We start from the raw sequence: 139693 nt of genomic DNA, 5'->3' as shown, positions 1-139693 counted from the left end.
CACGATACGCGTTTGCCGACATTTGTGCTGTCATTCAGCGGAAGATCCCACGGGACTTTGCTGAAGCTCACGAGGCTTGTCAAGCTAGCCTTCGTTTGATTCAGTGGCCGTGTTGGCGTCTCTCTGGCAGTGCCGGCTCGCCCCGCCGCTAATCAGCTGCTCCGGAGACCTATGGGCTGCCCCCCCCCCCCCCCCCCCGTGACCGCCCGTGCCGCCGTCGTTCGCGGTCCGACCGTACGGCCTCTGTGGCAGGACTGCCTGACGGGCGAGTACCTGTACCGGTACGCCGACCTGCGCCCCTGGGACCCGCACACGGACCAGCACCAGTACGAGGCCGAGTACCAGGTGCTGACGCGCACGCGCGTGCGCGCGCCCATGCTGCGCACGGCCAGCATTCTCAGCGTGGAGGCCAACCTGCGCAAGGTATGTCCGCGGTGGCGGCGCCGTGTCTCGGGGGCTGGTGGATGGGCTTGTGATCAATGGGACGCGGGTTCGAGTCTCGCCGGTTGTGTTTCGGCTGCCCCGCCTCGTCGCCATGAGAGGCGGCACGCCAGCGGCCGCGGTGGTCACATCCGCCGTAACTGGAAGTTTGCTTAACGTCGGGCTACGGTGATGATATGGGGCTGGGGGACGGCGAGGGCTCGCTTCGGCGCCACTGTCTGACTGGTGGCGGCGCTGCAGCTCTTGTGCAGGCGAACCCGCCCTGGCTCTGGCGCGGCTCGTGAACTGCGCTGTTCTGCTCCGTTTCGGCGGCGGGACGCTGAGTTTCATCGCCTGTGCGTAGGAGCGATGTATGTCATCTCCATGGGGTGAACTACGTCACGCCTCGTTACCTCCGCCGGACCCAACAGGAAGTGGTTGTATGTTGTTTCCGTCGTGAGAGAAGGCCGTCTGAATTTGGCGGGAGGGCGTGTGGCATCAAATCGCCTCGCCGTGCTGCCCGGCCCGCCGTCAGCGGCTTGTCTGTCGGACAGGCGGAGGTGGCAGCCGTTAGAAAGGAGCTCTCCGGCCGGCCGGCCGCCATCTCCGAGAGCTCGTCGCCAGATGTCAGCACCGTGGACGGCGCTCGGAGGCGCGAGCACGTCTCCCCGCTCAGGTTCGGACCGCTGTAACGCCCGCGCGTGTGACGCGTAATGCGCGCTGACGCCGTGGCGACCGGCTTCTGGGACGGGGCTCGGAGCACGTAGAGTTTGGTCAACGCTGGGTCGTGTAGCCGGCGAGATTTGGGCCGATTTTCGCGGCGCCGTATTTACATCCCGATGTGGTATGGGACAGACCGGCGGCGCTTGTTCCTTAGGTGGAGCTGTAACCGTGTGCGCCCGCAGTGTGATGACGGGGCGGCGTGGGCCGCGTGTTGCGACTGTGACCGCGTACGCCCTGCGTTCGACGCGCGGCCGCGGGCTGTGACGGTGACTGTGCTCCGGTGCGGCCGACAGGCTGCAGCGCGCCCTGCAGCCGCTGGAGCAGCTGCAGCGCGACACCAACGCCGAGCTGGCAGCCGTGCGCCGCCAGCTGGAGCGACTGCAGCGTCGGCAGCCGGCCAGCGCCAGCTCCAGCCCCTGGCTGGTGCTGGCGCTGGCGCTGCTCGTGCAGCTGGCCATCGGCTGGTGGCTGCGGCGCGACTGAGCGGCCCACTTCTCCGTCCTCGCGCCGGGGACGGCGGGACGTGCGCCATAGCTGGCGGACGCGCCGGGCTGCGGCCTCCGGCCGGAGCCGCCGGAGACATCTGGCGGCGCTGCAGCGAACTATGTCGGCCACTGCGGGGTGTCTGCCGCTGGGCCGGGACGGTTAGCTGACTTGTTCAGCACCGTCAGCCATTGGTCGACTCATGTTGCTCTTTAGTGATTTATTCAGTTATGTTTGAATTGTTAAGGTTTTAACGGCGTGTGAGACGTGTGCAATGTCTTCGGCGGCCCCTGTAGCCTCGATATTCTGCTGTGATTTGGGGCCGGTTTGATAGCTCTGGTGCTGGCGCGAGTTGTATGTGGCCATTGTGCGGTGTGTAGCCGGCGGCGGCGGCCGCGTTCTGCGCTGTGTCGCGTGGATATCCTCGGTAGGTTGAGCAGCTCTCTCGAGCCAGGTCAGGATTTGGTTAGCTCAGACCAGCCAACATGTGCCCAGTCCAATTCTCCTCTTATTACGAGCCGGCCCCTTGGGCCCGCCAGTCCCCATTCCCCTTATCAGGTCAGTGCTAGTGACATTCCTCTTCCGTCTGCGGTGCCGCGCGCGCGGCTGTGGTGACGGGCTGGGACCGCCGCTTGGTGGAGGCCCGCTCGTCGAATACAGGGTGAGAAAAGAATGGCAGCGTTCTGATCAGGATTATCTGGAAACCGACCAGTTTCGGGTGAACAAGGTGGTCCCGTTCTTAAAAGTGTATGTGGAGCGTCTCGACACAATTACGCTATTCAAAAGCGTTCATAAAAACAGAAGGCACAGCCGTACAAAGACATTCGTCAACCGCACCCATTACTGGGCGCCATGGCACGCACATGACAGAAAGCGGCACAAGCTGCTCCCTGCTGCCGGGCACATCCGATAACACGCACAAACAATCGTGTTCTTCAGATACAGCGTATCAATCTGACTCCGTTACAGGGGAAATGCCCCGTCGCCGCGCGGAACGCGTCTATTTTCGTCGTCGTCGCGGCTTAACGACGTACTCAGTTGCTGAGGCTGTATGACGTCTGTCGTACCCTGGCAGGAAGGGCGGACACTGCGGGAATCGGACCATGTACCTTTGGCTTCCCAGACGCGCAGCTTAACCACTACCTGGGTACCCTGGGGCGTCACTCTCTGTCACGGGCCACCTGGTGACCGGGTCATCCGCCAGCAGCCCGTGGCCCGTGCTCGTGACCACCGCCTGCCTGCAGCGGTCCGCGCCTTTTTTCCATCTTCCAGTGGCGCCACCTGTGCAGCACCCAGCGCCGCTCCCAGCACCGCGGCGGCGGCGGCGGCAGCGGCGGAGGAGCAGGACATGTCCGGGGAGCGGGCGCACCGGCGCTAGATGTGGCGGCAGGCGGCGCCGCGGCATCGGACGGCAGCCGAAAGACGGCGGCGCCACCTGGCCTTCTCCGCCGCCGACATGGCCGACGCTAGGTTCACCAGCTGGTTCGGGTCAGCGGTCAAGTCGTACACCTCCCAGAACTCCTGAAACGGACACGGCCGCGTCCGGCACCTGAGGTCGGGTGTACATCCGGTACACGGTGTCCGGTACCTGATCTGGGGTGCAACCCACAGTACAGGACAGCTAAGTGGCACGGAAAACGGCTCCCAAGCTCGGAAGAAAACGGCCAAGTTCTGGGGCACTGTGCGTGCGTGTGCGAGGGGGGAGGGGCGACCACCTCCCAGCATTCTTGACGGGCGCGCGGCGCGCTGTGAGGTTTGCACACCGGGTGCACCGCCTCGTCGCTCCCAAAAACGGCGAGGAGGATGATCAGCTGGTGGCAAGGCAGGCTTCAATATGACCAGTTCCCAACCGGACGCCGGCGTCTGAGCCCACAGGAAAGCGCGAGGGAGGACACATCTGTAGTAACGGAAGCGGGGCCGGGATGCCTTGCCGAGCACAGGCCACTCGCCCCCCGATAGGTCAAATGTTGTCCGGTCTTTATCAACGTGGGACAGTATGATGTGCTTTGCTGTCACGCATCCTGGGTAATTCATCGAGCAGTTGTATTGTACCTGTCAGGCTTCGGCATTCGACGGCAGGGGCGAACACCCCAGGTGCCCACAGGGAGCGGTGGTGCTCGGCACGTGGCGCTCACCTCATCGGGAAAAAAGCAGACGACGCGGTCTGCGTCCGCGGTCATCTCTCGGATGCAGCGGTACGTGTTGTCCCTGGAGTCCAGGCACTTGCACGCAAACCGCTCGTAACAGTGCTGGAAGTCGAGCGGGGCTCGTCAGCGACGGGCCAGGCCCAGACAGCTGCACCACATCAGACAAGCCAAGCTCCCTCCGCCCTCGCGACGCCGCGCCACAGCCCGTTCACAGCCTGTGGCCAATGGCGTGCCTGAGAAGTGAAAACAGCTTCCGATAAGAGCTTTCAGTGTCGTGGTGTCGTTTGACGGTACTACCCATCACTCTGCGTCACGCTGTCTCTGTGTTTGGAGTTCCTCGGCCGCGGGCCCGCCGACACATGAGGACACCGAGGGCGTCCGTCTGACCGCTCCAGCTCACCTCCGCGCCAGGCACGCCACCCGGACACCCCGCTCCAACTCGCCTCCACGCCTGGCACACCACCCAGCCACCCCGCTCCAGCTCACCTCCGCGCCTGACACGCCACCCCGACACCCCGCTCTAGCTCGCCTCCGCGCCACCCGGACACCCCGCTCCAACTCGCCTCCGCGCGTGACATGCCACCCGGACACCCGGCCCACGACCGGTCCATAGCGTGCTCGTGCCGAGCCCGGACTCCGACCCTGCCGTACCGAGACGTTGCGGCCGCGGAAGGCGCAGGCCGGCGCCACGGCCTTGTCGTACTCGCCGCTGTAGCTGACCAGCAGGGCGGAGCGGCGACTGGGCGGCGCGGCGGCGTCCGCCGGTCGGGACGCCGCTGGCTCGGCCGCCAGCGTCTGTCGGCCGGACTACCGTGAGCGAGTGCCGCCGACACATGGACAGCGCGTGGGCTGCGGAGACGTGCGGTCGCTCGCCGCCGAGTCCTGTACCGATGGAATCACGGCTAGATGCGACTGGTGAGCGGGCGGACTGTGTCACGTGGACCACAGAGGACAGGTAGGACACGCGCCTCACGTCTGGCATAATCCGCACGGGCAACTGTCTCCCTCGGCCGCCGAGGTCAGCCGAGGTGCTCACCTGCAGCAGGGAGACGCCGTCCATGTCGGGCTCTGGCTTCAGGCCGGCCAGCTCCAGCACGGTCGGCGCCAGGTCGACCATGCTCACCGGAGCCAGCACGGTGCGGCCAGCCGGCAGCCGGGGGCCGCGCACGTACAGCGGCACGCGCAGGTCAAACTCGTACGGCTGTCGCTTGTCCACCGTCAGCGAGAACTGGCCTGCGGCGGCGCGGGCGTTAGCGTTAGCGGAGACAGCGGAGGCCGGCACCACGGCCCTGAGGTTCGGCGCACGGCTCCAGCGGCCCTCCCAATCAGCAAGAGTCACTCCCAGCCGACCAGGGACAGGGACAGTCGGAGACACAAACCAGGGACGGCCGCCTACAACACTAACCGGGCTGGGCGCTTCTCACGCGAAACGGCACGCTTACCCCGCATCCGAACAGCACAAGATTTGCGGCTTCGCACCCAAGCGGTCCGGCACATGGCCCCGCGTATTTCGGTGCGTGTGGATATCGCCCCGTCCCCAGGATGCGTGGGACGCGCTGCCGCACGCCCCGGCGGTGGAGTGCCATCCTGCATCCAGGCGGGGCGGGTGGGTGTTGCTGGCCGTACCCAGGTGGAAGCCGTGGTCGGAGGTGAACAACAGGTGGGTGTTGTCCAGCAGCCGGAGCCGGCGCAGCTCTTGCACCAGAGCCGACACCATCTCGTCCACAGAGACCAGCGTGCGCCACCGGTTCCGGAACACGTCATCCAGCTCGGCCAGCAGCGGCGGCGGCAGCGGCGCCGGCAGCTCGGCCAGCAGCTGGTGCTTGTCCTACCGGCCGTGTCACAGACTAACGCGGCTGAATGTGTCACACTGTCCGCACTGGGCGCCTGGCAGACACAGGAACTGGCTGTGGAACTGAGATAAATCGAACTTCGGACTGACTTGGCCCGGTGCACGGCTTCAGCGCTGCGCCGCCCACCCTCCCACTCTGCACCTGGGGTCGCACGTTGAAGCTGGCCGTGCGCGGTGGCCACCCTCCCACTCTGCACCTGGGGCCGCACGCTGCAGCTGGCCGTGCGCGGTGCGCCGCCCACCCTCCCACTCTGCACCTGGGGTCGCACGTTGAAGCTGGCCGTGCGCGGTGGCCACCCTCCCACTCCGCACCTGGGGCCGCACGTTGAAGCTGGCCGTGCGCGGCGCGGCGGCCGTCGGGAAGAGGGCGGCGTGCTGCGGCGCCGGCGTCTGCGGCGCGTGCGGCGCGGGCGGCGCCACCATCAACAGGAACGGCGCGCCGCCCGGCGCCCGGCTGCGCAGAAACTCCAGCGCGTACCGCTTCTGTGGCACGCGTCCACGCCCGGCCGGTCAGCCGACGGCGCAGAGGCTGGGGTCGGCGGAGCTGGAGTCGGAGCGGGTCTGACTGCGCCCGAGAGCGAGAGCGAGGTCTAGCGGCGTAGGTCACATTCATATGTCAATTTAGTTGCTCATGTGGTCTGAGCAATTAAATTCAAATGAATGATGGCAATGTCACGTCACGACAACCCACACTGCCAGTTCCATTGGCCCCCATTCGTTCCACTGACACGTACTATCCAAACGCGACCAGAGCCTACCAAGCACCGGTTAGTTGCGGCCCAGATTAGCAACGGGAGACGTCAAAAACGCGCCCCGCTGAACTGCGCTGGCAAAGGTGGATGTCCTGACGAACGGCCCGTGGTTCTATCCGGCTTCTGTTTGCGGCCACATCTCAGACATAAGCGGGAGACGCTTGCGCTCACACCCTGGTTCCACCCGGCACCGAGCCCGAACACTCTCCGTCGCCCGGCGGACAACGCCAGCGGCACAGCCTCGGTCCCAGCCCCCCCCCCCCCGACCACCCCTGGCGCTACGCCTTTCTGCGGGTGTGCGCTCTGCACCCTGTCGCGAAGCCGTCCCATGGTCAGCTAACGACCACGGTGAAAATATCAGCACGCATCGGACGTAGCATCAGCCGGGGACCGAACAGAGCCTCCCACGTCTAAGTCCGCCGTTTTTCCAACTGCGCCACAGCCGCCTCTCGGCTCCGGGCCGCGCACTCACGATGACGTCCGTGAAGTAGTCGTCGGCGTAGCTGTCGCCGTGGCGGCGCGCCGTGCCGTTCACCGAGAGAGTGTAGTTATAGTAGCGCGAGTTGCCGACCAAGCCGACCCACCAGTCCCAGCCGGGCGGCACGTGCTGCACTCCGCCCGCTGACGGGAGGCCGTACTGAAACAGCGCCGGGAGGCGGCCCTCAGCCGGCCGGACACGGAGCTAACGCACACGGAACTAACGCACATGCCGGTCGGACACGGAACTAACCGACACGCCGGCCGGACTCGGCGTGGGGCCACATTCCTGGCGAGACACAATATGGATGAAGAATAAATCGCAAACGTTATGGTGCCACGGATATCGGGAGATGGAGCAAACGCTTCAGTTCGAGTGAAATATACGTTTCACGGAGTTCCATCGCATCAGACATCTTCGAAAAGAGTCGGTGTTTTCTTAAGTCGCATGTTGGCCATGCTGATATGCAGCGATGGCTTCCTTGTAAAATGATACACATTCGGTTTGACCCCATTCACCCTCACTAAACAGACAACAAGATGGCAAATGGTCCGCTTCCACGAAAAACGGCACTGCCCGCGGCCTTGCCATGACGTCAGACCTTTGTGTGGGGCAGCGAACCCGCGGCCGCACGCCGCCGCCGCGGCCCTGAGCCGCCCGCGTCATCACGGAGCCGCACAAAGCGCAGCCCCGCCGCGGCAAGGCGTGGCAACGCCGACTCGGCTGTCGCCACACGCCGTCCAACAAAGCCGCCGGCCGGCCAACTGCGCCCGTCGGCGTCTGGCAGCTGTTTTTGTCTGGCTTCGACGCCGCCGAACGTCAACCCCACGCCGGCGACGGCGCCGCGGCCGCCTTGTCGTGGCGGTCAGCGGAGCGGGTTTTTTCGCCGGGCGCGGCGGCGGCCGGCTGGCAGGCGGCCAGCACAGAGGCAGGCAGCCGCCGCGGCAGAGGGGAGGGCTATCTCCCGGCCCTGTTGACTGTGTGACGGCACATCGCTCAGTGGCGCACATCGGGAAGGTGCGGAGCCCCGGCCGGCCGCGCCGCCGTCTCGCCGCCTGGGCAGAGCTGCGACTCAGCTGATCGGAGGAGCGGCTCAGCTGGTCGGGGGAGCGGCTCAGCTGACCGGAGGAGCGGCTCAGCTGATCGGAGGAGAGGCTCAGCTGATCGGAGAAACGACACAGCCAATCGCAGCTGACTTCACTGGCCAGGACGGCAAGTCAGCTGGCGGGAGGAACGAATCCGCTGAACAGAGGCCGGCCGAATAATACGAAGCTCCAGCAATCAGCTGAGTAACGTCATCGTGCCAGGGTACCGCCTACATCTCAGAGGGCGCTCCGCGGCGCCACCCCACCATGTGGTCAAGTTGAACGCCTCTCAGTCCAACACAGGGCAAGGGCCGCCCGGCTCCCGGGCTCAGCCGAGCCCACTTGACAAGCGGTGACGTGCGCTTAGTACTGACTCGTGTGTCGTAGCTGCAGGCAGAGGTCAGCATCTGCAGTCTCCAGCATCCGACGCCTGACGACGCTCCGGGGCGCGGAGTCACCGAAGCCTCCTGTGTGGGGACTTGGGACACGTTCAGCAGCGGAGTCCATGGCGAGGAAGGGCGTGTGGGGCTTTCTGCGGGGCCTGGGTCGCCGGAAGGCCGAGCCTGAGAGCCGGCCCTCTGACCTGGCATCGGCGCCGGCGCCGGCCGGCGGCGACAGCGGAGCCGCTCAGGCCGGCGAGACCAACTGGACGGTGCTCCGCCTGCCGCTGGGGGAGGGCGCGACGCTGGAGGACGCTATCTCCCACTGTGTCGAGCACTACATCAAGCCGGCCCTGCTGCGGACGACTGGCGCCAGCGACGGCCCCACGTCTGGCGCTCCGTCCTTCGGTGAGTGGCGCTCAGACGCGGCCGGCTGCACTTCGTCCGTCGGTGAGTGGCGCTCAGACGCGGCCGGCTGCACTCCGTCCGTCGGTGAGTGGCGCTCAGACGCGGCCGGCTGCACTCCGTCCGTCGGTGAGTGGCGCTCAGACGCGGCCGGCTGCGCTCCGTCCGTCGGTGAGTGGCGCTCAGACGCGGCCGGCTCTCGGAGACTCCCGACCGGGGAGCGGCGCACCAGAGCTACCCCGTACTGCTGGTACATTGACTGGAGTGACTGGTGGTGGAGGTGGCCACGATCACCCAAGCTTTGTCGGTTCCAGGCCTACTTCACCCTCCTACCCAGTGTGTGGCGCGTGAGCGGCGTTAACTCACGGCTGTGTAGCAGCTTACTTTCATGAACGAGGAGATACGGCGGCCGAGATACCAACAGGCTAACGTCTAGTTTCGCGACACGGAACGGCGAGCGACGCACTCTGAAATCCGGCTGTATAAGCTAACGGGCCGGAGAGGGGATATTTCACTTCAGTCTTCGGCATGTAAACCATTTGCGGATGAGACGTGTCGGCTGGACCGCAGGTAAACGTTTGTGGTCTGTAGACACCACATAACCATAACATCGCAGCTGGTAATCTACATATGTTTATGGCACACGCTCTTGAGACACGGTTCAAAGGTACGCGGGCTGGTGTCTTTCTTTAATAGAACTAGGCGCATGTTAAAATTCGGATCTCGTTTCCCTGAATCTTACCACGTTGTTAAATGGCCGTCCACGCAGTAACGGTTACGATCCTCGTCTTACCACGCCACGCCTTGTGTCATGACGTCAAAGCAGAATACTGATGTAATTGAAAGGATTAGAACTAGGGTTGCCAGATCTAAATGCCGCCTCGCGGCGGACCGCGCAACAAAGGCGTGCTCAGAAAATAATAATACACTGCCGGTTTCGCGTGGGCCTCGCCCCACGTACCCTGCCCGATCGCACCCCCGCTTCGGCATCTGCGCGGGTGTGCGAACCGCCTGATGAGTGAGCTCTGACCGCTCCTGTTGCAGCTGTGCTGGTCGTGCTGGCCGCCTGCTGGCTGCTGGCGGCTAGCAGTTCGCTGGTGCTGCTGGTGGCGGCGCTGGCGGCGCCGGCCGTCCGCTCGGCGCGCGCGCTCGAGTCGGGCGACGGTGACCAGCGGCGCCGCTGGCTGCGCTACTGGGTGGTGTACGCCGCCGTCGGCACCATCTCAGTCGCCAGCGACCGTCTGCAGGCGTTCATACCGGCATACTGGACGCTTAAGGTAGGCAGTCGGGGTGATTTCGCGTCTCCTGATGCTTCGGAGTCTTTTACGTCGGGCTACTGAGGCCCCACCGCAGTACGTTCCACCCCTGGCACGCACACTCAGCTAACAATACAGCCATCTTCACACGCCGGAAAATAAGGCTGCATTTCTAATGGCAACAGATGGATTGACTCCAGAAAATGCAATGGTGGCCCCCGGAATCGAAAAAAAAATCGGTACTGCACGATCCGTTCCAAGTCATGGAAACTAGCAACGAAAATCGCGCACACCGGCCGCGAGAACTGGCTCCATCCCTCCATCCAAACCATCTCAAACCTAGGCACCGGCTGCCCTATCAGACGTGCATTTCAAACAAGACAGAAAGACCATCTGTTTCTCTGACTGTGCTTATGTTTCAACGTGTTCTTTTTGCTGGGCTTTGCTACAGCGGCTTTTCACAGCTGATCTCCCATTTCAACAGCTTAGATACCGAGGAGCCTTATCCGCCGTTTACAACACGGCACTGCTCGAACGATGCGGGGACAACCACTCTCATTGCTGGCCTTTCCACAATTTTTGAGTGGACAGCTATCACTCGTTTTGCCGGGTCTAGCATACTATTCGCCTGCTACAGGATGCGTTAGTCTTGGAGCGAACAGAGGCTGCTGCGTGTTATGACGGAACATTAAGGCAGAAATGAACAGAAACTATTCAATGGACCATTACGGAAGATGATCAGCGACGAGATTGATTGAGACTCAGCGGCACTTTCGCAATAGATATACGCCGTTGTTGACACTGGCAGATTATGTGGCATATGATCTCGGCTATTAACGGGTGAGACGTGACGACGAAATACTCAACACTCGACGTCAGTGTAGCAAAGCCTGGCTTCGGGGAATGTAAAAAGTGGTCACCGAAATGGATTGGCGCAAAAGGCAAATATCCATCGCCAGATTACTGAGTGAGATTCGTCACTGTTATCATCGCGTGTCCAGTTTTCGGTTGGTGAGCCCCGCGCCCGTTGAAGATCCGGGCCGCTTCCGAAGCCCCTGTGGCTGGGTCGGACCACCCAGGCCCCACACCCGCGATGGGCGGGTTCGACTGCCGCCGCCTCTGGGGCACCGTCTTCACTGCCGACGCATCTGTTGCAGACGCTGCTGCTGCTGTGGTGCGCCGCGCCCTACTCCTGGCACGGCGCCGACTACGTGTTCCACCAGCTGGTGCTGCCCGGCGTGCACCGGATCACAGCCGCCTGGGAGCGCTGCTTCCCACTCAGCCAGCAGCAGGACTGACGGCACCGGATCACAGCCGTCTGGGAGCGCTGCTTCCCACTCAGTCAGCCGCAGGACTGACGGCACCGGATCACAGTCGCCCGACAGTGCTGCTTCCCACTCAGTCAGCCGCAGGACTGGCGGCACCGGATCACAGCCGCCCGACAGAGCTGCTTCCCACTCAGCCAGCCGCAGGACTGACGGCACCGGATCACAGCCGTCTGGCAGGGCTGTTTCTTATTCAGCCAGCAGCAGGACTGGCGGCACCAGAGCACAGCCACCTGCCAGCGCTGCCTCCCACTCAGCCAGCAACAGGACTGACACCGAGGCCCAGATCGTAAAGAGTGGCGAGATGCCCGGCGGCAGGCGTGTGTGCTTTGACCAGCAGCTCCTGCGTCACGTGACTGCACAAGCGCGCGTATGGGACTGTTCTGAGGTGTTCACTTTGGAACTTGTTATGTACATGGGCGCATCCATTGACGGCGACAAAGTGACAGAGACAGGGGTCCTGATGGAGCAGCCCGCCAAGCCGTCGTTCGTGTGTTGTGACAAAAGTCCCGGCTCATTGCGAAATGCTGATCCTTGGAGGCATCGTGTTGCGGTGCCGCTCTGACTGAAGCAGCCCAGGTGCTGGACTAGAATGTTTGATCTCGTAGCATGCCTGTTTGTTTTGGCGGGCATTAGCGCGGAACGGGTACAAGCGATGTGCGCAAAGTTTGTGGTCAATGTTGTTGGTCCTAGAATGACCATGATGTGCCATATACACTTACGAGCTCGACAATGGAAACATCGTCGTCTGGTCTCGCATTATCATCGTGTTGTTTCGTTGGCAGATAGCGGATAATTGGTATCATGGCATATCTTTGTGACACGAAAGGATATTAGTTACACCTACGGCTCTGCGCGGTAACCATTACTCGTGATGTTAGTAAAAATCATTTTCAGGCACACAAAGTCGTGGTTTCCGTCGCGTGGCGGCTTTTAATGTATGCTCTCATCAACACGGTACGCAAGATTCCAATCGGCAAATGCAGCTATGCAAGAACGAGGCGGTGGTCAATCCGCTCTAAACAAGCTAGTTATGACGGTCATGTTAAGTTAACCAATCCCATTGACGTGAGCAAACAATTCCTAAGTTTGCAGAAGGCAGTCTCTGTTCGAGGTCTCATCCTCTCAGGTCTCACCCTAGTGGCTAAGCATCGACCTTAGAATAGGTGCGCCAACACAGGTCACGACGTCGGCATCGTCTCTTAAAAACCTGGCATTCCAATAATGTTTCCAGCCAGAAAACTGCTGTCTAAACATGACGAAGACACACACGTGTGAAGCTCGCACCAGTTGCTCACACGACTGCAACATCAACTGAACGCCGCTGGGCGTCGGCTCACCTGGTTGAGGTATTTGCCAGCGTAAAATGTGTGGTAGCCGCGCCGGCGGAGGTGAGCGGCGACCGTGCGCCGCTCCGCGCCGTGCCGCCAGTCGCTGCCGCAGCAGTTGCCCCGCAGGGTGTTGTTGATGACGCGCGTGTTGTGCTGGTACCGGCCGGTCAGCATAGAGGCTCGGCTCGGACAGCACACCGGCGTGGAGACGAACTGCCCCAGACACGCAATAATGTGGTACCTCAGTGGCAGCACAAATGCCCATCGTACTTTGACAACATGGCTATCTTAACCTTTCAGCCACTGAAAGTGTGGGACCTTACAAATTTGTTGGTGGGTGTGAACATGACAAGTGCATGTGGAGTTACACCTATTGAGCTGGGATCTTCATTGTGTCAGTGAATGTGGGCATACATGAAGCATTTGTTTTTCTTCATTTGTGGTATGATATCTGTAATACTATATTGAAATGATCATCTGTATCATCTGCACCATTTGCTTCTTGAAAATGGGGTCATAATGCATTACAAATAAAAGAAATTACAACATTGTTGGTTAAAAGCTTTACAAAATTGTTGGTCATGCATTTCACCTCTAACCCTAGTTGATACTATCTGAGCAAAACTTAAAGCAGACTGTACATACACTCATGAACATAAATGAGATACTTACACCATTTTTGAATGTGATCCCACCAGTTTCAAAGAATGTCTTGGTGAATGTCATGGGTTCCTGAAAATGTAAGCTACATGTTGCAGTAACATGTAAACATGGGTTAAGTACACAGCCATAATGAAAGCACCTTATACTTGAATCTTGCAAGAAATATGCTTAGCATCCATTATTGTCAAAATTACCCAAACTTAGTTTTCTCCATCAATAATTACCCATCCTGTTTCCTAAGGGGCCACAACCAGACCAAATTGTGTGATAACAGGAAGATACATCAAGTCAAAATATTCTGCACCAGTGGCCTATGGTCTTATATGGCTGATTGCTTGCATCATCTTGCTGGCAACAGCTATAACTGAGTGATGTCACAGACCACATGTCATATTTCAAACATTCATCTCATTTGACTGGAGGTAGTGCATAGGAAAACTCTGCTGGCCTCCTAGACTTAATGCTTTAAGTAAATCTGCAACTTAAAGACGCACCAAGTACAACTGGATTTGTTCTGTCCTAAATGAGTGATACATACCATGCCCTGAAGTAGCATGTCTTGATCATCAGTAACAATCAATATAATGTTAGGCATGTGTGAAGCATTCTCATCATCTTGGATGTACTGTGATATTGTATGGCTAATTATCAGTGAACTTATTGCCAAGGTGCATAAGATGATGACCCCCTTGGCTACACTTTTAGACACCCCACTTCCAAAGAAAATCGTTTCCATTGTATTTCAGGGATGAATGCAAGGGTTAATGCATGATCAAACCTCCCAATCTGTTGTCAACTTAAGCACATAAAAACGGGAATAATGTGTTCATATGGAAATCTCCGTAACACATTCGGGCAATGCCTTGCGTATCTGAAAACATCAAAACATAACGTCTGTCAATCTAGCAGCAGATTGATATCCAATTGCCAGTTGGATATTGCGGGGCGTCTCGATTGCCTTGAAATTTGGTGTGCAGGGCCTTCTCAACACGCTTATTCCGAAAATCACTGCCTTTGAAGTGGAATTTTGCGTAATTTTCGAGCTATACGCTGCGTAACATCTCAATGTGATATTGCGGGGCGTCTCGACTGCCTTGAAATTTGGTGCGCACGGCCTTCTCAATACGCTGATTCCGAAAAGCACCGCCTTTGGGGTGGAATTTTGCGTAATTTTCGAGTTATACGCTGCGTAACATCCCAATGTGATATTGTGGGGCGCCTCGATTGCCTCCAAATTTGGTGTGCAGAGCCTTCTCAACACGCTGATTCCGAAAATCACTGCCTCTGGGGTGGAATTTTGCGTGATTTCCGAGTTATACGCTATGTAACATCTCAATGTGATATTGCGGGGCCTCTCGGTTGCCTCCAGATTTTGTGTGCAGGGCCTTCTCAACACGCTGACCACCGGGGTGTCGCCACCGCCGTCCGGCGGGCTCGTGAAGTGCAGCGTCTCCACCACGGTCAGCAGCAGCGGGCTGATGTTGCCGGGCAGCCAACAACATGGGCATGACGTGCACAAGTAGCATGCCCTGTTCCACCAGCGCCATCAGCGTTCTTGGGAGATAAGACAGACGGTGACATCACCCAAATCTTCAGGCTCCAGCGGTGAAGCACGATTGGTTTGGTCACTAGCGACATCTTGTCAGTTTGTTTTTGGTCAGGACAAGCAATGCTCGTGGCTACATCGGACTATTACTCAACCACCTTAAAGGTCAGAAACGAAACAAAGCTGACAGGGATGCCACTGGGTGATACCACTAAGTTAATGATATCACATACCACACGGTTATCAATCACATTTCGCGAGCTGACCTCCTCCAGTAAACTGACAGGGACAGGCCCAAAGGCGAATTCCAGGACACATTCCAAAGCGCAACTGAGGTGTCACGCGTCGTTTAACTCGGAAGTTACGCAAAATTACACAACAAAGACAGTGATTTCCGGAATCAGCGTGTTGAGAAGGCCCTGCACACCAAATTTCAAGGCAATCGAGACGCCCCGCAATATCACATTGAGATACTATGCAGTGTATAACTAAAAACTTGCGCAAAATTTCATCCCAAAGGCAGTGATTTTCGGAATCAGCGTGTTGAGAAGGCCCTGCACACCAAATTTCAAGGCGATCGAGACGCCCCGCAATATCACATTGAGATGTTACGCGGCATATAACTCAAAAATTACGGAAAAGTCCACCCCAAAGGCAGTGAATTTCGGAATCAGCGTGTTGAGAAGGCACTGCGCACCAAATTTGGAGGCAATTGAGACGCCCCGCGATATCACATTGGGATGTTACGCAGCGTATAACTCGGAAACTACGCAAAATTCCACCCCTGAGGCAGTGATTTTCGGAATCAGCGTGTTGAGAAGGCTCTGCACACCAAATTTGGAGGCAATCGAGACGTCCGCAATATGACATTGGGATGTTACGCGGCGTATAACTCGGAAATTACGCAAAATTCCACCCCAAAGGCAGTAATTTTCGGAATAAGCGTGTTGAGAAGGCCCTGCACATCAAATTTCAAGGTAATCGAGATGCCCCGCAATATCCAACTGGCACTTAGATATCAATCTGCTGCTAGATTGACAGACGTCAAAACATATCGTGTTATTTCATCGAACCAGGAGGCAACAGCTAATGAATCAATGGCGCCTCATTCGCTTTATTCCCATGAGTGAGACTAAAACACTGACGCTGTAGGGACCAAATACTGAAGTGAATTTTTGACTTGTTAATGGAGTCCGGTTGCACGAGAACCATCCCACGCATATTTATAAATTGTGTTGGCAAAAAAACCATAAATTCAGTTCCAGTTTTTTACTGTAATATATATTCTTATGATAGGGGTAGCCATGTTTCTGAGGTTGGGGAGTTGGGCATTGGAGGGATCAAGCAGGAATCTAGCGAGGCGGGGCTATCTAACCTGAGAATAGCATGCACAATGGAATGATTTTAGCACATCCACCCCACGAATTACGGGAAAAATTTCTCGGGTCTGCATTTTTCTCTCAGAAAATTGGAAATGAGAGTGCCCCCATTGGACCCACCCCAGTGGCTATCTGTACGGTTTTTACGATTCCAGTGTAACGGAACTGACTGCAGAATCAGAATTCGTCTAAGTTTGTATTATATCATGTGTAAAGTACCGCATGTGGCAAAAGGAAATGCATAGTTATAAGTTTTCTGGAAACGTTACGTGAATTTTTAATACTCTTGTAACGCAAGCGTTGCAGTTCTGGCGCATGCAATACAGTTTTGGAGTGGAATATGAAAAATGGGACAATGGAAAGGCCGATGTTAGGAAAACCGTGCACATTGCGAACCGTGGATGTTACAACCGTGGATATTTCTGGCTAGAAGAACCGTGGATATTGCCGCCTTAGACATAACCTTACTACTAGTGCTAGCTTGGCCTGGAAGGTATGTGTGCTCTGTGGATTTTGATTTTTAGGGAATGCTGGTAAATCTGCACTCCTGAGGCTAGCATAGGTCCTCAAGCTAGACAAACTTGTGATGATTTTCGACATTTCATTTCTTCTAATGTTTTGTTAAGCACCCTGGACAGAGTCACAACACGTAAACTGCCGTGTGTCCAATATCCAGAAGTGTTGAGCAGTTATTGGAGCAGAGTTACATATTTTAAAAAATCAGGTTCAGACTGTCAGCAAGTTTATGACACCTTTATATGATGGCTTGATTAGTGAGGCTGATATTGATATTTTTACATTTGCATTGCTGTAAAAAGTGGTGTGGGGTCCTGGATCTGCAATGCCAGATTGCCATGAAAAGTCCTAATGCACTTGCCCCATCACAATCCTGGATTGGTACCCATGTCATGACTGTTTATACAGCAGTTTTATTGTAGAAAGGAGGTTTGAATGACATTGCTGCCAGCACCTTCTGCATTGTGATGTACCCAGAATCATGCTGTACATAATTTGAGACACTGAACTGAGTAGGGGATGGAATCATTTTCATCTGTGATATCAGAAAAAAATGATGCAATGTACCATGCTAATATACTTAAGTTTTTAGCAGATGAAATGTATGTTATGTCAGAGTGTCAAGTCTTGAGCATGCCCACCTCTTGCTGAAAGTGATGATATTGAATGTTTGATCAATGTTTATGAGTGGTTGATTGTATCATGCATTAAAAGGTGCCAAAAAAGTGTAAATATGCTCCCCCAAATGTATGATCATATGATGTTTAGTCCCAGTATTAAATGAACATATGTGAGCATGAAAGAGAAAAATAAAGGCTCAGAAAACCACACAAAATCATGAAATCAGCAATGAAAAATATTTGTTGTATTAGTATTTGCAGTTCAGTGTAAGCTGATGACTGAGTGAGGCTTTAGAAAATAATTTATGCATGTTTGTTAATGCCACATAATGCACTTTTGAGTAGCATTTGGGTTTGATGGCACATGTAGTCTCACTGGACTTGGGTTTGAGTATCAGCTCACAGTTTTTGGAACTCAGATTCAAATTTGGTTAAACCTCCAAGTGAATTGGACTCAGGGCATTGGGCTCAGCAACTCAACAAATAACAAACTTAGTCCAGGCAGAAATAGTTGAACAAGCTCATGTCTCAGGCTCAAACTCAGTTAAGGCATGTAAAAATGTGAGTTGTTAAGATAACTTAAAGGTGCCATAGCATCGTGAAGCCAGGCCCTGTTTGAGATGATGTTATGACATCTGATTGATAGCATTTGAAGCAACTACTTCCTTCTCACAAGTGTGTAAGAAATGTAGACATGTTGATGGAAAGCAAACCTGGGGATTTTTCTTGTATTAATGAAGGATCATTTGAACTTGTTGACCAAATCTTCAACACTGATTGAGGCACATGAAGAATGAATGGTCTCAGTTTTCCAATTCCTTTCTCAACTATGCTGTTTCAGCATGGACTGTGGACAGTGTTGCCCTCAGGTTCGCCATTCAGTATCACTCCATATGTAGCGCCAGCCTTTCAGAAATACTAGCAGTTCAGTCACCCTTAAAAAGAAACACTATGGTTTTCATGTAGCATTTACTGTCAGATATATTTCTATGATCCACTTGAGCATATATTGCATGTGATGTATTCCACTCTAGTGCAACAAAGTGCAAAAAATGCATATCAGCAACTGTAATTTGAGACTGAAGTACTTCTTGGACGGCGTCGAAATCGCAGCCGAGTCCACCGAAAAGACCTCGAAATCTTCGTGGGCCGAAGGCTCAATCTCCGTGTGGGGACGGCGTAGACGATCTCGAAGACCAACCAGGTGCTGGCAGTCGTCAGGCGGTCTTTTGCCAACACCGATGTTCACGCGTCGCCATTGCTCTTCAAGATCCTAGTACGTCCGTGCTTGGAGTATTGGCAATGCCGTCTGGGACCCGTTCGGCAAACTGGACCAGAAGCGGCTGGAGCGGGTTCAGCAACGAGCTACCCATCTTGTCCATGACGTAAGGCACCGGCCATACTCTGAGAGCCTCAGACTCCTCCAGTTGCCCTCTTTTGACTGTCGTCGTCGCAGGGGAGACATGGTTACAGTGTGTCGGCTGTTTCACGGAGGTACGTCGCTGTCGGAAGAGGAGTTCCTGACAAGGCACAACTCGGAGGTGACAGGAGGACACCAATGCAAGCTCAGAAAACCTCGAGCTGGGACTCCCCTCGGTCGTAACTCGCTCAGCACGCGGGTCGTCAACGATTCGAACGCTCGTCTACACCCGTTCGTATCGTCAGCGTCAGTTGAACAGTCCAAGTCTAGGCTTGATATGCACGGGGTCCATAATTTGAGGCTGTTTGGTCACCGGACCGGGAGCCTGACGAGACCGGGACCGACAAGCCCAGTGGCCTTTTATCGTTCCCGACCACCATGAAGTAAGGTGAGTTAAGGTATTGTATTCAGACCAAGGGCTTCGTTTGGCAAAATAACTTGGAAGAGCTGAGTAGAGGAAAAATTGCCCGACTTACTCCAACTGGAACACTAAGAACAGAATTCTCCTGATTCGGCCAGCTGTCTTCTCAAAGTTTAGGAGGGCGCTGGACCGCCTACCTCCGCCTTCACCACGTAATCCCTGATACAACGATTGAACGATGCGGGCGAACGATTATCGTCAAATCGCCCAGACGAGAAAGGATCGATGCAAAACGGCGAACCGCGTCCGCGCATGTCCTCCGACAGCCCGGACGTGAGGTGCGTGGTCGGAGAAAGCTAGCGACAAGCTCGCGTGGTTAAGCCTGTCTTAGGGCGGGCGTGGCGACGGGTGCGCGGAACTTCGCGGCAAACGGCTACGTCATATCTGTCGAAGAACACGTCGCAGTCACCTTCCGAAGCTCGCGATGACCTGAGCGCACATTCCCGGCATCATGAGCGGTTGACGATGCTCCTGGGCTGCATGGGCCGACATCGGTGTGGTCATCTCAGGAGTCCTCCGGTCGTCCTGCGGACCAGTCGTTTTCCGTTGGATTTTTGTCGTCTTGGAAGCCTCTGAACATCTGAGCAAGGTGATCACGATCGTTGTCGTCACAGCCTTGTCAGTTTCCAGAAATGTTTTGCACATGAAATAATTGTTTGTGCTGGTGTTCTCGCCAGTGTTGTTGATTTGCTCATGCAGTGGCAGGCAGAATTTTTCGTACAATCGTTAGGTGTTGCTTGGTCATGAGGAAGGCCTGTGGGTGTTTGGTGCGTGTCTGAGACGAGAGACACACGTGAGCTGCGAATGTTCCGATCCGCGGAGCCTGCAGTCTTGAGAATGGTACGCCAGCGTTCTATACGCTTGCCACTCATTTGGTGGTCAGGTGTTTTGAGCACCAGTTTGCCAATTGCAAGACTGTGTGTTCCAAACTTGGAGCTGCCAGGGGCTCCCCAGGCCGAGATACGTAGCTGGCGGCATTAAAAATAGTAAAGTAAATGCAAATGTGCGTCCGCATATTTGTCCTGTGTATGTAACATGAGAGTAATGTTTATTTCGTCAGGGATTGGGCGTAGCTGCCTCTGCCCCTGTCGATACGCGATTGATACTGTAGACTATGGTCGTTTTGCATTTGATATGGTCTGTTTTGAGGCATCAGTGCATATCGTCCTTGTCTTGTCCGGTTTGGCAACCTCTTGGCCTTTAAGGGCTCCTGGATGCCGCATTTCTTACGAATTAAAGTGCCCGTTTTATTATACTTACTTAGTCGAAGTTTGCCGTATGGTGCCACAGTCAAGGCTAAGGAGCTAGTTCACGTTGCGTCCCTTGCCCTTGACAGGGCCTCCGTTCACATGCTGAACTCGTTTGAACTTTTACTAAGTCCCGATAGGCTACAAGTAATCTTGGTTTGAACTGATTGCGCAGCTTGCCTGCATTTTGTTTTATAAGTTTTGTAATTTATGTAATTATGCATTTATGTAACACCCGAAAGTGCTGTCGGTGTTACTTGCACGTTTACCAAAATCTCTCACGCTGGCGCCGCCGCACAAAAACAAAAACCGCCGCACAAAAACCCGCTGCCTCGGACTAAAACGCAGCACGGTTGTTTCTACCAGGCTTGGGACACTGGTGTCAAGTATGTGCCTTTATTGTTCGTACAAGTAGCAAAGGTGGTATTAAAGGCTTTCGAAAAGCCCAGCCCTTCGAAAAGCTGAACGTTGAAGAGCATTCAGTATTTTGAGCGGAAGTGGTGCGCTGGGAAGCGTAAATTGCTTTATGTGTTCAGTGGAGGTCACTTTGGCACATGTAGTAGAGCTTGCAACATGCATCGTATGCTGGGTTTCGTGCAAACCGGCGTTGTGATTGTGCAAACATCTGGTGCACGAGTGGGAGCGTGCAATTATATCTCAACATGCAAGTCAACATACGTATTCCACTGCTCGTGTTTTCTTCGTTTCTATGAATGCACGTCGTGCTTGTTAGTGCCACCCTTCCCAGGAGAGCGGTACCTTGATCCTGTTCACCTCTGCCGGACTGCTGCTCCGATGCCCGTGCGCAAGCGGATGATCCTGGCGGAGGCTGTTACGGCAGACGCCAGAACGGACCTGTTTCAATGGGAAAACGCCACGGTCGTGACCCTGCCCGTGAAAGTTGGTGTGACCGCTGCCACACCTGTATGCCCCACTCTCCAGCCGTGTGCGCGTGCCGGTGAGCAGCCGGCGCCGCCCAGTCGACCCTGAGCGAGGAGCTCAGTCCAGCCGCCGCGTGTTTTGCCCGCCGCTGACTCACCGCTCGCCGATCAGCTGGACGCGTGCGGTTCCGGCAGGTGCCACCAGGCGGCAGCAGCGGCGGCGCGATGCCGTTCGGGCGCGGCGCGCCCAGTCTACCGGCCGCAGCTGGCGACGCGTGTGTGGACGTCGGCGACGAGTGAGGTGCTGTGCGTGCGCGCGCGGGACACCGCCAGACTGTGCGGCCATGACGCCCGGCTACGGAGCGCCGACGCGCGACAGCCAGCCGGCCCGGCCGCGGCCGCGCCGCTCCCACTCGATGCGCGAGTTCAAGACTGCAGCAGTCGGCCCCGCGCGGGTGAGTACAGACAGCCCTTCCCTCCCCCGCCGTGCTGGGGTGGCGCGTCGGTATCGGCCGGCAGCCGCACGATGGGGGGGTACCGGTGTGCGGCGGGCTCTGTGTACGATCGCGTGAAGCCGGCTCCAGTCCTCTCCTCCAGTGCTCTCTGGCTGGTTCGCCGTGTGACTGCGTTTTCGCGACGTGCCTCTGCGCCGGCTCCAGCTCTGGTCGAGACGCAGCCAGGGTTGGTAAGCGGAAACGTGGCTGCCGTTAAATATATGCATAGGATAAACACGGGGTTTGGCTCGTAAATGGGAGCACCCCGACTCCGCCGCCGGGGGCCTGTTTACACTGGTGGCTGGCCGCGGCGGCCGCCGGCGCCGAACCCTCCCTCCCCGACAGGCGCGGCGCGCCCCGGCCTGCCGCGTCGGCGGCAGTCAGGCGGCGCCGCACGCCGCTCGGGGCGCCCCTCCGGTGGGGTGTCGCTCCCGACGGCCGCCGCCGCCGCCGCTCCCGCGTGTGTTGGGGGTCACGTGACACTACCGGCCGGCGGGCGGACGCGCATCGTCACCGACAGATCCCGGCGACCGGGGCGTGTGCGTGGAGGCGACCACACGCCCGTTGAGTGGGGTGGTGGGCGATGATGATTGTGTGGCCGTGATCACTGTTATGATATGTGTCTGGGTTCGGGCCGCAGACACATCGCCGCCGGCACACAGGGGTGACTGCGAACCAGTACGCGTGCTCGCAAACAGGCTCAGTCCCGACTGCGCGGACCTGATCTCGGACGGTCCGCCTGCGCTGACGACTCTCGCGTGCCGGCGAGAGCACGTCCGTCCGGCGGCGGCGCCGGCGGCGGCCCGATGATGGGCCCATAGAGGCCGGCCCGGCCGGCTGGGCGGGCGCTTTTGTCCGGTGCGGACCGTGCAAATCGGCCCGATTCGGCCGTCGGGCCGACGGGGCACGCCGGCGGGCGCCGACTGGGTCGGCCTGGCGTCGCACCGCGCGGCTTGGGCGGTCCTCGCCGCAGCTGCGGACCGCTCTTGCAGGCCGGAAAAACAGCACCGGTCCGGCGGGCGGCAAGCGCACGCGGTGAGCGCTGAGGCGGCCCGGTCTGGCTTTTGTGTTCGGCCCCCGCGAGACGGCGTGGCCACGCACGCCGGCTTTGTTCGCAGGCTCCGAAGACGTGACCTCACAGCCGCCCGGCCGGCCGGTCGGTCGGCCGGCCGAGCGACGACGCGTTCTCACAACCGGGCGGCGTTTTTCGGCGATGCGCGGCCGACGGCGTGTTTTTCTGCTCGGTTTCCCACGGCTTGCGGTCGGGCATGTGGACCGGCGGTGGCCGCCGCCGTCCGTGAGCCTCGCTAGCCGCCGGCGGCGGCGGCCGGCGCGGTCGAGCCGTGTCCTTGGTGGCGCGGTAATCCGCGCCGCGACGAGGGCGCGGCGGCCCGTCCGCCCGCGCCGCGCACGCGGCCGGCCGCCCGCCTGCCGCCCGCCGTCCGCCGTCCGCCAGCCTGAGCAGACTCGCGGCAGAGGCGCCAGCGCCAGCGAGGCACGCGCTAATGAGTGTGACGGCCGCGGTTCTGGCGCTGGCGATCCGACGAGGGAGGTGTGTGTATGTGCTGTTTTGGAGAGGAACGTGGGCTCGGCTTTGTCTGTCTTCAGCTGCCAACAGGTGCAGGCAGACGTCCGTTTATTGTTTTCGTTTGCGCAGAGCGCAGCGAGTTCTCGCTCGTTCCGTCCGCTGTGTGAAACATCAACAGCGGCTGGGAAGGAGCCTGAACGGTCGTCAGTCGGATCCGGTCGTGCTATTGCGACATTTGACAGTGATTTACTGCCCACCCGGCGACCGGCTGACGCAGCGCGTTTGACTGCAGCCTCGCCTTCTCGCTCTGCGTGCCGCACTCCCATTCCTGCGGTCGCGACGTGCTGAGATGAGTCAGAGGCCGGCTGTGGCTGCGCGAGTATGTGACGCCCGCGCGTTTGTCGCGGCGCACCGGACAAAGGGCCGTTCCCGGCGCGCCCGCCCGCCGCCGTCTTGCCGGCGTCCCTGACCGGGGCGGCGGCCGCCGTCTGACCTCGGCCGGGCAAGGGCGCCGCTGACGGCCGGCGGCGGCACCTGTCGGCCCTGTCGGCCTGTCGGTGTGGCGGCGCGTGAGGGCCGACCGGCGGCGAGCGCGCGGCTTACGACGCGGCAAACAGCTGCCGAGGTGACCCGTAGGCCTGAGCGCGGGCGAAGAAACAACTCCCCAAAAATGGCAAGGCTAAACTTTGTTTGCGAGTCCATTCTTTTCATGCATCATCCATCTATGCATGATGTATTTGCCGAGTATACGATATATTGTCAGGACTGATGCGGCATACTGCTGCTAGTCGTAGGCCACTGGCCTGGCTTCGTACTCGCTATGGAATGTGATTTCCACCGAACGTCTTGGTTATCGTGGTCGTTCGTGATCCACAGCTGCCTGTCAAATTATGCTCTGCGGAGGCATTCGATTCGCCAAACCGCTACAAACGTATCTCGTCGGTCGCACTGCTCAGCTTCAGAGTGAATTGAGCGCTATAAAACGGCCCAATCCCATTTCATTGAAGCAATCACTGTGCCGGGGGCTGCGGTGCAAATGCAGCCGACCTTATCTCGGATGCAGTAAATTTGGCGGCTCGCGGAACCGATCTCAATGCATTAGCCAGTCGCCTGCGAGCGTCGCATCCGTTTGAAGCGGGCGCTGTCGAGCGGGCCTGGCTCGCCGTCTGATCAGAGCTGCGCGCTGAGGCCCGGGCCCGGCTGCACCTCCGGGCCACGGTGGAACGGACTGCCCGGAGGCCAGAGCCGCCACCGTAGCTGCGGGTATGTGTATATGTGTGTGTGTGTGGGAGGGAGGGGGGGGGGGACTCGTGGCATCAGCCGTTTGTGTTGGGCGACCCAGGCGCGACGTGGCGCGCGACCGGCGGAGGATTAACAATTTAGATGGCGGCGTCGGCTCGGGCGGCGCGCGTGTTTACACGAACATGGGGCTGGGATGGATCCCACCCGGTCGATTCTCGTCCCAACGGAGCACAAAACGGCACAGCACAACACAGCACAGCACAGCACAGCACAGCACAGCCGCAGCCGCAGCGCAGACACGAAAGATTAGCACAGCACGGCCCAGCCGAGTGGAGCACCACAACATAACACAAAACATGGACGGAACCGGCACAGCACAGCAAAACAACATGGCTCAGCACGACACCGCACGGCACGGGTCCGTCCACCGGCGCGGAGCCGGGGCCAGTCGTGCGTGCCCACACTGACTGGCGGGGAAGCGCAGCTGGCGGGGCGAGGCGTCGGCGACCGGCCGTCGCTCCGAAGCAGAGCCGTGTGCGCGCTGGAGCTGGGCGCTGGAGCTGCGCGCTGGAGCTGCGCGCTCTGGGCGGCACTGAGCGACACCGACGCGTCTGCGGCCGACTGCCAGCCGCCGTAATAGCCGGGCCGACCGAGGCGCTGACAGCGGCCGACGGCGCGCGCTCGCCGCCGCCCTCTCATCACCATGCCGCGGTCAAATGTGGAGTCCTCAGGCGGGGCGGTCGCAGCTCACACCGGCAGGGGACTTCTCCGCGCGTGCATCGCGGCAGCGGCGTCGCGCCTGCTCCGAGAGACGTTTTGGCCGGGGCGGAGGCCAGCTATCTGGCAGCAATCGCGCGGATCGACGCCGGTCGGCGGGGTGGTTATCGCGGTCGCCGGGCAGTCGCAGCAGGCCGCTCGATGCCGCTCCGCCCCACTGCCGGCCGTGTTTGCCAGCCGGCGGCGCGGGCGTGTTTTTGTGCGCCGAGCTGACTATGACCCAGCTGCCGGCTGAATTACGGCGTTGTTTTCACTATCTGTTCCCCGCCGGCGCACGGGTAGGTATAAGTTGACGCCAACGAGAGCTGATTATTCGGAAACGGGCACCGAACGCGACCGGTGGCTGATTTAGGGCAGCCATGGAAGCTGCCGGCTCACAGATAGAGGAATGCGTTGTAATGGGGCCCCTGCCCTACCCGATTGTGTGCATTGCTGGCTTCGACCTAGCACGTTGATAAAGGCGATAGCAGTCGCACCCGTGATGGGTACACCTGTGGCCGGGCGTGCCCTGCGTACCTGTGCCAGATTCCGCCTCGCCGGCGCTCCTTCGATCGGACGGCCGGCCGGCCCGGGCGCCGACCGAGACAGCCGCCGCCGCAGCCATCACCGCCGACCGATTACGCCGATTAAAACGGTCTGCGCCGCGGCCGGCGGACGCGCCAATCGGCCAGCAATCGACACTGCTGATGGGCCGGCGCCCGGCGGCGGCGGCGGCTGATCGGTCCGTCCGCTGGCGGGCCGCTCGTGCGCCGGCGGCCGGGGCCGGTCGCTCGTGCGCCGGCGGCCGGGGCCGCCGTCGGCGCGCGGGCGACGCTGGTGCGCCGCTCGCCGGCTGACGCCCGGGCGCGGCGCCCCCTCCCGGCGCCGGGTGTGATCCCCCGGCGGGCGGACCCCTTGCCGCGGCGGGGGACCTTGAGCGACCGCGCCGCGCGCCCCGGCGGCCGTTGTGGTCGGAGTCGGAGGTCGGCCGGTCAGGGCCGCCGGGCGAGCCGTGACGGCCCGGCGCGCGGCCACGGCTGGGAGCGCCCCGGCCGGCCGCGCGGCCGCGGCGGCTGTCGGCTTCCGGGCCGCCGAACGGGTTCGCCGATCTGGGCCGCCGCCGATTGTCAACGGTCGGCCGGCCCGCCGACCGAACTCGATCACGTATCCGCTTCTTTGTCGCGGCAATTTATCATTCAGCCGGTCGTGTGCTCGCCATGAGTATTGACTGCCCGCTTTTCAGGTCATTCTGCTCGACGCCCTCGTTTGCACTGTCATTTCCCCCGGCTTTCGCACTCTGCCCCTGTTTTTGCGACAGGCGCCGTTTCGTTCCCAGCCTCCCCTACCTGCGTTAAAGCGCGCCGAAACCAGTGAGTCGGAAGGGGGCGGTGTGGGGCGTGCCGGTCGGGCGGCCCAACAGCGCAGTAACGACGCCGGCCTGCATTCTGCGCGGGCCGCGGCACCGCGGAGTTTGCTGCGCGGTTCACCGAGCTGACCGGGTAATCGGCGCCGACCCAATTTCCCACGGCCGCGGCCGGCCCGGGCACGTGCCGATCATTCCTGGCGGCAGTCGCCGCCGCCGCCGCCGCCGCCGCCGCCGCCGCCGCCGCCGCCGGCCGTGTTTGAATTTCGCGGCGGGGCACGATCGATCGCCGGTCGCCGGCTGCGGCTCGCCCTCGTCATGCTCCGCCGCCCCCCGCCGCCGGCTGCGGCGCCGGCATATGCTGCAGATTGCGCAACAGGCGCGGGTTCAGCAACCGAAGCGGCGCAGCCCGGCTGACGGCGAGAGATGGCAGGCTGGCGGCGGCACGCGGTTTGGCGCGCTACGGCGGCGCGTCCGGCCGGCACCCTCCGCCGGCTCCTGTTTACATCGGCCGAGACCCCGCCGCGGCGGCGGCCCTGCGGTTCTGGCCCAGCGGGCGGCTGGATCGACGCGGCCGGGTCCGTAACGCAGAGCCGCGTCGCCTCCACTTGTGCGGAAGGGATGTTTGTTTCGGCCCGGCGCCGCCAGACGCCCAGAAAGCACGTGTTCGCTGTTCGACAGATGCTGTTCTTGTTCGCAGTGCTGTTCGAAGCCGCGATAATAGCCAGTTGTACCTATTTTAAACGCTATTTGTGCGGTTCCGGGCCGCTTCATCCTGTGCTGTGTTGGGAGCGCCCTTGTTCCCAGCTGGCGCCGTCTGTTACGGACTGCGTCATTTACATGGCTCGCCACTTCTCGGCTTTTAGCGCCGCCGCCATGTTTCGGACGCGCGAGGACTCGGACTGGACGTGCGCTGGATCTGCGTGTTGCGCGCGCCTGGCCGGCGGTGCCCCGTTGGGTGGTCCGGTCCGGTGCACCAGACGGCTGGTCTGGTGCGGGCGGGTGTGGAGGCTACGGTGAGCTCGTCACGGCGGCGAGCTGCCCGGACGGTGACGGAGGAGCCGGCGCTGGCAGCGCGCACGCCGCCGGCCGCCGCTCGCCGGTGGGCGACCCTCCAGACGGCTGTCGGCCGGCGCTCGCCGCGCCAGCTGGCCGTCAGGCCACGCCAAGCAGAAGACCGCCCGCGCCCGCGCCCGGCGTCGCGGAACATTGAGCTTCGGTTGCATAATCATGACCTTGGAAGAATTTATCTGCTGGTAGTTTCCGCCGTGGGGGGGGGGGGGATATCCACCCTTGCGTAGGCTGGATGATACGACGCTCGGTGAAGGGTTCGGGTGCTGGCTGCTCCCAGAGTACCAACCTGCGTGCACGCAGCAGGAGCTCAGGATGATGAGGACGAACCAGTGGCCAATGACATCACGGCTACTAGCGAGATACGCGTCTCAGCTGGCATGCAGCGGTCGGTGCGGTCGCCGCGGGCTCACCAGGACGGTAAGGTCGCCGGCGGGCCGGTCGCGGTGGCAGCGGTGCCGCCTCGCCGCGTCCTGCTGCTGGGTGTTGTCGCCGCGTGCCGGCCGCCCGCTCGAGCATGCTGGGCGCCGGCCGGCCGGGGCCGTCCGTGCGGGCTGAGCCGCGCAGACGTGAGCCGGCGATAAAGATGGAATCGGAGCGAGCGCCGGCGGCCCTGTGGGCAGAGCGCTCCTTGTTTGGCGGCGCTGCATGCCGCATCTGGCATCGCCACAGCTTTTCATGGTAGCGGCTTTGAGGTGCAGTGCTCCATGGAATTGTGGTGTGGTTCGCGTTCGGCCGGTGGTGCTCGTCTCCCGAGCGTTGATGCCTGGCTGTCCGGGCTGGGGCGTCGCGCGTCCGTGTCGTTCAGTTATATGATAACCTCGTGCCCCACCTCCTTTCACGCCGATAATCAATGCCTTTCTGTCGGGCGCTGCTTTTCGCGGGCACTGAGCTGTTGCGGTGTAATCCGGTACAGGATCCCGCTGCCAGCCCGGCTGCGGAGAAGCGGCCTGGGGATCTCGGCCTCTTTCATCAGTGCCGCACGTGACAGGCTCCCGGGCCGACCCCGGCCGCGCGCGGCTGCTGCCGTCCGGGGGCCGGTAGGCCGGCGAGCCTGGGCTGTGGCTCCATCGGCGTCCGGCGCCGGGGATCCAGCGGGACTTGCCAGCCAGATCTGCCCGGCGCACGGCACCGGGCCGGGGATCCAGCGGGACTTGCCAGCCAGATCTGGCCGGCGTCCGACGCCGGGGATCCAGCGGGACTTGCCAGCCAGATCTGGCCGGCGCACGGCACCGGGCCGGGGATCCAGCGGAACTTGCCAGCCAGACCTGGCCGGCGCACGGCACCGGGCCGGGGATCCAGCGGGACTTGCCAGCCAGATCTGGCCGGCGTCCGACGCCGGGGATCCAGCGGGACTTGCCAGCCAGATCTGGCCGGCGCACGGCACCGGGCCGGGGATCCAGCGGGACTTGCCAGCCAGACCTGGCCGGCGCACGGCACCGGGCCGGGGATCCAGCGGGACTTGCCAGCCAGATCTGGCCGGCGTCCGACGTCGGGGATCCAGCGGGACTTGCCAGCCAGACCTGGCCGGCGCACGGCACCGGGCCGGGGATCCAGCGGAACTTGCCAGCCAGACCTGGCCGGCGCACGGCACCGGGCCGGGGATCCAGCGGAACTTGCCAGCCAGACCTGGCCGGCGCACGGCACCGGGCCGGGGATCCAGGGAGACTTGCCAGTCAGACCTGGCCGGCGTCCGACGCCGGAGATCCAGCGGGACTTGCCAGCCAGACCTGGCCGGCGTCTGACGCCGGGGATCCAGCGGAACTTGCCAGTCAGACCTGGCCGGCGTACGGCACCGGGCCGGGGATCCGGCGGGACTTGCCAGCCAGACCTGGCCGGCGGTCGGCGCCGGGAGCCCAGGCGGGACTTGTGAGCCAGACCTGGCCGGTGTGCGGCACCGGGCCAGGGATCCGGCGGGACTTGCCAGCCAGACCTGGCCGGCGGTCGGCGCCGCCGGTGTTAGTTCTGGAATGATAAGCGTTCCTTAATGGCACAGTATGCAGACTTTTCACCTATCTGTGGATGGCTGGCAGGCCGTGGGCCGCATGAAGGTCGTTTCCCGTCCCGCTGGACTTTGCCGGATCTTTTATGCAATACCGGCAATCGTTGCCCATTCTCCACCATGCGTTATCGGCCACGGGAACACATTGTGCTCATCGAGCGGGTCACACGTGTGTTGCCACGCAACGCTACATTGGCGTGCTGAGGTCACCAGCCATTCACTAATACACAGGCAACGATCGCAGGCGCACGCGACCCGAGGATGTCATGTATTGCCACTGTCACGCGCGCGCCCACGTCCCCCAATCTGGGCTCATGTGTGCCTATCACGGTCTATTCACATCAATTATGGCCAGTGGCGCGACCGCAGGTCTGTCGAGCCCCGGTCAGATCAGAGGGCGTGGTCAGGTCCCGACCGAGCGCTGCAGCACGGCCGCGGGCCCCGGCTGGGCTCAGGCTCCACAGCATGGGATTGGAGCCGAAGGACACGAGCTCGCCCGCTGACTCTCAGTACGCCACCCCGCTGGCACGGGACGACGCTGCGGTCCGCAGCTGAGCCGCCGCCATTCCCAAACGGCGCGATCTGGTGTCTGCCCCGCGGGCACGTCCTACAGTCGGACACTGCAGCGGGGAGCGAGGAGCTCGTACCGTCCTCCGACGCTCTCCGTCCCCGCCTGTACGTCTGTCCGCCCCCTCTCTGGCCTCAAACCGGCTCCGACCCTGACTGTGTGGACACGAGCAGCTGCTTGTTTGGGTCGGAACGGCGCGGTGGGGCTGCCGCGTGCTCGGCCGCCTCCGACGCCGCTGCAGCCTGCAGGCCGCCCGGGCCGGCGCCCCCCACCTGGGCGGCCGGCCGCCGCTGGACACGTGCTCGGCTCGCGTGCCGCCGCGCCGGGCGCCGCCGGCGGACACGGGGTGCACACCTGCTGCCGGCTTGTGATGATGGTAATTTACATGTCGGGAGACGTTGTCCGGAGGGGACTCTGCACTCTCGCGCCATGCACGGCTGTCAAAAGTTTCGGCATTAGGGAGGTGCTGGGTGCGTCTTGACGCCTGCGAGCATGCCGTGAGAGCTGGCCAACTGAGAGCATTGGCCATTGAGAGCTGGCACAAATGTCTTTCTTGGCTGCGATCGAAACTGACAGTTACGAGCATGTAGAATCGGATATTTGCCTTGGAGGGGAGGGGACTGGATCCGTCCTGGGGACCCCGGGCTCCCGCGGCGTGTTCCGGTCCCGCCCGCTGCAGCGTTGTGCACAGCGTAGGTGTCGCTGCTGCGTGCGCTGAGCTGTCTATCTCGTCAAGGCAACCCTGCTCAGCACTCAGTGGCCCGGGAGGGCCCGCCCGCCGCTTCAGGTCCGGCCGTGAGGGCATGCGGGCGACCGATGGGACGCCGTTGACATGCGGGCTCGCCGACGCTCCTCACTGGCCACGCTCGGGCCTATTCTCCCTCCCCTGTTGTCGCCGCTGTTGTTGAATCTAGTGAAATGCGCTCCCCAGTTCCATTGGTCTGCTCCGTTTCCGGCTCGCCGGCCGGCTGCGTCGGCGGAGCTTTCCGGGTCGACACGCACTGTCCGATCCGCCGCGGTATCGTCGCCGCACAATATTCATCGCGTCCGACAGCTGGTCGCGGTCGACAAACGACTTAATTGAGGGTTGCCGGCCACTCCGGCGCCGGTAATGGAGTCCAGCTGGTGCCGCCGCCGTCAAATCGCCAGCGCTCGGCAGCCGGCGCCGGCCGCCGAGCGCGGATCCACGGCACGGGGCCTCAGCGACGGAGGTGCGCCGGCGGACGGACCCCCTCCCGCGGCTCCACGACACAGGGGTCTCAGCGACGGGGGCGCGCCGGCGGACCGGCCCCCTCCCGCCAGCCACCATCTCACGGCGCCGCCGCGCAACACCTCCGCGGCCACTGCTGCCGCGCTGGTCCGCGGCAGGGGCGAGGACCCCCTCCCGCCAGCCGCTACCTCACGGCACCGCCGCGCGGCAGTACCTCCGCGGCCACTGCTGCCGCGCTGGTCCGCGCCAGGGCGTCCGCTGTCCACAGTCTGGATGGATGGAAGGTGTGAGCTTGTGGTCTGTGGCCGTTAATAGCGCGGGGTTCGCGGCGCCCGGAAACCCAAATGGTCGTCATTTGAGCTTGCCCTTTTGACCTGCTGTCAGCTCGTTTGCTGTGAACGCTTTATGTGTATAACTTGCGGGTGGGCCCGGTACACGATCGTGCCGAGCTGCATACAGCCGGGGACAGCTGCTGATGTACGGATTCTGCAGTGTCGCGCTCGTGGGTTAGGATTGGGAGTCCGCTGCTCGCAATGTGGATAGAGCGTCAGCACAGCTGTTTCCTTCCGGTTGTGGGATGACAGTCAGAGACCCGCCGTCCTCAAGTCGCTGGCGGCGACGCGTGAGTCAGAGACAGTGACCCGTCGTCCTCACGTCTCCGGCGACGGTGTGAGCTGAAGACCTGCCGTCCTCACCTCTCTGGAGGTGATGTGTGAGTCAGAGACTCGCCGTCCTCACGTCTCCGGAAGCGGTACGTGAGTCAAAGACCCGCCGTCCTCACGTGTCTGGCGGCGATGTGTGAGTCAGAGACCCGTCGTTCCGATGCTTTGGCGGCGGACGTGCGAGTCCTGCCTCTCTCCTATGGTTTATGATACACAGGTCGGCGGGCGGCACGTGCCGTCGCCGGTGTGGGACGTGGGAGCGGCGCCGCTCGGTTGTGAGGTGTGAGCTGACGCGGCAGTTTCCTGTCCGTGTCGCCCGCTCCATTGTCCGTCAGTCACGGCCGGCGCCGCGGCCGAGCGCGCCGGCCGTGGCGCCGCTCGGCTGTGTAGCGGTACCTGTCTGGGGCGGAGGGCCCGCGCGTCCCGCCCGCCGACTCTTTCGCCGGGCGAGCGGCCCGGAGGCCGGTCACCTGTCGCCGGCCACATCTCGAGCCGGCCGGCGCCGGTGCGCGCGCGCTGAAAAACTGCCCGACCTTGTCGGTGCGTGCCCAGCGCCGCTCCAGCCAGCGGGCGCACCGCTAACCTCAGCTGGGTTGGGCGGTGCGCGGCGGTCGGCCCGCGAGCCCCCCTCCCCCGCGGCGACACCTGCCGCGGTAAGCCAGGTGGGGACCCGCGGCGAGCCGTCACCCGTCGGCGCCCGCGCCCGATGTAATCGCGGCGTCCGATTGTCCCCGAATAGCCGGCCGTAGGCTAATTAGCCCGGCCGGACATTGTCTTGCGCCGGCCGGCGCTCGCCCGCGGAAGTGGCCGGGCCGTCTTACCTGGCCGGGGGACGGCGTGGCGCGGGCGGGGGGGGGGGGAGGGACGGCGACCGTTGGCCGGTTTGAAAGGCGTCCGCGGCCCGCGGCGGTGTCCGGCGGCGGTGGCGGCGGCGGCCAGGACCGGCGGCTGATGGTCAACGCTGGTCAGCGCGGCTGGACGCCAGCGCACCGCCGGCGCCTCGGGTGTCGGGCGCGGGCGGATCGCACGGTATTCCGCCAGCCGACGGGGGAGGACAGAACGTTCAGAGTGTCGGCATGCACCTGTCAGGACCGGGGATCCTGGCTTGTCCTCAGTTGCCTGGGTCTGGGTTGGGTTGAGTGGCCAGGGTCCTGTGCTGTCCTCGGTTGCCTGGGCCTGGGTTAGGTTGGGTTGGCTACGTGTCCTGTGTTGCCGTGATCTGGGCTAGCCACGGGCGCTGGGTTGCCGTGACCTAGGCTGGCCACGGTTCTTGGGTCGCCGTGACCTGGTCTGGTCACGGGTCCTGGGTTGCCGGGCCTGGGATGTGCTCGGGTCGCTGGCCGATGCGGCTGGTGGCTGTGGTGCCGGACCACAACTCCGAGACGAGACTCCGAGAGAGCGAGGATGACCGGGACAGCAGCCCAGTGTGCGGCCCATTGCCGGCCGCGACCAGTTTTTGTGACGCTCAAGTTCAAGGCCGGCTCGGTCGCTGTGCCTAAGGCCGCTGGCCGGCGCGTGGCGGGGGGGACGGCGGCGGTGGCGGAGCGGCGCTCGGCCGACCGACCGTTCGCTGTCGCTGCGCAGCGGCCCGGCGACGGCGCGGCGGCCGGCCGGCGAGTGCGCAGTGTGCCGGCGGTGGCGGTGCGGCGCGGGCGGTGCGGGCGCCGCTGCCTGTGACGACCCGCGAGTGCGGCCGCCGTTCGGCGCCTGCTGGCAGTGACTGGCGGCACCGTAGCCGACAACGCCGCCGGCCACGTTGTCGGCTCGTCAGTGACGTGACGCGAGCTGCGGGGGCGAACGCCGGGGAGTGCACGCGTAGCCAGCGCCGCCCGGCCGCGGATGTAGCCCGCGGTCGCGCCGGAGCGAGCGCCTGCGAGCGTGTGCGCAAGACGACCGTGCGCCTCGGCGGGGTCGGAGTCGCGCGCCGGGATGCGGCTGAGGATCCCGTCTCTGGCGCCCGTGCAGGAGGAGGTGGCGCGCACGGTACGTACGGACCTGCCGAGGGGCCGGCTCCCCCGGCGCTGCTCGATGGCCGAGCACAGCTGCCAGCCGCAGGTGGCTGGTTGGATGTCACGTGACTGACCAGCGCTGTCAGCAGGTGACTGGTTGGATGTCACGTGACTGACCAGCGCTGACCGCGGAACCCCACTCGCCGCCCCGGGGTAGAAGCTCTAGTCCGGGAGCTGGCTCACTTATGTCATCTCACCGCCCGGGGTAGAAGCTCTAGTTTAGGCGCCGGCTCACTCATGTCATCTCACCGCCCGGGGTAGAAGCTCTAGTTTAGGCGCCGACTCACTCATGTCATCTCACCGCCCGGGGTAGAAGCTCTAGTTTAGGCGCCGACTCACTCATGTCATCTCACCGCCCGGGGTAGAAGCTCTAGTTTAGGCGCCGACTCACTCATGTCATCTCACCGTCCGGGGTAGAAGCTCTAGTCCGGGCGCTGGTTCACTCGTGTCATCTCACCCCCGGGGTAGAAGCTCTAGTCTAGGCGCCGGCTCACTCGTGTCATCTCACTGCCCGGGGTAGAAGCTCTAGTCTAGGCGCCGGCTCACTCATGTCATCTCACCGCCCGGGGTAGAAGCTCTAGTCCGGGCGCCGGTTCACTCATGTCATCTCACCGCCCGGGATAGTAGCTCTAGTCCGGGCCCCGGCTCGCTCATGTCATCTGGGCTGTCCGGGGTAGAAGCTCTGGCCCAGGCGCCGGCTCACTCGTGTCATCTCACCGCCCGCGGTAGAAGCTCTGGTCTGCGGGCTGGCTCACTCAAGGCATCTGGGACACTGATTTATACAGGAGTCTGCGCCGCTTTCTTAACCTTGACCTGGCCGCGCGGTGCACCTGTTCTCGTATGCATTGAAGGCTGAATTGGCGCTCAGGAATTTCCACAGCCAAAGTTAGTGTTTGTTGCTGTAAGGGGCCGATGGGGACGGATCGGAGCTGTTTTGGCGGGGTTCCGCGACTCCGTGGGAACATGCCCGCCCGATGGCGGGCGCGGGACGGGCCCCGAGGCTGCGGTACTCTGCGGCGGCGTGACCGCTTGACCCGGTCGTGGTGGGGTCGCCCCGCTGACGAGGCGGTCGGGTCAGGGCCAGACGGCTCGTCGCAGGTCTCCTGCGGCCAGCCGCCCAGCGCCGGAGGCGGCGGAGGCTAATGTGCGGCTCAACCCACAGATGGGGCCGCTCGGGCATTGGGTCACGGTCGACGCAACGAGACATGCGTAGTGCGGGTCCTGTGGGGCTTCTGTGGGGCTCGGACGTCGTTGTGCGAGACTCCGCGGTCCGCTGGCGCCTGGCGGAGCCGAGATCGTCTTCTCTGGTCGACTAGAACTAAATCCCCGGTAGATATGCAGAGCCGCACTCTTCAAACATTCGGAATAGTTAGAGGAGAAGAGACAGTTCGCCAATCGACGAGATGATGGGTTTGGAGCGCGCCTCTGGGATCCGCATCGGTTCGGTCTGTTTGACGAACCATATGAGATGCAAACAACCGCTGGCAGCCTTGCCTATATGGGATGCAAACAACCACTGGCAGCGCGGCTGCCGCCGCGGTCCGCTGAGCGCTCGCCGTGTTAGAACCTGTAGCGCCCAGCCGTTCCAAATGCCGTGCCCGGGTCCCCGGGAGCGTGATCCACCCGGCTAGTCATGCAGCCGAGCGGTAGCCGGATGTGCGGCCGTCCCGAGCGGAGCGGCTCGGCCAGAGTCCAGCTCCGGCGGGGTCCTAACAGCTCGCGCCGGGTACCGATCCGGCGCCGGTGGCGACGCGGACTCCGGTGTCTGCCGAGGCCGGCCGCGCTGCCGCGGGTAACAGCCGCGGGCTCTGGTCCTCATGGGAGGCCAGCGCGCGGTTGAGTGCCGGTGCCGTCCGGCGGGTCCGGCAGATGCGTGGTGCTGTACGGTCGTCAGCCCGCGTCCGGTGTCGCTGCAGCCGCGCTTGTACTGGTCCGGTGTTTTGGGGCTTCGGTGCGACGTGTCCCAGGGTCCGATCTGTGGCATCAGCTCAGTTCCATCAGCATGTGTTTAGGCTCAGCCCAGCGGCGTCCTGCGCCTGAAGTTTGGCTTCGTTATCATCCCAGCGATGTCGGTCGTGTGGTCTGCATGTCGGCGACTGAGGCGTGTCCTCTGCACTTACGACGGTGATCCGGCTACGCCTCTGTCGGCTCGAGGCGGCAGACTGCGCCTGATCTCGACGCAGTCGCGCTGTGTCGGCGGTGTGCCTGTGCCGACCAGTCTTACCCCGTGTCTAACCAGTCTGTCTCGATGTCTGCCCAGGCGTGCTCTGCGCGGGCTCAGCCTCGCCCCGCGTCGACAGCGAGCGTCTGATGTCGGCCCACTCTCGCTCACTTCCAGCACCGTGCGCCCATTGATGGCGGCCGCGCGCTCGCCACATTCCTCGGGGCCTGCCGGGTGGGCGCAGTTTCTCCACCGGCCAGGCCAGGGTCACCGCGCCGCGCCGCGCCGCGCCGCGCCGGGACTCGCCGCCGCCGCCGCCGCCGGTCGCCGGCCGGCTTTCACGCGCCTCTCTCTCCGGCGGTGATCGCCCGCACCGCGCTCACAGTCTCGCGCGGCGCGGCCCGCCCGCGACCCGTGACCTCTGACCCGGCGAGTGGCCGCACCGCCCGCTGCGGTTGCGTAAGGTGCACGCTGCGTGAGAAGGGCGACCGGACGGCGGCCGCGCCCGCCCCGTCCGCCGGCTCACGCTTCCGCCGGCGCGCCGTTGTTCGCCGCACCGGTCGCGGCCGGTGGGAGGCGACGGCGAAGGGCCGGCGGCGGTGCCGGGTCGGTCCGGTCCAGGGTAGTAGAGCACTGTCCGGTCAGGCGGGCGGTGACGTGCGGACGCAGAGGTGTCCGGCTATGGCAGGTGATGACGAATGGGTGTTAGGGGCCTGGACGGGGAGTCTCGCATGGGGCCTGAGATGAGATGACGGAATGTTTTACGACCAGAATCCAGCTCGTAGCACCTGCGAGTTGGATGGCGTGTCCTTGTTCGCAGGCTTCCAGTGGAGGACACGATTGTTGCGGGGTGTCCGATGTTGACAGGGATAGGGCTGCTCGATAAATGTTGATGCAGGATGTGCACAGCGTGCTTACGCGAGGCGATGTTTGGGCTGGGCTACTGGCAAGGCGTGACTTATCGTTGACAGCGAGGCTTTGTAAACTCAGGGATGTATCCATTCTGGATTACATCGATCAGCATGTCATAAGAGAACGGGGGATCTTTTCTGTTCGTCCGTGATCGTCTGCCGCAGTGCCGCCGTCAACAGCGGGTCGCGCTAGTTTGGCGCGCTCGTTTCAGCAGGTGCGCCCGGCAGCGGCGGGCGCACTTACAGTGCGATCGACCTCCGACCCGCGGCCGGACGCCGGTGTGGCCCCGGCGCCACCTGCGCCGCCGTCTCGCCACCCCGCCGTCGCGCACCGTTAAACGGTCTGGGAGCGGTGCCGGCGGTGGCCGGCCGCGGCGCTCCCCGCGGCCCCGGGACGCGCCCGGGTCGGCTGACCTGCTGACACGCGGCCGGACGGCGCAGGCTGCGGTCGGTGGCCGTCGGTCACGTGACCCGGCGGTGTCCCCGGGTCAGCGGCGTCTCTGGCCAGATGGGCGCCGGTCGGCCGAGCCGCGGTGTGCGGGCGACCCGCGGCGAGCCCAGCGTGACCCGTGTCGAGGGCAGCTCGGCTGGGAGCGGGCAGCACATGCTAGTGTGACGCCGTTGGGGCTCGGGACGTCCGGATGTTACGGTCCAGGCCAGCTGCGCCCTGCTGGGACGCCTCAGAAAAATGGAGCGTCTGTTGAATGTGTGTTGGTACCGATGTAGCCGATCTTCCGGTCACGTATCGTACCTCGGCTCTGGGGCGAAGACTGCAGACCTTGGTGTTCATTCCGATGCTGCCCGTCGCCACTGCGGTTCGTCGAGTTCGAAAGTTCGGCGAAGGGGGTCCGTCGAGACGAAAGGACCGCTCGAGATGGCTGGGTACGGTGTATATTTTGAAAGCTTTTAGAGCAGTAAGCGTAAGATTAGTGCCGGTTCTCCACGACGTGTGATTCATTGCAACCGATGTTGATGTTTATGTGATATGCTTATGCCATCCCATCACGGAACGAGAACTCTCGTGAGGACGGTATCGCCGAGGAAGGTAGAGATTAAGACTCGTCTCATCAACCCGGCGCCACGTATTTGCTGCAAACGCATCCGTGCGAGTGGATCTGAATGTAGCGCACATGATTGTGCGCATGAAGCAAACGAAATGCACTCACGCGGCGGTTTTGCACGGTATATCCGGTGCGATGTCCTCGAACACCGGTTGAGGAGAGCATTGTCAGCAGCGCACGATCACGGTTATGAGCGCGCTGCACAGATGGGCATGACTTCATTCAGAACAGCAGCCGCCGCCCAATGAACCCCGCCCACGGAAGCGCCGGCCATTTAGCAGACGGCGGGCTGGGCCCAATTCGTGCAAACTGCAGCTACCGGCCCCTTTGTGCGCTGGGCAATAAACTGGCTTTTATCGGCTGTTGCGAACTGGGAACGAGGTGTCGCATCAATGCACGATAGCTGCGCTACATTCACCAGGCACACACGCCGCGTTATGAGAACCGCCGGCTTTGAGGGCAGCGATTTGTTCTCGCTGCTCTGATCATGATTCATCCCCTGAGATTATGTTGTCTGGCAGATATCGAGCAATCACGGGACTTTACAACCCCTTTCGTCTGCCGCCACGACCCATACAATTTTACGGCGGCGGTTGGAGGCGCGTGATGCCTTCCCCCCCCCCCCCCGTCCCCTTCCCTGTGGTCCCCTGCTGGCCTTAAACCTGCGGTTGGTCTGCGCCACCCAGGCGGCCACCGACAATGCTGCTGACTTCTGAGCGGTCCCCCGTGCGTGTCGAGAACACGCCCTCGGCGCGGTGCGGGCGGATGGTCGGCCTCTGGACGCCGGTCGAGGCAGAGCCGCTCCGGGGGCGGGGACGACTCTGAGCCCGCGGCTGTTCGACTCCCCGGCACCAGAGTGTGCACGTGACGGCGGTGCGGGAGAGGTGGGGGCGATTCCACACGTAAGAGGCAAGTTGGTGACCCTTGACGAGACAACGGGCGGCTTTCTTTGATAGGGTGATAATCGCTGCAGTTGCATTGTAACGGCGTGTTGCTGCAGTAATCCTGATGCTTAAGAGTCATCAACAGCTGGTGCAAAGCTATGAGATAGCGTCTGATCTGATCTGTGCCCAGTGATGACCACTTGATATGCGGTGGTGTGTCACGTTGTTCTCTGCGACCTGGCGTGGCCTCACCCGTTCCGCTGGCGCCGCCCTGAGGTCAACTCAGAAGTGCGGTGTCTGACTTGACCTGACCTGACCGCCCCCCGTCGCCAGGTGCCGCCGTCGGGTCGGCGCTGTCACGTGGTGCTGCCAGACCAGCGCCGGTTCGAGGTCTCCGTCCAGCTGCGGTGTCTGACCTGACCTGACCTGACCCCGCCCCCCGCCACCAGGTGCCGCCGTCGGGTCGGCGCTGTCACGTGGTGCTGCCGGACGAGCGCCGTTTCGAGGTCTCCGTCCAGCTGCGGCTGCTGACCTCCGAGCTGGCCGACATCGTCGCCTCTCACTGCTCGCTTAAGGAGCGCAAGTACTTCGGCGTCGCCTATCGTGGAGATACGTGAGTACCGACCTCGGTCTTCTTCAGCAGGTCTCGTAACTCGTGCGGCTCGGCGCCACCGAGCGCTTGTTCAGCTGTTTATCTTCAATCGACACATTTTCTGAACCGAAGCGCTGGCGGCGCTCTCCCAATGACGTCATATCTCCCTGTGGTCTCGGCCCGCTGCGTCTGCTGACATGGCGCTCAGCTGTCAAACAGTTGGTGCCTTTTCTACAGCGCTCTTAACGCGAGACAAATATTTTTACCAGAAGGGCGCTGAAGCGATAGCCGTCGGTCTGCTACTGATCGCTGCGTCAGCTGAAACGAGAGGCTCTGATCGCGGTGCAAGATTGGCTTTACGTCAATCAAAAGTCCGAGAGAAATGAGATGACAGAGTTCACTGGTGATCCGAACTTTTATTGAGTTTGGCGTCGATCAAAAGTCCGTGAGAATTGGGATGGCACGTTTCACTGAGATGCGAAGTTGTATGGGGATCAACTATGTCCTGAAAAATTCTCGAGCTGTTTGGCGTTGTAAATTTGTCTTTATCTCCTCAGCATCTAATGAAACAGCATGGATGAATAGATATTTGCTGATATGAAATAGTTGGGCGCGGTCAAAATTAGTTTTAAGCTGATTTATTCGAGAATGAGCCCAGCATTCTGATTAACGACTAAATCACTCCAAACCCCCTATCCCGTCAATAAGAAATCACGAAAGCTCGAGGCATCAGCACGCTTGTGCCCTGTTTTCCGTCGTAAAAGCACCGCTGAAATGAAAGCACTGACAACAGTTGCTACTCCCTCCAGCTGGGCCAATGTCGGGAAAAAACGTTTGCAGAAGTAATATGATGGAAAGGGAAAGGCGCCGATTTGGTCTGGAGGGGATGGCTCAAGTTAGATTAAAGATTCGTGCTTTCCATAGACCTCTTTAGCATTGCAGTGGCGTACAACTCCTTGTTCGCCCCATCCCAAGTCAGACCCCATTCCCACAAAGCGTGTAAAATGGTGAAAACCTGGCGATAAAGGTAATGAGGGTGGGATGATCATCAAATCAGCTTTATTTTCGATTTCCTTGTACCCTAGCAAAGGTTGGCAGCTTTTATAGGACCACCTCTGCGATCCTCACTTAAGAATGAAACGAACCCTCCGCTTGCGGAAATTCTCATTTCCTTGATTAGCTAGCGCAAAATGGGAGTTAGATTTTTCATTTTCTTTTCGGTACGGGGCACGGAGACTGGATGCTGGTAGGTTGGGAGGTGCCATTGGCGGCACAGACGGCGGAGGAGCCGCGCCGCGTCTACCGCACGCGCGGCGGACGCGCGCGTTGTGCGGCCCGTGACCTGGTTTGCGTTCACCGCGGCACTGCACGCGAGGCGTGCGCTCGGCCGTGCCGGGAATAATAACCCGCAGCTGAAGATCTTCACAGCAGTGTACAACCGGTGCCTTTCACACGTGTTCCGCTGGCGACACTTGAATCATTTACTGTAGTGTAGTGTGCAGTGTGTGTAGTGTGTAGTGTGTAGCTGCGGGGTCGGAGTAGATTTGGATGTGCCCGCGTTGGCTATAGGCCGCAGTCAGTCTTGGCTGGGTTAGATTGGGGGAGGAATGTCAAAGTTTCGGGTAAAAAAAAAAACGCTCCGACTCGGATTAGCCTTGCTCTGGGTTCCCCGCGTGGCCCTCATGCCGGACGGTTGGCATCCGAAGTGCGGCGGCTCCGGCGTTGCTCCCCACCGACAGGGGGTGGATACATGAGAGTGATCCCACGCTGGTCAGTCGTGTCCAGTGAAACTGTGGCCACAATAAGCTGCAGCGGCCTTCTGTCGTGGTGTGAAGTGAGCAGTCAGCTGATGATCAAGCGGTTCTATGATGACGTGGTAGTGAGGAATGGCCTAATCAGTGGTGTGGGGCTCTTAAAACACACGGTCTCTGTGGCCCGATTTGAAACAGCCGTCAGTCTTCGCCCATTGCCCACGAGGTCTGCGGTGATGCCTTCCCAGAGGCTGCAAGATTGCTGACACGCTATCCCTTGACCGCAATCTTGTCAGTGTCCATTTCGCTGCTACCGCCTGCGACCAAAACTCGCCGTGTAGCCGCCGCTGGCCAGGCTGTTGTAAGCTCTAGTTCCACGCCCTGCCAGGATCGCTGACAGCACCCGTTTTCTTCCTGCAAAGGCTGGTGACGGCTGTGTGTGGTCGCCGCCAGCCACTGACGCGCGGTGGCCGACCGCTGACCGCAGCATCCCCTGTCGGGCCTCATCACGTGTCGGCGCTCAGTGTGCGGTCTCGGGGATGACAGGGCTTCACCGCGCCCCTCCCTCCCCGGCCTCCTCGCCGCGGCTGGTGTACGGCCGCGCGCTGAGGACGTGGGCGGCGCTGGGTCCGGTAATAGGGCTTTTACTGCGCCCCTTCCTCCCCGGCCTCCTCGCCGCGGCTGGTGTATGGCCGCGTGGTGTGGGCGTGGGCGGCGCTGGGCCCGGTGATACGGGCTTCCACTGCACCCCTCCTTCCCCGGCCTCCTCGCCGCGGCTGGTGTACGGCCTCGCGGTGAGGACGTGGGCGGCACTGGGTCCGGTGATAGGGGCTCCACTGCGCCCCTCCCTCCCCGGCCTCCTCGCCGTGGCTGGTGTACGGCCGCGCGGTGAGGACGTGGGCGGCACTGGGTCCGGTGATAGGGCTTTTACTGCGCCCCTCCCTCCCCGGCCTCCTCGCCGTGGCTGGTGTACGGCCGCGCGGTGAGGACGTGGGCGGCGCTGGGCCCGGTGGTACGGGCTTCCACTGCACCCCTCCTTCCCCGGCCTCCTCGCCGCGGCTGGTGTACGGCCGCGCGGTGAGGACGTGGGCGGCGCTGGGTCCGGTGATAGGGGCCCTACTGCGCCCCTCCCTCCCCGGCCTGCTCGCCGTGGCTGGTGTACGGCCGCGCGGTGAGGACGTGGGCGGCGCTGGGTCCGGTGATAGGGGCTCCACTTTGCCCCTCCCTCCCCGGCCTGCTCGCCGTGGCTGGTGTACGGCCGCGCGGTGAGGACGTGGGCGGCACTGGGTCCGGACGCGGCGGACCGCGGACACCTCTCGCCTGTCCAGCTCCTCCAAGAGAGAGAGAGAGAGGGAGAGAGAGGTGGGCCGCGCGGCCTTGGCGTCCGGTATGTGCTGGTCGCCTCCCGGGGCCGCCCCAGTCTGCTGGGCCGGCCAGAGATGGCCACCAGATTGACGACACCGGCAGCCGCGGAGGAGGCGATGAGATGAGGGTGCCCTGCTGGCCCGGGACGGCGGGGAGATGATGCAGACTTGGCAAGGATGGATGTCGGGGCAGGCGTACGGGCTTTTCTCGTCTGGCGAGATGACTACAGAAAAAATGCAATGAGAGCTTGCATCATTAGTTTGCCGGCCGCTCGTGACAGGATGCAGATGACGCAAGAAGTATTTGTGTGGTGGGCGCGGGGGGCATCGATGCGTCTGCGAGAGCCGAGGTTACGCCGGATGTCATAGGAATGTGAAAGAACAAGCAGGTTCGTGGTGAATGATGAACAGATTAATGTCGCTCGCGTGACTGCACGCGTGACGGATGAGTGAACGATTGGTGGACGGGGAATACGCGCGGCGTGCGCGTGCGAGGACGAATGGGAAATAGGTGTTGCTCGTAGCTAGTGTCCTACGGCTCACCGCTATCCGCACCCAAGACGGGCTAATTAGCTGCGATATACGGGTCAAAAATCGGTTGTCTGTCTGCTCAGAACTCGCCGCAGCCTCGCTGTCGTAGTGTCCCGCGCAGTGTGTCCGCGCTCGTCGTGCTGCGTAGGTCCCTAATGGCGACGCGTCGCGGGGAACATAACCTCGTCTCGGCCAGCCGATAGCGGCCTTCGTTAGGCGCGCCGCGGCCCTCCTCCTTGCTGACGTGACCTCGTCGTCGGTCACGTGGCGTCGCCCCGCCGGCGCCGGCGGCGGGGGCGGGGGCGCTCGCCGAGTGGCTGTGTACACATGCTCTCCGCGTGAGGCACGCGCGCGCCTGGCGCTGCGTGTGGGGGGGGGGGGGGGGGGAGCTGGCTGACGCCGGTTGGGCGCACATGGCACCGATGACGCGCTACCCGAGCCCGGCGCGGCCCGAGACCAGGCTGACAGGCGGCCGCGCCCGTTGACATGCCGCGGAGGTGTCACCTGTGGCGGCGATGTATGCTGTCCGCTCGGACCGCGCCGCGTGTCCCTCACTAGCGCTGTCACCTGCTGGCGCGGCGAGGTCCGCAGATCTTTGGTCACAGTTATGTGGAGGAAGTGGCGACTGACGGAGATCTGAAGCAGCGGTCTTGAAATGCCGTAGTCTGTGCTTTATGTTTCTGTTTGCTTTTGTTATGTTCTGTGAAGCAAAACGGCAATGGGCAGCCGTGTTTATCTTTGTGCTTGATAAATGAGCCTGGATCGACACATGACAGCGGCGGCACACCTCCCGCGCAGGCAGAGAGGAGGCTAACAGATGACCACGCCTGTCGAAATGCCGCGGAGGCATTACCTGTGACGGGGCTGTAGCGAGCCTCAACGCCGTGTTTGAGAAATGAGCCTCGATCAAGGACGGCTTTCATGTGCGCACTGGAAAGTTGTATTTTGGAAAGCATGATGGCTTGTCAAATAGCGGGATGTCATGCAGCATCTTGTTACATACGCGTAGTGACGAGATGTGTTGGCCAGATATTTGCTTGCCAGAAGGCTGTGGCCGAGGTGAAGTACTTACGGGCGGTTCATAACTTACGTTACGCGTGGAAGGGAGGGAGGTTTGATGGAACGTGAACGAGTTGCAGCAAGGGGTCCCCAGCGAACTCTCCCGAGTCCGCTGGAGGAGGGGGGGGGGGGGCGGACAGTGTCGTGTCACGCTCTGATGTTGCGGCAAATCGTGATGGAATCGTTTAATGTTCCGTTGGATGCGTTGAATGTTATTTGAGCAAGACCAACTTTATGGAGGACTCCTTGTACAACCATGTGAAGCTTTATGCTATTCCCAACACTTGCTGTTGTGTCTTTGGCCTGCGTTGCTTTGTAATGTACATACTAAAGTAAACTGAACGTCTGGACAGTGAGTTCAACTGCAAACGTGCCCCTCCCGGTTACCAGTCAGTGCCGTTCTCTCCGACGGAGAAACGTATGACCGTCACTGGACCTCGGGTCGGCCACGGGCCGTCCTCTCCGACCGAGACACGTGGGGCTGTCACTGGACGTCGGGCCGGCCACGGGCCGTCCTCTCCGACCGAGACACGTGGGGCTGTCACTGGACGTCGGGCCGGCCACGGGCCGTCCTCTCCGACGGAGAAACGTATGACCGTCACTGGACGTCGGGCCGGCCACGGGCCGTCCTCTCCGACCGAGACACGTGGGGCTGCCACTGGACGTCGGGCCGGCCACGGGTCGTCCTCTCCGACCGAGACACGTGGGGCCGTCACTGGACGTTAGGCCGGCCACGGGCCGTCCTCTCCGACCGAGACACGTGGGGCTGCCACTGGACGCCGCCGCCGCCGCCGCCGGACGCCGGACCGGCCGTGGCGCCATCCCAGCGCCGTCCCACGGAGCGTGATTCATCATCACCGGCGGCCTCTCAGAAGAGCGCCTGGTGCCGGGAAATGCCGGCTACGGCAACGGCTGAATAGGCCGCATTTCTATGAAAATCTCGGGAAGCCCGGCAGCGCTTTTGGTTCTAACGTGGCACGGTCGAGTGGGCTGGTAATGATAGCCAGGCCCATCGTTCTTCCGCTAACAATGCCTGAAGATTTACCACCGCTACATCGTCGTCCCTCCCGCCGACGCGTCTGAAGAGCTCCGTGATCATTCCTGGAAGGATGATATTCTCACATTAGTACAATGTCTAGGGATTGCTCGCCATGTCCTTGAGAAAATCTGAGCCTCGCACTGCACGGCGAAGGCGCGTTTAACTAATCCAGCAACGTGTAGACAGTTTGCCGTCTGGCATGGCCAGTGGAGCCACTCGTGCGGGGACGTGGTCAGTGGAGGACACCGGTGACGGGACGTGGTCAGTGGAGCCACTCGTGCGGGGACGTGGTCAGTGGAGGACACCGGTGACGGGACGTGGTCAGTGGAGGACACCGGTGACGGGACGTGGTCAGTGGAGGACACCGGTGACGGGACGTGGTCAGTGGAGGACACCGGTGACGGGACGTGGTCAGTGGAGGACACCGGTGACGGGACGTGGTCAGTGGAGGACACCGGTGACGGGACGTGGTCAGTGGAGGACACCGGTGACGGGACGTGGTCAGTGGAGGACACCGGTGACGGGACGTGGTCAGTGGAGGACACCGGTGACGGGACGCGGTCAGTGGAGGGACACCGCTGACTGGAAGTGGTCAGTGGAGGACACGGTGACGGGACGATAGGTCAGTGGATGGACACCGGTGATCGGGACGTGGTCATGGGAGGACACCGGTGGACGGGACGCGAGTCAGTGGAGGACCCACGGTGACGGGACGTGGGTCATGGGAGGAGCCGGTGACTGGACGTTGGTCGTGGAGGACCCAGGTGACGGGACGTGGTCCGTGGAGGACACCGTGACGGGACGTGGTCAGTGGAGACACCGGGACGGGACAGCGGTCAGTGGAGGGACACCGGTGACGGGACGCGGTCAGTGGAGGGACACCGGTGGACGGGACGTGGTTCAGTGGAGGAACACAGGTTGACGGGACGAGGTCAGTGGAGGACACCGGTGACGGGACGTGGTCTAGTGGAGGACACCGGTGATGGGACGTGGTCAGTGGAGGACGCCGGTGACGGGACGTGGTCGCTGAAGGGCACCGGTGATGGGCTACCAGTGATGAGGCGTGGTCAGCAGAGCACACCGTTGATGGGACGTAGCCAGCGGAGCACACCGTTGATGGGACGTGGCCAGCGGAGCACACCGTTGATGGGACTTGGGACGTCCCCGATACCGGCGGGCTATGAGTGGCGGCCGTGCAGATGCGCAGGCCAGCCGTGCAGCGGCAGACAGCGCGGCACGGCCGGGCTCGGAGAGCGATCGTGCAGGTGTGCAGGTGCTCGCCGGGAGGAGGCGTCTCCGGCATGCGGGGACGCCCCGCCATCTCTCCCTCCAGCTCCGGCTCCGTGTGGACACCCACCGTAAACAGTCACGGGGAGCGGTCGTGTCCAGCCGCCGGTGACGTAACAGTCTGCCTTCAGACGAGCTGCGGCGCTGTGTTGGACGGCGGCAGGCCAGCGGCCGCGCGGGAGCCGTGAGCGCGTCTGAAGCGGCCGGCCCGCTGGCGATGAAGCGGTCGGCCTGCTGGCGATGAAGCGGTCGGCCCGCTGGCGATGAAGCGGCCGGCCTGCTGGCGATGAAGCGGCCGGCCCGCTGGCGATGAAGCGATCGGCCCGCTGGCGACGAAGCGACTGGCCCGCTGGCGATGAAGCGGCCTATCCGCTGACGATGAAGCGGCCGGTCCGCTGACAATGAAGCGGCCGGCCGGTTGACAGTGAAGCGGCCGGTCCGCTGACAATGAAGCGGCCGGCCCGCTGACAGTGAAGCGGCCGGCCCGTTGACAGTGAAGCGGCCGGTCCGCTGGTGATGAAGCGGCGTGCCCGCTGACGATGAAGCGGCCGGTCCGCTGACAATGAAACGGCCGGCCCACTGACAGTGAAGCGGACGGCCCGCTGACAGTGAAGCGGCCGGCCCGCTGGCGATGAAGCGCCGTGGTACTTTATCATTGATGGCAGGAATGGGCCTGTCATTTAAACTTCGAGCCATCCAACTGAAATAGCAGACGACTAAGCGAGACAGCTAATGAAGACAAGGTAGTCGAGCATTTATTATTCAGCGGTGCAGACCAGGGATACCAGGGGCTAAATGTGAGAGAGATGAGCGTTTCCGAGTATCATTCCAAAATACATGTGTGCGCGGAAGCAAGGTGAGCCCCGGTTCCGAACCGATTCCGAACAGACGGTGTGTGTGGCTTGATGGAGGGAAAGAAACGCCGATTGTGTGGCCTAACAGCTCCTGATCAATCAATATATTTCTCCTCACTCCCGTTTTTAATTGGAATATCTCAGAGTTTCACAAAGGTCTTTCATTATTTGGTTGTCCATCAGACAACCAGGTGGTTTGGTGGAGTTGTTCGATTTATTGCCGTGAGTGGGCGAGACGGAAGGCTTGGACTGAGTGAACGTCGCAATGAACTAGGATGGCTTCAGTTGCGGTTACCGGTCGCTTGAGCGAAGTGTTTTTTAAGTGAGTGCGAGCGCGAGGAAGTTTCAATGACGACGTCACAGCGCAATTACAGCGGCCGACGCATCACAGCGGCAGCCGAAGACGTCGGGTCACACGGGGCCGGGTTAGCACGCTGCTCGGGGACCGCCGCTGGTGAGCAGCGCGGTCTGGAGGCTCGGCCGCCTCCCCGCGCCTCTGACGCCCCAACACGCCGGGGCTGCTGGAGCTCAGCGACCCCGGCTTGGAGCGTGTCGCCGGCCTCCGATCGGGACCGTCTGATGCGGGCGGCCGGGGGCGCGCCGTGCGTCATTGTGCGGTGTCCTGAGCCTGATGGTGCGGTCCTGTGGCTAGAGACGGGTCGGCTGTGGAGCACACGGTGGTGCTGTCGGCATGTGGCGTAAAATGCGACATGCGTTGCGCATATCTGTAGTATTTAGAATGTTGCCGAAAATAAAATGCGGCAGACTTCGGGTTAAGTAGGTTATTTTAGTGCAGTTAGCCTTATGTCACACTGTGTCGTAGTTTTGCTTATCTTATTCCGAGTATTTGAGAGAAATACTATTCACATCAGATTTTGAACGAGGCAGAGCTTGTTGATCCTCAGATTACGCTCACAGAACCCTCTCGCGCATGAGAAGTCGCATGCGTTGGATCCAGTGGCCATCCCGTCGGTGGAATCGCAAACATGTCCGTCAAGGCCACGCCACTAGGCCTACAATCGCTGTTTATGAAGCTTACTGCTGCTTATGATCCCTTCTCTGTCCTGAGTGGAGCAGCCTGTCGTAGGACCCGATTACACGTGGCGCATGTCGTGCCTGGAGTCGTGCCCAGGGAACCTGCCCACCCGCCGCCGGGGTGAGAGCGGCCCCCGCCTCACGAGCTGACCGCGCCGCCCTCGCAACACTGGTGTGCTGCTTATGAAATCGAAATCGCCCGCAAGTCCGTTGTCATTGTGCTTTCTAGCGTTCAGAAGGTGGTCGGGCCGTGCAGGTCATTTTGTCACTTCCGTGGTCCAAACCAGTGTTGGGCGGGCTGGTGTCAGACCAGCGGTCGCCAGGTGCCGCTGACAGTGGCAGGGACAATTGGCTTCATTCGCAGGCATTCAGTGGCTTCCGGCGCGCTGGTTATCAGATTGTCTGACCTTTTTTACTTCTTCGTACATTGTAGTCGTCGTGGTGGTTCGTTGACCATAGAGCTTCTGGTAACGCGAGTCGTCTGTTTTGCTGCCGGATGCCCGTCTCCTGTTGTCATTGCTGCACCTTTTTTAGAATTTGAAGATTTTTGTTTTCCTCGTATATACTGGAAACTTGTGTTCTCCTTCGTCTGGATTCGCCCCCTTGTTGCCGAAATCAACGGTGCCTGTGCCGCCTTTCGTCCGCCGCCTGTCGCGTGGAGTTTTTGAACTCTTGGTTTGAGAGATTCCCGCTAGGTGGCCAGAGTAAGCCGACGCGGTCATGACGACACTAGCCAGAACTGGTGGCAGGGCAACTAACGACTGGAGGTCTGCTGGCGTTACTTGACCGCTTTTATGTCCATGATGTTATGTTCAGACCCGACTTCGACCACGATGTCCGTTGAGTGATATTTAATTCATGAGAACCGAAGCCTGCTCTTATCGTGATACTGGGCTCCAAGTTCGCAGAAATGTAGTGTGCCGACATGGCCGATGAATTTCCATGAACCGTGGAGAGGCGGTTTGTATTATGGTAGGCGCAGATTCAGTATTCCGATCGTGAAGCAGCATACTTAGGTGTGCGTGGCCTTGCACACCTAACTGGACAGCGAATTACACCTTCGAATTTTCGAAGGTGTATTCGTCGCCGCACAAACATAACACGCAGACTATCGTCGAAATTATTTTATGATGTCGCTCCGGCGTCGTCGTGGGATCATTTCGTGGACAGGGTGTTTTCATGGCAGACGGGAGTCAATTATGATATCTTCGTCAACTATGGGGGCCAATTCCTGATCTGATACAGCCATTTAACCATTGGAGCTGAACCCGAATCGAATTCCAGCCAAAACGGAATGGTTGCGGAATGGAACATTGAATGGAAACTGAATGGAAACGGAATGGTTGCCAAAGTCGGGTTAGACCCCACCGGGGTCAAACACAAGCTTACGTACAACAGTTCCAAAGCCATTAAGGCAGGGATTGGGCTGACAATTTTGTCTCCAGAATTCAGATGTACGGATTGTCCCCACTCCATATTGTTATGGACGACACAGGGACCCCATGCTTTCAATGTGCGGTGTGCTTGGCTTACAAATTATGTGATGCACATTCACTGGCATATTGTATCGGGAAAAGTTGTGAAGCCGTCCCCACCTGTCACGATTGTACAATCCCGAGAGGTTTGGCAGCGTTTTTCCTGTCATCTTGTGTAGCCTGTCATACATGAAGATGTCACCAGAACCACTCAAGCCATTTCACCAAAAAAGTTTGCCCCACAGCTGAATGAACCTCTTTATTCTCGGTTCGTCACTGATCTCATGGTTCGGCATCGGCCCGTTCCATGCCGAGCTGATGGTTTGTCTGACCGGAATGTCCGTCCGTCCGAAGCCCCACCCAGTCCGGTTTAATTTACTACGGACGCGTCCGTCATGAATAGAGGAAAGCACTCAAGCATTCGTTTCTGTCATCATAACGAGTCCGTTTGAACAGCTGGGAAGTTCTGACAACACCTATCATGCGAAATCTCACACTCTCTCATTAACGTCAGCTCTTTGAGACTGCGACAGCATTGGCTGTGGCAGACCGTCGACACCCCTCCCTGTCGCCAGCAGTTGCCTGTGGAATGTGCGCCAGACCGTCGATACTCCTCCCCTGTCGCCAGCCGTGGCCTGTGGCCATGCGCAGACCGTCGCTTACTACTCCCCTTTCCCAGCAGTTGCCTGTGGGCAGTGCGCCAGACCGTCGATACTCCTCCCCTTGTCGCCAGCAGTGGCTGTGGCAGTGCGCAGACCGTCGATACCCCTCCCCTGTCGCCAGCAGTGGCCTGTGGCAGACCGTCGATACTCCTCCCCTGTCGCCAGCAGTGGCCTGTGGCAGTGCGCAGACCGTCGATACTCCTCCCCTGTCGCCAGCAGTGGCCTGTGGCAGACCGTCGATACCCCTCCCCTGTCGCCAGCAGTGGCCTGTGGCAGTGCGCAGACCGTCGATACCTCTCCCCTGTCGCCAGCTGTAAGGCAGAAGCTCACCCACTAAGGCTTGGTGCGTGATATTGAGATAACGGGCTTTGTGAGCTATGTAAGCATGTGTCATGGCTGGGCAATGTTCGTGATCAGGTCGTGGAGATTGGTCGTGGTGAATCCTGGTCCTAGTGCACATGTTATGGATCTATTTCAAGAGGTTCATTTGCCCCTCGTAATGTTGACTCCCTGCCGCCGCTGCACGTGCCCGCGGCTCGGTCGATGCGTCAGCTCGTGCTCTGCCCAGCTGTGGCCGGACACCGCGGCGCGCGTGAATCAGGTCCGCGTGGGCAGCGCCGCGGAGACAGCAGCCTCTTGCGCGAGGACGCGGTGAGTGACTCACCTTCCGTCCGGCCGCGTCCGCCGGTCGACACTCATCGCCGGTCGGGCGCCACGCGGCGACAGCGCGCGACGCGCCGCACTTCCTCTTCCGGAGCGGCTCGTGCGACCGCTGCCGGCTCGTCTCGCGATGGGTGCTTGTCCTCCGGCCGTGTCGCGCGGCCGCCCCAGGCCGCCTGACCACGGACGTCAGGGCCGCCCTCTCGGCGGCGGCGCGGAGCCCACGTCAGCGCCATCTGTTGCCGGCCGGTCGGCCCGGTGCCGACCCGGACCGGCCGTTGGCCCGCGTCGCGCGCATTGTGTCACCGACGGGCCGCGTCGCTCGCGCGCCAAACAACTGTTTACGAGCGCGTAAAACGCGGCGGCGAGCGCCACGCGCCACCTGGGCCCGCTGCGGCCTTTGTGGCGCGGCGGCGGCCGGCGCTCGCCGCGCCCGTAATGACCCGCCGCCCCAGCAAATGCGCTTTTGATTGTGGGGAGATTGTGTCTCCGGCGGTGTGCGTACCGTTGGCGCGTGGAGCTGAGGGCGGCGCCGGCGCCATCTGGTGGACCCTCGTGACGGTGCGGCACCCGCAGTCGCTGGGAACTTCCCACAGCTTGGGCTGCGCTATCTAGATCGCCGAGCGGACATGCGCTTTCAGCCGGTCGAGCATGAAATGGCTCCGCGCAAAGGTGGGCCGTGGGGCACGCAGGGCGGCTGCTCCCCGCGGCTCGCTCGTGGGGTGGCTCTACCGGAATGATTTGTGCGAGGTCGGCCTGCTGCAATCGTGATTTGATTTTTGCCCGCGCGGTTCTTCGACTCCTCCCTGATTTACTGATGTGGCCTCGCACTAAGCTATTGCTTGCAACACTTCAAGATCTTTGGTACCGAGCTGCATGCGCACATGTCGCCTGCAGTAGAGTCCTCAACGCGTGGTCGCATCGATTTTCCGTTAAGTGATGGGTACAGGCTAACAGGCGCAGGTAATGGGACCAGCTGATAGCAGTGCATTACGCCTGTGCTATTTTGGCTCGTATCCATTGGCCAACTGTCATTTTCACGAGCGCTGTCTGACTGATTGCGGTATACGTATCCTGCGTACTAACTCGCCCATCGCCTCAGTGGCAACGAACTTTTCCTTCTTCAATCTGGTTTCGTTTGTCGTAGACCTGCCCTGCGGCCCTGTGGGACGAGTGGGGGCCCGGGAAGTGCCTCCCGGACCGGGTCGGGGCCGGGGAGTGCCTTTTTGGCCAGAAGGGGGAGGTAGAGGGGCGTGGCCACCGCTTATCGAGCCTGCTGTCTGCTGACATCCGCAGGGGTCTCTGCTAATGCGCCGCAGCACAGAGCCCGTTTAACCGCCCGTTGGGAGGGAAATCACGGTACATGACGCTCCCGGTTACGTGCGTGCATTATGATCATGCATCGATCGGGGACATTTTAGTGTCGTCCATGTCCTCGCTGAGTGTTGTGGATGCGCTCCGTTCAGAGGCGGAGACAAGAGTTGCAGTGGCAGGGGGGTAGGGAGGAGCTATCGTGATTTGTGACGGGGGGCTATTTTACGAGCGAGTCGCACTCGCACTGACAGCACTTACACGCTGTGAACTGACAGATCTCACAAACGCTGAAACGCACAGCACCTAGCCTTTCAATGAGCTATGGGTGTTGGTTTGTCCTGGTGCCTTAAACAATGGTTTCAGCTGTGTACCGCACATGTTCGCTCGCTCGGTCTTGTCGTTAAACTACGGTTGTTTGGCTCGACTTAACGTCGCTCATGGGAGTGTCGATGAGATTTGCAACTGACGCGGCTTTTCTGATCACTAGATCCCAAAATTATACACAGTAGTGTCATGGTGAAGAAGAATTTCGCCCGAACCAGACTGCAGGGCTGGGGCCTCTAAAGCCCCATTAGCCCCCCCCCCCCCCCTCCCCCGCCCCCTGGCCGCGCCACTGACTCCGCTCCGCCTGATGTCAATGTGCTCGGGTGGCGTTTGGCCTTGGTGCCTCATGATACATTGTGCGCCGTTTTAGACGCCCGCGGTGATCTATTAGCTGATGGCTGCTGACGTGCCGCTCGTTCATTTCACGGGCTTCTCCTAAAACGGAGGAGATAATCGCCCTTGTGCCAGGGCGTTGGCTTGTATTCAGTCCGCCAACTGCTGTTCCCAGTCAGTCGGAGGGGAATCAATTCGGCGCTGCCAGCTTATTCATAAGCCATATCGATACGGAGAGTTGATGGGTATGGGAGTGGTGCCCAAGGGACCAGAACCGTTTCTGTTTTCTCTGATGGAATGCGTTCTTCATTCGATTGTGTCGTCGTGCTCTCCACCGGGGCAACCATGACTGTGCGTGTGCTTGTTGGACGGGAACAAACGCCGCTGTCGTGGAGGCACTGGTTGAATGGATATCGCCGTGGCCTGCGCTGGCGTCAGGAACTGGCATTGAGAGCGAACGTGCCCTTCGAAGTGCATTCCGTCGTACTGGAGCGAGTCTCTACAGTGTCCCCGACCATTCTTTAGTTCAGAAACGTCGACGGGGCCCGGCTGGGTATGAACAAACCCTTGACCGAACCTGACCAATACCAAGCCTGCAGCAGCTATTCTCGTAACTGCAGGGGTGTTCGTCGCGTGCAGTTCTGCTGGAATAGTCTTCGACCCAACACCGGTCGTGAAGGGCGCGATTGTTGTGTTTTCCTCCCCGTTACAATCATCGCTTCGGATTCGATTGTCATGCTGATCTCTCCCGCCGTCTTCACTTCTTCATGCGCACGGCTGCGCCCTTAGCTGCAGCAGACCGCCGCCGGGCGGTACACAGGCCCGCCCGGCCCCGGCCGGCGGCGGCCGCCGCCCCTGCGCCGGCGGCCGCCGCGAGCGGCGGGTCGCCCGGGCCGCGCCGACAGGAATGTGTGGCCGGCAGCGGCCGGTCGGAGGCGGGCCCGAGCCTGGACCGGCCCAGCGGACACCGCTAAGGCGCAGAGGGTCCGGCCGGGACCGCGCTGCGGTGGCGCAAACCGGGACACGCGACGCGGTTGGTAGGGGGAGGGGGAGGGGCGAACATTCAGGAGCTACCGAAATCCTTTTGCAGCCAAAAAATCCGTCAGCCCATGGACGGCGGCCCCACCTGGTGCTGGCGCCGCCGTCCGAGGCTCTCGGTGTTCCGACGCCGTGCCTGGGAGCGGCGCTGGACTGGCGATGCAGCTCAGGGCAGGCGAGCGACCTGACGAAGAACGATTACCCCAGTGCCGGGCCAGAATGTGTGTCGTTGGCAGCGCCGGCTCAGGGGAGACTGGTCATTACCCGACATTGCGTGCGTTTGGACGGAAAACAGACAATTAACCCAATTACCCGCCCTCCGGGAACGTATGATATAGCTTGAGTTAGCAATATCTCAGGATGCAGCAAAGGCATGACGGCAAAAACGGTAATCATAGCGTTTCTGCGTTAATTGTTACTCGGTTTCTTAATTGTTCCGTAGTGTGTTTTCCTGTCGGGAAGTTATTCGTGGAAAAACTCGCCCATGAAGGGGCGATCACTTCTGAGAATCTCCGCCGCTTGTCTGGACCGTCGTGTACCCGGCGGTACCCGCGGTACCCTGTGCTCGCTGTGGTGCTCTCGGCGTGTCCCCGCACCTGTCTCGACCTGACCTGACTCGGCACGTCTGTCCGTTGCAGCGGCGAGAACCAGTGGCTGCACCCGGACGTGCGCGTGCTGGAGCATGACCTGCCCCGGGGCGGCCCGCTCGTCCTGCACTTCTTGGTCCGGTGAGTGAGGCCGGCGAGAGCCTGGCCTGTCGGGCGCGGACAAGCCGGCTGGCGTCGAGCCGCCCCACGGGGGCCGCCGCCGCAGCCGACGTCCGGCGGTGCACGGGTCGAGTGACGGTGCAGGGGCTCCGGTCGGTCGGCTGTACGACCACGGTCGGCCGTGGTCGTACAGCCGTGTGTGATGTTCGTACAGTGGACAGCCATGTGTGATGTTCGTACGGTGGACAGCCGTGTGTGATGTCTGTACGGTGGACAGCCGTGTTTGATGTTCGTACGGTGGATAGCCGTGTTTGATGTTCGTACGGTGGTCAGCCGAGTGTAATGTTCGCACGGTGGTCACCCGTGTGTGATGTTCGTACAGTGGACAGCCGTGTGTGATGTTCGCACGGTGGACAACCATGTGTGATGTTCGTACGGTGGACGGGCGTGTGTGATGTTCGCACGGTGGACAGCCGTGTGTGATGCTCGCACGGTAGACAGCCGTGTGTGGTGCTCGCACGGTGGACAGCCGTGTGTGATGGTCGCACGGTGGACAGCCGTGTGTGATGTTCTCACGGTTGACAGCCGTGTGTGATGTTCGCACGGTGGACAGCCGTGTGTGATGTTCGCACGGTGGACAGCCGTGTGTGATGTTCGCACGGTGGACAGCCGTGTGTGATGTTCGCACGGTGGACAGCCGTGTGTGATGTTCGCACGGTGGACAGCCGTGTGTGATGTTCGCACGGTGGACAGCCGTGTGTGATGTGTCGTACGGTGGACAGCCGGGGTGATTGTTCGTACGGTGGGACAGCCGTGTGTGATGCTCGCACGGTGGACAGCCGTGGTGATGTTCCGCACGGTGGACAGCCGTGTGTGATGTTTGGTACGGTGGACAAAGCCGTGTGTGATGTTCGTACGGTGGACAGCCGTGTGTGGATGTTCGTAAAGGTGGACAGCCGTGTGGGATGTTCGTACGGTTGGACAGCCGTGGTGTGATGTTCGCACGGTGACAACCAATGTGTGATGTTCGTACGGTGGACAGCCGTGTGTGATGTTCGCACGGTGGACAGCCGTGTGTGATGTTCGCACGGTGGACAGCCTGTGTGGTGTTCGCCACGGTGGACAGCCGTGTGTGATGTTCGGCATGGTGGACAGCCGTGTGTGATGTTCGTACGGTGGACAGCCGTGTGTGTGTTCGCACGGTGGACAGCCGTGTGTGATGTTCGCACGGTGGACAGCCGTGTGTGATGTTCGCACGGTGGACAGCCGTGTGTGATGTTCGCACGGTGGGCAGCCGTGTGTGATGTTCGTACGGTGGACAGCCGTGTGTGATGTTCGTACGGTGGACAGCCGTGTGTGATGTTCGTACGGTGGACAGCCGTGTGTGATGTTCGCTCGGTGGACAGCCGTGTGTGGCGGCAGGCCGCACGGGGCGAGTGTTGACTGGGCTGCGCTGGGAGGCTGCGGCGCGCTGTGAGCTGTGTTGCCGTCCTGCGACTCGCGCAGCCAGGCTGCTGGTCGCTGACGCCCCCTCCCCCTCGTGCCGCAGGTACTACCCGGAGTCGTTTACACTGCTGCGGGATCCCGTGGCCGTTGAGCTGTTCTACCAGCAGGCCAAGAGCCGCGTCTTCAAGGTCGGTAGCGGCACTGATGTATCGCATGGGACCCGGCCGCCGGCCGGACTCTCCCAGGTAGTCGGCCGGCGGCCGTCCCCAGCCCAGATCTGACGTCGGACGTGGCCGGCCTGGTGGCGGCGACAGCGCCGTCGCCGGGCGGTGATGGGATCGGCTGTCCGGCGGCGCCGCGACACTGCGCTCACCGGGAGCTGGCGACCGACCGGCGCCACCTCCGTCACCTCGGCCGCCCGGCCCTGTCTCCCGTGCGGGCGGCCGCTCGCCCGCATTGTCCGGCCTGTCGGGGGCGGGTTTTTGTGCGCCCGCTGAATGGGGCCGCTGCCGGAGCGGGCGGCCGGGTCACACGCGGCCGGTGCGGTCACTGCGTGCGGCCTCAGCGCAGGTCGGCTCGGACGTCCGGCGCCGCCGACCCGCCCGACCCGGCCGACCCGAGGTCAACTGGCCCGCCGCCCACATCCGTCATTATTAGCGCGTCGCGCGCCGTCCTGACCCGAATAAACCGGGCCGTTTTGGGCGGCGGGTGCGACTGACCCGACCGGGCCGGACGGAAGCGGGGCCCGGCTCGGCCCTCCGCCCGCCGCGGCCGGCGAGCTCGGCCCCCGCCGGTGCGCGCGGCCGGATATTGGCGCACAGGGTCGGTGGGAAGCGAATGTAGCCGTCTGTCGGCCGACACTGGGCTGGCGTGCGGAGCGGAACGGCGGCCGGCAGTCGTGTTTGGAGCCTCACGCTTGGGCCGTATTCCTCTTTGCTGCTACCACTCTTTTTCATAGCACATCATAATATTGATATATCATCCATATACCAGCGCGTTTAGCGGCACCGAGCTGATGGGACCGTGTTGACCCTCCGTCTGCCGCTTCTTTGAACGCTCAGCAGAGTCAAGTCACGGGCCAAAGGGGAGGGAGCTGGGTTGGGCGCCCGTTGGGCGGCTGGCCCAGCTGTAAACCCCCGCGGAATGGGCCGGTGAAACTGGAGCGCCGCCGCCGGCCGGACAATACCGGTCCATTTGACGGCGCCCCTCAGCGGCGGCGGCGGCGGCGGCGGCGGCGGCGTGTTTGCACGCCGCGCGTCGCTGTGTGGGCGCGTGGCCGGGCGGGGGAGGGCACAATGGACGCCGGCCGTGGCGCGAGCCCATATTGTGCTGCCCGGTGTCGATGTGGCGGCGGAGGTGTCAGCCAACACGACGGCTCCGGGGATGGACCGGGTGGCGGGACGTGTGATGTTGCCACTCTGGAGCGTGGATTAGGGTCAGGCGAGGACGCTCCAGCTGGTGTGGAATCGGTCGCACAAGCGCGTCATGACATTGTGTGGGTTACGGCACGCGTATCTGAACTGACTGAGCTGATTGAACGTGGATCAAGCCACGATTGCAAGCGGTGTAGCGAGAGTACAGGATCTTGGGATCTGCCAAGGAGCTCCAGGCACACCTCTGGCAACAATATTCGTCGGTGACGACCTTCAACATTTATAAGTGACAACCGTCAACGTCCATCGGTGAAGACCGTCAACATCCATCGGTGACGACCGTCAACATCCACCGGTGATGACCGGCGGCGGCGCTGGTTTGACGCGCCGCGGCCGACGTCTTCACCGCACCGTTGGGTTGGCCGGCGGCCGGATTGGCGTCGTTTCCGGGATGTTTGCCGTGGCCGCGCCGCCGGACAGCAGGCGGGCGCGCGCCGCCGGCTGGTCCGCGCCTGTCGCCGCCCGCCGACCGGCCGAGCGTGCCGAGCGTGGCGCACTCTCCCATCTGGCGTCGACAGCACGGCCCAGCACGTGAGAACGGCCGTTTTTCCGGCCCGGCCTGGCCGCTAATCACGTGTCTTAACGACGCGGCGTTTTTCTCGGACAAACGCGGCGCGGCGCCGCTAGGTGTGTGTTGGTTCCCGTCGGCAGACGCGGCGGCGGGCGCAGCTTTCAACTGACCCTGGCCGGGCCAAGAACAGGTTCTGCTGTCAGTCATGTGACGAGGCGTGTCACACGCTTGAAAGGAAACTGACGGTTGGTCAGAAGTGCAAATTCCGATCCCAGTCGCTCGAGACCGCAAATATTTATGAGCGTGTATGCTCTTGTAAGCATTGTTGTCAGAGGTCCGTACGGCCGGGGTGCGGCCGGAGGGCAGTCAGGTTGACGCAGCGAGGGAGAGTGGCGCCTTCGGTCCGCTCGCTGCGAGATAGCTCGGGTGCCATTCCAACCGAGGCCGAGGTGCAGGCCTGCAGGCCTGTTCGTTGCCGTGAGCAAGTGAATATGCATGCATTAATCTCTACATAGTTAAGCCAGTAGTAATAGCCTTATTCTTCGAAGAAAAACCAGGAGAATGGGGACATAGACGCGTTGACATTTCGACAACATGCTTTTATCGAAGCGAATTGCATTGTAGCGATAAAGGCATGTTGCGGAAATATCAACGCATCTTTATCTCCATTATCCTGGGTTTTCTCGGAGGAATAAGGCTATTACTACTGTCTGATCTATGTGAATAAGACTGCCCGCAAATGCACTTAAACAGTTACGTAATTAATCCGTGCAGACGAATTGATTATCTTTAAGTGTGGCACTAACATAGCTCCGCAAACCTCTGCATAATCGTCCGTTATCGAGCCTTCCTCCCCGACCATTACGCATGACAGTATAAACGGTTGGGCACATGTGCGCCGCACTGTCTGTGCGCCACCATCTGTGGCTGTCTCACATCGGCACCCGGATTTCTAATGTATTGCCTGCGACTCGCGTGACTGCGCCGTTATACGCGCCGTCTCACCGGGGATGGCTTCGTCCCACCAGTGCCGCGGTCCTGGGCGGGGTGAGGAAGGAAGCTGCTTGCCTGCGCTATTCCGAGCGCCAAACATTAGCGAGCGCGTGTCGTCTGGCACCGCTCCAGCGTGCTCCCCGTCAGGTCACGCCAGCCCACCCCGCCAGGTCACTTCCTGACCCGGTCTGGCACGCCCGTCACGCGTGACGTCACAGGTCTGACGACGGTGACGAGTCGGCGGCCGGGTCGGTGATGTGCGGTGCGAGGCGGCCCGACCCCGCCGCTGCCGCGAGAGCGGCTCCCTCCCGGCCGGGCCGGTGGGGTGCGGTGCGAGGCGGCCCGACCCCGCCGCTGCCGCGAGAGCGGCTCCCTCCCGGCCGGGCCCGCCGGCTGTTGACGCGCTAGCGGTCCTCCGATAGCGGAGGTCGGCCTGATTGAGCCGCGGCCGGCCCGGTCCGTCCGCGGCCCGGGGTGTGCTGGGCCGCCGCTCCCCAGTACCAAGAGGAGCGGTAATATCGCATCAGCACGCAAGATCACGCTCCCCCTAATGGACGCTGGTGGCTATCAAGGGACCGAGGTATTGTGAACGGCCGTGATAACCGCGCTGAGAAAAGGACGCGGCTCAGAAACTGATGCCGCGTGTGCTATGCGATAAATTGCCGTTTCTCGTGCGGTGGCACTGTTCCTAATCCGGCGTTTGAGCGCGCCATACAGCCGACGCAATGATGTACGCTGATCTGCTGGCGCCTGGCGCCGGCGCCACGCCTGCGCTGACCAGCGCCAGGTCCGGGCAGCGCTGGGAGGGAGCCGGGCCACGTCACGGGTGCTGCGGGGGACCGGCGCCATCCGCTCTGGCCGGAGATGTGGCGCGTGCCTTGACATCGGGCCGCTGTCCCCCGGTCGACGGTCCGACCCGTGGAGCGCCTCCGCTCTGACCGGAGATGTGACGCGTGCCTTGACATCGGGCCGCTGTCCCCCGGTTGACGGTCCGACCCGTGGAGCGCCTCCGCTCTGACCGGAGATGTGACGGGTGCCTTGACATCGGGCCGCTGTCCCCCGGTCGACGGTGCGACCCGTGGAGCGCCTCCGCTCTGACCGGAGATGTGACGGGTGCCTTGACATCGGGCCGCTGTCCCCCGGTCGACGGTCCGACCCGTGGAGCGCCTCCGCTCTGACCGGAGATGTGACGGGTGCCTTGACATCGGGCAGCTGTCCCCCGGTCGACGGTCCGACCCGTGGAGCGCCTCCGCTCTGACCGGAGATGTGACGGGTGCCTTGACATCGGGCCGCTGTCCCCCGGTCGACGGTCCGACCCGTGGAGCGCCTCCGCTCTGACCGGAGATGTGCCTTGACATCGGGCCGCTGTCCCCCGGTCGACGGTCCGACCCGTGGAGCGCCTCCGCTCTGACCGGAGATGTGCCTTGACATCGGGCCGCTGTCCCCCGGTCGACGGTCCGACCCGTGGAGCGCCTCCGCTCTGACCGGAGATGTGACGGGTGCCTTGACATCGGGCCGCTGTCCCCCGGTTGACGGTGCGACCCGTGGAGCGCCATCCGCTCTGGCCGGAGATGTGAGGCGTGCCTTGACATCGGGCCGCTGTCCCCCGGTCGACGGTCCGACCCGTGGAGCGCCATCCGCTCTGGGGCGGGCTTCAGAGTGCGCCGCCCCGCTGCGCTGGGGGCCGGGTGAGTCGATATCGCCGGCAGTTACGGAGAGCTCAGGCGTTGTTGCCGGCTAGACCGGGGCATTCCGGGTGCAGTCCCGCTGCTGGTGTTCAATCGGACGTTCGAAACGCATTGAATGCTGTTTTTATGATGACCTTTACGTGGAAGCGCGCTCGTCAACTGAGCTGCAGTTCCCTGACGTGACTAGGTACGGTTGGCCGCGTGCGTGCCATCTCGGTTGCCTAGCAGAGGTGCATTGGTGCGGATGGCGGTCTGAGCCGTCTCTGTGTCGGGAGATTCGGACCGCATGATGGGCCAGATGTCCCGTGCGCGTTCTCGTTAGCTTGGCTCTATTACTGTGTATCCTCCCTGGGGACACGTTATGCCCGGAGTGTGTCCTGCACCTGGCCGCGGCGTCCCGCGCGCACGATAATTGCCCGCCGAGATCCCCGCTGCTCGGGCGCGGCGGCGGCGCCGGCGTCGGCGGTGCTTCAGACGTCCACGTCATCATTAGGGCCGGGCCGGGACGCTCGAATTAGTCGCCGCCGGCCGCCGTAATCGTCGCGGAGAATGCGGCGCGGCCTGGGGAGGGGCGCCCCGCTGCGGACGGACGCGCTCGTTACGGAGCCGAGAGGAGCGCGCTCCGGAGCCGGCGGAGGTCCGCGGGCGGGCGGCGCGGCGGCCGGCCGGGACCGGCCCTCCCGACCCGGCGCCGGGTACCACACTCCTACCGGGCGCGAGAGAAGGAGAGATGGCGCTGTCGCCGGGCGGAGCGGGGAAGCAAGTGGAGGGGTGGGGCGATGCCACTTGTCGGTGCGGTGGAGATTGATGTCGGTACTTCGCGAGGTGGCGGCGGTAATCGGCCCAGTGACGGCCATTCCAGCCGGCCGGCCACTCAAGGAAAGCAGCGGGTACCCCTTCACCGGGCGTGATTGGCCTTCGGCGGCAGTTTGCCGGCAGTTGGGCCAGGCCGACCGTTTAATGCGTGCGCCCCGTTCCCAGGCGTAATGGCAGCAGTGCCGTCAGCGCAGAGTACGCCTGTGCTGTACCGGACCGCTTTGTCTCAGGCTCCCGCTGGGTGGACGAGATGGATGGTCCACGCCGGTGAAAGACGTTTATCTGGTGAATGACTACGACCCAGATTGTGTGCGAAAAGTCTCACACCATTATTAGGGAATCCTCCCAAACACAAAGGGCGGCGCAGGTAGAAGAGCGCTAAGATGGCTGTAAATACCGGGCTATTGCCTTTTGACCGCCGGCTGCCCTGCGATGTGTGTTATTAGCGGCCAGTCGACAGGGCGTTTGGCAGCGCGGCTCGGCCGGCCGTGTGGGCTCGGATGCGGCCTGCCGGTGGCGCGGCGGCGGCAGGGTCGCCGCCAGCGTCCGGTGCGAGCTGCCGGGCCTCCAGGTCCGCCGGGTGTGGTCCGCGACACCGGCAGGCCGTCATGTCTCGCCGGCGTCGCTGGGCGTTCACCCTCGTCCGCCGGTAGAGGCTGGGCCGCCCCCCGTGTGCCGATGCCGCCGGCCCGCCACCGCCGGGCGCCGACCGTTCAGTCGTGTTGTCCGTGGAGGCGTCGGAGCGCGTCGCGTACCGCCGCTTGCCGTGGATTATCCGCCGGGACGGATTGTTTGTCACGCCCGCAGGACGCGTTGTGCTGGAGCGTTCAGCTGTGATGGGATGGTAAAGACGCCACTTGTCGATGGCGCGTCGCCTCTGTTGAGAGTTTCTGAGAGGTGCCGACGCCTGGTGGTCGCGTGTTGTCAGCAGCAGCGCTCACAGACGTCACACGCCGCGGAGCTGTCCCGGTGGTCCCGGTGGCGCAGGCCCGCCTGGACCCATCCACAGTACGCAGAAGTTTTGCACCCGTGCACTTTTTACCTTGAAGCCGGTGTCCTGTTGTTTTGATTCCGGGAACTGACTAGGTTCGCTGCGGACTGAATGGACTGGCGGGCCGCTCGCTTCAGCGGTTGTCTGTCGTTGACTTGCAAATAGTCACGGCTGATTACGGGCCTGGTGACCGAAATGACCACCTATTACTATCAAAATCTACATAAGTAGCGTGTCGGAACGCGCTCGTGCCAAGGTTCCCGAGGTTCGGGTCGCCCGGCCAGCCGCCAAACCTCCACCGCCGGTCTCACGTTCCCCAATGGGGCGCCGTTTCTCACGGGGTCGGCGCGTTTTCACAATGCGGCGGCGGCGCACCAAAGGGTTGTATGCCGACCGGGAGACAGTGCCGCGCCGCTCTTGGCGCTGAGCCCGGCTCGCGGCCGGCGCAGGGGTGTTCAGGCGGCGGCGGCCGGCTGTGTGCGCGGCGGCGCCCCGTGAAAGGCGACCGGCCGCGCTCACACACCGCTGAGCGCTGCTGAACCGGAACGACGTCGGCGGCCGCGTCAGATCCGCGGCCGCGCCGCCGCACCCCCACCGACGGCGTCCACAAAGCCGGGGGTGCGGTGGGGGTTGACCGGCGGGCAGCCTGTGCCCGCCGCCTGCTGGAGGTAACGGCCGGCGGCACAGGTGCGAGAGCCGGGGACGGGGCGCACCCGGACCGAGGGTACGCAGCGCTGGCCGCTGACCGGAATGTCCCGGTGTGGGGCTCTGCCGGCCACCGTCGCCGCTGCGCGCCGCGGGACTGGGGGCTGACGCCGTGTGTGGGTCCGGGGTGCTGATCCCGTACTGGACGGACAGCTGGGCCGCCCGTGGACGTGTGCCGTGGGCCCGTGTCCTGCACTGAAAAGGAATGTAACTGTCGGGAAGCATCATGTGTATGTCGTGTAACAACCCCCAACAGGAGATGCTCAAGGAAATGATCTCCAATGCCGTTCTAATGCGTCAAAGCCAAGTCGTCAGACTGAGGCATGTGCGATTGATTAGCTGTGTTCCCATACAGTGGCGGGCCGTCTGTCCCGCCCTGAAACCATGCCGGTGGTGTCGGGCTCCTTCATTTGAAAATCCCAATTCAGCGCGAATGAAGTATTCTGGTGTGGCCCTTGGCTGCGTGCTGTAACGTGCGGTGGGAAGGCCTGCCCAGACCATCATACATCATTCTCCTCCTGTTCTGTCCTCGGGCTGTTACCTGCCTGCTTCCAACCGCCTCTCGCTGCCCTTCGCCGCAATCTCCCGCTCTGCCCGCTGTATTCCATCTCGCTTGTCCGCGGCGTCCGATAAATATCTTCCGCCGGCTTGCTGTCGGGTGAAATATTGGCGGTGCTCCACATCTGAACGCCGGAATGTTTCCAGCCATCTGATCGGTTATGCTCTCCCACGTTCGCCTCTCCCTTCTTGTCTCTTTGATCGTCCGGGTGACTCTTTGTCTGCGCTGGCGGGGCGTTCGCGTTGCCACAGAAAGCCGTCGGACTCCCGTAGATTCCTGTGGATCGGACGGGGCTCGCCACGAGGTCTTCTCACTCGTTCTTCAGATTCATCATCAATGAGTAATGCTTGATTGTATCGAAGGCCAGCTTCTGAATATCTATCAGCTCAATTTAAAGGGGCGATTCAAGACCGCTGCGCGCGCATCACCGCCACCCAGGGGTTGATTCACACGGTGTTTGCGCGCGATTTTCATCATAACTCATCGACCGCGGGTTGCCGGCTCCTGATATATGACTCGGCCAGCTCCTTATGAATGGAGCCGGCGGAGACCTGGCGTAATAATCGGACTCGGGAATGTCTGCTGAGAGGGGGAGGGGCGGGGGGCGAAGCCACCGGGCGCCGGCGCCGGACCGTCCCGCCGGCCAAGTGTGGCCACTCTCCTCAGCAGAGCAAACATGCCTGACGCCGCCGGCCGGCCGGCCGGGCGGCATTCCTCCGGCCGGCGAAAACACGCACTCTCCACGGCGCCCGCCGCGTCTGGCGGCGCGCAGGTGGGAGGCGGGCCGAGTCTGGCGGCGCGCAGGTGGGAGGTGAGCTACGTCTCTCCGGCACGGAGGTGGGGGATAGCCGCAGTGTGGAGCTGGGCTGCGTCTCCCCGGCACGGAGGTGGGTGATAGCCGCAGTGTGGAGCTGGGCTGCGTCTCCCCGGCACGGAGGTGGGGGATAGCCACAGTGTGAAGGTGGGAGGTAGGCCGGGTGGAACTGGCGGGGAGGTGGAAGGTGGGCCGCGTCTGGTGGCGGGAAGGTGGGAGGTAGGCCACGTCTAGCGGCGGGGATGTGGGAGGTGGGCCGTTCCTATGAACGGCCCACCTCCTACATTCGCGCCGCTACCCGACCCGCGACCCGGCGTACTGCTTGGAGATGGCCCACCATCTCCCTGTACACAAGTTACAGCTGGGCTGCATTCTCGCGATTCGTAGATGAAACGCCGGCGCTTCTCCGGGGCTGCGACACCGGAGTGGGCTTCCCTCTGTGGGTATGAAGCGGCGACGACGTGTGTCTTCTTCGGCCGCTCAGACGCGCTCGAGCCGCTGTCGGCCGTGCCCGCGCCGGCCGCCGTCGGCCGCTCGGCGCCCGTTTTTACGGCGCCGCAGCGGCGATCGACGTCGGACACCTGTTGTTGTGAGCGGGCCGTGCGACCCTGGCCGACCCGCCGCGCGCTCGGCCGTAACGGTGCCGGCCGGCCGCCGGGAGAGGGCGGCCGCCGCGCACCGGCAGCCGGGCGTCCTCTCCGGGCTGTGCCTGACGCAGCCGGAGTCGCCAGCCGGGCGATGGCAGGATTTGCTGGTGTCGCCGGCGTAGAGTGTGGACCTAGCAGGCATGACGCGTGTTAAGTTGGCGCACGCGATGATCGTGGGGTTTTCTATCGTAGTAGATGCGAATATCTTTTGCACGTCAGGCCGGCGATGTGTGGACTCAATTGCAAGGCATTAACGCACCATCAGTATAACGTACCATTATAATTGATTAACCGGCCTGCATAATGTTTCACTCGCTCTCGATGTCTTCTTGTTGATTCCCTTGTTGTTGGTTGAGCCCGCTGCCGGGTGGCGACCGCTGGTGTCACGTGGCACTGAGCGGCGTGACGCCTGACTGCTGCCGTGCTGACCTGAACTCTCCGCTTCGCAGGGGGAGCTGGAGACAGAGGGCGAGGGCGACGCCATCTTCAAGCTCGCCGCCCTGGCCCTGCAGGCCACGCATGGCGACTACGTGGAGTGAGTATTCAGTGTCAGCAGAAGCCTGGAACGCCTGCAGTTTCCATCGGCCCATGATCGTCATCACGGGCACAGCTTCACTTGCAAGGAAGCCGTCCCTCGACAGTGCCCCCATCAGGCTGATGACCATCCGTTTTGGGAGTTCTCGCTACTTTCACAGTCTTCCTTCTCTGGCGAGGAGGGAGGCTGTGGTAGTGTGTCTAATGACCCCCGCTCCGACATCCCGTCGTCTCCTTCACCCCGTTCCGAGGGACAGGCTTTCCCCGCCCCTGCACTCAAGAGAGCCCCTCTTTTCGAGTCCACTTGCCTGGCAATTATCGGATTATACGCCGCACCAGATATGGGTCGGTTTCGCGGGGCCGTCGTGGGTGGCTGCACCCTTCGTGTGCGGCGGGAAGGGCGTGGGGGAGGGATGGGCGGACTGGCCGTCCGTCATACGCAGGATGCGCCGAAGCGCAGAGCGCTCGCCGATCCGGAGCGGGGATCTGGGATTCGGCGCGGAGAGGCCACGTCGGGCTGCTCTGGGCAGGCTGACGGCTGACGGTGTCGGAGCGGCGGACCGTGTGGATGCACGGTCGGGCAAAGGGTGGTACAAAACATGTTCGGAGTGCAACCGCAGACATCATTAAGTATGGAATAATTTTAGCGCTAATACGTCGATGTGGAATGATAAATGCATTCCAAATACCTCAATTTGGCGAATTTCCTACGATCTGTGGAAGGTCAGCTTTTCATTAAGGCGCGCTGTGCAGTTCAGAGGAAGATAGAGAGCGAAGACTCCGAGCGAAAAACGGCAGAGCAGCGTGACATCGGGCTCGTGTCCTGCATACCGAGGAGGGGGTACAGACTCGTGCGTTGCGCGCCGCGCGGAGCGTCTGCTGTCTGTCCGTTGGCGGCTGTGGTCGACCGACGACAGACCGGAGAGCATGCACCGTCGCCCGCTGGCCAGACGGCTTTGACCCGCACTGAAGAGTCCCAGTCACCGGAGGGCGCTCCCACTCTGGATTGTGGGGTCTTGCCTGCGGCGGGCGGTTCGCACCTGCCGCTGGCGGTTCTGAGCGGCGGACCCCGGCTCTTGTTGTAGGGTGTGGGCCTCGCCTCCGCCCGCTCGGCCGGGCGCTGGGCGGGGACGCCGAGCCGGCGCCGAGAGCGGCGGCCGACGGTCGCAGAGCCGGCGCTCGCGTGCGGCCGCTGCTCTCGCGCCGTCGTCCGGGTCGTAAGCCGGCCGTGACGGCGGCGTTATGACGCGGCCACGGAATGCGAGTCCGTCTGAGGCTCACCGTGCGGCGCCGCTGACCACCGGCGCGCCGGCCAGGGATCACGGGCGGAGTGCGGGCCCCAGGAGCCACGGGGTCTGGTCGGGAGACCCGCGGACAGGCGCTGCGAGCCGGCGGAGCTGTTCGCCGCCGGTAACTGAGCGCAGAAATCGGACGTGTATCACCGTGGTCGTGGATCGCGCCGCGCCGCTCGGGCGGTGACACGCGCTGCGCGGCGGATGAGGTCATGCCGGCACCGTGTGATGTGTGACTGAACGACTCCAGGCATGCATGGTGAGCAGTCCCTGCATACATGTGTATGTATGGGGAGGGATGGGCTGAGTGGCTGTCGAACGCTGCACAGGCCGGCTGGGCAGCAGTATCCGGGACCGTCGTGAGCTCGCGCGCTGGGCGGGCCAGCCGCGCGGCGCTGCCGGTGTCTCTCCAGGGGCGGCCGGCGGGGATGCTCCGCACGTCCGCGGCCTCAGTCGGCCGTGCAGCGAGCTGGCGGGTCCGCTGTTGACAGTGGGCGCCCGCCGGCCCGCTCCGAACAAACACCGGCGACCCGCCACTGGCCACATCAGACCGCCGTCCGCCGCCGCGCGCCGGCAGCGCGGCCGACGGACGCCGCCCGTGGCGGGGCCGGACCCGGCATCGGCGTCGTCTGACAGAGAGCGGCACGCGTCGGCGCCCCACCAACAGCCGGACAGGGGAGGGCACCCCATACATACGCAGAGGCGATGTCTCGGGACGTTTCCCGTCTCCAGCGCACGAGGCTGGCCGTCTGGCCCGGAGCAGGTGTGGCGGCGGGGGAGTGTTCCTGCGCCGCCCGCCGCTGACGGCCAGCTCCCGACGTCAATATTTACCGGGCGGCGGGCGACGCCTGTTGACCTGCGGCTGCCGACCTGCCAGGTCATTCTCCTGCACCGGCGGCGGCGACGGCGGCTGGGTGGGTGTGTTGCTGCCGCCCTGGTGCTGCTGGTGCCGCCGGTGGCCGCTGCGTCCGCAGGATACAGCGTGTCGGACACGGCATCATTATGCTTGCTGTGTCGTGAGCTAGCTAGGGCGTGCGCACTCTAATGGGGTTTCCCGCCTATTTGTGAAACGTGGGAAATTTATGGGATTGTTATAATTTTGTACTTAAACGTGATTTAGTCCTGGTTCAGCACTAACTCGGATGGGTCAAATGCGCGCCATGAGCATGGATGTATCGCTCATTTCTGCTGCACAGCAACATGTCTAACGTGTAGAAGCACGTCCGTCATTGCGTTGGCCTTTGCGTGGTCGAACGAGAGGATGTTTTCCGTTGGTGTTGTCCTACATTCAAATACATGTTTCGACATCACTCCCACCATCCAACAAATATGGTACTGCTGCTTCGGTTATGTTAATTTTGACGTATCGTCGGGAGCGTTTCCCTCCATTTGCGTTCCAGGATGTTCGTTAGTGTCCATCAGCTGTGTGGGAAGTTTGTGGTGCAGTTAATTGAATGCCAGGGAAGTAATGAATGTCTGTCTGGGCGCTTTCTTACCCAATACGCCCATAACAGATTATGGTTGGCTGTTCGCACCTTCATACTTCCACTTCCACTCTCGAATGAAACCGCAGGCCGCTGAGTCCACTCTCGAATGAAACCGCAGGCCGCTGAGCTAGAGCGGAGCTGATGGAGCCGGTCCTAGTCCTCTGCTGTACGGCGTCGAGCTCGGGGTTGCGGGGTTTGGAGTCGGTCGTGCTTACATCCCGTCAGGGGCTGATGTCACGGGCCGAGTATCAGCGTCCGTCAGCGCCGGATCATGGGCTGCTCAACCGCCGCGCTTGACTTCCTGCTGATCTCCCTCTGTCGGCCCGCCGGCAGGCTGGAGACGCCGTCGGTCCCGTTCGTGGGTGGACGGTGTCCTGCTCCTCTGTCCCGTACTCCGCTCCTCTGCCCTGTGCCCCGCTTCTCTGACCTGTGCCCCGCTCCTCTGTTCCATACCCTGCTCACCTGCCCCGTGTCCCGCTCCTCTGTCCCGTGTCCCGCTCCTCTGTCCCGTGTCCCGCTCCTCTGCCCTGTGCCCCGCTCCTCTGCCCCGTGCCCCGCTCAGCTGCCCCGTGCCCCGCTCCTCTGTCCCGTGTCCTACTCCTCTGCCTCGTGCCCCGCTCCTCTGCCCCGTGCCCCGCTCAGCTGCCCCGTGTCCCGCTCACCTTTCCCGTGCCCCGCTCCTCTGTCCCGTGTCCTACTCCTCTGCCTCGTGCCCCGCTCCTCTGCCCCGTGCCCCGCTCACCTGCCCCGTGTCCCGCTCCTCTGTCCCGTGTCCCGCTCCTCTGCCCTGTGCCCCGCTCCTCTGCCCCGTGCCCCGCTCAGCTGCCCCGTGCCCCGCTCACCTTTCCCGTGCCCCGCTCCTCTGTCCCGTGTCCTACTCCTCTGCCTCGTGCCCCGCTCCTCTGCCCCGTGCCCCGCTCAGCTGCCCCGTGCCCCGCTCACCTTTCCCGTGCCCCGCTCCTCTGTCCCGTGTCCTACTCCTCTGCCCCGTGCCCCACTCCTCTGCCTCGTGTCCCGCTCCTCTGTCCCGCACCCCGCTTCTGTATCCCGGTCGGCCGGCGGCTCGAGCAGCGGCGGGTGTGACGTCGCGGGCCCGCCGCCCCCGCAGCGCTGATCAGCCGTGCCCGTGTGAAAGCAGGCGGCTAGTCAAGCGGCGTTTGGAAAGTGGATGTGTCAGGCCTCCTGAGCTATGTTAACGAGGCTCTGTGGTGACATGCTCCACACACCGCGGTGGGTTTTTTTTTCGCCGCGCGCCTGCCTGTGGGTCGTTCGTGTTATTAGACGGAGCGGCAGCCGGTTCTTGCGTGCGGTTGAACGCGTCTCGGAAGCTAAACACGAAGGAGTCTTTAAAAACTACATTCCAGAGGTCTCTCTGATCCAGAGATTTGATCCTCGTCTGCGGTTCGTAGTGTGTAGTAGTGCTACTTGCGTGTTTACGTGGCAAGCATCGTGTATTTCCATGATTCTACGTTATCCGCTGGTGGCTGACTGACGGGGTATGGCTGGGCCTGACGCGGCAGCCCGTCCGGCCGCGACCCGAGGTGTGGGCGGACATAGCAGCCCCGGCCGCTGCTCCCGGCTCTGACCGGCCTCTCTTGTTTTGCAGTGACGCCAGCACGCGCCAGCTGCTGAAGCGGACGGCCCTGCTGCCGGCCAGCGTTGTCAAGCTGCACCCGTCGCTGGGCATGTGGTGAGTATGCGGCTGGGCCGACTGCCCGCAGGACACTGCGGGGCGGGGCGAGCAGGCTCAGCACTGCGTGGCGGGGCGAGCAGTCAGCACTGCGTGGCGGGGCGAGTAGTCAGCACTGCGTGGCGGGGCGAGCAGGCTCAGCACTGTGCGGCGGGGCGAGCAGGCTCAGCACTGCGCGGCGGGGCGAGCAGGCTCAGCACTGCGCGGCGGGGCGAGCAGGCTCAGCACTGCGCGGCGGGGGCGGGCAGGCTCAGCACTGCGCGGCGGGGGCGGGCAGGCTCAGCACTGCGCGGCGGGGGCGGGCAGGCTCAGCACTGCGCGGCGGGGGCGGGCAGGCTCAGCACTGCGCGGCGGGGGCGGGCAGGCTCAGCGCGGCAGGCAGGCCGGCATGCAGAGCCGCCACAGGAGACGCAACCCTCGCTCGCTCATCGGGACGGACGTGAACCTCCGTGGGACTGACACACGCCCTCCCCGCTCCGCCACAGCGGCCACTTGTGCACGGCCACGCAGGCGCGCGCGCACGCTCCTCTGCATTCACCCAGCGGCCCGGGTCAAGGTCATGTAACGTGAGTCAGCCCAGCTGTGGCTGCGATTGCCTGCCTGCCTGCCTGCCTGCCTGATATGACTCACGGAGCGGCCCTCGACGTGCAGCGTTTTTGTTGAATGGATGCAGGCCGTTTTTGCCCGGCACAGACGCATCAGCCGGTCTTGCACCTGCAATCGGCGCGGTGGGGTCACTAGGTCATCGCCGAGGCGGCGCCCGCTGTTAAGCGCAGCGAGAGTGCGACGGACGACTAGGCGGCCCTCCATCGCCACTCGGGCAGCGTTCCATCGCTACTCGAGATCGCAGCCATCGCCCCACACGTCAGCGGGACACGCTGGAACGGCCTCATCGCGATGGAGAGACGCGCCTGTTATCCCTGGAAACGGCCGGAGACTCGTCCGGCGCGAGCCAAAAGAGGCGATCTGGGCGCTGAGCGGCGCGGCGGGATTTCGACGGTCCGGCTGGTGGCGCGGGTCAGGCGGCGGTGTCTCAGCGGTGGCCCGGCTGGCGGCGGCCCGGCTGGTGGCGCGGGTCAGGCGGCGGTGTCTCAGCGGTGGCCCGGCTGGCGGTACGGGTCAGGCGACGGTGTCTCAGCTGCGGCCCGGCTGGCGGCGCGGGTCAGGCGACGGTGTCTCAGCGGTGGCCCGGCTGGCGGCGGCCCGGCTGGCGGCGCGGGTCAGGCGGCAGTGTCTCAGCTGCGGCCCGGCTGGCGGCGCGGGTCAGGCGGCGGTGTCTCAGCGGCGGCCCGGCTGGCGGCGCGGATCAGGCGGCGGTGTCCTGGGGTCAGCTGGCCTGCCCGGTCGGCTTACGCCGCGTCGGAGACCGGTCGACCGCGCGGGGCAGGCTGCCGAGGCCAGTGCGGCGGGACACAGCGCGGCGGAGCTGGGCTGGTGTGGCTCTCCCGCGGATGGACTGGCTCTCCGGCTGCCGGGGCGTCTGGGGCTTCTCAGATTGCGGGGTCGATGGGGGTCGGGTCCTCGGCCAGCGGCAGCATCGCCGGGAATTTGTGAATCCGTTTCCGTTTACCTTGTCATATGGTGGGAGGAGCGGTAGAGCGGCATTTTGTCTTGACCTGAGCATACCGTGGGAACTTACGAACATTCCTGCATCGAGCCCCTTTCATTTTCAGACCGCAGCTGTGAACTTGTCACAGTCAGTGAAACAAAATAGCCCGCGTTCAAACCTCGCTGCCCTCCGCAATGAAGCCCCTGTTGTGGCGGCTCTGGTAACGGTCTGTGGCCGGGACAGTGGACTCGTCCGTCTGAGGAGCGAACCCTTTGTCCGATGCCGCCCCTAATCTGACCTGTCACTTGTCGTGCCCAGCCATCTGTGTCCAATAGGGGCTATTACATCACACTCGGAATGCCTCAGTATTTTGCTGAGCTTGGCCTCTGCCTTTTCAGGGACGTTGTTTTGCAAAATGAGCCGGGGAGGAGGCGCAGAGTAGTGAAAAAATAACGCAACCTATCCCCAAAATATGCTAACAAACGGATTTCTCCCCATATTTCGCCTACTTCGTTCCCCAAGTTTGCGGGCTGGAGCCCAACTTGGTTAGATGCGGGAGGGGGGGGGGGGGCGTCCAATCAAATAGGCTACTAGATCCCTGCTTATTTAAGAACAGCTCTGCCAACATTGGACATAATCGATGTAGTACAGCACAATGCTTTCTGATCATTCCTGCATCACATAACCGGTTGCGAAATGGACGAGCTTATGAACTTTCCTAGGAACGAACTGATTGATTGTGGGTAAAGCATGCAATGTTCGCAGTATTGAAATCTATCATGTGTAAAGATCTTAAGCACGGTCTGTATGCAACCAACCTGTCCAATTCCATCCTCTGCCAGTGTAGCTGCGGCCGTACCAACTTTAAAAGGCGGTATGGCAGCTGCGGAAACTGGACCCAGCTGAACGGGAACCTGACAGCAGTCACCTGTCACCATGACAGCAGCGGCACTAGCCCGGGTATTGGCCCGTCTTCGACAAACGTCTCCGCGCGTTGTTCGAGACTGGGAGCGTGACGTCGCTCGTGCGGCCGACCTGACTGCCTCTGCTGCCGGGCCGCCCGGTCATGGCTCGGTGAACGCCGCCGGGGTGTGTTCGGCTCCGGTCGCCCCTGGGGTGTGTTCGGCGCCTGTCGCCGCCGGGTGTGTTCGGCTCCCGTCGCCGCCGGGGTGTGTTCGGCGCCGGTCGCCGCCGGGGTGTGTTCGGCGCCGGTCGCTGCCGGGGTGTGTTCGGCTCCGGTCGCCGCCGGGTTGTGTTCGGCGCCGGTCGCCGCCGGGGTGTGTTCAGCGCCGGTCGCCGCCGGGGTGTGTTCGGCGCCGGTCGCTGACGCCGACAGCGGCGCCCCTGACCGGCTCGCGGTCCGCGCCGCGGTCCCGGCCGGAGAGGGGAGACGCAGGAATGTCCGGCGGCCCCCTGGTCGGGCCGACGTCACTGGAACACGGCCCGCCCGACCCGATCGGCTTTGTTTCACAGCGTGCCCAGCCACTACCGTATCATGCATATTGATCGGCGGCGTCCCGGCTGGCGTTCGGTGGGCCGAATGACTCTGGCGCCGTCTGGCATTGGTAACCGGAGCCGAGGGTCGGCTGGTCACGCCCGGTAACAGGTCGGCCGCTCGTACCTGAACGGCAGCCGGAGGCACCGGTGTGGCGTGGTGTGGAGCCCGCGCGCCGATGGCGGAGGCAGCGGCGCCCTCGGCTGCCGCCCCGGCTGCGCTGCTCTGCCCGGCGGCGGTAGGGCGGGGCAACGCAACCAGCCTGCCTGCCTGACGGTCTGTGGCGTGCCCTCTTGACACTTCCGCGTCGATCGAGACTGAAGGCGCGTCCTGGAGGCGCGTTCGGAGGCGTCGGTGGCTCGTTCTTCGCCGGCAGGCAGGTGTCTGAGCGGATTATCAGCCGTGCGCCGCCTCGCCCGGTGTCTGGTCTCTGACCGCCCCCGGTCCATGGCCACACCATTAATCGCGCCCGGCGCTGGGCGAATACACTCCCGCGCGCCGAGGAACCTGTCTCACCCCGACAAAGGGTCGTAAATTGGCGCCGCACAAAAAAGTGTCGGTCGGCTAATGAATCTGGACGGACCTTGACTGTCTGACGCGCGTAGAGGCGGCGGGGAGACGGCTGGCGCTGCTCCGCTCCCTGGACACGCTGCGGGGCGATGGCGTGGACGGCGCGACCGGGGCGGTGACGCTGCTGCAGCCGCACCGGCCGTCAGCTGGGGCGGCGCTCAGCGAACGTGAGCGAGGCTTTGAACGCGGGAACGAGTGGGACGCGCCGACGCGAGGTGACGTTACCTTCGCGGCCGCCCACTGTCAGTGATGCGGCGTGCTGTGTCGCGCTGCGCTCCGCCGTCTGCAATGGCCGGCGCGGGGGGTCGTTGGCCGTCGCTCGTGCGCGGCACGGTGGGAGTGGGCCAGCGTCGCGGAACAAACTGGCCCCGGTCGCCCCGGACGCCAGCCGAACCGAATCTGTCGAAGCGCGCGGCGGGCCGGGCCGTGCCGGATTCCCACCCGGCCCGGAAGTCCCGCCGCCGACCACATTGCACCGCTCGTCATGTGCGCTTCCGTGATCGTGTCGCGCGCTAGTTTGGCCCCAGCTCCCCTTGGATGTAAGCGTACGGCTGAAAGCTCGTTCTGGACGGAGTCGCGGTCGTCCGCGGTCCGTGCCGACCGGACGGGAGTGAGATCACTGCCGGTCTGGTTTCCGTGGGCGGTATTTCGGTCGGCGTAGACCGGACTCTGCCGCCCGCGCAGGCCGGCGGACGTGCGGCGGCGGAAGGCGTGTGATGGGGCACCGCCGGGGCTCGCCGTGTTCTGCGGCGGCCGCAGCGATGGTCCGTACTAACGCTCCCGCCCGGCTGTCTGTGGCAGGCTCCCGCCCGGTCACAGCGTCAAGAGCTATGGACGCCGCCTCCGGTCGGCCGGGCATGGCCGGCCGCTCGTGCGGACGCGTGGCTCCACCGGCACCGTGCCGTCGAGCTGGAGACGGGCCGGCCGCTCGTGCGGACGCGTGGCTCCACCGGGACCGTGCCGTCGAGCTGGAGACGGGCCGGCCGCTCGTGCGGACGTGTGGCTCCGCCGGCACCGTGCCGTCGAGCTGGGACGGGCCGGCCGCTCGTGCGGACGTGTGGCTCCACCGGGACCGTGCCGTCGAGCTGGAGACGGGCCGGCCGCTCGTGCGGACGTGTGGCTCCGCCGGCACCGTGCCGTCGAGCTGGGACGGGCCGGCCGCTCGTGCGGACGCGTGGCTCCGCCGGGACCGTGCCGTCGAGCTGGGACGGGCCGGCCGCTCGTGCGGACGTGTGGCTCCGCCGGCACCGTGCCGTCGAGCTGGAGGCGGGCCGGCCGCTCGTGCGGACGTGTCGGCACGCGGGGCTAACGCCGCCGGCGCGCACCGCGCCGCGCCGGGCCGCGCCGGGCCGCGCCGGGCTGCCTCAAACCTGTTTTGCCGGGGCGGCTGGTGGGCCGCGGGGTCTCGGCCGGCCCGGGGAGCGCGCAGGCCCAGCGGACCGGAGCGGAGCGCCTGCACTCGGGGCGCTCGGTCCCCACCGATGGCAGCCAGCGGACCGGTGCAGGCGGAACACGACTCGCGCCGGGTCACCAGAGGTCGAGTTTCTAGTGTTTGCTGCCGCCGCACGCCCATCGACCCTTGCGCCACGCGAGCGCGTCGCGCAGTCGCTCATGAATCTCCGCAGTGGACCGCGGCTGCGTTATCGCCAGATAGCGCGGAGCGTCCGCATTGTTTGTCGCCAGGCGATAAGATTACACAGGTGTGCGCGCCGGCTCCACGGCCGGCTGGGCTCGGCTCGCCTAGCGGGCTGAGGTGACGCCTCTCCGGACCGAGCCCGCCTGGTGCGCGGCCGCCGGGACTGACCGGGCCGTCTTGGCGCCACTCTGCAGATGCCGGCCGCGTGCCGCCGTCGCGGCCTGTCAGACGCGTCTGACAGGCGTGTGTGCTCAGCATTCCTGCCGTCCTGGCCGCACACCGTGTAACGGTGGACGCAGGGCACGCACACGCAGCCTCTCGTTCGTCACGGTACAATAGTGGGCGAGATGCTCCCAGTAAAACTGCTGTCACAAGCATAGTCTGTATTTCCTCGCAGCAGAGTCGTTGCCCTGTGGCATTGCCCACTCGCCTCCTCTCCCTGCCGGTGCCAGCAGGTCCTCGCCACCAGCCTCCGCTGCGGTGCTCGCCGATCTCGCAGGCGCTCGTAGACGGTCGCACCTGGTCGGCGCCGCCGCGCCCGGCGTTGACCGGAGCTGGACATGCCGCTCCGCCGCGCTCGGCGTTGACCGGAGCTGGACATGCCGCTCCGCCGCACTGGGCGTTGACCGGAGCTGGACATGCCGCTCCGCCGCGCTCGGCGTTGACTGGAGCTGGACATGCCGCTCCGCCGGCCCGCCCGTACCTGCGGCGGCGCCGCTCCTCGGCGGCGGCGGCCGGCGGGCCGGGCGTGTTTGGCGGCCGCACGCCGGCGGTGGGCGAGCGGCGGCGGCGGCGGCCGGGCGCTCTGGCGACCGGCGGCGGCGGTGGGCGCGCGCGCGGCAGTTCGGAGCCGGCCGCCGGAGAGGCAGGCGGCGCGCGGGTGACTGCCGGCAGTGCGACCGACGCCGCGGTGCGGGGGCGGCGGCAGGCGGGCGCGGGCAGTGCGGCGCGGTGCACTGAGTGGTTCGGTGAACTGAGGGCCAGACGGCCAGAGGAGACGACAGCCGCTGGTGAGTGGGGAGGCGTGGGATGCGCGTTGTCGAGTGCTGCCGGCTGGACATCTCCGAGTCGCCACTGAGTCCGCGGCGATCGTGACCGACCGCGGGCCGGGGCGGCCAGCAGACTGCTGCCTGAAGCCAAGGCTGAGGCCTGAGCAGGTGTTGGCTAGCTGTACTTGGCTGAGGTGCTCATTGTCGGCATGTTATCCATAGGCCTACTGGGGTTTCCGTTAGCCATGGGTGGAGATGTAGCCCATTGGCGAATAATGCTTGGCTCCGCCCGGACTTTGCGGCTGTTTTTATACATGTGCATTATGTCGAAATTCCAAATTGCAGGTGGAAAATGACATCTGTTACGGGCAATCTTGGACTGTTAGTTTTGCACGTCTTGTAATTTTGATCCTCCATTCAGGGACGGGCCTAATTTTACGCAAATCTCAGTGTCATTCGGGTCTTTGCCGAAGACATTTCGGCCTCGATGGCCCGTTGTGCCGGGTCAGTTTGACACACTCCATCTGCGGTGGCCACTGCAGGCCGACCCCAGCGCAGGCGCACGGTACCTGCTGCAGCCCACGCTCCTCTGCAGGGGCGTTTCTGGGTCAGCGGTCGGGGCTGGGGAGCGGACGGCGGCGTCGCAACGCTGACCCGTCCGGTCGTAGAAGCAGCTGCGCCAGGTCGGGTCCAGCTCGCGGGCCGCTGCAGACTGACCCGGAGGAATGTGTGCCGGATTGGCGGACGGAGGTCCGGCTCTCGACGGTCGCGGTCGGCTGCAGGCGGCCGGTCCCAGCTGCTGTAACGCAAATTCTTCCGGGTAAACGGAGCGAATGTCACGCATGTATCGGCCGTGTTGTGCCGTGACTCACGCCGCCGGGGAGTGATTCATGTGCCGTGCTGTGGTCAGCACGAGCAGGCTCTGATCAGCGCCCGGACGGATCAAACAACACCTGGCAGATCACATGGTGTACGCTCATCGAAGGGACGTGTAGCTGCATAGACATCACGCGACCAGGCAGTGGCATCGTCAATTTCCGCAAGTCACAGCCACCGCAGCGTCCTAGCCTGCGTGTTGGATCAGGCGCCGGGCACGTGCGTGTGTGGGCCGCTGGCGGTGATGATGCGCCACTACCCCCCCCCCCCCCCCCCTCCCTCCTAGTCCGCTGCACGTAGCCTCAGCAGGGGAGGACTCCGGCGGCTGCAGAGAGTGCTGCGCTCAGGCGACGCCGGCCGGCCGGCGAGCGCGTGCCGTGCGCCGCGCCGGGGGAGGCGGCCCCGGCCTCTGCAGCGCTCCGAGGCGAGGCGTCCGGGCCTGGCTGGGACGCGCCGGCGGCGGCGGTGATGGGCTCGGCGTCGGCGCGCTCTCCCGCCGCGGCCTCCGTCAGGCTCCTGTCCGGCCCTCCGAGCCGCCGCCCGCGCCGTCCGGCTCCGCCGCCTCCGACAGTCCGCCGAGCTCTCCAGTCGTCGAACACCGACGCCGATCCGCTCCGGGCCGCGGCTGGAGTCGGCGACTGCGACTCTGCAGCGGCCCGATCTCTCGGCTGGAGCGGTGTCGAGGTGTCGGGAGCCCTCAGCTGGGCCGTAGTATACAGTCTGTCGGCGGATGGGCTGCCCGGTCGGGCTCCCCGTCTCAGAGTGTCGGCGGCGGCGTCTGCCGCTGCCGGGGTATCCAGTCTGTCGGCGGATGAGCTGCCCGGTCCCTATCTCAGACTGGCGGCGGCGGCGTCTGCCGCTGCTGGGGTATCCAGTCTGTCGGCGGATGAGCTGCCCGGTCCCTATCTCAGACTGGCGGCGGCGGCGTCTGCCGCTGCTGGGGTATCCAGTCTGTCGGCGGATGAGCTGCCCGGTCCCTATCTCAGACTGGCGGCGGCGGTGTCTGCCGCGGCCGTCAGCCGGCGCTCCTCCGCCTGGTCGACGGCCGCCGGGACGGCTCGCCGCCGCCGCTCGCTGCCGCAGTCCGTCTCTCGGGCCGGACCCTCCGGTCCGAGTCTGCAGGTCGCTCTCCCCGCACGGGCGGTCGGGCCGCCTGCACTGAAGCCATTGTCCGGTCACGGTATTCAAGCTCCGCGCCGGCCCGCGGCGGTCACCGGCCGAACGGGTCGGGGTGCATTTTACGAGCCCCGGCAGTCGTTTTTTCCTGGTATCGACTCGGCCTCGCTCCCCGCTGTCGCATGCGGACGGGCCACTCGGGGCGTCGTCCGGCCGGCCGCCGGCTCTTCCCATCACTTCTCTCTCTCTCTCTCCTGCTTGGCCGTCCGCTCCGTTCCCTGCAGTCGGCTCGCTGCGGGCGCCTGTCTGATCGCCGTCGCATAGCTGGCCGAGCAAAAACCGGCCGGCTGCGCCGCCGGCTCCTCCATACCGGTGCCGGCAAAAACGCGGCGTTGCTGGCGCGTCCCGGCCAGCTCTGCGGCTGGGAAGAACGGGTCGGCCGCCGCTCCAGGAATCAGGAGCCGTTCATATGTAGATCGGTGACGGGTGCAGGTCGCGCGGGCCCGAGCCGCTCGGCCCGGCGCGGCACGGCCGCGGCACGCCGCATTAGCATCGTAATGGCAGCGCGCCGCTTTCAGGCCGGCTCTGCCGAGGCGGTGATTGGTGTCATTTAGCAGTCCATGCATACGCTGGGAGGGTGACGCCGACCGGGAGAGCGGCGTGCGGCCGCCGCGCGCCGATCGGCCGGCGTTCCGGCCGACCGCGCCGTTCCGGGGTCATCGCGCAGCGCGGCAGGTGGCGGCGGCCTGGCCACGAGCGCCGGCGCCCGAGCACGGCGGCCGGCCGCGCGCCAGTGGACTGGCCGTCGCCGCCGGCCGGACCCCGTCGTCAGTGGAGCGAGGAGGTATTCAGATCGCGCTGGCCGGCCGAGCGGATGGCGACGGAGGGCGTCGGCTGGTGGCGGTGGCCGGGCCCGGGCCGCCGCGCTGAGCCGCCTCTTCCGCAGTCCGCGCTGAGCGACGGTTATGCACACAGCCGGGCGCGCGGCGCGCGGCCGCCGCTGGGAGGCGGGCGGGCCAGGTGACGCTCGCGCCAGGCCGGCCGAGCGTGGCCGGCTCTAGCCAGTGGTCACTGGCCCGGAAGACGGAGCCGGCCGCCAGGAGTGCGGTCAGCGGTCTGGCGCCTGCCAGGAGAGCGGTGAGGCGGCGGACGGTCCGGGCGACCCGACAATGTCCTCGGGCTGCGGCGGGGGTCAGCGGCGCAGGGAAACGTGACCGCACCGGCCGCCTGCGGTGACATGTCGCGGCCAGCGGTCGCCGACCCGTGCGTTCACGGCTCACGCTTACCGGGTGGCCGGACACACGCACGCTGTCGTGGCAGGCTGCGATTACATCTGGGGATACTGCATCACAGCGACTGCGGTGTCGGCAGCAGGGTTGTGTAGGCGGCGGACGTCAGGGGGCTGGGGTCTGAGAACCACGTGCGTCGGCGGGCTTCCGCAGCGGCCGCGGCGGCTCCTCTCCCTCCGCCGTACAACTGACGTGCCGCCTGACGGACTGCGCGTCGTTGGCGGCGGCGTCGGCGCCGTCCGCCGACAGTTAGCGTCGCTTCGGAACGGCGCGCCGACGACAGGGCGAGGCGTCTGGCCAGGTGCGGCTCCCCACAGACCACGGGCCGGGCAGCGGCACGGCGCCGGCCCAGGGTGATGACCGGACGCGGGGGAGGAGGCAAACGCCCCGCCGACGGCGCGGAGAGCTGCCTGTCGCTGGTGGAGGTCATCAGGTGCTGGTCTGGGATCTCTGATGGAGCCCGCTCCGCCCGTCATCACCCCCTGTCGGTGTCCCGCTCCGCCCGTCATCAGCCCCCTGTCGTTGTGCCGCTCCGCCCGTCATCAGCCCCCTGTCGGTGTGCCGCTCCGCCCGTCGCTCCGCCCGTCATCAGGGCCAGGCTGGACCGGCGGCGTCGCTGATGGCCAGATCAGCGGACCGCCCGCCGGCCTCCAATGAGCCGCCCTGTGCACGCCTGATGGATCGGCGGTGTCCGGGCCCGACCGCGGGCCGGCCGAGGGCGGCGGCCGCTCGGCCGGACGGGCCCGGTGCGGCGCCCAGCCCGCCCTGGCAGCCCGCCCGTCCCTCCCTGAGGTTCACAGGCTGAAGCCGATGGAGCGGAGTGGGCGGCGAAGCGGGGCCGCCCGCCTCTGTAGGGCGGGGTGGCCGAGGAGGCCTGCTCTCTGTCTCGGACATTGCTGATCCGGGCATTGGTGCGGAGTTTTTTTTTTTAGCTAGAGCGAGTCCTGCGTAGGCGGCTCAGGACGCGATAATGAGCTGTTCCGTGTATTGGGTGAGGCAATGAGGCGGTCCTCGTGAGTCGAACAAGGCTGGGAACGGCGTCGTTTATCTCGTGGAGCCGCCGCCGCAGCTTAAGCGAAGACCGGTATTTGTTGGTGCGTTATTCTTCCGCGTTATGGTTCGATGGGGAACCGGCGGACTCTCTATGCTGTCAGGCGCTGTTTCGAGCGGTCGAGCCGAGGCTCCATGTTTTACTCAGAGCAGAGGTGACGGACAGATCAAGGCTGGTGGGTGAATGGGAAAGGCCCGAGCCTTCAGAAAAACGTCGGCCGGTGTCGGATTGTGGCGATGGCGGTTCGATTGGAGCCCTGTTATGGCTCTGTAAATGGAGGCTAGTTCCCGTGAAGGGGACTCAGTTTTTCAAATAAGCTGTGCTGCGGACCGAATCAGGTGGCTCTTGTCTGTCAGCTGGTGCGGAAATCGTGACGTCTCCAAAGGCGCCCGTGCTGTTGGACTCGGAGCTGAGCGCCGTAGAGCTCGGAGCGTGCCGGTCGAAGGAGGAACCGCTTCCTTGTCGTCCTCTCGTCCCCGCTCCACACGCCAGCGGGCTCACGCTCCCGCCGGTGGCGCCGACTTCGCCAGAGTCGGACGGCGGCGGTACGAGAGGACACGCCTCCGGCTCCGGCCGCCGGTGCCGGAGGCGTGCCCTGCCAACAGCCCGTGCTGCGGGCCCGCGCCGGCTGCGCGGCCGTCCGCGGTGCCGGCCGGCGGTCCGTGACGGCTCCGACCGGCTGGGTCGGCTCCCGGAGGAGGCGGCCGGTCAGCTCCCGTCGTAGCTGGTCCTGATGGAAACTGACCTGGTCCGGTGTGGCGGGCCTCCGCCCCGCCGCATCTTACCCAACCGCCCGACCTGATGTCCTACGCTTCCTACACATCTGGTAGTGTCGCTCGTCTCATGCGCGCCCGACCCGACGTACCGCGCCGCCGGCCCCCGGGCTCTGTTGTGCCACTGACCCCCTCCGACGATGAGACGACGAACGGGGTCGGGCCGTCTGCTCTCACGCGTCTCCGGCCGGCGGACGCCGCCCGGCCGGTCGGGCCGCGTCGTGCGCGCCGCGCTCAAGTGGCCATTGTGCGCGGAGTCGGCCCCCGCCCGTGACTGAAGCGCTGCCCGGCGTGTGAAGCGGGCCGGTCGCCGCTGTCGGCGCGAGAGCCGTGAAATCGGCCCTCAGTGAGCCGACCGGCCCGCGTGACGGGAGCGCCGCTCTGGGCGGTTTCAGACGAGCTGTCCGCCGCCGGCCGGTCCGCGTACGGGAGCGCCATTCTGGGCGGTGTCGGACGGGCCGTCCCCGCTCTGGGCGCGCCATGGTTTGCTGCGGCGGCGGCGTGGCGCCGGGGCTGTTGTGTGACTGACCGCGTCTCTCCGTGTTGCAGTGAGGAGCGCGTGATCGAGGAGCGTGGCGTCGGGGCTGTTGTGTGACCGACCGTGTCTCTCCGTGTTGCAGTGAGGAGCGCGTGATCGAGGAGTACCGTCTGCTGACCGGCACGGCCCGCGGCACCGCCATCGTCACGTGAGTCCCGGCCGCCGCCAGAGGCGTGTGACGCTGTGACGCGCCGACGCGGCGGGGGGCGCCGCGCCGCCGCCCCGGCCGGCCGGCTCGCAGCTGACTCGCACCACGCCGGCTTTGGTGTGCGGACGCGCGTGAAAATGGCTGGGCGCTGAGCGGGTGTGAGGTGCGCTGGCCGATTGTGGCGTCTGGCGGGGCGTCGACGGCCTCGCCAGAGCCGCAGAGCGCCCGCCGGGTCGGCTCCAGCTCCGGCCCGCCCCGGCGCGGCAGCTGGCGGCCGGCCGTGCCCAGTGTCTGACAGTGCGAAGTGACTATCGGCGGTGGCGAGTCTCGGTGCGAGCTGTTGTACCATCACTGGCATTGCCGATCAGCCTGGTCGGGCGTCAGTTCTATTGACCTCCGGTCTGATGTCAGTTCTTGTCTTAGTTCTGGCGCGAGAATGTCAGGGACGTTAGCGCTGCTCGTAGCTCACGCTGCCTGTCTGACATGCGTTGCGCTTTTTGCAGCGTGACCGACCCTTTCCCCGGCGGGTTTTTCGGGTGTACCGGGCAGGTCGGTGTTTTTATCCGGTGCCGTATCTGGCCATCTTGGCATCCCGGATTCTGCGGCTCGCAGCGTTGGGCCGCGCCTCTCAGTGATGATCGCCGGCGTCGCTGCGGGCCGCGCTGGGTGTGAAATGACTTTAATAGTGGGTGCGCCCTTGAACCTTCGTCGCCGCCGTCATCATGCTCGGCTGCGCGGAAGCATTCGTGGCCGGCGCGGCCTTCTGCTTCGGCGGCCGGGCAGGCAGGCCGCCGGCGCGCGCGGCCGGCGCCTCTCGGCGGCGCAGAGGCACTCTCCCGTGCACTGCTCTGCGGATCGGCCTGCTGTGCCCTGGACCGCACGTGCGGTTGGAGGTCCGGTACCGCGCCATAAAGCCGCCGAGCTTGTCGGTAAAGAAAGGCGTCGTGAGCTGCCGTTTTGTTCCCGCTTTTTTGACCGTCACTTAAGTGGGCGGCTTGTGGGAGGGCCTGCAGTCAGACCCGACAGACCTGGCAGGCCCGGCAAGACCCGGCAGGCCTGGTCTGACAAGAAGCTGGGCGGGTCTGCGGTGGCCGCTGGGCCAACACAGTCGTCTGAGTCGACGTCGTGTGGTGTTCACTGCTCCAGGAGACGCGCCAGGGGTCAGAGCGCCACTTGCAGCAGATTCAGTGCGCTCGCCGACCGCAAATTCGCCGCGGCTTTCAGTTTTCATAGTCGTCTTGGGAGATGGTCTGGTTATTTTCATCATCTCATAGGCTCTAGCTACGTCGACGAAGAGGATTGTGTGGTGTGCTTCTGGGAAATCCGCTTGGTTGTCGTCAGCCCGCTTAAAAACGAAGTAGTTGATGCGTGTCGAACATATGCCTATTTATTACGGTCTGTCGAGCTGCATTTGGCTCTGCACCAAACCCTGGATCCTCCCTCTTTGTCCGTTGGATTTCGGACGCCTGCGGCATCACCATCGGATTTGCTTCGCTTGCGGCTTCACGGTCGTTGCATAGCTGTGATGCCATGGTGCCGTGGCTGTGGCGATGCCTTCTCCGCCACGTCTGCGTCCGTCCGGGCCGCCGGCTCCACGGAGCACCCGTGAACACACGCGGGCCGGCCGGGCGCGGTCTCCGTGCGCCGCTGGTCAAGCAGGGCGTGCCGACCTGGGCCGCCGTGCTGACCGGGCGCTGCTCACCTCGAGCCGGCGTCGATAGCAGACGGGGTGTCCGATGTGCGGCCCCGGCTCGGCGCCTGGTGGTCTCAGGTTCGGCGTCAGACCGGGCGGTGCCGGCGTTGGTGTCTGGCGACCTGACGTCAGATGACCTGGCCGACCTAGCCGACCGTTTGACTCGCCCCGCAGCGCCCGTCCGTCCTCTGCGCGAGCTGACCGAGCCGTCCCGGCCGCGGCCGCTGGTGATCGGGTACTGAGTCGAGCCCGTCCGTGCTATGCGCGAGCTGACCGTGCCGTCCCGGCCGCCGCCGCCGCCGCCGCCGCCGGTGATCGGGTACCGGGCCGAGCCCGCTGCCGCCGCCGCCAGCCGGCACGCGACGGCCGATTAGCGTAGCCGAGCTCGATAGCCGCGGCCTCCAGCCGCGGTGGCAATGACCTCGCCGCACGCGCGCGCCAGCCGCGGCCGTGACCGGTCGGGCGGCCGTCGGCTCCCCGGGAACAGCGGCCGTCGGCTCCCCGGGAACAGCGGCCGTCGGCGCCCCGGGAACATCGGCCGTCGGCGCCCCGGGAACAGCGGTCGTCGGCGCCCCGGGAACAGCGGCCGTCGGCTCCCCGGGAACAGCGGCCGTCGGCGCCTCGGGAACAGCGGCCGTCGGCGCCCTGGGAACAGCGGCCGTCGGCTCCCCGGGAACAGCGACCGGCAGCCCCCCGGGGACAGCGGCCGTCGGCGCCCCGGGAACAGCGGCCGTCGGCTGCCCTGGAACAGCGCCCGTCGGCGCCCCGGGAACAGCGGCCGCCGGGTGCCGGCCGAGAGCACAGGACTGGGCCGAGTCACTGGGCGGGAGGCGATGCGGTGTAGAAGTTCACTGCAGGCGCACGAACGCCCGCCTACGCTGTCGGGCGTGCTGCAGTGCCGGTCCGGCAGCTCCTGGTCCCGGCTGGTCCCTGGTCCGGCGGGAACCGGCCCCGCGGCCGTCTCGGTACGGGGTCGTCGCGTTTTGGGCCGCACTTCGCACGCGATGCGCCGGCGTCTCCGAGACCGCCGCCACCTCTCCCCACCGCCGGCCCGCGGCACACCGCTCCATGTCGGAGAGTGGACGGTGCACGACCGAGATGTGCGAGGCCGCCGTGCCGGAGACTGTACGGACAGGTCCCGCCGGTATGTGTGCGCGGGGGCGGGTGAGGCATATTTGGTGTGACTCACAGGCAAGTGTAGCCACCGTACGTGGTTGCGGGCTGTGCGCCTCGCTCCCCTCGTACCGCCGGATCTGATCTCGGCCCCGCCGCGCGCGCCAGACGGCCCGCGGCCGCCATCAGTGCGGCGGTCGCTCCTCGGGAAACTGCGGCGACGGACATTTCCGCCGGGCTAGCGTACGCTAGCCGACGGGACCTCATCTGAGCGTCGCTCGGAGATGGCTGCAGCGCCCGTCCGACCGTGCCGTGTGTGGGCCGCCCGCCGGCCGACCGGACCGCCCGGCCGGCCAGTCCGGCGTCCCGGCCGGCCGACCGTTTCTGCGTGAAAACCGGTTTTGTGTGGCGGGCGGCGGCGCTGCAGCGGCAGGTCTCGACGGCGGCGGCGGCGGCGGCCGGGCGGAGAAGCTGCCCGGCGCCCGCCGTGTCGCGCCGCCCGGTACAGACTGTGACTCAGAGCGATGGGAGAGCTGCTCACGTGGACTAGATAGAGACCACTCCGCTATCGTGACACCTTCTCCGCACACGTGGTGCCTGTCGGCCGGGAGGGCGGGGGGTGGGCGGGATCCCGCGCGCCGTCTGCTCAGGTGGGCGCGGCTGGCGTGGCCGCAGCTGGGCGCCGGCCGCCGCGCCGCGCGTGACGCGGCTCGACGTCAGCGTCGTTCCGCCGCTGGCGGCCGCGGTTGACAGCCCGCTCCGGCCGCCAGGTACCTGAGTCAGGCCGAGCGACTGCCCACCTACGGCGTGCACTTCTACCGCGTCACCGACAAGAGCTGCAACAACGCCTGGTGGCTGGGCATCTCGACGCTGGGCATCGCGCAGTACGACATCGCCGACCGCGGCAAGTCGCGCCGGGTGAGTGGACGCGCGACCGTGGCGCGCGACCGACCGGAGTGGACGCGTGACCGTGGCGTGGTGACGACCCGGTCGGCAGGCAGCCGAGGCAGGCGCCGCTGCCGCCGCCGCCTGCGTGAGTTCTTATCGTAGTGATTATCGTCTGGGTATCGTCCGTTAGCGCGATATGACCAGCGAAATAGGCTCCGCGTGAGGTTTGAAATTAAAAGGGGAAATTTAGTAGCTAAAGCCTCCTTAATCACGCCTCACATATACTCATTTATTTGCTGGTTCTCACGCGCTGGGAAGGATGTGAACGATTCTCAGGCGCTGCTGGAGTGAAACTTTCCTCGGGGCCCAGACTGACACGGTGGAGCCGTTTTCCCACATGCTGCACGTGATCTAAGGTGCGTGACTGCAGACCTGGCTGTCCACGAGATGACCGGGAGCCACCGGAGCAGCTCATCGCAGCCTACGAGACCACGTCCGCCGCCCGCTGTCGTCCCGGCTCTTTCATCCCCGTGTTGTGTTTTCACAGCTGTTCCAGTGGAAGCAGTTGGAGAACGTCACGTTTCGTGACGGGCGCTTTTCGATCGAAGTAGACGAGCCCAAAAAGTAAGTCTCGCTCGCCGGGGGCCGTGCACGCGTCTGCTGTTGCTGGCTGCTTTCGGGCTGTGGAGTATGCGCAGCTTAGCCCGTGTGTGCGCGTGTGTGTGTGGGTGTGAGCGTGTGTGTGTGGGTGTGGGTGGGTGTGATCGCACGCGCTTTCTGTTCGGCTGATTGTTGTCAGTAGCGCAGATCGCGAAACGACCCTGCGTGTTGCGGTTCTGCTCACGGCAGCGGGATCCCGTGCAGTGTGTAGTACACTGTGGATATGTTTGCGTGCTGGTCTGTGCATGCTTTCGGTGTAAAGTATGCTGTAAATTGGAATCAAGGGTAGAGTTGGTCCGCCGTCGCCGCCATGCGTTACGTCAAAACATCGCCGTGAGGAAATATTGCTGCGGTTTTGTTCAAACATAAAAGATAAGGTTCGCCCTCCCCCCCCCCCCATACACACACACATACGGACAGTAGGCTGTAGTCGGGCGGCGCTCGTGTCTGGGTCAATGAGGCCGGAAATACGCTCCCAATGCGGCCATTGATGCCGTCAGCGTGCCCATGGCGGCGCTGTCAGCGGCGTGGCCGGGTCCGGCCGGCCGCCGTTCCCGCCCTGAGCCTCGCTGACCCGTCGCCAGTGGCGCTGTCCCCCGCCCGGCTGTATAGACGAGACGGGCAGCCGGCGTCTGGCCGGTGAGGGATGCCCCGCCACGCACGCTTAATGGAGCGCTAGCGGCAAGGGAGCTTGCCCCCCCCCCCCCCCCCACACACACACAGGCCATAGAATTGGTCAGGAATGGAAGCCGGCCCACTCATAGTGTGTATCGGGAGCAAAAGGCGCGATGGTACCGAAATGTGCCAGTGAAACTTCGAAAAAATACCAACATAAGCTAGAAATGACATTTAGCCTTTTCATGAATGAGATACCAGTATGCTGAAAGGAGCATTAGACGGGGAGCTGGAAATCAGCTGTGAGCCGTCATTTGCCACGCAAGATCTTGGGCTTTCTCACAGTGCTCTCTCATGTGAAAGTTCACTTTTTACTCCCGGAAATCACCGCCCCACTTCACAAGCAACAGCGCTGCTGCACACAAACACACCCACAGCCTGAGCAGGCGGCGGCACCATGCGTTCACCCTCCCACCCTGCCAGGCTGGTAGGGAGACGGCCGCCGACCGGCCCCGCTGTCCGTCCCGTGTGCCGTGTGGTGGCTCCGCGCACGCTGGCATGGCAGAGCCGCGCCGCCGCCGCCGCCCCCGCCGGCCGTCGCTAATGCATGCCGCCGGCCGGGTCGTCCCACAGAGTGGTGCATGCGCTGAGCAGCTTCAACGTGTACGAGGACGCCATCGGCAACGACACGTCTGGAGACGACCTGGTCACGGCCATCTCCGACCCCTGCACCCAGTGAGTGAGCGCTGTCTGTGCACCCAGCGAGTCGCCGGACCGCGCCCAGTGAACCGCCCCTGCACCCAGTGGGCGACCCCACCGCTCAATGGCCTCCACCTAGCTGTGACACCTGACCGCCCTGTCGGGATCCAGTGAATGACACCCCACCCTCACACCCTGCACCGTGTGGGAGGCGTCACCTACGCTGCATCCAGACCTCCCTCCCTCCTCCAGTGGAAAGCGCTGTCACGCCCATGCGCCCAGTGAGTGACATAAGCATTCCTCGGCCCGGTGGCCAATGGCGTATGTCCGGATCTCCCTGGTACCGCCGAGAGCTGACGTTCACGCCACGCCACGCTCGGGGACTTGCGGACCAAATGGGTGACGTTAGCTCTTCTCGGACCTCGTTGCCCAATGACCCAGTGGGGCTGCTGTACGCAGAACATGACGCACTGTGTCTGGTCTGGTCTGTGTCTGGTCTGGGCCGTGGGCGGCCTGCTGGTGGCGCTGCCGGCGGCCCGAGGCACGCTGCGAGGATCGGCTCGGGCCGCGCCTCGGCGTGTGTCCGCGCCACCGCGCAGGGATTGAAGGCTGGCCGCAAGCTTTCGTCTCTCGGAACTGGAATTGCTCGGCGATAGCGAGAGCACTCGCAGTAGGCCCTGGGGAGCACGAGCGGCGCCGGTCAGCCTGCATGATATCAAACAACTCCAGCTGTACACTCGAGCTGGTTTTCCCGTACGCGGGTGACGGGTCATGTCCATGCACAGCAAGCGTCGCGTGCCTGCTCCCATTCCTCTGGCGTTGTCTGTTGAGCGGGGGCTTAGACCTTGAGATCAGTTTGCGGTGGCGTGGGCGTGAGTGCGGCCGGCCTGACCGCGTCCGCGCGTCGGTGCTGGTGACGTCGGCAGAGCCCGTCATCGGCCGCTGACGCTCCGCCCGCGGCCGCGCCTCGGGCCGTCGCAGCGGACCTGTTGTCGTAATCAGTGCTGATTGTGCCGCGCTCGACTGTGATCGAGCTGATCTCGCCCGCCGGCCGAGAGCTGTTATCTCATGATGTCACGGCGGGTGATAACGTGCCGCCAGCACAGCCCGCCGCCAGTGGGGAGGGCAGGGCTATTTTGCAGCGCCGCGTCCGGTCTCCGCCACATCCTCTCAGTCCGTGTAGCCTCGAGCCATGACCTCACGTCCGCCGGCCTCACTGTCCGTGGTGTTCCCCTGTTGCGTCGTCGCCGCCACATCCTCTCAGTCCGTGTAGCCTCCTCGAGCCATGACCTCACGTCCGCCGGCCTCAATGTCCGTTGTGTTCCCCTGTTGCGCCGTCGCCGCCACGTCCTCTCCGCGAGCGCCGAGCCGAGCCGATAGTGCAGTCCTGTCCCGCGCGGCGACTGAGCTCAGCATTCCGCCCTCCCGCGCGCAGGGTGTCCGTGAGCCGCCGCACGCTCGGGCCGGGACACATCAGCGTCTACTCGTGGTTCGCCGCCTCCCAGACGGCATGCCGCAACATCTGGTTCACGGCCGTCTCGCAGCACCAGTTTCACGTCGAGGGCAAGAAGGAGTCCAGGGTGAGGCGCGCCGGCGCTCGGCGTTGTGTGCGTGGAGACTGGGGGCGCCGTTTGTTCCCAGACGTGGGCGTAACGCGCGTATGGGGAGGAGGGGACATTGGGCCGCAGCCGCAGTATGCTGTAAGGAGTCTTTCGGACTTCCAAAAAGACTCCCAAAATGACTCCCAAAATGTGCTATGTTGCCATGGACTTTGTTGTGGATTGAGGGTTTTTTCACGTGGGATTGATGCGTTGCATATACGTACTGCCGCCATGTCGCCATCCCCCACCCCTCCAGGGTAGCATGTTAAAGACTTGTCGACTTGTCGACGAGCTTGCCTGGTCTCATGTTGTACTGGCGTGCTGTCCGTCGGTGCCGGCGCGCCGCTGCAGCGCCGCCTCCGGCCGCGGCGCTCGGCGCTTGACGCCGATCAGGACGCCCTCTGACAGCGCGCGCCTCGTCCCCCGCAGTCGGGTCTGCAGGCGGCGCGCGCGCTCTCTGAGATCGCGCGCGACCTGAGCCGCTCGTCGGCGGCACTCTCGGCGGTCGGCAGCAGCTCGTCGCTGAGCAACAGCGGCTCCCTGCAGTCGCTGGCGGTGAGCAGCCTGACGGACGACTCGGAGCAGCAGGCCGCGCGCATGGAGATGTGCGCCGCGCTGCAGGCGCGCCGCGACGCGCTGGAGGCCAAGCTGGCCGAGCGGACGGCCGAGCTGCGGCTGCTCTGCCTCAAGGAGGCAGAGCTGACCGGCCAGCTGCCGGCCGAGCTGCCGCTGGTGCCCGGCGAGCCGCTGCCGCAAGTGCGCCGCCGCATGGGCACCGCCTTCACCCTGCCCGAGACGCTGCTCAACCGATTGCGCGGCAGCCAGGTACGGCACGCGCCGGCGCCGCTGGGGTCGGGCACCGCACGGGGCGCCGACATTGGGCGCCGCGGCTGGTGGGATCAGGGCATTCGTGTCATGCTCTGCCTGTTTCTGAGGTGACTGGTCGCAGATTGTCAAGCTGCCTGCCTAGCCTGGTCAGCGCTCGAGTCCTTAGTGGTTGAGTTAGCTGTAAGCTGTCAGCAGTCTGTTGAGCTAGCGGCTGCTTCGGACCCGGCAACAGTTACGCGGTCTGAGCGGCTGACTGTTGGCGACTGTTTCTTGTCACGACGAACAGTGGCGACTGTCGAATCGTTGTCTCCGACGCCTCTAAGCGGGACAAAATGGCAGGACGGCGTTACGACCCGGCCGTTTGTATCCCGAGAGCCGACGCTGACCCGACTCGACCTGACCGCCAGGAGGAGCTGGTGTCGGCGCTGGAGCTCGATTACGAGATCCAGAGCAAGATCACCACGGCCGCGCTCAAGCTGGCCAACGACGCCACCATGAAGAAGGTGCGCAAGCAGCGCAAGCTCAGCTACCAGATGTCGGCGCAGAAGCTGCGCGAGATCGAGGCCAAGCTGAAGGCGGCGCGCGCCAAGCAGCTGCAGAAGCGGCAGAAGGCGCCGCGGCCCAGCAGCGACGGCGAGGGTGAGTCGGCGCCGCCGCCGCCGCTCGCGACGGTGGGACGTGCTCCCCGCCCACTGGTGACCGTCAGACCTTCTCCTGTCGGGTGGAGGCGGGCCGCCGACTCCGGACCGTGCCTGGGCGCCGTGGCGTCCTCTTCGCTTGTTAACGGCGGATGGCGGTGTCTGTGTTGCAATTTGTGTGCGTGGTGGGTCGCCTCCTGCGTCAGCGGCTCCCTGGAACGGAATGCTGGCGTGTCTTCTTGCGGTAGTCACTGTGGTAGGAACAGGAAGCTTGATACAGCGGCCTTTCCTGACCGGCCCCCGGGACAATTGCGTGGAGTAAACTGAGCATGCGTCATGACGCGGCGATACGTACGCCTTACTCACCGCGTACATTCCCGCTGACCGTGCTAAAAGTACACGGGAGCTGGCTGATAGCATGATTGCGCTGGTCAGCTCAACTATTCTGGCTATGCTATGGGTTTCCGTACTAAATTCGGCTATTCCTTGCAGACCTAGTTGTCCCAAGCTGTGTTGCAATGAACTCGATGAAAAGAAGTTTACGGTGCCCGCCTTAAGTCGCCTCTTAAGTCCACAGCGAACAAATTCCGTTTGTCTCGTCACCTTTGGCCAGCAGGCCTCAGTTTCCGGTAAACATGGTAGATAGGTGCATATTCTTGCCCTTCTGTGGTGTGCGTGTCGGCCGCAGTCTTTGGGTGGTGACCGTGTGCGTGTTCGCCGGAGCTGTAGCTGTCGGGTGGTGACCGTGTGTGTTGGCCGGAGCTGTCGGGTGGTGACCGTGTGTGTTGGCCGGAGCTGTCGGGTGGTGACCGTGGGTGGCCGGAGCTGTCGGGTGGTGACCGTGTGTGTTGGCCGGAGCTGTTGGGCGGTGACCGTGCGTGTTGGCCGTGTCCGCAGACCACCACAGCGACGAGGACGAGAGCTCGGTGGCCTCGGCTGAGGGGGTCAGCCTATCGCCGATGAACGGCGCGCTGCCGCCGCGGCCGCCGCGCTCGCCGGAGCGGCCCGGGCCGCGGCCCGCCCGCCGACACCCGGCCTACCTGGTGAGCGGCGCCCACCTGACCTGACCTGACCTGACCTGACATGACGAGCAGTGCTCCTCGGACCGAAACTGGGCTATGCGGGACGGAAAAGGACGCCAGGCCTCGTTATTTTGGGTGTTGTGTTTTGTCCACGGGCCGCAGTCGCAGATCACCGGGGAGAATATCAGCCAAGAGAGGACGACGAGCCGTGCGCGCGAGGGCGGCGCCCGTAACGCTGGTTCGGGTGCCGTCCGGGGCAGTGCCAGGTGACGAGGTCGACCGCCGTCGGAGCCACGTCGCTGACGCACGCTCTGCTTCAGGCGGAGCCGCTGGAGGGTCCGGCCAACAGGGCGCGGGCCCAGTCGGCGCCCGGCTCGCCCAAGAAGATGCCCAAGTCGCGCTCTGCTACGCTGCACGTGCCCTGCTCGCGGGAGCCGAGCCCGAACGCGCACGAGTGAGTGGCGACGGGCTGGGGATGGGGCTGGGGCCGCGCAGCGGCGCCCCGCCCCATGCTGTTATGATGAGGTGCCCTAGCCTGTGGTGATTTAGATGTGCCTGCACCTGCGGAGGTTTAGAGGAGTGTGGTGATTCACGTGGTGTTAGAATTGTTGGGGCGTTATCGGGGACCTTGTGCAGCTGTGAGCCGTTATCGCCGCGCTCTGCGCAGTGCGATGCTGACTGGCTTAAAGTGCTGCTGATAGCTAGACAGTGTTCGAGGCGATGTCGATGACGTACGCTGCAGGCAGGGGGCCAGCGCGTTGACGTTCGTGTTGATCTCTTCCAGTCTTAATGGCGGATACATCCCCAGCTCGGTGTACACGCGCTCTTCCTATCGGAGCAAGCAGTATCCGACCCTCAGTCAAAGAGGTGAGAGGTACACTCGTGGCAGCCAAATCGTGTTTTTTTTTTCACGGGCCCCGATGCGTTATCATCTGCCTGCCCTCGGGGATCCGTTGTTTTGTTGATAACGCCCACACCATGCTTCAGTGTTGATTTCTCGTGCCTGTCCTATATATGACACATCGCGTCAGCTGATTTACCAGGCTTATGATCATGTGACGCTCGGATGCCGTGGTGAACGTTTATCCCGGGCGGCGGTCGTGAAGGCCAGCCCATGACTGGCCGCGGCTCTCCTGCTGACTCCCGATGCTCGGCCTGCAGACACGCCGCCGCCGCCGCCGCCGCCGCGCGAGTACTGGTCGCCGGGTGGTATGTACAGCGTGCCGCAGCGGCGGACGGCGCCGGCCGCCGCCGCCGCCGCCACCGCCGCCCTGCCGTCGCCCATGCACCACCTGAGCGTGGACGAGCTGGACGGCAGCTTCGAGGCGGCGCCGGACGAGTCGGCGCGCTTCGGCAGCCTGGACCGGCGCCGCCACGTCTCGTCGGCCGGCCACCTGACGTTGGAGGCCCGCAGCATGGACCGGCTGGACGGCGGGCCGGCCGGCGCGCCGCCGGCTGCGTCCGGCGAGCCGCCGCGCTGGCCGCCGCCGCCGCAGCCCGCCGCGCTTCACTGACTCGCCGCTGAGCGCCGTCAGCGACGGCCTGCGTCCGGCGCACGCGCGCACCGGCAGCCTGCCGGCCGACTCGGCGGCGTTCGGGCGCCACCTGAGCGCCGCGTCGGCTGGCGACCACTCGCCGGACGCGGCGGCCGCGCGCCGCCGCCGCGAGAAGGCGTGGTACGAGACGTCGCTCGACTCGCCGGACGTGGCGCGGCGCGCGCGGGAGCGGCTGCCGCCGGCGCCGCTCGACGCGGTCGACGGGCCGCCGCGGCCGGCGCAGGCGCTACTGGACGTGTCGGTGACGCCGCTGGTGGCGCCGCCGCGGCCGCAGGTGCCCGTCACGCCGCTGGAGGCGCTGGCCACGCCTCGTCACCAGGGTCGGCAGCCGGCACCGGCGCCGCGGCCGCCCTCGCCGCCTCCGGCCGACGCCACGCCGTCGCCGGCTGCGGTGGCGGCCGAGTCGCCGCGCAACCAGACGCTGATCCAGCCGGGGACCTTCCAGCCGTACCGCGAGACAACCAAGCCGTTCGAGATGTCCGACTTCTACAAGTACAGCACCAAGTTCCGGCGCCAGAGCCAGGGCAGCGGCGGCGAGAGTCCCAGCTCGAGCGGCAGCGGGCGCAGCGTGCCGCCGTCGCCGCTCAGCGGCCAGCCGGGGGCGCCGCCGCCGGCGCACGGCTCGGCGGCCGGCTCGCGCCCCGTGCTGCCTTCTCCGCAGCGCGGCCTGTACCAGCCGCCGGCGCCGCAGCAGGCCTGCCAGCCGACCCGGCCGCCGCACGGACGACCACGGTGAGTGAGGCGCAGGGACGGACCCGACGCCGGAGTCATGGGGAGATTGTTGAAATGCACGGGGCGGAGAGAGGCGGGCAGGCTTGGCAGGTTACGGCGCTGAAGTGGCGGGGCTTAGTTCAAGCCTCTCTGAACTGCGGCAAAAACGGGAGCTTGGCGAATTGTGATCGGTGCTGTTGCCCGCGCCGTGTGGACCGATCAGTCGTGATAGGTGGCGCTGTGGGGCCGTGGAGGCCCGCTGTCAGCCAGCGCCGTGACGCCCACGTCTGTCGGCAGGGCCACACCGCCGCCGGGCACCGCCTCGCCCGGCCAGCCGGGTTCGCACAACTCCAGCTTCCAGCTACCAGCCGACTCGGTGGCCGACGCCTTCCACACGGAGATGCTGGCCTGGTACGAGGGCGGCCGGCCGGCCGAGGCGCCGCCGCCTCCGGCCGCCGCTCAGAGTCGTTCGGCGACGCTGGTCTGAGCCCGCTGTGATATCCGCCCCCCCCCCCCCCCCCTGCCGCTCCCTGCCGGCATGCCGCGGCCGGCCGCTGTACAGACTGACGTTGTGATACGCATTTTATATTACGAGTACAAACGTTATTTTACTAATGGGATCATTGCATGACAAGTATTAGCGTTCACGATGTTGTACATATGTGCATTACAGCTGTTGCTCATTTTCAGGAAATACAATATTTCTGAAGCGCGCGTCGTTTATTTGTGGATGGAGCACACTTCTGGCAATATGATCAGGTGGAAGGCATCCGCTGGCCGTGTATGGCAACACCTTACCGACGTATTATCGAAGAGTGAACTTTCGCAACAACATTCTGTTCCGCATATACTGATGGCAACGCACAGGACCCTTCCACATAGCATTCCACAAAGCACGCAAGCAGCGGGTGCCGCCAGGACAGGACATCATTCCACACACCGCGACTGGCTCGGGCCGTTCGACAGGACATTCTTCCACGCCGCGACTGCCTTTGGTCGTTCATCACATTCGGAATACGCTGAAGACGCGACGACAAAGTGACATGCGACAAATACAAAACCCTGGAGATGTGAAAATGCGAAAGCGTAACAGATTAGGGAAGTATAACGCCAGTGTATTTCTGAAGTGTGGGTAGATTAAGCCACCAGGAATGTTGTGATGGGCGTCTTCAGTGGATCATACTGGCTTCGTCGTCTACTGATGCTCAGTCACTTCTTCATTGGAACTGTGTTGGTGAAATCGCACACATAGCATGGCTGACAGTTGTGATCCGCGAAATGCCGTTCGTTTCGCCAATGGCTGGTCACGCATTTTGGTCATATTTAAGGGCTGCGAGTGCACTGAGTTCATAAGCGAGTAACAAGAGAATATCCGACGATGACCCCGAAAAACGGTTTGTTCTTGTTTTAAAGAGCCGAAAAAGACGGCCCACCTCCGACACGATCTTTGATGGTACTCAGTCATGTGTAATAATGCACTTACACTCATTCTTGTTTGACTGATTCCCAAAATGGGGCTCCATGGCACGCTTGATGATACGGGCTTATTCAAAAGGCCTCCGTTTACGCGCGCCTGCCGACATCAGATACTAACCTGCAAGGCCGCGAATGACAAACCAATCTAGCTCAAACCGAGCATCCACTTAAGGGTCCGCTAAGACTTAGCCGACTGGGTCTGCGGCTGAGGATGTGCCATTAAGTACATACGGCCAGTGCACACATTATGTGGAGGACGAAACCGCACTTATGTAAGGTAGGCGCAATAATAACGGGCTCTATTCACCCCCGGTTCGCGTACAACGGGGTAGATACAACAATGTCGGGCTATATTCGCCCCGGTTCGTGCATAACGAAAATGTGTTACTGCACGCATGCACGAGGAACGGCTACTTTTGGCGCTGTGCTAAGCGCGGTTAATGACATGCTGCACGCACACTCACAGCCAAGTTGGCACATTTCTGAGAAAATTAAGCCCCTATTCACGGAGCGTGCAGCTCCGCACTGCGAGCTAGCACACCGGGAGCACAGCACCGCTGCGAGGGGCGCCCTGGCCAGCCGAGGCGCGCGACCCCCTCACTCGCCGGAGACGGTCCTGTCTCCAGCGGCGGCTCCGAGCCGCAGCAGCCGGTAGCGGTCTCCGGGAGACGTCCAGGGGTCCTGGCCCCTTCTCTGGGAGTCCCCGGACGGGGAGATGGTGGCGCCTCTGGTGGCGATTGCATGAGATTGTCGCTCCGACGTGTGCTGAAGCGACCGGCAGTATGCGTGGGAGGCTACCCGGTGCGTGACACACCGCTGGTCTCGTGCACCCAGCGCTCACTCGCGGAGTAGCGTCCGTGTCAGCGAGGGCAGCGCCAGCATCCACCGCCGCTGTGGTCCGGCTCCGTCCACCCCGGGACGGTGTCCACGATAACTGAAGAGGCAGCCCGCTGCCGTTCGGCGGTCGCGGCCTGTCCGGCACCGATGGGACCAGCGCCAACCTGCGGCTACCGAGCGCGTCACAAGAAGCCGGCGAGCCGCGCCCAGCCCCAGACCAGCAGCGACAGCAGCGGGAGCGTCAGGCCCGGCGCCGGCGCCGCCGCTGCGCCGCACCACGAGTTCAGGAACATGCCCGTCACGTTGTGGTAGAGCTCGGCCGCGTGCTCCTCGCACTGCTCCAGCTGGCCGCTGCGCTCCAGACAGCGAGACTGGCGCCGCAGCGGTCTGTGGGCGAAACACCCGGGCGGCATCAGCGACGGCGTCGTGGCTGGCCACGGGCGCCGCGGGCTGACCGTCGCAGGTCACGACAAACGGCTCCACTCCGGCGGCTGTTACACCTGACGACCGCGTGTCGCGACCACTCTTGCAACGGCGACGCCTGCAGGCACGCTGTTAGGAAAGGGAGCCACGGAAAGGAGGCCACGGCTTCGAGGGCAATGACCACAGAAGGGCTGGTAATCATCACTACGCAAGGCGTACATCTTCACACGGCCTGGCTGTTTCTGGTATAACTTACGTGCAGATTTCGTCCTGTTGCTTCTCCATTCTAAGTACTTGAGGCCAGAGGTTTTCGGTAAGTGAGCTGTCTTCGCATTCTTTGGCCTCGAGCAGGGCTTCCTTGTAGCAGCTGACTGACGACACCAGCACTGAAACACAGCGGAGTATTTGCGAGCGGTGAAATCAGAACGAGTGACACTTCAAGTCACAGATATCAACATCACGTTTTCATAGACCTGCCACTGAGCCAATGGCGGTACATCACTTCAAATCATAAAAGTTATTCGTAATCCAGGAGAATAAAACGGAGAATCCCCACACGTCATGAAGACTGTTGTGATGCTGAACTGTCTTCATGCCTGCCGCCTATGCCGGCCATTGCGTTCGTGTAGCAAAAATGCCTGTAGATCATGCACAAGAGGCGATTAGGAATTCCAACGGGGTCGCTTCCTGGCGACCGCTAAACAAACACTTTCCTGGATGTGCAGGCATTCACAGCGACAGAAATGGACAAATACACGGTTTCATGTTCGCTGCATTTCCCGGCATTTATGTAACAGCAGGGCAGTCCAGTCCCGCGCCGGGGCTGAATGCAGACAGCGAGGCCTCGGCAAACTGTGAATAGGCTGTGCAGGCCAACCAAGAGGCGCTCCCACACCTCGGCGGCGCGCCGCGCCTCGCCGCACCATAAAAAGGCGCGCTGGCGATGGGATGGCGAGCTGGCGGGCTGAGTTACGTGCAGGCGCTGTGATCAGCGGCGGCAATCGGGGCAGCTCTCGTGCCTTGCCTACACGCAGCTCCAGCGTGTCTGTTGCCACGGCAACGCGCTAGCCTACCAATACCTGTGCTAATTAACCCGCTACCCGTCTCACTCTACCCGCCGCCACCGTCGCCCCGAAGGCTGCGCGATTGTGGGCGAAGCCCTGGGCGGGCGTCGTGCTACCGTTCAGTGGTTCCGCGTTGCGGGGTAGTGAGCAGAGGTGATCATGTCGCGCAGCGACGAAAGGCGTTCTAGCCCGGGCAGGGCGTCCGATCAATCAGTCGGCGAACTTGAGACCGCGTGGTCGGCGCCGTCTGCCCCTCCCCTTCTGGAAGCGGCCTGGCCGGAAGTGCGAACGTGACGAGCCGCGAGTGGCCTGGTGGTTTAGCGTGTTAGGATCATCATCGAAATGTGGGTGTTCGATTCCCAGCGCAGGAAGCTTTCACTGGCCCTGCTGTCCAGCAGGGGATGTGAGGCTACTCGTCTTTAGCAGCGACATGCGTCGAGCCATACCATCGCAAACATTATCGATGTGCGAAAGCTCACTTCACTTGACCCCCCCCCCCCCGTATAGGCCCGCGAGGAACCTGGATCGGGAGGAACGGGTCATGGTCCCTGGGGTCGCTGTGAACAAGAGAACGGTGTTCCTCAAGGGAGCGTCCTGAGCGTAACCCTGTTTGCGCTGATGATCGATGATATCGCCGACTGTCTGCCACCTGCCATCAGTCGGTCATTGTTTGTGGACGACTTTGCCACCTGGTGTGCAGCATCCACAACGACGTCTGCTGAGAGGCAGCTTCAGTTATGCCTGATTCGACTAACTGAGTGGAGCCTTAAGAAGGGCTTCAAATTTTCGACCACCAAGACTAAGTGCGTGCACTTCTGCTCACGGATTAGAGGCTGTAGAGACCCGGAGTTTCGACTGTATAATGCCACTATCCCAGTTTGTAGCGACATTTGTTTCCTGGGCCTCACGTTTGACCGTCGGCTCACGTTTAAGCAACACTTTAGGATGGTTAAGATTAAGTGTCTCAAGCGCATGAACCTCATGAAAGTAATGTGTCGTATGACCTTTAGGGCCGATAGAAGCACCCTGTTGAACCTGTATAGGGCCCTAATTCGATCAGTCATCGATTATGCTAGTCCTGTCTACGATAGTGCTCCTACATCTTCAAAGCAGGTTTTGGACACAATCCACCATACATGTGTTCGTATAGCCACTGGGGCGTTTCGTACGACCCGAACAAGAAATTTGCTGGTGGAAGCGAATGAACCGCCCTTGCCTCTTAGGAGACAACGACTTACTTTGAATTACGCTACAAAGGTTTCACAATTTCCGGATCACCCAGCCTTTAAGTTCATCTTCTCTCAGACGTTGATTCGTTCTTTCTTGAGGGGGCGGCCCACGTCAGCGCGGCCGATGTGCCTGCGCGTCCGGGACTGCCTGGACGAGGCGGATATTACGCTGGATGACATTGCCCCGCACACTCTTCGGGACCCAGCTCCGTGGAGACGTCTGAGTATTAAGTATGATTTGGGACTCTGTCAGCATCTTAAAAATGGCACTTCACCACGAGAGTTCCTCACGTATTCGTTGGAACAGATCTCACAATACGCGAATTCATTACAAATATTTACCGATGGGTCCAAGGGCTCAACGGGAACGGGTTGCGCATTTGTTTGCGGTGACCATACCGTAGGTCTATGCCTCCCGCGGCACCTTTCAGTTTTTTCCTCAGAACTGTTTGCCATTTTAGCAGCGCTTCAGTACGTTGCTTGTCGTCCTGAAAGGGATATAGTCATTTTGACCGACTCGCGTAGTGCATTTTTATCATTAGACCCGACGGCGATGTCGCGTGACCACTCATTTTTGACTCGCTCAATTTGGGAGGAATTGGAATGGCTGGACAGCACTTCCTGTCGTATCACATTTATGTGGATCCCCAGCCACATGGGAATAATGGGGAATGAAAAAGCCGACGCCGCAGCGAAAGCTGCGGCATATGAGAGAAACCCAATACCAATTTATGTACCCGCTCGAGATCTGAAGTCAGTCATTTTCAAATACGTTCGCAATACGTGGCAGCACGTGTTCGACCAACATCTCCACGCTTTCAGGGAAATCAAGCCCCAACTGGGTGATTGGGAATCCTCCCATCGCCGAAGCCGCTTCCAGGAAGTCGCCCTTTGTAGGCTTCGGTTGGGTCATACATACGCCACACACTCGTTTTACTTGACGCGTAGGGATGTGCCGCGGCGTGATGGATGCGGGGACCGGTTGTCTGTGGAACATGTCCTCGTCTCATGTCGACGCCTTGAGACGGAGAGGCGACGATTTTTTCCTCCAGCGCCCCTTCATCGGTTACTCGGTCGAGACCCATGTGGATATGGAGATATACTTGGAGATATACTCGCATTTTTAGCACACATTGACTTTGACGTTATTTTCACTCACCCCTCAGTGGAAGTGCGCCAGTGGTGCTACCTGTTGTCAGTTGACAACATACTTATCGTGTCGTCGCAGAGGTAGATAACCGTCATCGAGTGGGCGCAAAATGGCCCCGATGCCGACGCGCCCTTAAAACACAAATCACCACCACCACCCTGAGGTCGTGGCGGGGCTTAAATTGTCTTCACCGAGCTCCATTTTCAGGTGGCAGTTGTCGCATTGAAGACTCCCCCACTTCAGGGTTCAGCGTTGGAGTCTCCCCTGGAAACCCAGCATGCTTTGTGAAGCCATGCGTCGATTTGTTCTGGTCGGTCATGGCGCAGCACACCATCGCCTGTCTGCGTGCCTTGCTGTCGAGTCGTGGTGCATACACGCTTTGTGGCTCCCCGGCAGAGGCCACTGTGATCCCCACCGTTGGTCCGCGCCGAAGTACCGCGTCTCCTGGGAGAGAGCCTCTCAGCAGCCATTTCCGTGACGGAGCGCTGGTCGCCCACGGTGACTTGGGTCCCCTCCCCCGGAGAGGGCACAGCTTCTCCCGGCGGCCGGCCGCCAGCAAATCCCGGCAAGGTGCAATCGGCAGGAGTGGCGCAGATCTGCGGTCATTTGTGAAGTATTGATCTGCCACGCCGGCGCCGGAGACTGGCCGCTGTACACGTACTATGTCACCATTCGCCCGGTGCCGCCGTCGCTAGGGTCGGCCCGGTACATAGAAACGGCGCGGCGGCGGCGGCCGGCGCCGCCCGGCTTCGCCAGTCGTCTGCGCGCCGCCACGGACGGACCGGCGGCAGCGCCGACGCGCTCCTTGGCTCACGTGACAGCCGCGGCAGTGACGTCACGCTCGACCCCGCCGCCCCCTGCTCGGGTGAGTCGCTACCCCGCCACCGGGGGTAAGACGGGAGGGGCTGGAACTGACGCGGAAACCCACGTCGTGCCCTCGTGTCTGGACGCCGCTATCGCGACCAATTGCACCCAGAGTGCCCTGTGTGCAATGCGAGGATTGCAAAGCGCCCAAAATACCTGCACTCCAATTTACTTCGGTGAGTGCTTAAGTGGTATGACTCCAATCACTTTCCAAGTCCCCTTGCGGCTCGCTGGGGCTGTAGGATAAGCACCGCGGGGCGCAAAGGACGGCGAAGCATGTAACAGGCGGCCCCAAACCCCGCACCGGCACATCGAGGCTCGAAGCCCGGCCGCCGGCCCCAAACCCCGCACCGGCACATCGAGGCCCGAGGCCCGGCCGCCGGCCCCAAACCCCGCACCGGCACATCGAGGCTCGAGGCCCGGCCGCCGGCCACACTAGATGACGTGTAGATTGCCTACGTAACGACAGTAAGTCTTTTCGTGGCGCTGTGCGAATCAGGTGCGAGCATGCCGTCGTCACGCAGATCTTACGTGAACGTAAGCGAGCACAGCCTGTCATCTTTGGGAACCCATACGGGCAGAACTTCTCAATGTACCGGAGTATGCACATTTCGTGAGTCAGGCAGGCGGAGGAACAAGGCCGCACAGCGTCTGCACACGCCTGCAGACAATACTGCCGCAATCAGGGCTAAATAAGCAATAGCTGCAGTACTGGCTGCTTTTGGATTGTCAAGTCTTGACATTCCAATCAACGAGGTGGATGAATTTAGAGTACCTGATATATTTGGTGACTGTGACCAAAGTGTCAGGGCAAAATGCTGATCTGTTGGATATATACCGTCACAATAAACTAGATTACACACAAAAGTTTCCACAGCCCGACCGGTCTTGGTTAAGATGTTGTGCGCAGCTTCTTGTGCTTAAGACTGGCTCAGATGTTGTGGACAGTTTCCTGTGCTTGAACTGGTTCAGATGTTGTACACAATTTCTTGCGCTTGAGACGGGCTCAGATGTTGAGTACAGCTTCTTGTGCTTGCGACTAGTTCCAGAAAAGGCGAGGTTGGCAGCTTTCTGGTCCGTTTTGGCGCACCTGTGTGTCGGCCTTTCTTAAAGGTCATTCAATGATTTGTAGATGATACGCCCGCATATGCCGTGGCACTTGCTTCATATCCCCACCCGCTTGCTGCCTGCTTAAAGTTTCACTGATTTGATTACGATACCTGGCATCAGCCCTAAAAAATACACATCCGATGACTGGAGAGTCCATGGTTTGCGCACGGCTATGGGTGGCAGTCTGCTCCCATCGACCCCCGACTGTGCCAGCTTCAGAACTAGTCACAGGTCACCGCGGTGCCTGGTCGCCGAGATCTGGAGCCGTTTCCGATCCTTCTTCTTCAGCGTGTTCGTGATTTGAAAATGTTGCCACATTGATCTAATGGGGAGATGAAACAGTGGTGCTACTGCGATGGTACAGAAGCACGCCCCCCGATTACATGGCCTGTATTAAAATGCTTTGAAAATGTGACAGCAGTCTTTGAGGAGATTTGACATCAGTGGTCGCGGAGAGATTACGCATTCCAAGGGGTCACTGGTCTGGCCCAGCCGGGTTGGGTAGCTGAAGCTGCAAAATTTCCGATAAGCGGACTAAAAAGCCCGGAAGGGCGGGTCTTGGTCGAGGGTGAGGCGATGGGGCGAGTTAGCTGTACCCGCTCGGTCCACCGTCTCGATCGAAGTAAGGCGAACACTCGTTACACTCTCATTAAAATCTAACTGCATGACCCACTTCATGGACAGCCTCAGCATTGCAGACGCATTGCGATGTGCGTGGTTGCAGTTAGTATAATATATGAGGTGATATATTATCTGTTATGTCGCACACAACTAGAACGGGAAACTCATTGTATGAAAGCTGGAAACTCCCTCACCTGTGAATAATACCTATATAATGTCATCGCCTTTCAAATGTTCATGAAACACTATCATGTAGCGTCGCCGACTGGTATCTGCTGCTACAGTCAAACACAGGAAGCGATTAAAGGGAATGTTATGCACTTGAAGATATTGAAGCAAGCATCAGATATTAGGGAACAAGCTAGTTGTTGTGTATTGGTGTAGTTTTAAGTGGAAAAACTGTTCCTGACAACACATTTTCTATTTAGTGAGCATGCTTCACAACATTTTGTCTGATTACGTTATGGAACGTTTGTACAACGCTGAGGTGCCGCCAAGCTGACCGTGCGAAATTACTGCTCAAACTATCACCTTTAGTACTTAATTCGCCGCGAGATTGCTGTGGCGGTGCTGGATGTGTTCGCTGAGACGAATGTCGTCATGTGCTCGTTTGTTGGGCCTGTCTGATAGTGCTATTGCGTATTCATCTATTCATCCGTGAGTTTAAGGTGCTCACTTATATTCGCATGTCCGGTTTTGGTGTTTTTCTTAAGTAATTCCATTACAGGTCTTACTTCCGTAATAACTAGCAACTATTTCCAACTTGAGTCGTGACTGAACCTTGCACAGGCTGCTCAAAAAAGTCTGAGAGCCAGTTGGCATTCACCACGTTAGAAAATCGTGCTCAGATGAGACGCCGGATCAGAGCGGCTTAAAGATACAATTTGTATTAGCCTTGGACGCCGCAGGGGTATGGGGTGGCAGGGTTTGAATGATGTGATTCAAAATGGCTATTTCGGTTCAACAACCCATACAAATGCTGAACAATTTCTTGGAGAAAATTTGAGCGCGTTTTTGGGAGTGCTGTACACGAGCCTGTCGAGTTGAAGCCATGCCGCACGAGAAAGCTATGTTTCCGCGGACCGAGGTAGGATTGATTTGGCTTGCAAAACTCCGCCAGCCGGTGCTCGCTTGCACTTTTCCATCCGAAATGGCTTCGCCGTCAAATTAATGACAGCCTGCTATCCACATGGGGAATCAAATATCGAAGGCACAGATATGACATGCAACGCAACCGGGCACAATATTCATTTAACACGCGCCCGGGTGGCCGGTTAAATCCCTTTCGCTCGGGTGGGGGGAAAGGGTCAATTTGACCCAATCACTCCTGAGATCTCTGAAAATAAGGTGCGCTGGCAATGTTTCCGCCGACCGAGGTGAGACTGGTTTGGCTTGCAAGGCTCCATCAGTAAGTGCTCGCCTGCACTTTGCCATCCGAAATAGTCTATCCATCAAATTAAAAACAGCCTGCTATCCACTTGAAGAATCAAATATGTAAGGCATAGATGCGGCATGTTAAGCATCTGGATTCAATATTCATTTAACACGCGCCCGGGTGGCCGGCTGGATATCTTTCGCTCGGGTGGGTGGGGGGAGCAGGCAATTTGACCCACCCACCCTTGAGATTTTGGAAACTAAATTTCGACACACCAGTCTCACAGGGTGGGGACGGCAAGCATGTGACTCACTTGTGTCACACATCACAATATGTGATGTTCCTATGTCATGACGTCGGGTTCAAATGAGGTCAAACAAGGTCAACTTCAGACTAGTGTCCAAAGTGTCCCTAGGCCTCCTCATGCAACCGCCCCGAGCCTAGACGCCCATTTTCGGTCAGGTCAATGCCCGGAGATCAGAAATAGGTAAATCGTATTCTGTTCAGGTCAGTGACCTTGTTTGAGTTTAGAAAGTGAATGTGATCAAAAACATCGGAGGTTTCTGCTAGTGTGTCATTCAAATAAGCGTCAGGGATTACGCTAGTCGGTATGGTGCTAAGAAACTGTTGAACTGGGTCATATTAGGTCAGGGACCTTGCTTGACCTTTGAAAACTCCATGCAACATGTCTATTGCGGCCTCTGCCACAAAAATAATAAGCACCGAACACTACCCCATGAAGAAAGTTTTCGAGTAAAAAAGCGGGTCAGTTTTGGCCTCTATATCTGGTCCTCCGTCAATGGAATTTGTTGCAATTTTAAGCTCAGTTACTGTATTGCCTAAAAAACCCATCTCGGAGATGTGAAGCCGTCTCTAACACTCCGGTGTCGCAACGGATTTAACCATTCCCAAGAAATGACCGTTGACAGTCATGGCTCAACTGTGACCTGCCACAGGTTAGCTGCCTTACAAGGTGCATCTAAGTTTGTGACACCGAGAGATCCGCTATTCAGTTGTCTGCAGCTATGCACAGTTTGGCGCGGCTACCCCAGGCCGTTCGGAAATGATTCTGGAAAAACCTACGGGAGTCAAATGTACCACCACCTCCACCCGAGCGCTTGTTAATGTATTGCCAATGTATCACTGAAGACGTCGGCACAAACGCCACTGCACCACAGTCACCCAAGTCAGCGAGATATTTAGCACCTCCAAGACTGCTCCGAGGCAGCGGTATTTAACACCTCCAAGACTGCTCCGAGGGAGCGGTATTTAACACCTCCAAGACTGCTCCGAGGCGGCGGTATTTGCAGCAGCACCAAGACACAAAGACATGCGGATCTTTGTTGCTGTACCCCTCGAAACTGTGCCGCTACCCGGTCGTCCGTCGCCGCGGGGCAACACTTGTTCCAGCGTGGGGTTCCATCGAATTAATTTGGGATCTAAAGACCACGATTCCCTCAAAGAGTTCCGTAGATATAAGTGCTTTTGGTGATCTAGATACAAGTTGCATCGGGTCCCATATTACGGCGTAAAGATGAAAATGGGAAGAGCCTGACCCAGGCACGTGAATTCTAAGAGAGAGATGGAAGACAAACCACATTTTGAGACATTTTTCCCCGCATCACCACAGGACTAATGTATCAGACTTTCATAAAAAGTGTATGTGTGTGGGAGGGGGGCGGGGGCCGGGTTGGCACTTGGAAGCCAGTGCAGTCCAAAGAGCTGCAAAACTTCAACCATGTCTACTGCAGCAGCCGAGTCTGAGCCACTCACCGGAAAAGCGTTGAATAACGTCATCACAGAGCCAGTCTTTCACCAGCGACACGCTGCGCAGCAGGTCCCGATAGCGGAAGAAGTCGCTGTAGCTGTCGCAGGTGACCAGAACGCCCTCGAAGCAGGAGATCATCCATTCGATGCGCCTGCGGGCCGAGCGGGGACGAGCGGCGTCAGTGGGTGCGAGAACAGGCCGCGAGTGCTCGTGAACACTGCGCGCCGCCGACAGTCGAAGCAACGCATAACGGCTTACCGTTGTCTGGTGTCCTCTTTTGAGTTTGATGGCAGGCTGCGTCTCATTAGTCGCACATTTCAGGAGGTGTGAATGATACCAGTGATACAAGATACCAGATACCAGTTCGGCTTTCGTAAGCTCACTTACACCTACACAAGCACGGGTGGACACATCTCCCCTTTATCTGACCCGGATCCGGATTCGTACTCGGACTCGAACTCATAGCCTTTTAGGACTCCAGGCCAGATGAATCCAATCATTTTACACATGAGGCGGACCCGGCCTCGCCGATTTAAGACTCGGTCTCGAACTAAAAAAATACAAAAAGCTGGCTTTGGTACTAAACTTTGACCCCCATTTAAGTTGCAGCGATGGTGAAAGGCAGCTGGCAGCATATTGGCGGGATTGCTGGCAACATTCCAGAAACAAAGCCCACGTCTACCATCAATCACTAACGCTTCGTAACAGCTATCACTGCACGCATAAATACTCGTATTGGTTGAGAACTGTGGTGAGCGATGGTGACCCAGCCGGACGGCAGGCATAAGACGACAGTGGGTTTGACGCTTGTTCGGGCTGAGCTAGGTCCTCATTCACTACGTCGCATTTTTGTCTTTGAAGATTTCCGCCCCGATCATCTGGCACCAAACTACGTCTGTCCTTAGCAAACCGACGGGTGGACGGATGGACCTGGGTTCAAGAGTTGATGACCCAGACATGGACCCAGACTGGAAACTGATAACCAAGAGTTCAAATTCGACTGACGGGTCAAAGGAAACCAATTTATTTCGATTTTCTGTGGGACTGAGAGCAGCGTTCAGTCGGACTCGAATTCGGGCTCTACATGGGTGGGCTCGGCACTGGAATTCGGACTGAGGACATCAGAACTCGGACACAGGCTCATATTTACAAACTGACACCCATGCCTGGCCAGAGGAATGCGCTATTTTAGGAGCTATGCCAATCCACAAATACCATGAGAACGGGGGCCTACGAGAAGGTTATGGGGCCTGGAAAAGACTGCCGCGAGACTTTTTACCTTGTAAGGATAAGTTGCTGAAGCGCATTCAGTTTTTCTGTTATCGATATCAAACTTTTTAAAGCATTTAGGGACATCCTTTAAGAAACCCAACTGTCAACTTTTGACATGATGACAGTCTCCACGGCATCACACACACGCACATACCACACTTTAGTCGTGGTCTAAGCACTTATCTAAGCATGACATCATGACATACCTCAAAGCATGGCAACATGGCACAGCTCAAAGAGATTCGAATTCCACACCCGACATCGCGTCTTAACGTTTGTAATGTAATTTTCTCTGACAAAAGATCGACGGCGAGGGTGGCCTACTCTCTGGCTCGCTAGAGTTTGTTAGCTCATGGCCAGGCTTAATCGCCCCGTCACAACTGCGCACCAAATACAGTACGAGAGGGCGCTCCGGTGAGAGAAGACTTTTGCTGAGATCAGGTTGATCTTGGCTGGAATTTGTGTTGAACTTGGCGTAAATATTTTCCCTTCCTCATGGCTCCGCACTAGCTGTCTATCTCCAGAACACAATAAGCCACTTGCTACGGTATTTGCGTAACGCAAAAAAACATGGCGACGACACATTCCTGACAATGTGTCACGTCCAAAGACAAAAGCCACGGGAAATAGCCGATCGTCCGCATTCAACTATCGTCCCTAATGCATCCGGGCAATTGCAGCCTGGAAAGAGCCGATTAATTTGCACCCATTTGCTGCGCATGGGGCGCCTCAGGTGGTGCAGGCTCGTGTCAACACCAATTTGACAAGTGAACGGCGAGGGAGGGCGCCGAGTGTCAGCGAGGCCGTGTTGATAGAGTGGGGGTCAATGGCTGGTCAATTTGGAGCATCGATGCCTGTTCGGCCCGCGGTATGTGTATACACAGGCACCTCAGGTTGGGGCGAAGGCGTGTCTCGTCGCATGTTTGGCACGAGCAGGAAACCAAACGCTCGGCAAGGCGTATGCTCCGGGGGCATAAGTCGGTTTGTGTGATGCATGCTGTGTGACTCACAAGGCGTGTGCTCCAGGGGCATAAGTCGGCTTGTGTGATGTATGCTGTGTGACTCACAAGGCGTATGCTCCGGGCCATAAGTCGGCTTGTGTGATGTATGCTGTGTGACTCACAAGGCGTATGCTCCGGGAGCATAAGTCCGCTTGTGTGATGTATGATGTGTGACTCACAAGGCGTATGCTCCGGGAGCATAAGTCCGCTTGTGTGATGTATGATGTGTGACTCACAAGGCGTATGCTCCGGGGGCATAAGTCGGTTTGTGTGATGTATGATGTGTGACTCACAAGGCGTATGCTCCGGGAGCATAAGTCCGCTTGTGTGATGTATGATGTGTGACTCACAAGGCGTATGCTCCGGGGGCATAAGTCGGCTTGTGTGATGTATGATGTGTGACTTACAAGGCGTATGCTCCGGGCCATAAGTCGGCTCGTGTGACGTATGATGTGTGACTCACAAGGCGTATGCTCCGGGAGCATAAGTCGGCTTGTGTGATGTATGATGTGTGACTAACAAGGCGTATGCTCCGGGGGCATAAGTCGGCATGTGTGATGTGTGATGTGTGACTCACGAGGCGTATGCTCCGGGGGCATAAGTCGGCTTGTGTGATGTATGATGTGTGACTCACAAGGCGTATGCTCCGGGCCATAAGTCGGCTTGTGTGATGTGTGATGTGTGACTCACAAGGCGTATGCTCTGGGCCATAAGTCGGCTTGTGTGATGTATGATGTGTGACTCACAAGGCGTATGCTCCAGGGGCATAAGTCGGCATGTGTGATGTGTGATGTGTGACTCACGAGGCGTATGCTCCGGGCCATAAGTCGGTTTGTGTGATGTATGCTGTGTGACTAACAAGGCGTATGCTCCGGGGGCATAAGTCGGCTTGTGTGATGTATGATGTGTGACTCACAAGGCGTATGCTCCGGGCCATAAGTCGGCTTGCGTGATGTGTGATGTGTGACTCACAAGGCGTATGCTCCGGGAGCATAAGTCGGCTTGTGTGATGTATGATGTGTGACTAACAAGGCGTATGCTCCGGGAGCATAAGTCGGCTTGTGTGATGTATGATGCGTGACTCACAAGGCGTATGCTCCGGGGGCATAAGTCGGCTTGTGTGATGTATGCTGTGTGACTCACAAGGCGTATGCTCCGGGCCATAAGTCGGCTTGTGTGATGTATGCTGTGTGACTCACAAGGCGTATGCTCCGGGCCATAAGTCGGCTTGTGTGATGTATGCTGTGTGACTCACAAGGCGTATGCTCCGGGCCATAAGTCGGCTTGTGTGATGTATGATGTGTGACTCACAAGGCGTATGCTCCGGGGGCATAAGTCGGCTTGTGTGATGTATGCTGTGTGACTCACAAGGCGTATGCTCCGGGCCATAAGTCGGCTTGTGTGATGTATGCTGTGTGACTCACAATGCGTATGCCCCGAGGGCATCAGTCGGTTTATGTGATGTATGATGTGTGACCCACAACCTGCGATGAGAGACCCACGGAGAGACAAAGGAGAGAGAGAAAGGGAGAGAGAGAGAGGGAGAGAGAGAGAGAGAGAGAGAGAGAGAGAGAGAGAGAGAGAGAGAGAGAGAGAGAGAGAGAGAGAGAGAGAGAGAGAGAGAGAGAGAGAGAGAGAGAGAGAGAGAGAGAGAGAGAGAGAGAGAGAGAGAGAGAGAGAGAGAGAGAGAGAGAGAGAGAGAGAGAGACAGGGAGAACGAAGAAGAGAGAAAGAAAGGTAAGGGCTTGGGTCTTGACATGGACGACCATATGGCGGGCGTCTCCCAGCCGCGCCCCGATCTTCGTTAGTGGGGGTACTCACCAGCATCTGCAAGATGTATCTGATGATGTCATATCGTTGTTGCTTTGCAGGGGTTTAGCCACTCTTCATGGGTTATTTTGAAAATTACTTCGGTATATTATGCCGCATCCCAAATAATATGTTATTGACATGAGAAAATAGCTGGTGTGCCCAAAAAATATGTTATTGACATGTACATGAACGTTGTAAGATAGCTCATATGCATAGCATCGTGTGTTCGTATAATCGAATGTGCGAACAAGCATGTGTTCATGCAAAGCAACAAAATTCTGGGTAAAAAAATAAATCAGTCTTCATACGCATAACTGTTGCGTATTGCGTATGTTACAAAGGTATTGTTTGTTCACTTCATGCTCCAATATCTGTGGACCGTTCCCAAACTTGGTAATGGACACGTCTTTTTGAAAGACCTCACGGACATCGGGCTATACTGCGGAATGAAGGGGCTCTGTCTCACCAATGCGGAAAGGCCTTGAAGATGCAAATACTCCCTCTTGCAATGCGACGGCTTTAAGTCACGACAGTGTGCGCGTTATGCGGCTGCGCAGCGGTAGGATCCTGGTCTCTCCCGCGTGCGGCGCGGCTCAGCAGTGTACGTGCCCGCAGCTGAGCTGAGCCTGGCCGGCTGCCAGTACGACGCACAGCAGTGTACGTGCCCGCAGCTGAGCCGAGCCTGGCCGGCTGCCGGTGCGGCGCACAGGAGTGCACGGGCCCGTCGGTGAGCCGAGCCTGGCCGACTGCCGGTGCGGCGCACAGCAGTGCACGGGCCCGCCGGTGAGCCGAGCCTGGCCGGCTGCCGGTGCGGCGCACAGCAGTGCACGGGCCCGCCGGTGAGCCGAGCCTGGCCGGCTGCCGATGCACGTGCCCGCCGGTGAGCCGAGCCTGGCCGGCTGCCGGTGCGGCGCACAGTAGTGCACGCGCCCGCAGGTGAGCCGAGCCTGGCCGGCTGCCGGTGCGGCGCACAGCAGTGCACGTGCCCGCCGGTGAGCCGAGCCTGGCCGGCTGCAGGTGTGGCACAGCGGTATCAGATGCCTGAGCCGTCCGCCGGTGCCGACCGACCTGGCACTCCATCTTCCCGACACCGGGACGAGCCAGGCCGGCGGGGAGTAGCCGGGTGGTCATCACGATCAGGTCACTGGCCAGGACTTCAGAGCAGCTGGAGCTCTGTCATCCAGGACGCCCAGGCTGAGCCATGCAGCAAGGTTGGGGACGTCGCGGCACGGATAGCAACTGCCGATGCAGGCAGGCCGGTGCGAGCCGACGGCCGGTCGGGCCTAGCCGGCATTACAGCCCACCCAGCTGCAGCCAGTCTTGGGATCAGCCTGCGCCCGGTGCGCGTGGGGGATCTGCGCCGAGTCAGAGCCGAGGGGAAGCTGATCCGCCTATCAGAAGCAGAAGGCACGCACGCCCCCGCCCCCCCCCCCCCCCCATGCTACCACGTAGAGGCAGACGGTGACTTGGAATGCTGCAAGCACAACGATCTCGATGCAACTGCAGGAGATCCAACACCATCCCCTAAAGCTTCCCCAACTCGTTGATCAGATCCTTGCCACATCTAGTAACAAATCATGATGTCCATTCTATCGAGCTTATCTCCAATAGTTTCGTGAGAGCCTTTTAGAACGTCCGTTCGCGAGGCTCTCCGCTATCGGAGGGAGAGGCTCCTCACAAGTCAGCGTCAGGCAACAGTGACGTCACTCTTGCTCCGATGATCGCCGTAAACGATTGGCTGTCTCAGTAGTGGTCTTTGCCGTCCAGTGGTCGACCTAGGCTGGCTGCACTGAGATCTTTGTGGTGTTCTCACGAATAGGATACTACTTCTTCCACAGCAAGATGTTTGTGAAGGTGGACCCGTACACGAAGGATGCGTCCAGGAGTCCTTGTCGCGGGCGCTCTATGCGCAGGAGCAGCTACACGGGACCTTGCACTGGCCTTGTTGTTTTCTGTGGTTCCCTCACGTTACATTTTGGTGGAATACAGCAAACAAGACGAAATTGGCGCCGTCGATCTGCAGTGTTCTCCCCGAGGGCCGGACCCATGCATTCACTTAAAGAAGGGCATGTTGGACGGTGCTCCTCCCCATTAGTGCATCTGTGCAGGCCAGTGATGTTTCTGTTCTCAAATCCTGTCCCACAGGCGTTAAGTCCGGCCAATCCGAATGGCCAGCACATCCGGCCAATCAGGTACCAGGCGATCGGGTGCGGGTCACTGACCCCGCTCTGGCCGACGTCGCAGGAAGGAATCGGGTGACGTCAGAAAATCACGCCGCTCAACGCTTGCCTGCAGCCGGAGCAGCAGCCTGGACAAGCGCGCAGAGATAGTGTTCTTCGACGGAGACAACAGCCAAAGCAAAGCGCAACTTTGCCATAAACATCGGTGTCGGGACAGTCCCTCAAAGTTGCTGGATGGCCACGCTGGCAGGAAATGACCTGTGGATTACTCGGCGGTTCGTAACTGTACGCCCGCTGCCCCCGCAATCCTCCACGCCGGTCATTACGGCGTCGATACGCCCGGTGGGGAAGTGTGTGGGAATGCCTGAACCGAGTCAACATAACGGGCATGCATGTGGAGGCAGGCGCGACTGGAAGTGCCATATCAACACTTCTAGGGCGCATCACTAGGGCGTATCAGAGACGTAGCCTTGTTCCGAGTCCGAGGTGCCGCGAGGTCACTGACCTCCCCTCCGCGCTACCGCGCCATCAGCTGATGTAGTGGTGGCGAGGAAATGATCTCATTAAAAGACTCGGGATCGAGCTGGGAGTCTATGGGTCACGCACTGGTGGTCGGTGCTTGACGAGCAGTAAAGCTCGCGGCCTTTGGCGCCGGTCTGTCGCTAGAGTCTCTGCAGCTCTTACCTTGCGGTACCGAGCGGCAGGCAGTCAGTCGGTCTGGGGGCCCGGCAACATTAAGTGAGGCTCCTTGACAGATACCAGGAGGACTTGCGCGAGCGGCTCTTTCCACGGATAAACCGGGAGTTCCCTTGGGACTGTATAATCGATTCATGTGCGATCATCGCGCGAGGATCTGCTCCTGGACAGATTTCGCATGAGGTGCCGTGTGGAACGCTTCGCGTGCACTGAGAGAAGGCGAGCCGCCCGACGGCAGTGCATTCCACGCAACGCAATCTAGTCAAATATTCTATCCGAGCTGGCCTCTGGACTGCCGCATTGTGGGTAGCCGTGAGTGGAAGCAGACAAAGAAGGCACCACTCGATCGGCGTAGGATCGCACTGTTTCTGTGCCTCACACTCCACGCCCAATGCCAGCGAGGAGAACAACCGGAACTGACACGGGTTACCAGGCGTGTCAGCCCGTCAAAATGGCGTTCCATTCAGCGCCCCCGACTGACGCGTTTGATTGCACCCTCTTCAGGTAAAGCTGCGCATATTGGCGCGGGCGTTGTATATGCTTTTCATTTGGGCTAGACCGAGCTTCTGAATGCGTTGTTGGATTTACCTGCAGCTTTCTGCGCCTCGATGTATGGGGTAAGCCATTGAGTACGCAGCCATGCGGCTCTGGGGCAAAATTAGGCCCAGAGCCGTATGATTCAGACCGGTTTCATACCGGCCGGACCGGCCTGTCACGGTATAAGGACGGCACACATTCGCCATTCGGTCGGTGTTGGCCCGGAGAGGGACGGCATGGGCTGCTTTCTGCAGCACCGGACAGACCGGACGGACCGGACCCCTAAAACCAACACCGGACCGACGCTCCGTAGGCCGAATGGCGGGGCGGCGGAGGCGGCGCCGCTAAACAGGCAGCCTGACAGAACTGACGGCCGTCCCGGGCCCGCTGGGTTGAGCCCGACCTCAGCCAGCGCCAGGGCGTCACGCCTGATTTGGCCGCGTGCATAGGTCCGCTTGAGTAGCTCTAGGGCAATGCATTCGAGACTGACGGCACCTGGCGGTGGACTTGGTGGCGTATCAAAGAGCCTGCGTAGCATTCAAAAGCCTGCGTTGAATCCAGAAGCCTGCGTCGTAAGCCGTTCCAATTTAGATTCCACACAGCCACGTGAACAATGGGCAGCAATTAAGCCTCTAGCCAAACCTGGCGTTAACTGGATGACATTAGAAGCATTTGGCTTTCACCATGAGCTGCATGTCTGAATGCAAGCTGTGGAACGATGCCTTGACTTCAAGCGCCTTTTGAGACACTTACTGACTGGATATTTCACATCGTTAGCCAAAAATACTGTCAGCATGGACGTGTTGTCCGACCAAAACGCCTTTGACTTTCTCGGGGAAATCTTGAGGATCGAAGAGTCGGTCAGTAACTGGACGCCGCTGCAACACGGCCTTGGGCGGTGGGAGGCGGCATAACACGGCTCGGCCTGCCTCGCCCTGCCTGTACACTGCGCAGGCTGGGGGAGTGGGGGGGGGGGGGGCAAACCTCTGGCCACCAGGGGCACCGCCGGTGCGAACAGGCTTCACGGGGGAAAATCTGCATTGTGTACAAACTTGCATGGCGTGGGTTGGGTATTGCATTTGGCGAGTGATAAAAAGTCATGGAAATCGTTCCTGCATTTTACGTAAGGAAGAGTAGAGTTGTATCAGTGTTTACTCTCAGTTTCCTCCTGATATAACTAGTGAGGATAGGACTAAAATTATTACATCTACAGATAGCCATTACCTTCAGCCACACATATAGCGGGAAAGTTTCGAAGAGCACGCCTTTTTGGAAAATGAGTTGTGAATTGATCTCCTTTCAAATGAGACAACCGCCACACCCCTGGGGTAAATTGCATCATTTGCTGGCAGAAGTCATGCTTATTTGTCGTTGTTTTTTGTCATAGGGTAAGTCGCATATCAGCAAGCCGAGTTCGTTACATGTAGACCAAATGCGCTCGTCTGTAGTACTTCGTAATTTGTCGTGATTGCGACATGCCAAATTTGTACCCTATTTGTCGATCAGTGTTTAATATACGACCACTGCAACATTGGTTTTGGCTGCTCAGGTACAAATCATGGGTCTACATAGATCATTCAAATGTCGGCTTGTTTTCTGGATGACAATAAGTACTGGCAATCATGTCATAGAATTATTGACAGTATGTTAGTCAGTGGCATACGGTCGGTGCATTATATAACTGATACAACATGCCCCATGTACAGCTGATACAACATGCATCGTCCGACATCTTGGAAGAAAGGTCACGCGACCCGAAATTCTTGGTTGCATACGTCAGATGTTTTGCAACATGTACGACACTTGTACTTCCCGCCCACTCAGAACATAACATTCAGATTGGCCTAGTTATGCTGTAGCCCTAGAGCACACACTTGCAGCGATCACTATGGTTTTCAACGACACGCAAAAAAATGTTTGTCACTCTCATTCCAATGTGCGTGCACTTATGCGGTCGACAACATACCGAAAGGTATAGGGAGCTGTTGTGTGTCAGCTAAGTGAGCCAAGACTGCCGTCCATCGATGGATTCGGAATAATGCACACGGATGCTTCTTAGACGTGACACAATTCACCCCACTCTCCCCTATGTAAGTCCCGACAATCATCAGGAAGCTAACTGGGAAATGATTGCAGAGTCGTGTATAAAATGGAGGAAAGCCGGTCGTATAATAGCTGGGGAGATGTTGCATATGCTGGAAAGTTAGTCGGCGATGTCTGTGAGGGACTAATGGTGGACAGAGAATGAAGCGGGAATGAGGAGTAATTACACGGTTGGTCGGAAATTGCGTTTTTTTTGCCTTGCAACGTTTAATGTCTACAGGCACAGTTGAGGTAATATTGATGCATAGACATGACATACTTGCAATTCTCGGCCATCTCTGGTCCGTCCAGGATGGGACGGTCGCCGAAGTTCGAGCCGCCGCCGCCAGGGCGTCGCCTGTTGCCCCTGTTGATGTTGGATAGGCCTCGCCTTTCGCCATCAGTGCGTGGGTATACTATGGCCTCGATCGACTGCAGGGAAATTCAGCGGTTAACTTTGACAGGCTACTCGTTACCTGGATGGATTCCGTGCGAAAACATCAAAGGGAATGTCTTACAATATTGATGACAGCGCAAACATACATCGGCAGTTGTATGAATAGCGGCGATGCATACCAAATGTGCAATTGAGATCTGATCGGGCGAACATATTTCAGCAGTAAATTAAAAAGTGGAAGGATATCAGCGTTAATAACATGCATTGAGCGTGGAGCATTGGTAAACAACAAGCAACTCATTCATAATGCAAAGATGTTGCCAACGACTATGCACGCAAACACCCAAAATGATAACGTACAATGGCAGAAAAAGGTCAGTGTCAATCGGAGAAATCATATAACCAAAGAGTTGCGGAGGCTAAGCTGAAGGAACGGACTTGACACGTTTGGAACGGTCTATAAGGTTGCAAATTTGATTTTATTCAAACCCACGACCCTAGTCCGCTCAGGCTGCCACCTAGTTCCGCCTGGGTATCGACATGGGCGCCGGTGGTACGACGCACGCTGTCCGACTTACGATAAAGTCTCTCTCCAGGTATGTGTGTAGACAGTGCGCCACCTCTTTGTTATCTTTGTTACACGCCGTCGCCGATAGTACGAGACCTGCCAGCAGGGGAAGCGCACGGGACAACGCGTCATGGGCACTGCCAGTGCAGGCGCAGTCGGGGAAGTCGCACCGTCAGATGCCTCCGCAGGCGGGGAGGTCATGCCGTCAGGCGCCTCCGCAGGCGGGGAAGTCACACCGTCAGATGCCTCCGCAGTCGGGGAAGTCGCACCGTCAGATGCCTCCGCAGGCGGGGAAGTCACACCGTCAGATGCCTCCGCAGGCGGGAGGTCATGCCGTCAGGTGCCTCCGCAGTCGGGGAAGTCGCACCGTCAGATGCCTCCGCAGGCGGGAGGTCATGCCGTCAGGTGCCTCCGCAGGCGGGGAGGTCACAGGACCAGGCCAATCGGGAGGCCAGCACCTCACACAATGCAGGCACAAGTCACGGCAATGGGTAAGGCCCACGCCTGTGCTTTTGAACGGGTCACCGGGCATTTGATTGGACATGATATTGTTATCGATCAGACAGACACCTGAAAGCAGGCCTACGAAACGCATTATGTTCGCAGACCAGACCTGTCCTGCGTTCCGGTCTCGTGCAGTCCACTTCGACTCCGACGCAAAGTGTACAGGGTTGGGTCTGACTCATGGGTGTCGATTTTTCGAACCGGTTGAAGGGGGGCAGAGTCGCAGGAGTCGTGAAAAGAGGCAGGTGCAAAACACCTCGCGGATTTCATCCTTTTCTGTTCTATCTATCTTTAACCATATATATATATATATATATATATATATATATATATATATATATGTGTGGTATGGAGCATTTTCGCAACAGGTTTTCTGGTTTTCACCGCTGGTTGCATACTACAGGAAAATCGGTGTTAATGACCTTTTTGGTAGTTAATTCGAGGCTTCGTATGGTGGGTGTCCTTTTCGGTAACTCAATATAGGATGTTGTCGAAGCTAATCTTTTCGTCAATGTTTCGATCAGTTCACACACGTAGGCATATATAAAAGTTTGGTTTTCTTCGCATCCGTACAAAATAAACGCTTAAGGCATTTACAAAATAGCATTGGCATGCTGCATGATTTAAGTCAAGGCATCTTCTGCACAGCGGAAACTTCTTACATTTTCGCCATATCAAATGGCATATATACATAATGGCATATACATATACATATGCCATATACATATGCCATATACAGACATAATGGCATATATCAAATGGTGGTAGGGGTAGGGGAAGGTCTGTCTCACTAGTCGCATGTTGCACGCTGGTAGTTACGTGAGTAATTAGTTTTTTACGTTGATGATGGATGCCGTGGCTCTGATGTGCAATGCTTCAGTTGTGGTGAGGCGTCTATGGCATGTGGCTTGCACCATTTGTAGTGGTGTTCTTGACTAACCCAGTCCTGGTGAGTGTGGTGCTGGTGGTGCGCGTTCGTGCAAGACAGCAGTACTTAAATAGATAACAGCAGCACATACACACCCGATCATTAAACCGGCTGGACTGAAAAGGAAACGACTGAATAGGGAAACAACTAAATAGGAAAGAACTAAATAAGGAACGACTGAATAACTGACAACTGAATAGGAAACAAATGAATGGGGAAACCACATCTCCACTCAACAACGTGTCCTAGCTTTCCCTCATCAGGAGATGTTGTCGTCGGTCGTCATGATTTTGTTTGGCGTCGGTGGCACGTGTCCACTTTCTGGTTATCGACTTACAGCCAATGCAGCAGATGAGGCCGGTGTCACGTGGCTTTAATGTTGTTTCACGTGTACAGCTTCGGAATGCGGAGTGTTAGTCGGTGTGTGCCACTGTTCGAAGCTGCCACGGAGGCCTCTGGCCGCAAGGTGGCCTGCAAGCTGTAAAGCAACACTGGAGTCTCACCGCTATCTGTTCAGTCGGCGAGTGTTGATCGTCTAGCTTTTGAAATCGTTGCATTGACAATCTACGTCGAAGTGGAGGTTGGCACATGTCAGTGGTGTTTCCCAACGTAAACGGCTGGTAGATTCAACACGTTATGGTGTGCTCATTATGTGACCTTTTTTACCGGCGATTCACCATTAAGATCTAGCCTTGTTGGTTTCCAAAACCTTGGGTAGGACGTCGAGGCATAGTAGCGCAAATTATTACAGGCTGTAGTTCAAACGTCGCTGAATAATCCCCTGCAACAAAACTAGACCAGAGCCCACGAGACATGAGTTTCGTAATGCTTATCATGCAGCATGCAGAAAGAACAGAAAATAATCAAATAAATACGGCAAAAACGCAGGATATAAAATTAGCTAGCGTAACCAGCTGTACATAACTGAACAACTGGACAGGACTTCGCCTTTTTCATTGTCTACGTTCTTTTTATCTGTTGAACATCTCTTTGAAACTTCATTGAAAATTGGTATAATTTTAAGCTCCAAATTTAAATGTTGTATTTACACTTCATCTCCAGGACGCCGGGGACGCCAAACTCACCGTTGGCGGCCAGTTGGACTTTTTTTTGGGGGGGGGGGGGGCAGCGGCCCACCCAAAAGAATGCAGATCGGCACCCGTAGTCTGACTGTCTCCAAGTACAGAAATTCTTGACTGTACGTACAACGGCACAGTGTTGGGTCGACTCTAAGTCCGACTCCAGGAGAACATTGCCCGAGTTGAGAACCGCCTCCGATGGATTCGATTCACGTGGCAAGAGTCCACCTGGCAAACCACGTTTGCACACAAGTAATGTCCAGCGAGTTTGCCTTAATTGCCGCGTTTTTGTGAGAGCCGTAAAATAAGATCGGCTGTTCGGCCTATGACTCGTATTTGAGACGACCAATCCACGATTCTAGCCAGTATATCTACCGAGCTCCTACTCTAAATCCCACGAATTATCAAATAAATCGATTCCACCCTGAGTCAGAAAATTTGTTATTGATTCCTGGGTCGACTCCAACTCTACCGGAATTCAAACACAACTTTGCAAGCTTGTCAATTCCTGGTAGAACAATCAGCTGTATCGATGCTCTGATCTACGATCTACGTTACCGTTGCATATCAGTTGCGTGCACGTCAAACGTCCTAAGCCAAAGGTGGAACCTCACTGTGTGTTGGTTGTTGTTTGTTTACCTCAATTAAGACTGCTATGGGTAAATTGAAAAGCGTAGGCTCCCATTAGAAGACGTAAAGCTGAAGGCATGAATCAATAAATTTCGCCATCCGACTTCATTACAACTTAACATGACATGGAGGGACACTGCATCGACTCTCACTCCGACCTTGTTAATATAACCCATTACATTGCAAATGAGCTCGACTATTTCAACGAAACGTCACCCGCCCCGTCCTCCGCCGTATTCCACCCCCCTGTGACGTGGCGTACCCTCTGACCGCGTCCAGCCTATGGCGTGGCGTTTCTTCTGACCTCGTCCAGCCTGAGGCGTGGCGTGTCCTCTGACCACGTCCAGCCTGAGACGTGGCGTGTCCTCTGACCGCGTCTAGCCTGTGGCGTGGCGTGCCCTCTGACCGTATCCAGCCTGAGGCGTGGCGTGTCCGCTGGCTGTGTCCAATCTATTCCATGCCTGATTTAGCAGCGGACTCGCACGTCCGCTGATCGTATCCACCCGGTCCCATATCCGTCCGGGAACGCCTTCCACGTCTACATTCGCGCGACGCACGCACGTCACAGGCCGCAGCCCAAGGGCCGCGACAAGGGCTACTTTTGAGGCTCGCCCGGCCACCCGAACCGTCTGGTCTGGAGGTGGAGCGGCCCTTACCGCCGTCGGACCAGCGGCCGTCGGCGCGGCCCACGCTCCGGCCGCAGCGCCGCTGGTCTGGAGGTGGAGCGGCCCTTACCGCCGTCGGACCAGCGGCCGTCGGCGCGGCCCACGCCCCGGCCGCAGCGCCGCCGGTCTGACGTCTGTTTATCCGACATGGTGACCTCTCGTGGCGCAAATGCACGCCCAGAAGCCCATATTAGGGATCCGTAGCAGCAGCTTACCACAATCATAAATAAGCGTAAAGCTCACGGTGGTAGTTCCATAACTATCATGACGAGCCATAATCGTTAAACTCAACCTGATGATGTCATAATAGCCATGGCGAGCCACGAGCATGGCGCAGTGACAGCTGTGGACAGCAGCAGTTGCGGTTGTTCGCGACTTTGGACGGCAGCGCGAGTATCGCGTTGTTTTAAAAGAAAGATCAATAACCGCTCTTGCTCCCTTGCACAATTTCTCGGCAGTCCTAGCGTAACCCATCGGAGTGTAAAAGAGAATCCCTACGCTGGCTGAGTCACGCACGGCGCGATTATTAGAACTGCGGGTCCCTGGGAGCAGACAGTAAACACACGGCAGCGTCGCCGGCGGCGCGGTCGGTACACAGGGCTAGGAAGGTGCGCTGGTCTGGAGCCACGGCCGGTGCACTGGACTCGAGGAAACGTCGATGCTTCGTGGACCGCGCGCTGTATACACTGCGCGACGCGCGCGAGCGAGTTAATGCGCTCACCCATACAGAGGCACAAAACAGGGGTGACACACTTATCCGCACCCATCCCTTAGCAAATGTAGGACTCGCTTGCCCGGGAAAATGAAATAGAGCGCTCGAAGTTCGTCTGATCTGGCTTTACTCACTATCGTATACCGAAGCATAACCTTAGGAGACCCCCAACCAAAGACAAGAAAACGTGGGAAATGGTAGCTGTAGGTGCTGATCCACAGAAGAGACCCATTTAAATGCTCCCGTCAGTGCCCCACATCCCCTTCGAGATCGGCTCTCCTGGCAGAAAGTCTGCACTCGCGCCTGCCCCCGCCCGAGCGAGCTTTGGAGACGCAGTGGAGCGTCCGATGCTGTCGTCATGGTAAACTAGGCCGTGCGGCGTGACGCCGGCGTCGGACCACTCACCGGCCAACAGCAGGGGCCGCAGCAGTCGACTGGCAGCTGCCATGACTGACGCGCGGGGCGCCACCCGGCTGGCGGGGCGACGATGTTTGGCTGCTCTCCCGGGGCGCTTCGCCGCTGCCCCTGGATGCTTCGCCGCTGCCCCTGGATGCCTCGCCGCTGCCCTGGATGCCTCGCCGCTGCCGCTGGATGCCTCGCCGCTGCCGCTGGATGCCTCGCCGCTGCCCCTGGATGCCTCGCCGCTGCCCCTGGATGCCTCGCTGCTGCCCCTGGATGCCTCGCTGCTGCCCTGGATGCTTTGTTGCGACTTTGGAGGTCGTTCGCTACTACTCCGTGACGCCTTGCCGCTATGTCCGGCTTGAATTGATGTCCGGAGCGGCCGTCAGTCGCGCTTGAAGCCCGGGGTTACTCCCGCAGCAGGGCCACCCCAAACACGGCTGCGGTCGTCACTAATCACAACTGTTATCAACAGTCACCACACCGCTATAACCAAACATCACCGGCCTCCACCAGTCCCCGCTGCTTACAAACTCTCTTGACCAGGAAACGGCGGGACCGCAGATAACTCCGGCGAACTGGGCAACTTCCGCGGCGCCGGATCGTGGGCGCGACCGACACCCAGCACTGCCAGTGGACAAGGGCACCCGGCGCGCAGGGCCAACGAATGGCCGATTCCACGGAGCGAGCGCACCGCGAGCCGCACCGAGCGCACGGGCCCCGCGCCGCACACAGACAGAGGAGAGACCCTCGGGAGGACGGTGGCGCCCTCTCGCGGCTGCACGGGTCCGCTTCTGCAGAACGGCCGCGGCCGGCGGCGCCCGGATGTCCGCTGGGACTCTCAGGCGGTCTGGTCGGGTCAGATTCTTTGTCCGGCCGGATCTCGCCTGAAATGCGGCGGAAGTGGGCGTCAGACGCGGCGACCAGTCACCGATCGCGATGTGTACAGCTTTGTTCCCCTTTGCTGGTACTTCGCCCCACGAAGCTCTCCCGCCTCCAGAGTCCAGCAGAGTCCGAATAACCAGAAAAGCTGCAAGTTTTTCACCATCGCTGCAAAGGGCTCGTTAGTTGAGGCGATTTCGATTACACACCACACCTCAATGACTTGCATGACGCCCGGCTTCTGCTCAGATGTGCAGCATTGCTGCCGCATGTGTCAGAATTTGCCTATTTACTCGGCGTACGGGCACATGCGTGCCACTGCAAGAACAGCCTGTTCCACGCGTCATCCACAAGTGGTTCTGCGTAGCTCTACCTGGCTTTGATCTAACCCGGCCGGATTTGGCGGCTTGCCAAAGTAGTCAGTCGCGCCAAAAGTCCTCGGGGCTGTGACGTCAGCATCGCGCGGTGCGCGTCAACGGGGGTGCGTCTACCGGATTAATTTTTAAGATCAGCGACGTCAAGCCCGGGACGAATCAGGCCGAGAGGCGAGAGCTTCAGCCCGCCAAAGCCGCTCGATCCTGAGCCTGAGGCTGCCGGAATGCGGGATGTTATGACGCAGATTGCATACTTCGTGAGCAGTTACCGGTGAGGTGCCGCGACGTTCCGCCGCCCGCCCACGTATTTGGGTACGGGGCCACAGCATGCCATGTGGGCCGTTTTCGTCACTGACACGGCACATTCCTGCCACATGCCATCGCCGCGTGATGCGACTGCAGTCCATCGGGGAGCCGATGGCAATGACCCACATGACATTTTGCCAGGAAGAGTGGGTGGAAATGGCTCATGTTTCGGTCTTCATGTCAGTGCCGCAGCTGAGTGGATTGCCGATGTTTTCCGTGACTTTTAGAGGGAAGACATGCGTCTGGGACCTCGGCGAAGAATTCGGATCATTATGATGCCCGACAGCCGGTGCCGAGGGTTCTTTAGCCCGATATATTTGCACTTCCTTGGAGTGTTCAGGTGCACGAGTAAGGAATAAAGCATGGCATGAGCCTCGGGCATGGGAGCGCTAGCATAAGTCATGTGCACTCAAATGCAGAGGAATATGCCAAACGAAATGAGATTAATTAAGTGAAACAACTGAGCACTTAAATAGCTACGGCAAGAAAAACGTAATAAAGCAGTAGGCTGAAGCATTCGCAATGCTTGACATCGCACCGATTCCAGATTCGTTCGAGTCAGGTGTACCCCAGACAGCCCCGACAGCAGATTTAGGTCACTCGCGACTAACACAAAGGCTTACATAACCGGTATATACAAACACAGCCTTAAGCAGGCCACCAGCTGGCGATTCAGAACCAGCGCACGGCACGATGGGTGCAGATTCAAAACCCACTCACCGCACAACAGCTGAAGACTCAGACCCAGCCACAGCGCAGCTGTCAGAGACGCACCACAAACCTGGCTCAACAGCCCACGGTCATCGGCTGAAGGAACCGGAGGCCAAACCCCACCCCGGACCGGCGACTCCTCCGACACGGCCGCAGCGACGCCGGGGGCCGTGACGTCAGCAGGGACGCTGCGCGGACCGCCTGACTCACCCGTCGGTGGTTCGCTCCCACTGACTCAGAGGCCGGCGCGACGACGGCGGCACCACGCTCTCCTCTCGGTGGCCTCGGCGGCACTGGGAGGCGGCGGCGGCCGGCGGCGAAGCCCGGCTCGTGACGCGTGCCGCCGCCCGGCAGGGTCGAGGTCAGCTGCGGTGGAGGTGGCGCCGCCAGGTGGCGTCGGCAGCAGCGTGACGGGGTGGAGACTCCGGGACAGCCCGTGGCGCTGCGGTCGACGGTCTGTTTAGTCTGCGGCGTATCGATCTCCCGCATCATGGCGTGCCGTGAAATGGTTGGTATAATCAGGCCCAATTGGAACGGCTACGGTGTTCCTACCAAACCGCTTGAATCTAAAACGCATCCCACTAAACTAACCGCAGACCATACAAAATATACCTCGCTGCCAGTAGACCTGGTGCAGACCCCACCAAACCAGATGTGGACCTAGCAAGCAAGCCGAGAAAGCTGTCGGCGAGCACCGCTCCTCGGCCCCCGCTGCCAAGATCACCTGGCTTACAGGGCGACGCGGAGGGTGACTCGTGCCAAGACACACTCGCACTGCGCGCGCCGGGGACCGGACGAGACGCACCACACAAACACAGGAGACGGCTGGCGGAGACACCACTGGCACGTGACCTGGGCTCTGGGGTAGGGGCGGGGTAGTGCGTCCGGACCGGGCCAGAGAACGGCACCTGTTCAGGCGGTCTGCCGTCACTGTTCGGCCCCACGTGGTGTTCACTGCTTGCTGCTACGTGCGAGGGTGGTTACACGGTGTGTGATATGACCAGGCGCCAGCACATACCGTCATCACTCGGCTGCGATCATGGTTCGTCAATGTGCGCGACCACCAGATAAGATCCGAACAGCCAATTACCGCAAACGGCACAGTTACTCCGAGATGATCATTGACCGGATAGCTGTATGCTATTCATATGCATAAAAAAACATGTAAAAGGTAGCGTTTCCAGGATATGTACGCTTCCTGAATCAAATGCGTATATGCACGAGTACCGATTTGTATTCTTTTTGGCGGGCTATTGCCCCCAGATCCAATTTACCCCCATGTCCAACTTGCCTCCATGCCCAATTGTCCCCCCCCCCTTCCCCACTTACCCCCTTTTTCTGTTTGCCTGCATGCTGAATGTTTTTAACTGTGCGATTCATATCGTTCGTTGGCTCTGGTCTAGTTTTGTGCCATTATTGGAGTGTTTTGGCATTATGTATGAATGTTTCAAGCTGTACAAATTGCATTAAGCTGCGTGATCTTGTCACATCTTATCGGAAAATAAAAACAAATCGATCAAATATTTGCCACCAAAAAGGTGACCAAGTCATCAGCCTCTACATTCGGAAGCACCTTCGCAATGTGTCGACGTCCATTTCGACGTGAATATTCGGTGAAACGGCTGCAACAAGCCGACGATCGACATCAACCGACCAAACCGATAGCGGTAATCTCCCGACCGTGACCGCCAGCACTAGCCGTGCAGAACTGCCGAACGCGAGTGCTGCGTTGTAACCTGCACCCCGCCTTCCGGTAACAAGCCGGGATTTCCATGGCAGACATTATTGGTTGCGCAAATCAACTTACATCCGCTCCCGAAGTTGCACGCGTCCAACAACGTTTGAAGCTACATTACATTGACCCTTTGTCGATTTCCGAAACCTTGTTTCGGCGACCGACGCGAAATAAAATTTTGATGATGTTCATTGGCAGCATTTTTGGCCGAGACTGAGCGAGCAAATGCATTAGACAAGGGCTATAGTTTCCGTTTCTTTTGGGGAGGGAGATGCTTCAGCACCATAAGGTTGAAAGGACCTTGGGTCAAATCTGGGAAGCATCCAGTTTGTGTGCATTTGATACCAGGTTTTCGCCGCTGGGCCCCGCGAATCCTATTTTGCGAAACTACACTTTATGGTGGAGTCTTTACGACCGTGACACGCGACAGATTCGCCACCAGATTATACTCTACCATCAGGTCTGGGACTTACGGCTTGTTTCCTAAGCAGCGGCAAAGCCAAGATCCGCGATTTTCATTGGTGGGATCTTCAGTGAGGGGCCCCTGTGCCGGTCATGGGACCACAGTGCCTAACAAGGGTACTGCTGTATTGACAGGGAGTCCAGCGTCGGTCTGAGACGGTACTCGAGGGGCCCGCGGAGGAGCCGAAGTGCCCACCGGTACCGACGATCAAGTGAATGACTGGAGGGCACGGAGGGCCGGCTGTAGGCCACCTTGAGAACCACGATCCACGACCTCAAAAATCAGGCGGTCTCTGCCGCCCATTGGAGACACCCTGGGATAGTGCAGGTCTTTATTTCGGTCATAGACCACCAACACCGAACAATCGGCTACGTGTTCGTCTGAGCCTGGGCGCCTTTTTGCCAGGCAATGACAAGCCGCGACCCGCGATTTGTATCGTCGGGACCTTTGGAGCAATGAGGGCTTCCTTGTTGGTCAGGGGCCCACAGCACCTAATAGGAGGTCCAGTGTTGGCAAGGGCCTCGAGCAAGGGCCTAAGGGCAACATTTCGTGGGCAAAAACATGGACGGGACCCAGAATAGCGGTACCGGCGTAAAGAGACTCTAGAAAAGAGAATTAGCAACACGCGAATAGAGATCTTTCCTTTACTTGTGTAGTTCTGCCGTCAAATGCCAGCACTGGTTCGCAGTATGACACAGCAATATGACATCCCACAGCGCTCAAAGGTACTTCCTTCAGAAATGTTGCCGCTTTCGTCCATCCTTCGGCTACCGCCTTAGATGCGGGATCGTTGCCGCGCTGCCTCTGGAGACTGCAACGCCGGGCGTCGGGTTTTTGTCGCAAGACTTGCTGGCGCGCATTGCCAAAACTGTGCTTCTTCATTCTTTCATTATTTGATTTTATAACCCAATTTTGAGCTAATATATATATATATATATATATATATATATATATATATATATATATATATATATATATGTTTACGATGTCTCTGTGACCCCCAGAAAACTTCCGGCACAGCCCCTGCGGGCTATCGGCTGAGAAAAGTTCTACTGAACCACTGTGAATTGAATGGCACCCGTGGCTTTTACATGTAATCATCTTACACCTGTTGCCTTTAGTTTATTGACTTCAAAATACGAACAGAATTGCATATGTCCGTGCCTCCTGGTTTCTGTTTTACCTGAAAGGAATGCCCCACCCTTGAAAACATTAGTGCAAGCATTAGATATGGCGAAACGAGCTCACTCGAAGCTATCGGTATTCTTTGAGTGGAAAAGACTGCTATAAGCAAAAAAATCTCCTTTTTCATAAATATGCTCCACGATACGTCATTACGCCATTGTGCCATGGAACGTTTCCGTGACGTTTCCGTGACGTTTCCGTGACGTGACTGCCAAATTGGCGGTGCGACATTGCCACCCTGGTACTCGCTTTTAGTACAACTCACCAAGAGACGTCAGTGGCAGTGGTGGACGGATTCGCTGAAGCAAATGTCGTTATGGGCTCGTGTTTTGGCCAGGTCTCGTGGTGTTCTTGCCTTTTTCCGTGAGTTTACAATGTTTTCTTGTATTCACATGCTCAGTTATGACTCTTTTATTAATGGGCATGTTCCACATTCAAAATATTGAAGCAAGCATCAGATACGACGAAATAAGCTCACTTATAACTATTGACATACTCTGAGTAGAAAAGGCTTCTGTAGAAAACACAAGTTTTCCTCGAATAAATATGCTCCTTAATACGTCATTGTTTGGTTACGTCGTCGCAACTTGCGCAAAATTGATTGAGAACCAATTTACAGCCTTTATAGCTGGAAATGGTGCTAACGAACGCCAGATATGAACGGCTCGACAATTATATTTGTTTTGGCCTAGAATAGCGTTAACTTTCACTGCCTGCACAACATTGATCGAGAATCAATCGAAGCCAACTGAAATCAAAAAGTATTTCAGTGGCGTCTGTGCGGCGTCGCGCACACCTAAATGACCCTTAATAGTCTGCACGAAATAGTCTGTGCATCTTCGCGGGCGTTTAGCTCAGAGACTAGGCGGGGGGGGGGGGGGGGGGGGGGGGTAGGTCTTGAGAAGGGCAGAGCTCCCCTCGAAATCAAGTGCGCCTTATCCCGTGGATCATTTATTGGGTGGGGCCTTCGTCAACCCTGCATCCCATCCCCAATTACCAAGACTCTGGCTGCGCCCCTGCGTGGGGAACCTCATTGAGCACCGAGTATGCTTACGTAAGTATAATCGCAAGGTCACTGAACAGCCAGCTCAACTAACAACACTGCTAAAATCAGCTTGTGTTGCGCATGCTAATGACATGATGGGTCTTTCATTTTTTATCACACGTTCGAACTGAAACGGAAGCGGGTGGTCCTGCGCAGAGCAGGCCGCTGGTGCCCGTAAGTACGGAGGCATGAGGTTTATTGACATGGTAGGTACATACATCATGGAGATATTTACGCATGACTTTACATGTCAGCTATGCAGCGCACGAAACCCAAACGGCTATGGTGTATGAACGCTTGTGACGTAGCTTCTTGCGCCATCCAGAGTTTAAATTTTGCCGGTGCGAGATTTTGAGATTTTTCAGAGATTTTGCCCTTCGATCCGATTTCGCCTTGGGTGACGTCGTCGGGCAACTGCGCGAGAGGTACAAGCTGTGCAGTTTTTACTTCTTGTTTACTATGCAAGCTTATGGGGTTAATGGCCATTTCATTCCCCCACCCGTTTCCCGCGCCTTCGTCCTCAGGTGAGAAATAATCCCGCGAGATATGCCTACCTTCTAACGGTGCAGATGCCGAGTGATTTAGAAAATTATGATTGATAAGGATGCGTATCTGGGTGTTAAATCAACGAGAGATATCCACAAATGTTGTTCCAGTCCGATTTGGATTCGGTCATCGTGGCGCATGTTCGTGCTAAGTGGTCCGAACCTAGTACAGCGGTGGGATATACAGGCGCCGCGTGCAGGTAGCGCGCAGTTCAGACTCCGTCGGACTCGGGTTTGGACTCAAGGTTTGGACTTGGGTTTGGACTTTGGACAAACAATGGCTTGGGCTCCATCTGTCTTCGCTTTTCTTTCCTTATCTCTGAAGGACAGGACGCTGAGGATGATCGCAACCGAGCTTGATCAGCATTGAGCGCGGAGTTAGCGATCAATGGTCGCAACGAAAAGTGCCTAAAACTGTCCGGCCCTAAATGATGGCACCACATGAGAGGTCACTCGTGGCTGGTGTCATTCATTTCAAATAAAGCATTTCATACTGTTGATCTGTTCAGAATCGCCATCGCCATGATATTTCGCCCTTGGATATTTGCCGTACTATTGTCCTCTTGGTCGTCCTGCCCAAGCACATCATCTCGCCTATTCTCCCTATCAAATCAATGCAGAAATGTTTTGTAAAATCCAGCTACAGCAGTGATTTAGTGCGCTGTGTTGTTCTTCCTAGTGCTGCTACGGGTACACGATCATTTGCACTGATGTGATGGCTTTTTCGGGTCTGATCTCGGATGTGTTCACAGTTACAAACAATAATTTGAGTGACCAATTGCGATAGATAATTTCAGCTGCGGCAATTGAGTACGCTTATATGTCGCTGGCTGGTTATCTGTAAGCTGAGGCCTACGAAGAAATGAAACATCCACATTTAATCCGGTTACACATGCATCGAACGCGGGGCTATGGGATAATGATTTGTAACTTGAGCGATGTATCTGCACAGGCATAAAGATGATGAAGATGAAAACATGATGACGCATTCTGGGGACTCGCATTACGCTCCCGGGGCCTAATCTTCCGGAGGTAATGCGAGATGACAATCCTTACGTTCTGCCTGGAAATATATGCGATCTCCGTTCAGACGTTGCGGGCGTCTGGTGACATACTGCGAATCCACTGCACAGTGTGGAGAACCACTCGGCTCAGTCCCGCCGCCGTCTCTGGATGACGACCGGCCGCAGTGAGCGCGCTGGTCTGCCGCGCTGGCTTGTCCCGCGGTCTGTCGCACTGGTCTGTCACGTTAGTCTGTCGTGCTGGTCTGTCACGCTGGTCTGTCCCGCGGTCTGCCGCGCTCGTTTGCCATGTTCAGTTGCGCTGGTCTGTCCCGCGGTCTGTTGCGCTGGTCTGTCCGGCCGGTCTGTCGCGTCGCGCGACCAGAAGCCTGCACACCAGCTGTGCGCGTCGTCCGGCCAGCGCTGCGCGCGCGGCTGCACCGGCCGGATGTACTGAGCGGCCGGCTGTCCTTGCCGCCACCCGTGTCAGGCCGGCCGGCGCGCGATACTGGGCGCCGTCGCGACCGCCGGCCTTATACAGCTGCCGAGCCGCCAGCGGACGCGCGCCGCGGCGCGAGGCCCGATGAGCGCTGCGGCGCCGCTGGGCCCCCGGCGGCAGCGTGCGCTGGGCCGGCGCGGAGCCCCGGCGGCGGCGGCGGGCAGGCTGGCCGATGTTGGGCCCACAGCTGGCGGGCCAGGTGGCCAGCTGGGGTGGCCACCTGGGGTGACTGGGGTGGTCGCGACTGGGGTGGCCGCTTGGGAACTGAGTCAGACTGAGCGGGACTGAAGCTGATGACGCCACCAGTGCAACGCTCCGTTTCCTTAGGAACCCAGCTGGATCGTGTCGGTTTACCGGTCTGGAGACCCACATCACGTACCATGTCATTCTGTTTTAAAAGCAATTTCTGCCTGGTCAGGATGTGGATGGACAGCAAACAGCCGCACCGTTGGTAGCGATGGCAGTTTGGCGGAACGCCCTTCCGTGCTGGCGCTTGGCGCGGATTGGTTTGCAGTTGCGCTGAACTTTCCCGCCCAACTTAAAGTTCTTCAATGATCTCCATCCACTTTATTCATCGACGTGTTGACATGAAGACCACGTAAAGGTCGCATCGCATCTCATGACATCCGAAAATGACAAATTGTTTCCGAATCGATCGTAGCTTTGTCCGCCGCAACCATTAGAGCTCCAGTGGCTAACCATGCACAAGTGTGCTTCATGCACGAACGACGGCTGCGGCGGTGCATGCATTTTCAGTCGTTTGGGCAATTGGCCTTAAGCTCCAACAACATTCTGTAAAGGGCAAAGCAAAGGTTCGTATCGACTCACATAGAAACTTCCAAGAAACAAAACAATAGCAGCCGTGGTCCTCAACAAAACAGTCGAAAAACAGACATACCCACACCGTCCCTATTAGTGGGAAGTTGGCAGCAGTACACTCCCCATCGGTAAATTGATGTTAGTATGACCATTTTTTCCCGTGTTCGACGTTAGATGTGGAATATGTGGAAGCCCAAATCTCGAAACACGCCCTCCCTGAACGTGGCTAAGCACGCGTTCACCACCAGGCTACGCCTCCCCCCTCGCCCTTCCAACACCCGATGATGCCAAGCGGCTCCGGCGCTGCACCGACCAACCGCATCGAGGCAAGGCAAGGGGTTAACCGATCCCGCCAGGCACTCGGGTGATCGTCCCTCTCCCCCGGTGGGTCCGTGACGTCAGCGTCCGCCGATCACAACAGACACGGAGACGTCCGCTCTCCCTTGAGCACTGCGTGACGTCACGGCTCCAGCGAACACGCGGGGGCACTGCGCAGCACCCGCCCTCCCCTGAGCGCTGCGTGACGCCATGGCTCCAGCGAACACGCGGGGGGCACTGCGCAGCACCCGCCCTCCCCTGAGCACTGCGTGACGTCACGGCTCCAGCGAACACGTTGGGGGCACTGCGCAGCACCCCTCTCTCCTGAGCACTGTGTGACGTCACGGCCCCAGCGGACACGCTGGGGGCAGTGCGCAGCACCCCTCTCTCTTGGGCGGTGCGTGACGTCACGGCTCCAGCGAACACGCTGGGGGCAGTGCGCGGCACCCCTCTCCTCTCAGCACTGTGTGACGTCATGGCTCCAGCGAACACGCTGGGGGCAGTGCGCAGCACCCCTCTCTCCTGAGCGGTGCGTGACGTCACGGCTCCAGCGAACACGCTGGGGGCAGTGCGCAGCACCCCTCTCTCCTGAGCGGTGCGTGCCGACCCGACGACGGCGGCCCTACAGCTGGTAGCCGAGCTGGGCGAGCCAGCCCAGACTGCGTTCGGAGCTCGTGCTGGGCGCGTACTCGCAGCCGACCCAGCCGGCGTAGCCGAGCCGCTCCAGCAGGCCCAGCACGTAGCCGAAGTCCAGCTCGCCGGCCACGCCCGGCTCGTGTCGGTGCGGCGGCTGGGCGATCTGCACGTGACCTGCCGACCGGCCGCCCGGGGTCACCGCGATGCGGCTCAGAGCCTTCGGCACGCCGTTCGCTAGCGTTACCTTCCGCCCGCATCGCCCTTTGGAAATATCCACGCCGACTCGATGCAACGCCGCCCTGCCGCTACTGTTTGCGTTGTTACTACGCCACGATCCTGGCTTATGGGTTCCGAGCTCTGATGCTGAGTTATCGATGTTCAATATACCGGGAGGTGCTGGTTAAACGACGTTGTTAACAGAGCAAACATGGGTTATATTGTCAGTTCTCGACGTTCCAGCCGTACTCATGATCGGCCTGCAGCGTCGAGCACCACCGTTAAAACCAATGTTTGCTCTATAGCATGTTCAACCTATACATCCTGATAGCACTTCTCCGCTTTTATCTCTCCGCTGCATCAAACTGGAGAAACTAACCAGCTTTTGCACTCCTCCCACTCCCTGACTTCTAGCCTGGGCCCGTGCATCGCCTTGCCCTACCGGGCCTCCTGCCAGGGTCTGTACGCTCGCGCGTTTCTAGTGCCCATCAGCGCCACTGCACCTCGGTGGCGCTGGCATCGGTGGCCAAATTGCTTGTACTTTACGTGCGTGTGGTATCCGCACTGATCTTACCGGGTGCTGGCAACAAGCAGCACTTCCTAGCGCTTTCGTGACGCTGTTTACGAGCCCACAATCCGTAAAACGTCCTTGACGCACGCAATTATATTATTGCACTTAACTTCATCGATTGCTCACCGGTATAGGGCAGAAGCTCCTTTAGATTGTTACTGATGTTGCCACAGATATTCTGCAGATGGAAAATATCCACTTGAAGCCGGAGGTGGTCACTGTTCACCTGTTTGATGACCTCCAGAGCTGTACACAGCGAACAATGAATGAGCAAGACACTGGTGTTCACACCCGCTCGCCCTCGCCCTCTCCCCCGTTCTCTCTCTCTCTCTCTCTCTCTCTCTCATCTCTCTCATCTCTCTCTCCTCTCTCTCTCTCCTCTCTCTCTCCCGTCTCCGCTCTCCTCGCTCCCCCATCCCGTCCGCTCCGCTCCCCGCTCCCGCTCCCGCTCCCGCTCCCGCTCCCGCTCCCGCTCCCCGCTCCCGCTCCCGCTCCCAGCCTCCCGCTCCGCTCCCGCTCACGCTCCGCTCCCGCTCCCGATCCCGCTCCCGCTCCCGCCTCCCGCCTCTCCCGTCCCGCTCCCGCTCCGCTCCCGCTCCCGCTCCCGCTCCCGCTCCCCTCCCGCTCCCGCTCCCGCTCCGCTCCGCTCCAGCTCCCGCTCCCGCTCCCGCTCACGCTCCCGCTACGCTCCCGCTCCCGCTCCCGCCTCCCGCCCGCTCCCGCTCCCGATCCCGCTCCGCTCCCGCTCCCGCTCCCGCTCCCGATCACCGCTTCCGCTCTCTCTCTCTCTCCTCTCTCTCTCTCTCTATCTCTCTCTCTCTCTCTCTCTTCTCTCTCTCTCTCTCTCTCTCTCTCTCTCTCTCTACCTCTCACTACTCCTCTCCCTCTCTATCTATCTGCTACCGAGACTCATGCTCCTTGTGGGTCTGGTACTCCACAAACATGGCGACGAATGCTGGCGAACACGCCCATCTCATACCCCGCGTAAAACGCCAAACCATATCACACTGGTCACACGAAGATCGTACGGCACTGAGCACACATCACACCGCATCACGCGCATCCGCCGGGCCAAGACCTTCCCGCTCTGACTGTCCGCCGCCTCCTCATACCGACCCACCGTACTGGAAGTCGTTGAGGAAGTAGACCGTGTATCCGCCTGCGGCGAGATGGGTTCGATCAGACCGATGATGTCTTCCTGCGCCAGCCTGGCGGCCGCCAGGCCGCATGTTGCGCTTCGAAACGTGGCGGCGCCGGCCGCACGAGACGTGGCGCCGGCCATTATGTGCAGTCTGCCGGAGACGGCCCGCCCGGGGGTCCCGTCACCCATGGGGCACCACTACGTCACCGACGGGACGCTGCCGCGTCGCCGGCAGGGCACCACTGCGTCACCGACGGGGCACCACTACGTTACCGACGGGGCGCTGCCGCGCCAACGACGGGCACCACTGCGTCACCGACGGGGCGCTGCCGCGTCAACGGTGGCGCCTCGCGACGGCAGGCCGGCTGGCGATGGAAGCACATCCGGTCGGCTGTCCAAGGCTAGCAGGCCAATTTGGCGCACAATGCACAATAGATTGCCCAAGACGGATACCAGATCGCGTAATTGGCTCGACAGAAAGCTATTAAGTGCTCTGAGGGAATAATGGTCGCGCAAGGAGGTAAACCGCTGCGCCTGCCCTGGCAATAATGACCGGCTTATACAGCATCCGAACTCCGGATACGCAGGCGACCGGGCAATGCCGGTCCCAATTTTCAGGTCCGACCAATAGCGCAGCTGATGGCGAGTCGTATGATATGAATGTTAAACGCGCTTCGCGGCTCGTTGCCAGACGACCACGAATGCCTTCCATAGCCACACCACTGATCAAAAGCACCAGGGGTGGGCATCAACCACCAAAACGAAAACTCGCCACCTTCTTGTGAGGTGCAATGGCGAATGCGTACGCAGATGATTGAAGCATGGTGTCAACCTATGTATCCACATGCCAAAGTTCGATTCCGCCTCAGCACACTTTCATGATACGATAAGTGCCGAAGTCCACGAAAGTGTCGGTCAAATAGCGATGGCAGCAAGCTCATGCAACTTCGAATCAGAGAGGAAACCTTGCATAAAAGACACTTTCCGGGCAGTCCTATGCAGAAGGACCTGCCTCACGCTCTGGTCAGGCAGTGTTATGGCCATGTGTTTAGGGCTGCCACACTCAATCATGGCGAAGAAGAGGGCTGATGCCAATGAACTGAAATGGCTATGCTAGTGAATATGCAGAGGTTGGGGCTTCCTGCTTAAGGGGATCAATGGGTCCAACTTGACCATGTCATAACACCATAGATTTGCAATGTCTTACTTCTGCAGTTCAAGCCTTGCAGTATTGTATTGAAGTCTCCCAGCTTGATCTGAACTTGTCCTCCAGGCCAGGAAGAGCTGCCAGCCCTTTTGCACCATCTCAGATCACCTAAAAGAGGATGAACAAAATTGTATACATATGCAATTCTGTCAGCATGGCACAGCACACCACATCCTGATGTGATACCGATAACTCACAACCAAAAGAACCAAATATAACATGCCACATCAGTACCTGCAAGGTCAAAAAGGACAGCTCATGATGCAACATGACACAAAAGTGAGGACACCTAACAATGTACACTAAGGATACCTTGACCCTGTCAGGGAGAAGTAAAGTCCCTGAAGGATACTAACTCCACACCACAGTGTCACAGGCCTCTGGAATTCAAGATACAGCTGTCAACTGCTTTTGAAGCATCTAAACTTTGAGGACCCATCATGTGCACAAACAACACATGGTGTCATGTTTTGAAATCAGAGTCAAGGTGTGCATCAATTTAGCCAGTGGCATACCATTCATATCACTTCAAATGTACATGATATACATTCCTGGATGTGCAAGTGAGTAAGCATTTAAATGTTTTGGCTAATAACCAAAGCCTGAGCAATGTCCTGAAAATCAACCATATCACAAATACACTATGTGGTATCCAAGCTACATTACATGTTTGACGTGAGCTAAACCCAGACTGCAAAAGCCAGTGTTTTGCAGGAACTATGTGGCTTATATAATTTCAAACAAAAATGCTCCTAAACATTTCTTTTGACAGAAATATTTTTGATATCCAGTGCAATTTGGCTAGGCCTAAATTTAACAAAAATGTGCTCCATGTTCTGTAGACAAACACCAAATTAGCATCCAACATGGTGGGTATACTTATTGTGGACTGGAGCTACAAGAGGGAAAAAACTGCTTCATTCACACAGATTCAAAACTATTGACACTGCAGTAATTACACTTACCTCAATTTTAGTAAACCAGCATATGCCAATCATAAACAGGCGAGATGACTTTAGTTTTGGGGTTCTGTTTTCAATACCATATGAAGCATCTTAGAGCACCCCTGGATCCCAGACTGTCTTAGCATGTGATACCTGGATGTGCATTTAGAAGAACTTGCTGAACTCCAGCTGATTCTTGAGCATCTTTTATCTGATCGACAGAATAACCGACCGGAAATGCTGATTCGACTGCTGCGAAACCGGCTCTTTTGGCTGCAGCATATCTTAGCGTAAGATCACCAGACTCCTTGAACATAAAAGATATGTTCGAAGCAAATCTAAGGGGCATCGCGGGCCGGTTGAGATTGAAAACAGTTCAAAATTGCGCCCACAAAAACGCGGAGAACACGACCGCTCCTCCCGATTTGCTCAACATCCGCTGCGCGTGCACCTTTTCAAACACAGGCACCGGTGATGTCTCTAGTACGCCGAATTTAGAGAAAGATAGAGCTACCATATTTATCTGTTGTGTGTTGATAAGGGTATATTTTAAAATGCTGGTGGATTTGAACTCAGCAAATTTGCTTATTCGTTATAGAAGTGCTTATGAGCGAGACGGAACGGTTCCAAATGAATATGGTTCCTATTATCTGGCAAAAGGTATTGTTGGCTTTTGATACATTTAAATTGTGTCTGTGGTGTTCTTCAGTTTCTGTTGGCACTTCACTAGGGTTCCCATCGATACGGTCCCCAGCATTTGATTAACGCGGTGACCAGTGCCCATTGACGCTCAGACCTGGTTAGTGGCTTCACTGACTTGCAATCTCTGTCACTTTTCAGATGGTTTCCGGCGGCACTCGCCTGGGGTGCTGATGGCCGGCTCCGACCCGCTGCAGCAGGCCCTCTGCGCGGTATTCGACGACTCTGAGCTGCAGGACCTCATAGCCGGGCCGACAGAGGCCGGCTCGAAGGTGGTGCATATCGGCCGCCGTTGCCGGGCTGCATGCTATCTCTTTCACCTCAGTGGCCTAGCCATTCACCAGCCATGATGTTCGCCACTCTCGGGGCCGGTCGTGCACTACCTTAGGGCCCGGCGAATCAACCAAAATACGCGGTCAGCAGGCTGGCACTGTATCGCACGACCAGTCCGCTCACACAAAACGGCAGGCGTCCGTGCGGGACTGCGATTCTAACGGCATCAATTTGTCTGTCATTGGATTATTCTCGGATTTGGTCGCTCGTCACCCTTAAACACATCGCGCACGCTCTTTCGACGTCTGCCGGCCGACTGATGACTCAACATCCGTCGGCATTTGGCCTCGATCCATTGATCGCCAGTGCCCGCGTGAGCGCGCGCGACAGACGGCGCTTTCTGCCGCGCTCCGCAAGCGCCCTGCCTGAGAGGCCTGACCTGACCCAGCCGAGCCGCTCCTGGACGGCGCTCGTGGCTCCGACAGGCGGCGCCTGCGTGCGCCCGTGGATAACCCGCCGTGCCCGCGGGCCGGCCGAGCGCCGAAGGTCAGAGTGCCCGGTCAGTGCTGTGGAGCAGGAGCGCGGCGCGGTGCCGCCCAGCCCACTGACCAGCACGCATGCCTCTCCAGGAGGTGAACGGAAGTCCTCCGACTTCAGTGAGCGAGGCCATCAACTTCTTCAACTATGGCGTTAATAGTCAGGTGAGACTGGAGACTGTCTTCTGTCGGGGTCGACGAACGTTTGACTCTTTCATATTCGACCCATGTTAGGATGTGTTTTGTTAAAATGTGTGAGAATGCGTTAAAAATTAGGGGAGTACAGGATTATCTGAGAATTTCCTGAGGTAAACATGACTGTACAATGGCACGCCTTTAAGCTCCCGTAAACAATAAATTGCATTGCTAGGATAGGGAGCACGTGGAGCTCACTTTTCATCCCGCTGCATTTTGAAGGCAACACGTATGATTTTTTTCCACGTCCCGAGATGTGGAATCTGGTTGCCGTGTTTTGCGGCGTACGAAGTCACGTCAGCATGCAACAGTTACATGTAAAATGACACCCCGGTGACGCGATCTGGGCTCATTCGATGAGAGCGACGAGATATCGCGGTACACTTATTACATGAACTTAACGATGTGGTGCAGATGCTGTCTTTCAGCCGGCGGCCGGCGCCATATAATGAAAAGTCCTCCTGTCCGCAGAAGCCCCCTCGGCTGCCCAGCTTGGATGCACCGCTGGCGGACGGGGGCCGGCTCGGCTCAGGGACGGCTCTCGCGGCCGACAGGAGGTGTCGGCCGGCCCGCCGCGCCTCTCTCCACACCTGGTCAGTCCCCGCAGGTCAACTGACGGTCAGAGACATCGTGGCTAACATGTCAGAGAGGCTCACTGGCTCGCAGGCGTTGGCCATGAGGCAGTACGGCCGCTCCGAGTCGGTCGGCTTTGTCGTGGGGTGCACAGCGCATGTTGGGGCTACATGGCGCCGTTGGCACTCGCCGCGGATGCGGGTGGAAGTGTGACAGAAGGCGGCCGAAGCGCTTTGTCTGTGGCTAGGTGAGCTGCTTAATCATTCGCCCGCGGGCCGTCCACGTCTGTCAACACGTCCCGTGTTATATTATGTGTTATACCATAAAGCTGATGGAATAGGGTATTGCTAGATGCTGGGCTAAAATACGGCTTTAGCACCTATCAGCCACGCTCTCGTGGTTCAACAGCTCACGTGTTTGATGAATTACTACGCACAAACATTTCGCGATTACCTGTCGTGTCGAATTTTTCACAACAGCATCTCCACGGCAGTATAGCGATG

At 60.6% G+C, this 139693-nt stretch overlaps 4 protein-coding genes and 1 pseudogene across 5 annotated transcripts; 2 read left to right on the top strand and 3 right to left on the bottom strand.

The window, feature by feature from the left end:
• Window positions 1-2652, top strand: part of LOC119096069 (oxysterol-binding protein-related protein 8-like) — a 23718-nt pseudogene extending 21066 nt beyond the window's left edge.
• Window positions 2653-3000: 348 nt separating this feature from the next.
• On the bottom strand, window positions 3001-14207 carry LOC119096059 (N-acetylglucosamine-6-sulfatase). The gene is made up of 12 exons (XM_037218921.1): window positions 13839-14207; window positions 13310-13369; window positions 12647-12850; window positions 6786-7014; window positions 6104-6108; window positions 5938-6000; window positions 5400-5601; window positions 4810-5006; window positions 4555-4568; window positions 4425-4512; window positions 3762-3875; window positions 3001-3147 (listed from the first exon to the last, which is right to left on the bottom strand). Exons 1-12 carry the CDS (start codon window positions 14034-14036, stop codon window positions 3001-3003), a joined length of 1521 nt encoding a protein of 506 aa, XP_037074816.1. The 5' UTR covers window positions 14037-14207.
• Window positions 14208-34048: 19841 nt separating this feature from the next.
• LOC119096048 (FERM domain-containing protein 4A) lies at window positions 34049-97265 on the top strand. Its single transcript, XM_037218913.1, has 21 exons — window positions 34049-34209; window positions 39586-39642; window positions 39759-39865; window positions 55209-55298; window positions 56827-56911; window positions 66330-66415; window positions 70800-70883; window positions 82848-82913; window positions 86490-86637; window positions 87155-87231; window positions 88516-88617; window positions 90017-90161; window positions 90612-91007; window positions 91418-91649; window positions 92546-92691; window positions 92991-93124; window positions 93455-93537; window positions 93832-94109; window positions 94546-94820; window positions 95235-95373; window positions 97248-97265. Exons 1-21 carry the CDS (start codon window positions 34156-34158, stop codon window positions 97263-97265), a joined length of 2802 nt encoding a protein of 933 aa, XP_037074808.1. The 5' UTR covers window positions 34049-34155.
• LOC119096032 (uncharacterized) lies at window positions 97013-124847 on the bottom strand. Of its 2 annotated transcripts, none has more exons than XM_037218903.1 (7): window positions 124713-124847; window positions 122323-123203; window positions 117410-117495; window positions 116715-116866; window positions 106860-107005; window positions 97930-98059; window positions 97013-97637 (listed from the first exon to the last, which is right to left on the bottom strand). In XM_037218903.1, the coding sequence occupies exons 2-7, from the start codon at window positions 122363-122365 to the stop codon at window positions 97433-97435; spliced, it is 762 nt and encodes a 253-aa protein (XP_037074798.1). In that variant the 5' UTR covers window positions 122366-123203; window positions 124713-124847; the 3' UTR covers window positions 97013-97432. The 2 variants fall into 2 exon arrangements, with proteins under 2 accessions (XP_037074798.1, XP_037074790.1); XM_037218895.1 differs by having other exon boundaries at window positions 124800-124828.
• A 6767-nt stretch (window positions 124848-131614) lies between these two features.
• On the bottom strand, window positions 131615-137338 carry Gip (hydroxypyruvate isomerase-like protein Gip). Its single transcript, XM_037218889.1, has 4 exons — window positions 137056-137338; window positions 134743-134781; window positions 133749-133868; window positions 131615-133009 (listed from the first exon to the last, which is right to left on the bottom strand). The coding sequence occupies exons 1-4, from the start codon at window positions 137261-137263 to the stop codon at window positions 132822-132824; spliced, it is 555 nt and encodes a 184-aa protein (XP_037074784.1). The 5' UTR covers window positions 137264-137338; the 3' UTR covers window positions 131615-132821.
• Window positions 137339-139693: the final 2355 nt, after the last annotated feature.

This window comes from Pollicipes pollicipes, unplaced genomic scaffold (assembly GCF_011947565.3).
Source record: "Pollicipes pollicipes isolate AB1234 unplaced genomic scaffold, Ppol_2.1 Scaffold_1832;HRSCAF=2141_pilon_pilon_pilon, whole genome shotgun sequence".
Taxonomy (NCBI): Eukaryota; Metazoa; Arthropoda; class Thecostraca; order Pollicipedomorpha; family Pollicipedidae; genus Pollicipes; species Pollicipes pollicipes.
This window is presented reverse-complemented; position numbering and strand designations above follow the sequence as displayed.

Bases quoted from the DNA above. Each gene is read 5' to 3' on its own strand.
- LOC119096059 (XM_037218921.1), bottom strand. From the start codon at position 14,036: ATGGAAACGATTTTCTTTGGAAGTGGGGTGTCTAAAAGTGTAGCCAAG. The intron at 5,007-5,399 runs GTACGGCCAGCA...GCGCCGCCGCAG, and splicing joins CGACCACGGCTTCCACCTGG to GCCAGTTCTCGCTGACGGTG. The intron at 3,148-3,761 runs GTGAGCGCCACG...TGTCCGTTTCAG, and splicing joins TCTGCTTTTTTCCCGATGAG to GAGTTCTGGGAGGTGTACGA.
- LOC119096032 (XM_037218903.1), bottom strand. From the start codon at position 122,365: ATGGCAGCTGCCAGTCGACTGCTGCGGCCCCTGCTGTTGGCCG. The intron at 116,867-117,409 runs GTAAGTCGGACA...ATTTCCCTGCAG, and splicing joins ACCTGGAGAGAGACTTTATC to TCGATCGAGGCCATAGTATA. The intron at 98,060-106,859 runs GTGAGTGGCTCA...GCTGTGTTTCAG, and splicing joins CGTTATTCAACGCTTTTCCG to TGCTGGTGTCGTCAGTCAGC.
- LOC119096048 (XM_037218913.1), top strand. From the start codon at position 34,156: ATGCGGCTGAGGATCCCGTCTCTGGCGCCCGTGCAGGAGGAGGTGGCG. The intron at 66,416-70,799 runs GTGAGTATTCAG...CTTGTTTTGCAG, and splicing joins ACGCATGGCGACTACGTGGA to TGACGCCAGCACGCGCCAGC. The intron at 92,692-92,990 runs GTGAGCGGCGCC...GCTCTGCTTCAG, and splicing joins GCCGACACCCGGCCTACCTG to GCGGAGCCGCTGGAGGGTCC.
- Gip (XM_037218889.1), bottom strand. From the start codon at position 137,263: ATGCCCCTTAGATTTGCTTCGAACATATCTTTTATGTTCAAGGAGTCT. The intron at 133,869-134,742 runs GTGGGTCGGTAT...CGCTGTGTACAG, and splicing joins CCTCAACGACTTCCAGTACG to CTCTGGAGGTCATCAAACAG. The intron at 133,010-133,748 runs GTGAGCAATCGA...GCCGGTCGGCAG, and splicing joins GGAGCTTCTGCCCTATACCG to GTCACGTGCAGATCGCCCAG.